This window comes from Sphaeramia orbicularis, chromosome 24 (genome assembly GCF_902148855.1).
Source record: "Sphaeramia orbicularis chromosome 24, fSphaOr1.1, whole genome shotgun sequence".
Lineage (NCBI taxonomy): Eukaryota > Metazoa > Chordata > Actinopteri > Kurtiformes > Apogonidae > Sphaeramia > Sphaeramia orbicularis.
The window spans coordinates 15,656,170-15,758,856 of NC_043979.1; the positions used below are offsets into that span (position 1 = coordinate 15,656,170).

The 102,687-nt window shown below is 38.4% G+C and overlaps 5 protein-coding genes, 1 non-coding gene and 1 pseudogene across 10 annotated transcripts in view; 6 read left to right on the forward strand and 1 right to left on the reverse strand.

Moving 5' to 3' along the window:
* Window positions 1-12,830: 12,830 nt before the first annotated feature.
* trnat-ugu (transfer RNA threonine (anticodon UGU)) lies at window positions 12,831-12,903 on the reverse strand. The gene has a single exon. It is a non-coding gene; the product is annotated as a tRNA-Thr (tRNA).
* A 4,411-nt stretch (window positions 12,904-17,314) lies between these two features.
* Window positions 17,315-37,169, forward strand: LOC115414618 (cholesterol 24-hydroxylase-like). Of its 2 annotated transcripts, XM_030127837.1 has the most exons (16): window positions 17,315-17,519; window positions 17,597-17,674; window positions 17,776-17,857; window positions 18,038-18,111; window positions 18,320-18,406; window positions 20,376-20,517; window positions 21,733-21,843; window positions 21,935-22,097; window positions 22,660-22,725; window positions 23,742-23,814; window positions 23,905-23,989; window positions 24,123-24,233; window positions 24,372-24,460; window positions 24,970-25,036; window positions 25,112-25,279; window positions 37,146-37,169. In XM_030127837.1, exons 1-15 carry the CDS (start codon window positions 17,368-17,370, stop codon window positions 25,259-25,261), a joined length of 1,530 nt encoding a protein of 509 aa, XP_029983697.1. In that variant the 5' UTR covers window positions 17,315-17,367; the 3' UTR covers window positions 25,262-25,279; window positions 37,146-37,169. The 2 variants fall into 2 exon arrangements, with proteins under 2 accessions (XP_029983697.1, XP_029983696.1); XM_030127836.1 differs by lacking the exon at window positions 37,146-37,169 and having other exon boundaries at window positions 25,112-26,038.
* Window positions 26,242-37,244, forward strand: LOC115414627 (cholesterol 24-hydroxylase-like; annotated as a pseudogene).
* A 6,205-nt stretch (window positions 37,245-43,449) lies between these two features.
* LOC115414621 (cholesterol 24-hydroxylase-like) lies at window positions 43,450-57,525 on the forward strand. Of its 2 annotated transcripts, none has more exons than XM_030127841.1 (15): window positions 43,450-43,675; window positions 49,866-49,943; window positions 50,038-50,119; window positions 50,290-50,363; window positions 51,503-51,589; window positions 51,791-51,929; window positions 52,015-52,125; window positions 52,205-52,367; window positions 52,981-53,046; window positions 53,616-53,688; window positions 53,770-53,854; window positions 53,971-54,081; window positions 54,379-54,467; window positions 55,297-55,363; window positions 55,447-57,525. In XM_030127841.1, the coding sequence occupies exons 1-15, from the start codon at window positions 43,527-43,529 to the stop codon at window positions 55,594-55,596; spliced, it is 1,524 nt and encodes a 507-aa protein (XP_029983701.1). In that variant the 5' UTR covers window positions 43,450-43,526; the 3' UTR covers window positions 55,597-57,525. The 2 variants fall into 2 exon arrangements, with proteins under 2 accessions (XP_029983701.1, XP_029983702.1); XM_030127842.1 differs by lacking the exon at window positions 43,450-43,675 and adding an exon at window positions 43,803-43,972.
* Window positions 57,526-61,351: 3,826 nt separating this feature from the next.
* LOC115414620 (cholesterol 24-hydroxylase-like) lies at window positions 61,352-77,298 on the forward strand. Of its 2 annotated transcripts, none has more exons than XM_030127840.1 (15): window positions 61,352-61,567; window positions 69,949-70,026; window positions 70,121-70,202; window positions 70,374-70,447; window positions 71,563-71,649; window positions 72,321-72,459; window positions 72,755-72,865; window positions 72,943-73,105; window positions 73,927-73,989; window positions 74,584-74,656; window positions 74,738-74,822; window positions 74,939-75,049; window positions 75,347-75,435; window positions 76,287-76,353; window positions 76,437-77,298. In XM_030127840.1, the coding sequence occupies exons 1-15, from the start codon at window positions 61,419-61,421 to the stop codon at window positions 76,584-76,586; spliced, it is 1,521 nt and encodes a 506-aa protein (XP_029983700.1). In that variant the 5' UTR covers window positions 61,352-61,418; the 3' UTR covers window positions 76,587-77,298. The 2 variants fall into 2 exon arrangements, with proteins under 2 accessions (XP_029983700.1, XP_029983699.1); XM_030127839.1 differs by having other exon boundaries at window positions 73,924-73,989; window positions 76,437-77,297.
* A 7,259-nt stretch (window positions 77,299-84,557) lies between these two features.
* LOC115414619 (cholesterol 24-hydroxylase-like) lies at window positions 84,558-91,912 on the forward strand. Its single transcript, XM_030127838.1, has 15 exons — window positions 84,558-84,821; window positions 84,927-85,004; window positions 85,099-85,180; window positions 85,360-85,433; window positions 87,163-87,249; window positions 87,455-87,593; window positions 87,679-87,789; window positions 87,869-88,031; window positions 88,631-88,696; window positions 89,275-89,347; window positions 89,429-89,513; window positions 89,630-89,740; window positions 90,038-90,126; window positions 90,966-91,032; window positions 91,116-91,912. Exons 1-15 carry the CDS (start codon window positions 84,673-84,675, stop codon window positions 91,263-91,265), a joined length of 1,524 nt encoding a protein of 507 aa, XP_029983698.1. The 5' UTR covers window positions 84,558-84,672; the 3' UTR covers window positions 91,266-91,912.
* A 3,719-nt stretch (window positions 91,913-95,631) lies between these two features.
* LOC115414623 (cholesterol 24-hydroxylase-like) overlaps window positions 95,632-102,687 on the forward strand; it is an 8,464-nt gene continuing 1,408 nt past the window's right edge. Inside the window, exons 1-13 of one of the 2 annotated variants that reach the window (XM_030127843.1) lie at window positions 95,632-97,181; window positions 97,287-97,364; window positions 97,459-97,540; window positions 97,720-97,793; window positions 99,523-99,609; window positions 99,813-99,951; window positions 100,037-100,147; window positions 100,227-100,389; window positions 100,984-101,049; window positions 101,678-101,750; window positions 101,832-101,916; window positions 102,033-102,143; window positions 102,451-102,539. In XM_030127843.1, the coding sequence (XP_029983703.1) occupies window positions 97,033-97,181; window positions 97,287-97,364; window positions 97,459-97,540; window positions 97,720-97,793; window positions 99,523-99,609; window positions 99,813-99,951; window positions 100,037-100,147; window positions 100,227-100,389; window positions 100,984-101,049; window positions 101,678-101,750; window positions 101,832-101,916; window positions 102,033-102,143; window positions 102,451-102,539 (1,307 nt within the window). In that variant the 5' untranslated portion in view covers window positions 95,632-97,032. The remainder of the gene's footprint in view (window positions 97,182-97,286; window positions 97,365-97,458; window positions 97,541-97,719; window positions 97,794-99,522; window positions 99,610-99,812; window positions 99,952-100,036; window positions 100,148-100,226; window positions 100,390-100,983; window positions 101,050-101,677; window positions 101,751-101,831; window positions 101,917-102,032; window positions 102,144-102,450; window positions 102,540-102,687) is intronic. The other variant, XM_030127844.1, reaches the window with a different exon arrangement.

Here is a 102,687-nt window from a genome sequence, read left to right on the forward strand (position 1 = left end):
GTGTAAATACATGAAAATATTTACATTTACAAACAGAAAAATGTGGAGTTGTGAGTATTTATAGGTTATTATGATAGTATTTTACTGGTCCTGCTCACTGGAGATTGAATTGGTCTGAATGTGGAACTGGAACTAAAATGATTGTTAATTTCTTAATATCTATTTTTGCATTTCATAAATTCATCTCGCGGGCCGGATTTGGCCCCCGGGCTGCATGTTTGACACCTGTGATATAGAGTGTACAGACTGGACTGTGTTTCTGAGGAAAAAGGTCGTGTGGTCTGATGAGTCCAGATTGACCCTGTTCCAGAGTGATGGGTGCACTGGGGTGAGAAGAGAGGTGGATGAATTGATTACCCATCATGCCTAGTGCCTCCAGTATAAGCCTGTGGGGGCAGTTTTATGACCTGGGGTTGGTTCATTTGGTCGGTTCTAGGTTCAGTGTCTAAAACCTGATAAAAGATAAATGTAACGTTGCATAAGCTCATTGAAAGGATGCCAGAGTGAATGCCTGCTGCAATCAAAGCTAAAGATCCAGCTAAATATCAGAATGGGACCAGACTATGTACAGCAGAGGTCTCAAACATGCGGCCAAATCCGGCCCACCAAAGGGTCCAGTCTGGCCCATGGGATGAATTTGTGAAATTCAAAAATTACACTAAAGATATTAATCATTTTAGTTCAGGTTCCACATGCAGACCAATTTGATCTCAAGTAGGTCAGATCAGTAAAATACTTTGATAATAACCAATAAATACTCACAACTCCAAATTTTTCTCTTTGCAAATGTAAACATTTTAAAGTTATTTTACTGTATTTACACTAAAACAAACTGTCTTTTCACAAAAATGTGAATAACCTGAACAAATACAGTATGAACATTTTGAAATATCTGAAGTGCAAGTTTACCAATATTCTGCCTGTTATTAAATGGTTTGTGTATTTGTAGATCCACTGTGATCTGTAAGTTGTTATGTACATGTGGAAATGATAAACTGAGATGAAATGTTGTTAAAATTGCACTTAGTTTTCTTAAGAAACTTTAGTTTGTTCATGTTATTTACATTGTTTTAAAGGATATTTCATCGCATAATTTAACTTTTTTCGTTCTAAAATATAGAGGAAAGTTTGGAGTTGACATTATTTATATATTATTATGTTATTATTTCACTGGTCCGGCCCAGTTCAGATCAAATTTGGCTTAATGTAGCCCCTGAACTAAAATGAGTTTGACACCCCTGATGCACAGAGACGCTGTATGTGCACGAACTGAATCAACAACATCAAATGTCTTCATCGTTTGCTCTCTTTTATTGCCTGTTTTTACAGGTTGAGTTGAAAAGTCACACTAACATTTTCATTCAGGCCTCCAAACAGTCAGCTGCAGCTCTTCAAACAATACATGTGTTAGGACTGAAACATGTGTTGTGTGTTTTGTGCTCCTCTGGTGTTTCACAGGCATGAAACTTTTTTTTTTTTCATCAACATCACCTCTGATCTGGTTCTATCATCATGTTGTCTGGAGCCATACTCTTTTTCCCCTTTTTTTCCCCCTTTTTTCAAAGGATTAAATAACATTGTGATTAAAAGTTCAAAGGTCAGGGTAATGCAAATCCATAGGCTTAGGCAATCTAAGTACTCCTCTTAGATGCTCTAATTCCTGTAGGTCATGATGTCCATGCATCACTTGGTGCTCTAAATGACACAAGAGAGAGAAAATACAGAACTGCATGTATTTACAACAGAACATTAGGTCAAAAGTGGGACACTATTAGCAGAAGCTGTAATGATGTTACATTATAAATCCCTCTACCTATCTGTGAAATAAACGATAAGGAGTTTAGTAGGTCTACTATGGTTGTCTAGTGATTCCTGGGTTGACTACAGATGAGTGTTGCATGGAGGGATGCCAGACACATGTTGACCACATTGCTGCTGCAGAATAACAGATAAATAACCGCAGATGTGTAGACAGGAGAAAAGAGAGACAGAAGAAAACAGAACAGAGGCGAAGGGGAGAAAGGATCATAAAAGTGAGTGCAGGTTTCCAAACTTTGCAGCGAGGAGATATTCTCTAAAATCCTGAATGAGCGAAGGACATGAATTCACAGCTCATGGAGGGCGTGTGCACCTCATCTGTGAGGGAGTTCAGTGTGATGATGAGGGAGCTTCATCGTAACATGACCAAATGCATTTTATACACTACATGCACTCACCTCCTCCAGAACATGAGAAGTGTGTCCGATCCGTAGAAAATGACATTTGTTTCACCATGCCCCCAGGTCTCAGCCCAGGAATGAGTGTGTGTGTATGTATGTGTGTGTGATGTGATTCATTCCTTTCGTTATAGCGCTGGTGGCCCAGGCCTGGTGCCAGCCCTCGGTGGTTACAGATCTGTTTACTTTTGTAGGTTGGCAGGAACATGAGATTTCCTCTGGGTGTACTGCGGCTGGTCGACCTGCAAACAGCATGGCCCTTCAAGTCCTCCTCTGCTCCTGTTACAGTACAGGTGTCAAACATACGGCTCGCAGGCCAAAACCGGGTCCAATCAAGTCCTGTGGGATGAATTTGTGAAACGTAAAAATTACACCAACAATATTAAAACATAAAGACCTAGTGCTACTTTGGAGGCAGTTTCCAAATTAATTTCTCTCTTTATTTAACCTTTCTTACAGAGGTCATATTTTGCTAAACCCACTTTTATTAGTTTTTGGTTCATTTATTTGTGTATTTGGGGACCATAACAGTTCATAAAGTTGGAATTTGAACCCTCCAGGTGCTGCAAAACTATCTTTGTATTCATTCAAGCAAAAATCGAGTGGATTTCTACAACCCGTTTCAGTTCCTTCTTCATTTGTTACGTTTTATAGCTAGTTACATCACAACATTTGCACATATAAGGTGAAGACTTCCAACGAACATTTCTCCGAGTACGTCATAATTGTTTATCAGCAGCAGCGGTTGTAGTAAAAACTGAAAATATGTCCAAATTTCAAGTCGATTACCTAAAATGTACAGTTGTTGGTTGAATGGGACAGAGCTTCACAGCCAACAACCTGGAAGGGGGTGGGGTCATGCGCATTTAAAGGGGCAGCGTTCAAAACGACCTTTTTGTTGTCATTACTCAAGAATAGGGTTGAAGATGGACCTTTGGAGTTGAATTAATGAAGAATTCAGACCCAAGCATAGCATTTACAGTTTATGTAGACCACAGGGAAATGTTTTAAAATGCATAATTCCATTTAAAAAAGCAAAATATCACTCCTTTGTGTGATTTATCATCATTTATTAAAATATTATCCTCTGTATTTTGCGTTTTTTCAGTGTAAATGAGGTATTTTCCTATATTTAATCCCTTGATCATGTAGATGTTCATTAAAGCTCAGAGTAAATTCAATGGATATTATATCCAAAACAGAGAAAACTGAAGAAAAAGTGACATTTTCAACAAATACACCAATAACTGAGCATAAAACAAGAGTCTCCATCCACTGTCATTGATCCAACTCCATGGGTTTTACTGGCGAATCAATGTTGTAGAAGATGACACAGTTTCCATGGTAACTACAGAGCCTCTGAACGTCCAAATGGGTCATATCTGATGACCATGAAAAGATGAATAACTGTATTTTACACCAATTATTTACATGGATTGATTGGATAAATGGATCAACAGGTATTAAACAGCTTAGATCAGTAGATGGTTTTGGTTGCCAGTGGCTGTTTGGGTCTTTATAGGTTAATTATCAACGGCATTTTCTTTCAGGTTCTACACACAGACCAATTCCATCTCAAATAGGTCAGACTAATAAAATACTACCATAATAATCTATAGATAATGACAAGCACACATTTTTCTCTTTGTTTTAGTGTAAAAAAGTAAAATTATATGAAGATGTTTACATTTATGAACTATCCTTTTATTGAAAAAAAGTGAATAATCTGAAAAAATATGAATAACTTCAAATGATTTAAGAGAATTAAGTGTAATTTTAACAATATTCTGCCTGTTACTAAATGTTTTGTGTATTTGTAGATCCATCTGTAAGTTGTAATTTACAGGGCTTGGACAAAATAATGGAAACACCTTCACCTCAAGATGATAATGCCCCAATCCATACAGCTAGAATTGTTAAAGAATGGCATGAGGAACATTCTAATGAAGTTGAGCATCTCGTATGGCCGGCACAGTCCCCAGAACTCAACATTATTGAGCATTTATGGTCAGTTTTAGAGATTCAAGTAAGACGTCGATTTCCACCGCCATTGTCTCTAAAAGAGTTGGAGGGTATTCTAACTGAAGAATGGCTTAAAATTCCTTTGGAAACAATTCACAAGTTGTATGAATCAATACCTCGCAGAATTGAGGCTGTAATTGCCGCAAAAGGCGGACCTACACCATATTAAATTATATTTTGTTGATATTTTAAGGTGTTTCCATTATTTTGTCCAACCCCTGTATGTGTGTAAATAATAAACTGAGGCAAAATATTGTTAAAATTGCACTCATAGACATTTCAGGTTGTACATGTTATTCAGATTTTTAAGAAAACTTTGTAGAAGTAATTTTACTTTTTTCACTATTATTATTTTACGAGTCCAGCCCACTTTAGGTCAGATTGGGCTGAATGTAGCTACTGAAGTTGTGATAAGGGTAGTAACCCTGCTGAGACTGACAGATTCAGGAAAGTTATGCAAACCAGTCGTGGTGGACACACAAACCAGTTGGACTTGCGTTACTGGAGCCGTATGACTCCGAAGGATGCCGGCGGATCTGAGGCTCTTATGGATTATCCCGTTCCTTGAGCTGCTGGACACAGAGGAAGGCCTTGTTCCCAGAGGATCGAACATGTCAAAAGCTTTTCGAGGCATAAATAACACTTTCAAATAAAATCCAGAGTCCAATCTAGTGTTTGTCTTCCTGTTGACTGTGGAACTTTTGTCTTTATGGATCAAACTGAACCACCTGCAATTTAACTCAAAGAAACATCAAGAACAAATCATCACCCAACGCTGTAATGTACCTTATTACCACAACTTTTACATACTTTTTTTAAATGTACAATATTGTCAACAGACCTAATTTGAATAAAAATGTTAAAATATGTATCATAGAATTAGGCAATCATTCAAACTTTATGTTTTGTAAAAGTATTAAAGTGACCTACTTTAGAAAGGTTATATCAAACCAGGTCAATTTTTACCCACAAAGAAAATGAGTGTGACTTTCTACTGCCATTAAGGAAACTGAAATAGCATCAAACAAGTATTCTGACAAAATGATAAACTACAACAACAAACTAAATGTCACTATTATCACAATTATAGTCAAAATGTAGATAACAAAATAGATAGATAGACAGATAGACCAGGGGTGTCAAACTCATTTCAGTTCAGGGGCCACATACAGCCTAATATGATCTAAAGTGGGCCGGACTAGTACAATGATATAAATAATAGAATAAGAATTGATAAATAATGCCAACTCCAAAGTTTTCATCATGTTTTTGAGTGGAAAAAAAAGTAAAATTCCATGATGAAAATGTTTACATCTATAAACCGTACTTGAACCATAACATAAACAAAAATGAACAACCTGAAAATTCTTAAGAGAAAAAGTACGATGTTAACAATATTCCGCCTAAGTCGATCATTTATACATGTGCATCACAACTTAAAGATTTAGTAACAGGCGGAATATTGCATAAAATTCCACATACTTCTCTTAAGACATTTCAGATTGTTCATATTTGTTCAGGATATTCATATTTTTTGTAAAAGGATAGTCTGTAAATGTAACTTTTTTTCAAATTTTACTTTTTTTTTTATACTCAAACAAAGAGGAAAATTTGCAGTTTTCATCATTTATAGGTTACTATGATAATATTTTACTAGTCTGATCCACTTTAGATTGAATTGACCTAAAATGATTTTAACATCCTTGATTATTAATATCTTCAGTGTCATTTTTGTATTTCACAAATTTATCCTAGGGGCCAGATTGGACCTTTTGGCGGGCCAGTTTTGGCCCCCTGGCCGCATGTTAGATAGATAGATAGATAGATAGATAGATAGATAGATAGATAGATAGATAGATAGATAGATAGATAGATAGATAGATAGATAGATAGATAGATAGATAGATAGATAGATAGATAGATAGATAGATAGATAGATAGATAGATAGATAGATAGATAGATAGATAGATAGATAGATAGATAGATAGATAGATAGATAGATAGATAGATAGATAGATAGATAGATAGATAGATAGATAGATAGATAGATAGATAGATAGATAGATAGATAGATAGATAGATAGATAGATAGATAGATAGATAGATAGATAGATAGATAGATAGATAGATAGATAGATAGATAGATAGATAGATAGATAGATAGATAGATAGATAGATAGATAGATAGATAGATAGATAGATAGATAGATAGATAGATAGATAGATAGATAGATAGATAGATAGATAGATAGATAGATAGATAGATAGATAGATAGATAGATAGATAGATAGATAGATAGATAGATAGATAGATAGATAGATAGATAGATAGATAGATAGATAGATAGATAGATAGATAGATAGATAGATAGATAGATAGATAGATAGATAGATAGATAGATAGATAGATAGATAGATAGATAGATAGATAGATAGATAGATAGATAGATAGATAGATAGATAGATAGATAGATAGATAGATAGATAGATAGATAGATAGATAGATAGATAGATAGATAGATAGATAGATAGATAGATAGATAGATAGATAGATAGATAGATAGATAGATAGATAGATAGATAGATAGATAGATAGATAGATAGATAGATAGATAGATAGATAGATAGATAGATAGATAGATAGATAGATAGATAGATAGATAGATAGATAGATAGATAGATAGATAGATAGATAGATAGATAGATAGATAGATAGATAGATAGATAGATAGATAGATAGATAGATAGATAGATAGATAGATAGATAGATAGATAGATAGATAGATAGATAGATAGATAGATAGATAGATAGATAGATAGATAGATAGATAGATAGATAGATAGATAGATAGATAGATAGATAGATAGATAGATAGATAGATAGATAGATAGATAGATAGATAGATAGATAGATAGATAGATAGATAGATAGATAGATAGATAGATAGGTGTAACTGAGACCCAGTATGTAATCATTCAAAGAGGTCAAAGGTGATTACCAAAGTGTATAAATAAGAAAAAAGAGAAATGTGTCTGAAAACAAATTATTCCAACTTTATGGGCAACAATTTACAAAGAGCATAGACAATAACCATTGATGAGCATCTGTGATTTTTTTGGGTGATCTCATGAGAGAAATGTATGATGTAAACTAGAAGCACTGGGAGAGCGCAGACCTCCGCCAAGGCTGATCAGTGCCCCCCCGTGGGCCCCCCCACGCCAAGGAGGTTATGTTTTTGCCAGGGTTTGTTCGTCTGTCTGTTTGTTTGTTTGTCTGTCCGTTAGTGTGCAACATAACTCAAAAAGTTATGGACAGATTTTGATGAAATTTTCTGGTCCGCGACCCCCCCGTAGGCCCCCCCATCCCCGATCCCCACCAAAATTTAACCATTTCTTCCTTATCCCATTTCCAACAAACCCTGAAAATTTCATCAAAATGGGTCCATAACTTTTTGAGTTATGTTGCACACTAACGGACAGACAAACAAACAGACAAACTAGACGCACTCGGAGAGCGCAGACCTCCGCCAAAGCTGATCAGTGGCCCCCCCAGTGGGCCCCCCCACGCCAAGGAGGTTATGTTTTTGCCAGGGTTTGTTTGTTTGTTTGTTTGTTTGTTTGTCTGTCTGTCTGTCTGTCTGTCTGTTTGTCTGTCCGTTAGTGTGCAACATAACTCAAAAAGTTATGGACAGATTTTGATGAAATTTTCAGGGTTTGTTGGAAATGGGCCCCCCCGTGGGCCCCCCCACCCCCGATCACCACCAAAATTTAATCATTTCTTCCTTATCCCATTTCCAACAAACCCTGAAAATTTCATCAAAATCTGTCCATAACTTTTTGAGTTATGTTGCACACTAACAGACAGACAAACAGACAGACAGACAAACAAACAAACAAACAAACAAACAAACAAACCCTGGCAAAAACATAACCTCCTTGGCGGAGGTAATCAAAGGAGAACAGTGGGGTTAAACCACAAGGGGTAAAGGTGGTGAAAACAAATCAACCTTACATGGAAAGTCAATCAAACTACCAAACAATGTGTAGTGTGTCTAAATCTGATGGCGAGTGCTTTCCCTGAATCTTTGATATTGTTCTTCTTTCTTCTTTTTCAGTCTCACAGGCAGAGAGCAGGCAAATTGTTTTATCAAAAAAGAAAAAAAAAAAAACAATATTGAGCACACTAATCCTAACACTGGACATCAATATCCTTAGAAAAGTCAGAATAACTGACATTCTTTGGATGAACCAGACTCTACAAACTTTTGTTTGTTTACTCGTGTCCAGTGGGAGTCTTAATTTTCTCTCTCCCCCTCTCTCTGTTGATAATATAATCAAAAGAGCAGCCAACACAATACCTTTGGACATGAGAGCGGCGGCAGATCCAGTAGTACTGAGGCGGCAGACAGCCAGCCATAACAACATCAAACAGCCCCTAGCCTCCAGCGTTTACACAGAGCCAAGACCAAAAATATGATTGCTCCTTCTTTTTAAGATAAGAATGCAGACAAGCTTGAAGGTTTATTGCCGACAATATGTACAGGTATGAAGTTCTCACAGTAGAAGTGACTGCACTCAAGCAAAAAAAGAAAGAAGCAAGAAAGTGGCATTTTATATCATATCAGGTTTATTACATGTAATATGAGCTTAGTAGTGAAGGAAGAGCGGAACAAAAAAGAACATTATCATTTGTTTTGATGATAAAACATAATATATGTCTTGTCAAAAGCAGAGTCCATACTCTGGAGAACACCAGAGGGACAAAGTGGTACAGAGCACCCCCTGCTGGTCAATATTAAAATTACATAGGTTGATGTCATCTGAGCTACACTCTTACATTGAGCAGTGGCAGATGGCTATTTCACATTATTTTTGCAAGAAATAAACGCTGAAAAATGAATTCAAAATGTCACCAAAGCATTGAAAATGTCTGCCATAAAAAAATGTCATTTATAGTATTTGTAAATTGGGAAATTACCAGTATATTAACATGCACAAATCCTTATCTTAGCAAAGAAAGCCTCTGGAAATTTGGCTTAAAAAAGTAAAAATGCATATCAGTGTTGAGCATCCCATTGAAGATCCACAACACCTTGACTGAAGGATATTCAATCACAGAAGTTCGTCCAAAACAGTGAAATAATTCTGCTGTTTGGACCATTTTCTCAAGAATGTTCAGTGACTGCTAAACTTATTTTTAGCTTGAGACCCAAATAAGTCAATTTATTGTCTCCTCAGGATATAACTGTGCAAAAAATACACCATAAATTGCATCATGTCTTCATTTTTAGTGACTTTCATGATCATAAAAATGTTAAATGCACATTGACAGTAGGTTGAATGTGAATCATGGGTAACCAGAAAACAAAAACATCTTTTACTCATGTTACAACCTTTATGTTGTTCTTGTCTCATCATGCTTTTTTTATATTGTTTATCTTGTTATATCTTCTATGTTATTTTGGTCTTGTAATATCCAGTTGAGGCTTTTACATCTCCTTTGTCTTTTACTTTCTCTTTAACATAATTTTCATTTTGTTACAACTTTAATGTCATTCTTATCTTGTCACATCTTATATGTAATTTTTATATTGTAATGTCTTTTTGTCTCATTTAATCTCCTTCTAAGACTTTGTGGCATGACCTGTTATGTGCAGAACTCCTAAATGACAAAGTTTGGAAGGCTGATGTGCATTTAGGCTGTAAATTGACTTGGTGTGTAGGCTAAACATGTCCCCATGTTCTCACTGAACACAGGAAGTAATATGAAAAATGCACTCAATATATTCTGGCACACAGATATAAAGGTTAAATTCACACAATGTACATTCTTTCGATGTTCATGATTCCATAAAATCTAACAAGAGCTTGGTCTGTCATGTGAAAATAATCTCTAATATGTATACAACCACCCTATGGGCTGAGATGATGCTTTATGTGCTGTTCACTCCTTCCGGTTTAAAGACGATTAAGCAGGTCAGTGCTCAGAACAGGAAATGATGAGCTTTTTCTAGTTGACTTTCAGTTTATTTTCATTACCACGAACACTGCATTTACATCTAGAGTCTTAAATGAACTAAAAACTGCCATTTTTATCATAAAATAACAATAAGTATTACACCCTCCAAAAACAGTACTGTATAGGCAACTGCATTACGCAAACGCATCCGAAACAATCCAATTATGGATGTTTGTGGCAAATAGCACATTAAAGAACAACGTAGCTGTTTCTAAATCTGATTGTGTGCCTTTTATGCTTTCTTAGTCACAGCCATTTAACCTTTTTAAGAGCGCAGAATGTGTTTTAATGATGAGCCAGTATAAGTACGCATTTGTTTCACAATGTCTATCTGCATCATTTAGCCTCACTTCTGTATATTTCTTCATTTAAGCTATGTGAGGTGTTCTGTTGTTTTGCCCTATTATTCCAGTGCTCCTGAAGATGAGTGCAATTGCATAAGCTGGGGGAGGGTTCCCTGCTTCGCCAGCTTGAAGTGAAGTGAGAGCAGCCAGCATGTGATGTGATGTGCATGTATCTACGTAGTTCTATGCTCTGGTTGCTAATGCAGCTCCTATTTTCAGTCATGGAGGAATTCCCTTCTCCCTCTGTGCTGAAACTGATTGGTAAGGGATGAACTCAGAGGTGAGAGGCACACACACTTTGGTTTAAAGTTTTAAAGTACAACTCCAATTCACCTCTGTGGCCAGTTTGATCAGGAACTGTTGTTTATTTATGCAGCATTAACCTTGCCTACACTGCAAACATCAAAATCTTACCAAGTGTATTTTTCTCATTTCTAGTCAAAATATCTCATCACACTTAAAATAAGACATAATCACCCAAAGAGTAACTTGTAAGTGACATATAAGAACGTATTTTTAGACAATAGATCTTGAAAATCTTATTTCAAGAAATCTTACCAAGATAATTTTCACTTGTTCCATTGGCAGATTTTTTTTTTTTTTTTTTGCTTTATTCAATATTTGTTTTGTGTAATTCAAGCAAAAAAATCTGCCAATGGAGCAAGTGAAAATTATCTTGGTAAGATTTCTTGAAATAAGATTTTCAAGATCTATTGTCTAAAAAAAAATTCTTAGAGCTCACTTACAAGTTACTCTTTCAGCGATAATGTCTTATTTTAAGCGTGATGAGATATTTTGACTAGAAATGAGAAAAATACACTTGGTAAGATTTTGATTTTTGCAATGTAAGAGCTCCTTTTTTGGGGGTGTTTGGGTAATTTTACCAGAGTTCACTTTTGTGATGACAAAATGCTTACATTTTATTTTACTTGTGCATTACTATATGCCACCTTTATGTTTTTTTGGGTTTTTTTTTTTCTCTTCTCTTCTTCTTTTCTCTTCACAATTTGTGAATTTTACTTGTGCCAATTTGATGTAGTTAAACAAAATATTGTTAATCATGCTATACCCATAAATCATGATTAAACCCATTTGTGTTTTTTGTTTTTCACATGTTCACAAGAATATATACTGCTACCCATAAAGTTGTAATAGTTGTAACTGTTTTTGGTCTCATTCCTCTTTTTATTCCCTTTTATACACATGAGTATTCACCTTTGACCAGGTACAATGATCACAAACTGAGTCCCAGTTGCACTTTATCAAGAATAAATCCCATTGACATTATCATTTCATGAGAGGTACAAATATTTTATTCCAACTCTATGGGTATCAGTGTAGTATGGAACACCAGTATCTGCAGTGGCCCAGAGGTGCAACAGCCCAAAAAATTATCCATATAAGAAAAGAAAGAGAACAGCTCAAAAAATATTTCACTATATGAAAAAAAGAGAACAGCCCAAAAAATTATCCACTATATAAGAAAAAAAAACAAAACATCATCCACCTTTTCAATTATACGGAGCCCCTACCCAAAAGATCTCTTGCTTTAAAATTAAAGCCACCAGAAAAAATAAAAGCATAGGCTGAAAATTTTTAAAGCCTTGAGCTAATGTGGCTAATGCTAACAAAGCAATCCACGGTGGTGGAGGTCGGTGCACTAAAAATAAAGTTATTTTAAAAATATATAGTGGATAATTTTTGGGGCTGTTGTTTTTTTTTCTTACAGTGGATATTTTTTTAGGCTGTTCTCTCTTTTTTTCTTATAGTGGATCATTTTTTGAGTTGTTGTCTTTTTTTTCTAAGAGTGGATCATTTTTGGGCTGTTGTCTTTTTTTCTTACAGTGGATAATTTTTTGGGCTGTTGCACCTCTGGGCCACCGTAAGTATCTAATACTTGGAACATTTCTATTTTACCGCATAGGAACTATCCTAATGTTTGCATACATTACTCAGCTGTTGCTAGGTGAACTAATTATTTTCCGTAGCTTGCGCCTTAGGGCGCGTCCTTAGTGCGTCAACTGACAGAATTATCGTCTATCATAGCCTGCATAAGTTATGTGGAACTCAACTGTCCACTCTCATACTGAACTATGAACGTGTGTTGCATAAGCGTTTAATCATTACGGTATTATTTGCACCGGCTGAAGCTACTCATGAAGAAACCCTGGGTACAGACGACTGTAAAAGTACGGAAAATAGAAAAAGCAAAAGGAAGTCCATGCGCAAGGCCCCAGCGAGGATCGAACTCGCGACCCCTGGTTTACAAGACCAGTGCTCTAACCACTGAGCTATGGAGCCTGCCATGCGAATACCTGGAACGTTTAAACTATTTAACGATTATATACAGCTATTCTAGAACTTGTATTTGTTTGAATAATTTTGCTTTTATCCAATCTAGTGATGTGTCGGTCGCGAATGAAACAGCTCTGAGAGCCGGTTCTTTGATGTGAACAACAGGATCCGGCTCCTGATTGGGAGCCGCTTTGTCTCGTTCGTTCGTGCCCCCCCCCCCCCCCCCCTCACCGAGCAGAGGGGAGAGGGGCGGAGTTACACACACAGCCAGCGCACGAACAGGAGACAGAGAGAGAGAGAGAGAGAGAAAGAGAGAGAGAGAGAGAGAGAGAAAAAAACAGGGACCACAACGCAGACGGACTGGACAGGTAAAAAAAAGTTGAGAAAATGAGTGACAACAGGAAACGCAGCAAAATCTGGACATATTTCAATGACACTGACCAAACTAAGGCAGAATGTAGAGCGTGCAAGACAAAAATCTGATACAGAGCTGGTTCCACAAACAACCTGCACAGACACATGAGAACAGTTCATCCATCAGTGCAACTGGAAGAAAAAAGACAAGCAAGTGAACGAGATATTAATGAAGGTGCCAATGAGTCTACTGCAACTGTTACTGCAAAATTTGGTGAGTTTTCGTAAATATTCAGGGGGTCAAATTTGAGCTCAAAGAGCAGGAGAAGAAAAATAAATTTAAAATTTTTTTAAAAAATAATAATAATCTGAGCAAGAATAATATAGCCGTTTCTATGGCAACCACATATTTGGCCTTATTTGAAAGCTCTGGAGGTCCCCCACATGTCTGTGGGGTCCAGTGTCTCGTGTCGTGCACTTACACACATGTGACTGACCCCGACTGGTGTGGCCCATTGACTCCCATTCATTCTAAGCAGGTGTAAATATGTGGTTTGTGTACATGTCATGTACATGTTCTTAAAAGCCTCACTGCCGTGAATGTGAATATGTGTGAGAGTGGCGACAGTGGCGAAAGGCGACCACGTCACTGGCGATTTCGTCCCCATGTGCCCACTGCAGACTCAGTAGGCCCTGCGCCGGCTTTACTCGGCTCAGGCCTAAAAAGCATAATCAGCAGTTACTCTAGCGTTAGCTAGTTTTCAGTCTTTGAGAGCAAGAATTAATTAATACCAAATACGTATCCAAATATATAAATAACATAACATAAAAGGTATAACAGCTTCTCTTGCCTTATGTGCCGTTTTTCCCCCTCTGTTTCCCTTAAATAACCAAGGAGCAAGCACCTTTGGCGATAGAAATGATAGTAAATGAACATAACGTACGGTCCACCATACTGGTTTGGTTACATCTAGCTACCACAATTCCTTGCGCTCAGGCAGTTTGGCGTGACTTGTCTAGAACGTTACAAAGTCGTGAGTCGTGGTTTGAAGTCGTGACTTACAGGCTTTTTGGCTGGATCGTGGGGATTTGGGGCTTTTCTGGGACAATTATGACTATATTTTGGGAGTCTATAATTAGTTTTGGGTGAATTTTGGCTTCCTTCTGGTTTGATTTTGGCTTGCCTATTTTGGGCCATTTAGGGCCCATACATCTGCCCAGAACTTTGCCAAAATGGCATGCCAGTTTTGGGCCAGATTTAAGCCATAATGATTTTGCTATCTGGGCGTAGCCTACAGTGCATTGTAATCACATGATTTGGACTCCAGTCTTTGGAATTTTGTTGCGACGCGCATTGTGGGAAACGCCGGTGTGCGCTGCTGTCTGGCAGCGGCAGCTGCTACAGACAATGTGGAAACAGCAGGAGCTCCCTTCCCTCTATGCATATTCCTCCAGCCATTTCCATGTTTCATCCGTATAATATCATAGGCTCGCTCCACCACTGTCAGGCGGCGGTGCGAGCCTTCGCTTCCCACAATGCATGCTGCGACAAAATTCTGAAGATGCCCGAGTTACCTCCTGACTCTGTTTGTAAACACACAGGTTTGTTTATGATGGATGGCACGTCGAAATTGTTCACCGTAATGCAAGAGATTCAGGTGAGTAATCACAGAAAGACTTACAGATTCGTGATACTTAGGATATGACTGAGGTTTTACAGATCTGATGAAAAATTGGTCACGAAAGTCTCCTGCACCTTTAACTACAAAGCCTTCCTTATTTGGTTTACTTCTTACTCCTCTTTACTCTGACTGGAACTTAAAAAACAAATAGTTAGGAATGACTTTTAAAGAAGGTATGTCTAAATGTCTTGTATGAAACACAGGTACAGTAGTCTAGTGACACAGTAACACAGTCTTAAGTGACACAGTAACACAGTCTTAAGTGTCACAGTAGTGTTACATTTGAAAATGCAAAAGTCAAATACAACACATACTTTAAAATGTTGTCTAAGTCATAATTTTCTTGCTTTTACTGATAATTCAGTTAAATAGTAGGCATGAACTCAGTTTAGAGATAGAAAACCTTGTTCTATATGGAAAAAAAGGTCCATACTGAGAATCTGTGAGGAAACCACATATTTGTTGCATGAAATGAGAAAGTAGCCCACCCCAGTTCTCAACAAAGTAAGCTTTTCAGTCTAAACTCAAAATCACTGTGATTCATCCCAAAAATGTGGGACTTTTGGTACAGGGCTTTCGGGCCCAGTGGAAATCTGATTAAGTCCAGCATTTTGAAAACAGGTCCTCTATCCCCAACCCTAACCCACAGATATTAACATCAGCAGCTCTGTGTGTTCAAGTATGCAGCACATATGATGGTTTAAATTATGATCATCCAAAATGATTGCATTTGATGTTGAATTTAGAAGCCTGAATGACAGGCTATCACAGTGGTGGGCTCAGACCAGGACATCCAACAGAATCTCCACCCTTCAGTGCTTTCATGGTCATTAGTCTCACTGTACTATACTTATTGATTCATTGATTTCTTTCTTTTGTCATGCGTCGACGTTTATTTTGATTTAGTTTAGGGGTTTTGGTTTTCTGTCTCTTCCTGTTTTATTTTGGTGATGGTGGTCACCTTCCTGTTTTTGTCTGCACTCTGTCTTGTCTTTGGCTTCCCTAATTCCCTCATTGCCTGCACCTGGTGTTCCTCCTGTAATTGCCCGCACCTGTTTGTGGTCCCTGCCTTCCCTATATATTCTCCCCTCTCCCTTTGTCTGTTGTCAGTGTGTCATTTCTGTTACCCTGTGAAGCTCATCCTGTGCTAAGTATCTTTAATCTTGTTCATGTGGGGTTTTTTGGGGTTTTTTTTGTACATCAGGTTTTAGTTTTATATTGAGTAAGTTGTGCTCCTCTTTTTGTTCATTAGGTTTTTTTACTTTTCTTATAGAGCACGTTGTGCTTCCTCCCTTTGTTCATCTGTTTTGTATTTTTTGGATTCTTGTCAAAATAAATTCCTTTAACCACTGAACCTTGAGTGTCTCGTGCATTTGGGACCACAGAGTGTCATGCCGTAACAGAATGCACTGACCAGAATGGACCCAGCTGAGACTGAAGCAGTTTTGGCTGCCGTTGGAGCCCTGAGTTGCTTGTTTAAAACCCATCCCTTGTGCTTGATGGACAGGTCTCATATTCAGTCATGCTCCTCTCTCTGTGGTGTTAATACAACAGCATCCTTCATGTCAGAGGATCACACCTTCACCCCCCCATGACGCAGCCGGACATTTGCAACTGAGTCCCTGAATCGTTCCATAAGGGGTGTCAAACTCATTAAAGTTCAGGGGCTACATCCAGCCCAATATGATCTGAAGTGGGCTGGACCATTAAAACAATAATATAGAAATACTGTGAATTCCAAACTTTTTATGATTAACCTCTATATTAAAAAATTAATCTAAAATTATGAAAATGTTTACGTTGACAAACAATCCTTTAAAAAATGTGAATAACATGAACCTGGAATTTCTACTAAAGAAATATAAGGTTCAAGGTTACTTTATTTGTACCTGTAGGTAGATTTGTTTTGCAGTCTAATGCAGTGCAATTTTTTTTTTTACAGTATTATGTCTCAGTTTATCATTTATTTACACACACACACACACACACACACACACACACACACACACTGCTTTATTGATATACCATGATCTGGATAGACTTATTTCATCTGACTTAACAAGATCTCAAATGGAGATTTTGACATAATTCTACTGAGATCCACCAGCAGATGTCAGTATTCCCAAATGAGCTGTTAAACGGGGCTTTGTCTGATCAGGCTTTTGGTGAAGCATTTGGCCAGAAAGCTTCGTCACATTCACTAGGCCTCATCCCACCATCACTGTTTACAATCCAAACTGTACGAATAATTGATACCTACGGAGATAACCTGCCACGAACCGCCGCTTTTCCCATGTTTTACCACTGTGTAATGTGGAAGTGCTGGGACGTAGTGCGTCATTGCGTCATCACGTACGCTGAACTGAACTTTACTAAATTGACCGTGGTTCAGTCCAGTTGTCCTGTTTCTGCAGAGTTTACATAACCGGACATTATGGCAGGTTTACACATAATGTTACGCTGGACTGCTGCTCATGTACTTACTTTCCTGTTTTTTCTTCTTTTCGTGGCGTTTCTCGTTTATTGCCTGTACATTAAATACAGACATATAAAATATGACCATATACCTGGACCACCGAGGGACAGGTAAGTGAAGTGAATCTACCATACCTTCTAAACACTGAAGGAAAAGTGTTTTATAACATTATTTTCCTTCTCAAAAGTTTTCTACTCGGACATTCGCCGTCGTTTTTGAAGGTAATGAGAAATGGTGGAATCGTACAGGACAAACTTCTGGAGTGGTAAGTATAAAATAAGAGGTAGTTCGACAAATATGGACAAAAACAGTGTTCATGTATTATTTGTTTGCAGACTACATTTATCTTTATTGTGTTGTTTCCAGGTCTGAGACCTACGGACCCGTTTACAGGATAAATATCTTTCATTTTGTTTTAATCGGTGTTACCTGCCCGGATACCACCAAGGTCAACATTTACCTCTTTTATCATATGTTACATAAACATCAGTGTAAAGGTCACCAGAAGAACCCGATGTGTTAAAAAATAAAACAAAAAAACAAAGACAAAAAACAACTAACTAACCAAAAAACAACATTCATTATAATTCATTATAACAATGTGTCCTCTTGTTTGCTGTGGTTTCAGGAAATCTTAATGTCCCCAAAGTACCCCAAAGATAATTTTGTCTACAAGAGGCTTTTTAACCTTTTTGGTCAAAGGTAATTTATTTGTCTTTTAACCTTTGACATGTCAGAGTTGTGGATGCTGTTATGCATTTAAAGTAGCATAAAGGGCATGAGTTTTAAGAAGATACCAAGATACACTACTGTTATATCAGTGTTTGTGGTCAACTGAGTGAAATGTTTTAGCTGTAGTATAATTCAGATCCATTATTTAAAGCTCTATGATTTCTTCACATTTGTTAAGGTTCTTGGGCAAAGGCTTGGTGACAGCACAAGAGCATGAGCAGTGGTTTAAACAGCGCAGGATCATGGACCCAGCCTTCAGCAGCTTGTGAGTTCACCACATTTAACAAAGTTCAGTTGTCAAGGGCTGCATTGTGTGATAGTTGTTTTTTTTTAACATCACCGATTAAAAAGTGGATAAATGTATACTGTACTTCAACAGGTTGGTTAAGACACAAAAGGCTTTAGAATGTACTACCTAATCGCAGGTGTTTACAGACAGGTGCAGAGGTTGAATATATGACTGACAGCTGTGATTAGTGATCAGATTCTGTCAGACGTGACCTGGACGTGATTCTACTGCTTTACTCTGACAACACGGAAGCTTAGAAAAGTGGCTTCACACTTCCATAACAACATGAATTGGTATCAGATCATCTGTACTTATACTTAACTTTTAATTTGGACTGAGGAGAGAGCTGCAGAAAGAAGGGGTGTATCAAATTATGGTGTTTTTTTCCCTGTGATTTCATCTTCTGTTGCTTCAATGAAAAGACTTGTAATGTTTTACAGACCACCTTGATTGTACATTTCCCCTTTTACACTTTTGATATTTTAATCATTTGGGAACTGATTATGTCAATTGTTGCACTTTGGCAGTAGAATTTTTGTCTGTTCTTGTTACATATAAGACTTCAGCTTCTCAACAGTTGCCAGTTTTTAATTGTCATCTTCATAATGTCATTGTTAGGTCGACGGTTGGCCCTGTACAGGACTATGATACCAACTCAGTATTTAAAGGGTCCGGTTCTCAGTTCTAAAAGGTCCTTCAGTAGAATTTCAAAGAACTATTTTAGCTGGTTTCATCTGGACATCCCCTGTTTCATCTGATAACAGCTTTCAGGTGGATAGTCCTGCCCAAATAACAGGGGCTCTTATTGATCTGTGCACCTGATGAATCACTAGGTTTGGTTTGACTGACTGTTTTAGTGACAATGTTTTCCAAAATTCTCCAGCCACCGTTCACCATGCTTGATGCATGATGAACATGGATTCTTGATCTGTGATGAAATGCTGCCTGAGAGTTGAAGGTCATACACATTCAACAGTGGTTTTCATCCTCGACCTTTATGCATGGACAGTTCCATGATGCCTTGAATAGTTTCACAATTTTATCTACTGTAACTGGTGAAACCAAAATTTTATATAGTTTTGAGTTGTAAAAAATATTTTTTACCTGACAATTTGGTTATAAAGCTTGGTTTTTAGGGATGCTGCACTTCAACTCAATTCTGATCCACTCCTCTCTTTACCAATAAACCTGCTCATTATACAATCATACACAACAGTTATAGTTATACATTCCGTAAACTTAAGTCTTATTTTCCCTATGTTCCAACTATTTTAAATTGTATTGCAGGCATTGAAATCCACTCTTGATAAATATATTCCAAATACAATGAAGTGGATCAGTGAAAACACTGAAAATTCTTTCTCTGTTTATTTGTCAATTAAAACATCAAAAGAACCAACAAATCAGAGAATTTAGTTTTTATTGGATTTTTTAGGTCATAAATTACAGATTTGAGGTTTTTCATTACGGTCACCATTGGCTTCTCTATTTTAATATCTGAAGCTCTTGATATGATTGTTTAGTTTTTTCCTTTTCCTAAGATCCTTAGTAGTCATGGTAACTTTTTAGTGTATTCTTTTTGTATTAGAGTCCAATCAAGCGCAAGTGAACATCAAAGCTTAAAAAATTGATGTCCGTTTCAAGTCCATGTGTTACCGAGCAGTAATTTGACATTTTTCACTTAAAAATTTTATCTCCCCAAATTTTGTTATACATAACGTTAAAGTGCTTATAAATGCCTACTCAAGTATGTCTAATACATACATATAAGTTACTCTGCTTACATAACAGAGACTCGAAAACACGAAATGTGTTCACGTGTTACCACTTGATCAGACCCATTATTTTGTGGGCTGCTGTCTGCAAACCAAATTGCCACTCACTTTCTAGAGTTTCTGTGGAGGCTTGAAGTTATGTTTTTGTGTAAAACAATCCTTATTTCCAGGTACCTTAGAGGTCTCATGGGCACTTTCAACGAGAGGGCTGAGAAACTGATGGAAAAACTGACAGAAGAAGCTGATAAGAAAACAGAGGAGCTCAGCATGCTCCAGCTCTTCAATGGTGTTACACTGGATGTTATCGCCAAGGTACTTTAAAAACCTTATCACCTACTGTGTGTGACATAATCAAAATTTCAGAGACTCTGGAGAAATCTCTCTGCACAGTAGACAAAGTCAAAAATCCATATTTGATACCTATGATCTTCATGCCCTCAGGTGGCACTGCATTAAAAAGGGCATGATTCTGTTATGAAATCTCAGCATAGGCTCCATAGCATCACCAGAAAGCATTGTTTGTGGACACAGAAACTACAGGGTATATCAGAAAAAAGTAGACTCAGAAAAAAACAACATAAAACCAAAATGTGAAGACATTTTGAAAATTTGATCATATGTGTTTGTGGACCATGTAATTCTCCCTTGATTGACACCAGTGTCCTGGGTCAGTTTTCATGCTTCAGTGAACAACGCTAATTTGAATTGTGCAAAATAAACATCTTTTGTGCATGGAAGTGTAAGGGTTAATATGAGACCTGTTGCCATGGATGACAGGTTCCATTGGTCTTTTACTTTCATACATAAAACAGGAAAAAAATAATTACATGTTAACCTCCTACCATCGATACAAAGATTTCATATTAACGACAGGTTTGAGTCTATCATGGCAAACACAAGGGGATAATGCCATTAGTGAGGATTCTTTAAGCTTGTTTTGAACTGACCATTTCAAATTTGAAATCTTTCAGTCAGCATACGTAATTCATTGCATCATCACAGCTGAAGGGGAACTCCTGAGGCAGGACAGGGGCATGATTAGGTGTGATGTCGCAGATATGTTGAGGGGGGCACAAATTTGCATGGCAAGGAACAGGGCCCATGTGGAAGATTAAACATGGTGGAATCTTTTGACTAACGGAAATGTGTGCCTTCAGTTAAAATCCTGAAGTGTAAAACCCAAATCTTGACTCACTGAGCAAATTTTGCAATTAATTTTAGGTTTCTCACCGATGTGTGAAATCTTTGCATTGATGTTAGATTCAAATTGACCTTTTTACTTAAAGTTTTCTTGCATTTTGATATTTTCTCTGTATTTCTACTCCAATCTGTATGGATTTATGAGATTTACAAATCATTGCATTGTGTTTATGTTAATATTTTATAGTGTCTCAACTTTTATGAATTGTAGTTGTTCAAAGCACCGAATCATCAGTGGGAATGAGCCTGTTTCTAACTAGCCCACCTTCTTACACTGTGGTGGATCATACGTTGGCATGTATCTGATAGTTTATTGATTCCTTTTAGGTTGCATTTGATGTTGATTTGGACCTGCAGAAGGAGACTTCACCTTTCCCCAAAGCCATCGAGACATGTCTGAAAGGAATGGTCTACTATATCCGGGATGGACTCTTTTCTGTATGACTTTAATGCAGGTCTTAAAGGTGTTTGATTGTTGATAATCTTTTTAATTTTGCCATCTAAAAATCTTTCTTTATCCAATATCCAGCTCAATCCGAAGAACAGACCATTTATTAATGAAGTGAGGGAGGCGTGCCGTCTGCTACGTGCAACTGGAGCTCAGTGGATCCATGACAGAAAGACTGCTATACAAAACGGCGATGATGTGCCCAAGGACATCCTCACACAAATCATCAAAACAGCTGGACAAGGTTACGGTCCTTCGAATTCACATTTGATTTGATAAGAAGAAACAGGAGTCATGTTGTAAATGAATTACTGTAGAAAAGAACAGAGTAGTGATCATATCTGACTTTAGCTGCTAATGTTTCTATCAGTGTGCAAAATATACCTTGATATGTTGTTATTACCCCGCCCCCCGAATGGGAGGCAAGGGGTATTGTTTTTAGTTCTGTTTGTTTGTTTGTTAACACTCTAGCAGCAAAACTATATGATTACATTTTGGGAAAAAGTCGGTCAGTGTTCCAATTTTTTTCCATTTGGTTATAATGGGCAAAATTTCAAACATCTATAAAAACATCAATTGTGTTTCAATTTACTTCAAGCTTGGCACATATATAGAGGCAACAGACATGATGACATCGGCTGGATCGATGCCATAATAAGCTACAATACGTGTGAGGGGCGGGGTTTGTTGTGCCTGGCACCACTTATTCTTATCACCTTATTCATTTAAATGTGTTGGACTTGTAATTCTAAACACATACACAGATGCCTTTTCACTTCTTAAGTCCTGTTTCTTTCTTTTTCCAGAGGAAATCATGAGTAAAGAAGATGAAGAGCTGATGGTGGACAACTTTGTGACATTTTTCATTGCAGGTGAGGCCTTCCTTTGCTGTGTGAAATAATCATATAATAGATTTTTGTTCAAGTTTAATGAAAATGTGTTAGACAAACTTAATACTTCTGAACAATTGCTTGAATCTGTGTTGTCTGTTTTTTAACAATACATGGACACACTGTAGTTTTACTATATATGTATTAAATTCTTTGTCAAAATGTCTTTGGAAAATGATAATTGATATTAAATAGACTGTAGTATTAATGACAAACTGTCTGCAACAGTCAGCTTCAAATTAAGGCAAATCACACCCAATTGTTAATTGATACAGTGGGTGAACTCATCTTGATTGCTTTAGTTTAAATTTTTAGCTTAGGTTTATTTGTTTTTTTTTTTCTTTTCTTTATTTTGTGTGTGTGATCTATATTTGATTGCTGGGAGGTTAATGTAAACTGAACATCAAAAGAAACTTATCACATATTCTATGTGATGCCATTTCACACCATTTTATTAAATATGAAAACAAATTCTTTCTTGTTCTTAAAAACATTTAATTAACAAACAAAATACAACAAACAACAAAACAGTGGATGAGTATCCAGAGGATAATGTAAAATATGACAAAGGGTAGTTCAACAAAGTTCACATTTAGCAACAAGCAACATTATTAATCCACAGCAAGTCAAAGATTGACCAAATGGTCAAAGGGTGCACAGCCTGTGTTAGGGCTCAGGGAGGACATACCCAGTACTGAGGACATTGATCTGGACCATGTGGTCAAACTTTGACTTGCTGTGGATTAATAATGTTACTTGTTGCTAAATGTGAACTTTGTTGAACTACCCTTTGTCATATTTTACATTATCCTCTGGATACTCATCCACTGTTTTGTTGTGTGTTGTATTTTGTTTGTTAATTAAATGTTGTTTAAGAACAAGAAAGAATTTGTTTTCATATTTAATAAAATGGTGTGAAATAGCATCACATAGAATTTGTGATAAGTTTCTTTTAATGTTTAGTATATTTAATAATCTTACTCTTTGTAATGGCTTAGGCCAAGAGACAACAGCTAATCAACTTGCTTTTTGCGTCATGGAACTGGGAAGACATCCTGAAATAATGGAAAAGTAAGGACAAATACACAGTAAGTTTGGAAATAGTAACTGATATTTCATCGATTTGGATTATAACTTAATGAGTGTTTTTTTTATTCTCAGAGTGAAGAAAGAAGTGGATGATGTTATTGGAATGAAAATGGACATAAGGTATGAGGATCTGGGCCAGCTGACCTACCTCTCACAGGTACATGTGCTAATAATAACTCTGTTTTCATTTACATAACACAATAATCCATCAGAATTTACTTGCTATTTTCCAGCAAGTCTCTAAACATGTAACTGAACTGAGATGTGCATCATGCTGTGACTATTCTCAGGTGCTAAAAGAGACTCTGAGGCTTTACTCAACAGTTCCAGGTACATCTCGAGATATACTTGAAGACATGGTCATTGACGGCATCCGCATACCTGGAGGATTCACATGTATGGTGAGTGAGTCACTTTTTAAAAGTGGCTGTTTATGTAATGCAACATAAGACATTTTACTACCATACTTTACTGTATTCTACTAAAATAATACATGGAGTAATTCCTAAACTGAAAAGTGAATTGACTTTGAAATGCAGTTGAGCTCCTATGTGGCTGGGAGGATGGAGAAATTCTTCAAGGATCCGCTAATATTTGATCCAGACAGATTTCACCCAGATGCACCCAAGTAAGTACGAAATTATTACCCCGCCCCCAAAGGGGAGGCAAGAGGCAATGTTTTTGGTTCGGTTTGTTTGTTAACTCTTTAGCAGCAAAACTATTGCTTGAATTCATACCAAATTGGGTTTATAGATTGCCAGTGACCTAGAATAGATGTGATTACATTTTTGGGAAAGTAGGTCAAAGTTCAATTTTTTTGATTTTTTTTTTTTTTTTAATCTTTTTTCTTCTCCCATTTACTTATAATGGGTGAAATGTCAAGTGTCTATAAAATCAAAAATTTTGTTTCAATTTACTTCAAACTTGGCACATATATGGAGGCAATTGATATGCTGACATCAGGACACACATAGACATGATAACATCAGCTGGTTTGAGGCCAAAATAAGCTACAATATGTGCGAGGGGCGGGGTTTATTGTGCCTTGAACCACTTGTTTGTTTTAGTTCTGCGTGTATTAGAGGAGTGTTCTTTGTATTGGCATTACTCACTGGTCTCTGTTCTCTGTTTTTCTAGGCCTTATTACTGCTACTACCCCTTCGCTCTCGGTCCACGCTCATGCCTGGGGCAGAACTTTGCTCAGGTAAGAAAATAACCAACATAACATCATACACAGTATCTATGCAGTTCATCTGATGGTGTGTTCTGGTGTTTACAGATGGAGGCTAAAGTGGTGATGGCCAAGCTGCTACAGAGGTTTGATTTCACACTCGTCCCAGGACAAAGCTTTGACATCTTGGACACTGCCACACTCAGGCCAAAGGGTGGAGTGTTGTGTTCTATCAGACACAGGAAACACAGCCAATAGATGTTCATACAGTACCATGCACTGTCAGCATTCCTCATTCCACAGTGTAAGATAACTTTAAAGATCTAAAAGACAGCAACTGACTGTTTGTTGGTTTAAAGTTGAACTACTGGGAGCATTATTTGCTGTATGACTGATGGAAGACAACATCCAACAAGTGTAGAAGTTTTAATATTTCATTCCTCTGGATTCCTGCCCATGTAGATGCTGAAGGCAAGGCAAGTTTATTTATATGATGCATTTAGTACACAAAGACAGGTCAGTGCGCTTTAGTTAAAAGAACCTTCACCTCATGAACCTTTTGGTTAAACAAAAGATAATAATATTAAGATATATAATCAAGGGTCTACATAAAATCATGATAGAGAAGAGTAAAATATTTAAAAACTAAATGTTGAATTGAAAAAATGAATATGCAACCCTTTAGAGTTTAATAGCAATAAGAATTAAGACATAGTCTGACAAGAGTAAGATATAGAGCCTATTCAGAGGCAGAGGAAGAGAAAAAATATTTTTTCAACCTGGATTTACAAATGTCTACATTTGGGGTGAATCTGAGCTCTACTTTGTTTCAGTTGTTTGCAGAATAGTAGTTAAATGCTGCCTCCCCCTGTTTAGATTAGACTTTACACTCAACTGTTCTACATAGACCTGAGTCTGTAGATCAAATACAACTTTGAAAAACAAAAAAGACTTCATGATAAAATTTGAAATTGTGTAAATGTTGTGAAAATGTTATGATACAATAATTTTAATTAAATGTATTTTATAATACCAGTCTTTTTGGACTTTTTTCTTTAGTTAATCTGTGTCTGCTCGTGTATGTGGTGGACCTTAAATGAACCCAGCTGCAGTTCTTTTTTTCTTGTAGACTTCGATACTGTGACAAAGGTGAGAAATTTGACACCCCACGCCCACTTGGTTGGACCATTTGTTTGTCATGACCCACTGAATCCATCATGACCACTGGAGGCATTGAATCCGTCCTGTTAATCAACACTTTCTCCTCAACTTGTTAACTATAGTCTCTCGGTTCTCCGTGTGCCACGATGGCATTATGGCATATTCTGTTAAACTGGTCATCGACACTACTGCTGTTGTTGTTGTCTTTGTTGTTCATGGCGTTTCTCGGATTCTGTGCATACATTAAATACAAGCATATGAAGTATGACCACATCCCTGGACCACCGAGGGACAGGTAAGTGAACGCATCAGAGCCAGGTCATACTGCCATTAAACACAACAAAGTGATTTTGTGATATCTGTTGTGTTACCTTTCTCTTTTATTTTTTCTGTAACAGTTTTTTCTTTGGACATTTACCAACATTTTTGAAGATAATGAAAGCTGATGGAATAGTGTATGAGAAACTCCTTGAGTGGTAAGAATAGTTCAACCAATGCTCCAGACTTAGGCTTAGTTTTATATTTACATTTATACTATTAAAGCTATATGTTATTGTGTGTTATTTCCAGGTCTGAGACTTATGGGCCCGTGTACAGGATTAATTCACTCCATAATGTTTTAATAAGCATTACCTGTCCACATGCAACCAAGGTAAATGCCAACTTGCACCCATTTGCATAGTTGTATTGCACAATGATTTCACAATAATTGGTGTCAAGTTGACCTGGTAGACCTGCCTTGCTGCTTTGTTTTCGCATGTTAAAATGACCTAACTGTTAGCACCAGTTTCACAATGTTCTCTTTATTGTCGTTTCTGGATTCAGGAAATCTTAATGTCCTCAAAGTACACCAAAGATGAATTTCTCGCCAGCAGACCTCTCCCTTCCTAGTACAACTCTTATTTTAGAGAATGATACTTTTGCTACTGAAGGAGGACCTTTTAAATATTTCTTTTTGAATAGCTCTGCCGACAAAGGGGGAGGAGCCTGCATACTCAAACCCCATGACAACGACACATCTCCCTTCCTACTACAACTCTGTTAGGGAAATATACTTTTGCTATTGATGGAGGAACTTTTTAAATATTTCTTTTTTGTCATGAGCTGTGAGTGTGGCGGCTCCTCCCCCCTTGTGAGTGGAGCTATTGAAAAAGAAATACTTCAAAAGTTCTTCCTTCAATAGCAAAAGTATATTTCCCTAAACTGAGAGTTGTAGTAGGAAGAGGGATAAGTCCTTGTCATGGGGTTTGGATATGCAGGCTCCTCCCCCTTTGTGAGTGGAGCTATTGAAAAAGAAATACTTAAAAAGTTCCTCCTTCAATAGCAAAAGTATCATTCCCTAAACCAGACCTGGGCATTGTAAGGCCCGGGGGCCACATGTGGCCCAACAGCTGACCCTAACTGGCCCACATGAGGTCATTGGTAAATTAAAAGTCAATGCAAATATATATCATCATAATAGACGTAACCAATACAACACCACTGCTTTTATTTTGAAGGATCTGCTAATTTACCGTTGTTTTTTTTTCCCCACACATACTTTCTGTATTTGCATAAGGCTTATGCACTGATGGTTTGTTGGTCAGCTGTGAAGTGAAGATGTCAGCTAACAGCAAAAAAATAAAAAGATTGATTCCGAATGCAGAGTTTTTAACAAGACATGGACTTGTAAGTATTTCTTTACTGAAGTCAGATGTAAAGAAAATGAAAAGGAACTGTGATAGGCAAACAAACAAAGCTGGATGCATTTATAGTTTTTCGTGTAAAGTTAATGTGGAGCTGGTTTTGCACATTTTCGAAAGTCTTTTTGTGAATATTCTTTGAATAGTTGTATTCCGTGCTCCACATTTTCATTTTATTGTTGTATCGTTGCATTTACTGTTTTTGTATTATTGTAAAGTAGAGAGAGAGAGAGACAGAGATAAAGGAGAGCTGCAAGTGTATTGATTCGGCCCTTAACAACTGTCAAAGTTTCTCATGTGGCCCCATAGGAAACTTAATTGCCCACCCCTGCCCTAAACTAATGCCACGTTTTCACTACATGGTACCGGCTCTACTCAACTCGACTCGGCCTTTTTGCATTTCCATTATGAAAAAGGACCTGGAATCTGGTGCCCGGTACTAGTTCTTTGGTATCACCTCTGCTCTCCTCTCTCTGGTCAGAGAATTCTCTCTGTGATCCGCCGTTTAACAAAAAACAGATGCGGATGTTTACAGTAAATATAGCAGTAGGTTAATCCACATGATGACAGCCCGCAAAACTACACCATGGTCGGAGGAGATTTAGTCTTTGGTGGCTGACGTAAAAATTCAGCATGAGCTTGACGAGACAACACGCAATGAACAAATTTATCAGCAACTCTCTGGACAGACGACACAGAGGTAATGCACCACATCGCTATGACGTCCTGGTACTGTAAAGTCGGTAGTATCCTGTGATGGAAACAGTCTCCAGGAATAGGACCTGGTACCCAAGTCGAGTCGAGCCAGTTCCATGTAGTGGAAACGCGACATAAGAGTTGTAGTAGAAAGGGGGAGGTGTCCTTGTCATGGTCTGTTATTATGGAAGCCCCTCCCATATTGTGGGCGGAGCTATTGAGCACGAAACTTTTAAAAAGTTCCTCCTTCATTAGCAAAAGTTTATTTCCCTAAACTGAGAGTTGTAGTAGGAAGGGGGATGTGTCTTTGTCGTGGGGTTTGAGTATGCAGGCTCCTCCCCCTTTGTGGGCAGAGCTATTAAAAAAGTATTTTAACAGTTTCTCCTTCAATAGCAAATGTATTTTTGTATAAATTGAGTGTTGTAGTAGGAAGGGGCAGGTGTCCTTGTCATGGGGTTTGAGTATGCAGGCTCCTCCTCCCTTGTGGGAGGAGCTATTAAGCAAAAAATTATTAAAAAGTTCCTCCTTCATTAGCAAAAGTATATTTCCCTAAACTGAGTGTTGTAGTAGGAAGGGGGAGGTGTCCTTACCATGGTCTGTGAATGTGGAGGCTCCTCTCCCATTGTGGCCGGAGCTACTGAACAAGAAATAATTGAAATGTCCTCCTTCAGCAAAAACTTATTTCCCACTATTTGTGTTTGAGCACTTTGTAGACGGTCCCTAAGCGGTCCATGCACAATGGTCCTGCTGAAGAAAGCAATTGCTTTTTGATGTAACGAGATACGGGTCATTTCGGCTGAAATGATGTTGTAGTATTTTGCCAGCATAACCAAGATCACAACAAGGTAACATATGTGCTTTGTGGTCCTTTCGTTTGTTTGCTATTAACGGCTAAAGTCCCAATCTGCCAATGTACTGCCAACTTTACTTTAATAATATTACTCAAACATCAGTGCAAAGGTCACCAGATAAACCTGATGTGTTAAAAAACAAAACAAAAAAAAAAACAAAGGAAAAAAAACAGCCAACCAACCAAAACAACAACAACAGTCATTTTCTCGTGTTATTCATTATAACAGTGTGTCCTCTTGTTTGCTGTGGTTTCAGGAAATCTTAATGTCCCCAAAGTACCCCAAAAACAAAAATATCTACAAGAGGCTCTCTAACCTTTTTGGTCAAAGGTAATTTATTTGTCTTTTAATCTTTGACATGCCAGATTTGTGGATGCTGTTATGCATTTAAAGTAGCATGAAGGGCATGAGTTTTAGGAAGATACCAAGATACACTACTGTTATATCAGTGTTTGTGGTCAACTGAGTGAAATGTTTTAGCTGTAGTATAATTCAGATCCATTATTTAAAGCTCTTTAATTTCTTCACCTTTGTTAAGGTTCTTTGGCAAGGGCTTGGTGACAGTACAAGAGCATGAGCAGTGGTTTAAAGATCATGGACCCAGCCTTCAGCAGCTTGTGAGTTCACCACATTTAAAAGTGCCGTATGTAGGATTGTGGCCAAAACTGGTACTGCAATGACATTCAAAATACTTTGGAGCGTGGTATCCTCTCCGCCTCCCCACAGTCTAGGGGTTGCCAGATCCAGCATGAGCTCTACTACTAGCGTTTCCACTAATCCTTGCCACCACACCAAAAGTTTCATACAAAAAATCATCACCAGACTTATTATACATAAATATAATATATAATAGGCCAGGACAAACGCCCTGCCCACTCAAATGAAAGTTTGCGAAGATTCAGGAGATAAGGAAAAGGTAAATGAGCCTTAAGTTTCAAGTACAATACAGTACAGTACGGCACGGATTGCTACTATACAAAATGTGCCCACATGTTACCGCTTGATCAGACCCATTATTTTGTGGGCTGCTGTCTGCAAACTAAATTACCACTCACTTTCTAGAGTTTCTGTGGAGGCTTGGAGTTATGATTTTGTGTAAAACAATCCTTATTTCCAGGTACCTTAGAGGTCTCATGGGCACTTTCAACGAGAGGGCTGAGAAACTGATGGAAAAACTGACAGAAGAAGCTGATAAGAAAACAGAGGAGCTCAGCATGCTCCAGCTCTTCAATGGTGTTACACTGGATGTTATCGCCAAGGTACTTTAAAAACCTTATCACCTACTGTATGTGACATAATCAAAAATTCAGAGACTCTGGAGGAATCTCTCTGCACAATAGACAAAGTCAAAAATCCATATTGAATGCCTATGATCTTCATGCCCTCAGGCGGCACTGCATTAAAAAAGGGCATGATTCTGTTACGAAATCTCAGCATAGGCTCCATAGCATCACCAGAAAGCATTGTTTGTGGACACAGAAACTACAGGGTATATCAGAAAAAAGTAGACTCAGAAAAAAACAACATAAAACCAAAATGTGAAGACATTTTGAAAATCAACGCTAATTTGAATTGTGCAAAGAAACGTCTTTCCTGCATGGAAGTGTAAGGGTTCATATGAGACCTGTTGCCATGGATGACAGGTGACAGGGAGGGTGGAAAGGAGAGGACTCAAAAGCATGGTGCTGAAGGGAGAAATGGGTTTATTAACATAAATGACAACAGAAACATGGAATAAATAAAAATCTGAGTCAGAGTCCGAGTGAGTAAGAGTCCGGATTATGGAGCCAGTGGAGAAGATGCAATGGACCAGTGCCGACGGCTGCAGCACCAAGCCTTAAATAGGCTACATGATGATGTGCTGCAGCCGCATGGCGCTCAGCAGGTGGTTCTGATCAGGGATAATGTGGAGAGGGAGAAGCCGGCGGTCAACACAAGCACAGACCGTAACAACAGGTTCCATTGGTCTTTTACTTTCATACATAAAACAGGAAAAAAATAATGACTTGTTGACCTCCTACCATCGATACAAAGATTTCACATTAATGACAGATTTGAGTCTGTCATGGCAAACACAAGGTGTTAATGCTGTTAGTGAGGATTCTTTAAGCTTGTTTTGAACTGACCATTTGAAATTTGAAATCTTTCAGTCAGCATACGTAATTCATTGCATCATCACAGCTGAAGGGGAACTCCTGAGGTAGGACAGGGGCATGATTAGGTGTGATGTCGCAGATATGTTGGGGAGGGCACAAATTTGCATGGCAAGGAACAGGGCCCTTGTGGAAGACTAAATGTGCTGGAATCCTTCGACTAACGGAAATGTGTGCCTTCAATTAAAATCCTGAAGAGTAAAACCCAAATCTTGACTCACTGAGCAAATTTTGCTGTTAATTTTAGGTTTCTCACCGATGTGTGAAATCTTTGTATCGTTGTTAGATTCAAATTTACCTTTTTCCTTTAAGTGGCACATTTTCTTGCATTTTGATGTTTTCTATGTATTTCTACTGTGATCTATTTGGATTTATGAGATTCACAAATAATTGCATTGTGTCTGTTAATATTTTACACAGTGTCTCAACTTTTATGGAATTGTACAGTGGTGTGCAAAAATATTAGAACACTTGTCAAATCTTAAGAAATTGGTGATTTATTTGTTCCCAGAGCCTGAATTTCACTTTTTTGGCAACAATCTAAGGGAACTCTCTGGAATGACCGTCTGAGAGCATGGAATGACATTGGGGTTGAAACTCTCAGAAAATACATACCATACATGATGCCAGAAAAGTGCGCTGCTGTGATTGTTGCCAAGGGGGGGGGCACACTAAATATTAGAGTAAAATGTAAAAAAAAGGACTGGACTGATAAATTCGGAGGTGAAATATTCTCAGTACCTTTGCCTTTACCTTTTGCAATGTCAAAAAAGTGAAATTCAGGCTCTGGGAACAAATAAACCACCAGTTTCTTAAGACTTGGCAAGTGTTCTAATATTTTTGCACACCACTGTAGTTGTACAAAGCACCGAATCATCAGTGGGAATGAGCCTGTTTCTAACTAGCCCACCTTCTTACACTGTGGTGGATCATACGTTGGCATGTATCTGATAGTTTATTGATTCCTTTTAGGTTGCATTTGATGTTGATTTGGACCTGCAGAAGGAGACTTCACCTTTCTCCAAAGCCATCGAGACATGTCTGAAAGGAGTGGTCTACCATGTCCGGGACAGACTCTTTTCTGTATGGCTTTAATGCAGGTGTTAAAAGTGTTGAATTGTTGATAATCCTTTTAATTTTTCAGTCTGAAAATCTTTCCTTATCCAATATCCAACTCAATCCAAAGAACAGACCATTTATTAATGAAGTGAGGGAGGCATGCCGTCTGCTACGTGCAACTGGAGCTCAGTGGATCCATGACAGAAAGACTGCCATAAAAAATGGTGTTGATGTGCCCAAGGACGTCCTCATACAAATCCTCAAAACAGCTGGACAAGGTTATGGTCCTTCAAATTCACATTTGATTTGATAAGAAGAAACAGGAGTCATGTTGTAAATGAATTACTGTAGAAAAGAACAGAGTAGTGATCATATCTGACTTTAGCTGCTAATGTTTCTATCAGTGTGCAAAATATACCTTGATATGTTGTTATTACCCCGCCCCCCGAATGGGAGGCAAGGGGTATTGTTTTTAGTTCTGTTTGTTTGTTTGTTAACACTCTAGCAGCAAAACTATTGGTTGAATTCTTACCAAATTGGGTTTATAGATTGCCAGTGACCCAGAAAATGTGATTGTATTTTGGGAAAAGTAGGTCAATGTTCCAATTTTTTTCCATTTAGTTATAATGGGCAAAATTTCAAACATCTATAAAAACATCAATTGTGTTTCAATTTACTTCAAACTTGACACATATATAGAGGCAATAGATATGATGACATCATCACACTCACAGACATGATGACATCAGCTGGATCGATGCCAAAATAAGCTACAATACGTGTGAGGGGCGGGGTTTGTTGTGCCTGGCACCACTTATTCTTATCACTTTTTCACTTCTTAAGTCCTGTTTCCTTCTTTTTCCAGAGGAAATCATGAGTAAAGAAGATGAAGAGCTGATGGTGGACAACTTTGTGACATTTTTCATTGCAGGTGAGGCCTTCCTTTGCTGTGTGAAATAATCATATAATAGATTTTTGTTCAAGTTTAATGAAAATGTGTTAGACAAACTTAATACTTCTGAACAATTGCTTGAATCTGTGTTGTCTGTTTTTTAACAATACATGGACACACTGTAGTTTTACTATATATGTATTAAATTCTTTGTCAAAATGTCTTTGGAAAATGATGATAATTGATATTAAATTGACTGTAGTATTAATGACATACTGTCTGCGACAGTCAACTTCAAATTAAGGCAAATCACACCCAATTGTTAATTGATACAGTGGGTGAACTCATCTTGATTGCTTTAGTTTAAATTTTTAGTTTAGGTTTATTTGTTTTTTTTTTCTTTTCTTTATTTTGTGTGTGTGATCTGTATTTGATTGCTGGGAGGTTAATGTATTTATTAATCTTACTCTTTGTAACGGCTTAGGCCATGAGACAGCAGCTAATCAACTTGCTTTTTGCGTCATGGAACTGGGAAGACATCCTGAAATAATGGAAAAGTAAGGACAAATACACAGTAGGTCTTGTAAATAGTAACTGATATTTCATCGATTTGGATTATAACTTAAGGAGTGTTTTGTTATTCTCAGAGTGAAGAAAGAAGTGGATGATGTTATTGGAATGAAAATGGACATAAGGTATGAGGATCTGGGCCAGCTGACCTACCTCTCACAGGTACATGTGCTAATAATAACTCTGTTTTCATTTACATAACACAATAATCCATCAGAATTTACTTGCTATTTTCCAGCAAGTCTCTAAACATGTAACTGAACTGAGATGTGCATCATGCTGTGACTATTCTCAGGTGCTAAAAGAGACTCTGAGGCTTTACTCAACAGTTCCAGGTACATCTCGAGATATACTTGAAGACATGGTCATTGACGGTATCCACATACCTGGAGGATGTGTTGCTTTGGTGAGTGAGTCACTTATAAATGTGTTTGTTTCAGGAACCAAATGTAAAGGGGTGGGATTAAAAAAGTGATCCTTCTTCTCACTCCTTTTTGAATATGCAAATGAAGTCATATTTTGTTTTCATGTATATGTGTAAGTTTTCATGTTTTCTTGCAATCCTTTATTTCTAAGAACTAAAGTAGGATTGTTTAGTTGCATATTCAAAATAACTGAACATAGCATTTTAGGGTATTTAGTAAGTTTGCGCTTTTTAAAGCTGCTCTGAACCTCAGTTTAGCAGCTATGTGACTGGAAGGATGGAGAAGTTCTTCAAGGACCCACTGACATTCGACCCAGACAGATTTCACCCGGATGCACCGAAGTAAGTAGGACGTGATTTGTTGTCCGTCTGTCTATCTGTGTCACAGGTTAGGTTAGGACCCAAATGCAGTACACCAGGTATAGAATCAGTTCAGAAATGTATTTATTGAAGACACACAGAAATGGGGAAAGCAGAGGGAGTATAATGGGGAGCAGGTGAAGATACGTGGTCCAGGGCAGAAGGCAGGTAGGTTAACCAGGAGACAGGCGAAGACACATGGTCAGGCCAGGCAGAGTTAAAACCAGGAAAATCCAGAATTACTAGTGGTGGGCAGGTGAAGCCTCACGAAGCTCTGAGGCTTTCCTAAAAATTGTGCCAAAAAAGATTCAAAGCTTCAAGGCTTCAGTGATGGTGACATCTGGTGAACAACTGAAGCCATAGCAACCTCTCAATAGCATGACTGAAGCACTGACACTGTTTCAATGCCATATCAGCAGGAAAAGTCCAGAAAAGACTGCACGGGCATTCAAGTGTTTTGCTCATTCATACCAAATAATGATTCCATTATTCCATTCATTACACCTAAGTACAACAAGAATCTTTGTTAAAAGAAAAAAAATATTGTACAGACACTCTCACCCATACTCTAAAACACATTCCAGATTAACCCAAAGAATAACTCTAAATGATATGAAGGGTTAAATGTTAAGGGTTTATTTAAAGCTTTAAAGGTGCAGGAGACTTTCGTGACCAATTTTTCATCAAATCTGTAAAACCTCAGTCATAGCCTAAGTATCATGAATCTGTAAGTCTTTCTGTGATTACTCACCTGAATCTCTTTCATTACTGTGAACAATTTCGAAGTGCCATCCACCATAAACAAACCATGTGTTTACATTCAGAACCGGGAGGGAACTCGGGATCTTCTGAATTTTTTATCGCAACGTGCATTGTGAGAAACAGAGGCTCGCGCTGCCGCAGCAGGCGGCTGCGTTAACGTCCCTGCAGTGGCAGCGCAGACCTCCGCCAAGGCAGATCAGTGCCCCACCCCCCACCCCGATCACCACCAAGATGTAATCATTTGTTCCTTGTGCCAGTATCAACATTTCCTGAAATTTTCATTCAAATCCGTCCATAACTTTATGACTTATCTTGCACATGGACAGACAGACAGACAAACAAACCAACGCTGGCAAAAACATAACCTCCTTGGCGGAGGTAAAAAGCAAAATATCACTCTTTGAAGTTTTTCAGGTCTTTCAGGGTCAGTGTGTGGTCTTGGAGAGCTGAGACCAACCGGGGGAATAGGTGTCAAAAGGGGCAGCAGAGGGGTCATTACAACTTTCAGTTTCATTCTTGCTTTTATTACCTCCGCCAAGGAGGTTATGTTTTTGCCAGGGTTTGTTTGTTTGTCTGTTTGTTTGTTTGTCTGTCCGTTAGTGTGCAACATAACTCAAAAAGTTATGGACAGATTTGGATGAAATTTTCAGGGTTTGTTGGAAATGGGATAAGGAAGAAATGATTAAGTTTTGGTGGTGATCGGGGGTGGGGGGGCCCACGGGGGGGCCCATTTCCAACAAACCCTGAAAATTTCATCAAAATCTGTCCATAACTTTTTGAGTTATGTTGCACACTAACAGACAGACAAACAGACAGACAGACAAACAAACAAACAAACAAACCCTGGCAAAAACATAACCTCCTTGGCGTGGGGGGGGCCCATGGGGGGGGCCACTGATCAGCCTTGGCGGAGGTCTGCGCTCTCTGAGTGCTTCTAGTTTGTTTGTTTGTTTGTTTGTTTGTTTGTCTGTCCGTTAGTGTGCAACATAACTCAAAAAGTTATGGACAGATTTGGATGAAATTTTCAGAGTTTGTTGGAAATGGGATAAGGAAGAAATGATTAAATTTTGGTGGTGATCGGGGGTGGGGGCCACTGATCAGCCTTGGCGGAGGTCTGCGCTCTCCGAGTGCTTCTAGTTCTCCATGTTTTAGGGGACTATTTCTTGTCCTGGCATTACTCATGTTCTCTGCTGTCTATTTATATTCTATTCAAGGCCTTATTACTGCTACTACCCCTTCGCCCTTGGTTCACGTGCATGCCTGGGAAAAAACTTTGCTCAGGTAAGAAAATAGCAGTGGAACCAATGGAACATCATACACGGTGTCTGTACAGTTCATCTGATGGTGTGTTCTGGTGTTTACAGATGGAGACTAAAGTGGTGATGGCCAAACTGCTACAGAGGTTTAATTTCACCTTCATCCCAAGACAGACCTTTGACCTCTTGGACACTGAAACACTCAGGCCAAAGAGTGGAGTGTTGTGCTCTATCAGACACAGGAAACACAGCCAGTAAATGTTCATACACCACCAGGCACTGTGCCTCTACAGGTTTAGAAAAAAAGGGTGTCTAAAAACAAGATAGAAACACTAAGTCTGAGGGAAAAGGTCCTCAATATAAGTGAAATATCTGTCCATACACCAAGACAATTGCTTGAATTAAGATAGTGAAATCTAGAAATAAGCATGTCTACAGATGTATGAACACTTAAAATAAGAAATTAACTCTTAAAACAAGATAAATTATCTAACACTTCTAAATCTAAGTATTTTTTTTTTCTTGGGAAGAACCAAATAATTTGCAGTGTACTGCTTTAGCCTACAGTGATGGTAAATCTTGATGGGGTATAACTACTTGCAGAGGTGGCAAAAGTACTCACGTTCTGTCCTTAAGTAGAAGTACAGCTACTTGTGTGAAAAAATACTCGTAAAAGTAGAAGTACAGCTCCTTTACTTAAGTAAAAGTAAAAAAAAAACTACAACCTCTCAATTGGAATAAAATACAAAAGTAAAACTGCATTTTTTTAAATTTTTTTTTGCCATGAACGAAACAATACTTATTTAAACAGGTAAAACTAGAAGCATTCGGAGAGCACAGACCTCCGCCAAAGCTGATCAGTGGGCCCCCCCGTGGGCCCCCCCACCCCCGATCACCCCCAAAAGTCAATCATTTCTTCCTTATCCCATTTCCAACAAACCCTGAAAATTTCATCAAAATCTGTCCATAACTTTTTGAGTTATGTTGCACACTAACGGACAGACAAACAGACAAACAGACAGACAGACAAACAAACCCTGGCAAAAACATAACCTCCTTGGCGGAGGTAATCATAAAAGTTTCCGGTTTCTAATTCCACAGTGAATGTAAAGACCAGAGTCCTGCACTGGGTCTGGTACCTGACAGGTAGGTTTAGGGTTATAATCATCAGACCTGGTCAAAGGTGATTACTGATGTGCATAAATAGAGCGAAAAAGAGGAATGTGTCTGGAAATAAAATGATTCCAACTTTATGAGCAACAGTGTAAAAATATTTTCATTATATACATCACATTGAATACCATTAACAGTTCTTCATTTGATCTTACATGAGTCACAGTAAAGTCACATTTAAAGTGATGTTTTCCTCCATTGTATTGTTGCCATACTGTTATTATATACTATACAGTAGTGTTTTAACCCACCTAGCTTTGTTTTCTGTGGTTGGAATAAGCATACATATTAATTTCTCAGTATTTAAAACAAAATAGTCACAACTAAATGGTCTCTGAGGGTGTATGTAACTGGTCTGATCTTTGCATTCACTTATTGTATGTGTTCATCCATTGTTCTACTGATTGTTGAATGGTTTAGTGTTGACGAAGTTGATTATAAATAAAAATCTATTATCATTACTATTATTATTTGCATCTTGTCATCTTGTCTGTGGTCGGTACATCTTTAAACTTAGGCTTTTTTTTTTTGTCTGCCCAGGTGATTGTATACCACTGTATATTTGCTGCTGTTTACATATTTCCTGTATATATCCTTGTTGTATCTTGATGGAGACTGAAAAATGCAGGTGTGGTGTTAAATTCAACCAAACAGTGGCCTACAGCTTCAGCATATCATTTATTTTCTTAACCTGTTATGAGTTTTTTTGCTCACTTACAGGGACAAAAGTTTCATAGCTTTATTGAACAAAAGCTATCCACTGCAAAGGACATTAATATATATATTTTTAAAAATTTGCTTAAAACTGTTTAGTCATGTTCTTTTCACTCAAAACCATTTTTCAAGCCAAAAAAAAAAGCAGAAACTTGTGCTTTCTTGGATGTCGGGCGGTTCATGTGCATGTTTTTACTTTGTACAGATGTGTAGTGCACTCAGTGCTATTACTGATAGTGTACACAAGGGGGGGCTGTGACTTTGCATAGAAACACAAAACGCACCAGTTCAACCAAGAATTACCTCAGAAAAGCTCCTGTGTGGCTGCGAGGATGGAGAAATTCTTCAAGGACTCCTTAATATTTGATCCGGACTGATTTCACCCAGATGCACCAAAATAAGTAGGAAATTGTTTTTTAAATTCTGTATGTATTAGAGGTGTGTTCATTGTATTGGCATTACTCACTGGTCTCGGTTCTCTGTTTTTCTAGGCCTTATTTTTATTTTCATTTATTTACCTTTATTTAACCAGGAAAAAAGATCCCATTGAGATTAAGAACATCTCTTCCAAGGGAGTCCTGGCCAAGAGGCAGCATGAAATACAACACACAGTTACAACATACTAGGCCTGTAATAGTACACAAAATTTTCGGTTCAGTACGTTTTTGGTTTTCACAGCCACAGTTCGTATTTTTTTTCCGTTCAGTACGGGAAGAAAGAAAACCCCTCAAAATGTCTATTAATGCATTTATGAATTTTTTAACATTTTTCCCCCAATTTTTGGAGACAATAGAATATAGAAAAACAGGAATAATATAATTCTGCTGCTACAAATCAAATAGAAAATAAAATAAATTATTAATATTACTAAATGTATTTTAAACATTAGTATTGCACTTTTCCCTGAAAGGTAGTTTCGAACAAACAAGAAAAATCTCATTACAGTTCTGTCAGTTCACATTCTGCATACAAATAACAAAAAATTTCCACATGAAGTGCAACATTAACAAGAGGGTAAACTGGTGTTGTCTATAAACAAACTGAAGAGAAACTTTAACAATACAATGAACCAAATTATTTTAGGACAGAGAACAAACTGTTCAGGACACTGTGTGTATTTGTGTGTGCCTGTGTGCACAGGGGACTTTTTTTTTTTTTTTTTTGTCAGAGCTTGGGGGTAGGGGGGGCGCGCAGTTATATGCCTGGGGATGCGGTCCATAACTAATGTAACGAACGCTGTCGTGAAACGAAAGTTAAACTTTACATACTTTCAACGTTCTATTTATTCCTCTATTATGCAGCGTGCATGATAGACAGACCGACAGACAGACAGAGCTAGTGTCAGTGTTTTAGAACTACCATAGTTCATAGGGACCAAACAATGTCCGTCTTCTTCACGTCTCTTCCTCATTGTTGTCTTTCACCTGAACCTGAACTGATCCAAACTGGACTGTAATGATGGTGGAGGGTCTTCAGTCTCTTCCTTCCAGGTTCAGATCATATTTGTTGGGGTTTTTTTTAACCTTATATCAGCTGCTATTTCATATTTCTGGTCAATGTGTGCTCCTCAATATGTCCACGTGAAACTTGCGAGGATTTAAAGTTCCGCATCGAACGACGTCTTTCATTCCTTTTTCTTTTTCTCATTATACTGTGCCGTTTCGGTACAGCTGTGTACTGAACCGAACAGGTGTGTACCGAAACGGTTCGGTTCGGTACGTGTACCGTTACAGGCCTACAACATACAGTTGGGTCAAAACACTGTAATTGACACGAACTTTAATTGATTGCCATTCCAACATTTATTTCAATACAAAGTAGCCCCTTGTTTTGGATAATCCCATATGGTCCAACTGAAGCAAAAATGAATTTAAAAGTAAAAATGTGGGTCATTTAGCAACACTAATCTATCAAATTGTCTCTAAAATGTCCCGTCAGAGAGATTTCACATACCATATTTTGACCCTATTACAACATACAATAATTTATAGGACAAGTCAAACTAATCCTTATTACTGCTACTACCCCTTCACTCTTGGTCCACGCTCATGCCTGGGACAGAACTTTGCTGAGGTAAGAAAATGACCAAGATAGCATCATATCTATGCAGTTCATCTGATGGTGTGTTCTGGTGTTTACAGATGGAGGGTAAAGTGATGATGGCCTCGTCCCAGGACAAAGCTTTGACATCTTGGACACTGCCACACTCAGGCCAAAGGGTGGAGTGTTGTGTTCTATCAGACACAGGAAACACAGCCAATAGAAGTTCATACAGCACCATGCACTTTGTCAGCATTCCTCATTCTACAGTGTAAGATAACTTTAACTGTTTAAAACCTGACGTGTCACCCCTGACATACCCTGCACATGTGCAGTTTGGATGGCTGTAACTCTTTCACTGTTTGTGCAATTGGAAAAATTTCAATGATTTCTGAAACCTGAGACGTTGCACTTTATAGGTTTTGTTGGGTCATTAAGGTAATTTTATTCATGCCTGTACTAGAGGCTGGAGAATAAGCCATTTTAGCAGAATTATAAGATGCAGTAAATTGTAAATTACCAGATTTTGGAAGATCTGGAAAAAAGTCCTCTAGAAAAATGGGAAAACAGACTCACTCACAGCATATTTTCTAACATTTTAGTTAGTCTAAAGACGAAAAAAAAGTCCAGGGAGACCATTTTAGACATAGGGATTAAAGACCGAAAAAGACAGCAACTGACTGTTGGTTTAAAGTTGAATTATTTGGAACATTATTTGCTGTGTGACTGATGGAAGACAACATCCAACAAGTGTAGAAGTTTGAGTATTTCATTCCTCTGGTTTCCTGTCCATGTAGATGCTGAAGGCAAGGCAAGTTTATTTATATGAGGCATCTAATACATGAAGACAGGTCAGTGCACTTTAGTTAAAAGAACCTTAACCTTTTGAACCTTTTGGTTAAGAAAAGTCCTTAAACAAAAGATGATAATATTAAGAAATATAATTAAAAGAGATAACATAAAATCATGATAGAGGAGAGTAAAATATTTAGAAAATAAATATTGAATTGATTAAATGAATATGCAGTCCTTCAGTGTTTAATAGCAATAAAAATTATGACATACAGTCTGACAAGAGTAAAATATAGAGCTTATTCAATTCAGTTCAATTCAGTTTTGTTTGTAGAGCCCTATATCACAACAAGGTTGCTTCACAGGGCCTTACAGAATTAGTTGGATATGAAAACAAAGAACAGTCAAATAAACAGCAGATGAAAGAAATGGATTAATGTCCTGGGCATCCCCCGTCCTTAGACCTTCCTTCTTGGCAAAGAAAAACTCCAAAAACCCAGTGGGAAAAGAGAAACCTCAGGGAGAACCACAGTGAAGGAGAGATCCACTCCCATGGACAGACAGGCTGTAGATGCACCAGGACTGATGGACGTCCGTTTGCAGATGTAGTTCCAGTTTGTAAAGATGCAGTAGGGTGGGAGCACATGGGGGGGTCCATTTCAGATCCCGTCTTCATTGGGTCCCAGGCGGCTACAACTGAGACAGTAGCTACTCCCCCAGAGGGGAGTGGGGAAAAGGGACACCGAGTGAATAGTGATGAACAGACTAAGGAAACTAAATACTGGAAATTATAAGTACAGACTAAAGTGGTCCGTAGTACCAGAAACAGGTGATAGGACTCAGTGCTCTGTACTTCCCCCAGCATTATAGCTCCTAGGGCAGCTTAGACTGAACTGTGGGGTTCAGTCTGTTTTTAACTAGCCTGACCATAAGCCTTTTCAAAGAGGAATGTTTTCAGTCTAATCTTAAATGTAGAGACTATGTCGGCCTGTTTAATATTAGCTGGAAGCTGATTCCATAAGACAGGAGCTTGGGAACTAAAGGCTCTAGCTCCAACTGTACTTTTAGAGACCCTGGGAACCACCAGTAGACCTGCATTCTGAGAGATAAGTGTTCTGTTGGGATGGTACGGTACCAGAGCATCTTTGAGATAAGAAGGGCCCATACCATTAATGGTCTTGTATGTAAGAAGGAGGATTTTAAATGTAATTCTAAACTCAACTGGAAGCCAGTGAAGGGCTTGGAACACAGAAGTGATATGCTCTCTTCTATTAGTTCCTGTTAATAGTCCTGCTGCTGCGTTCTGAACCAGTTGAAAACTTTTTAGTGAACTCATGTATTGGTTCCAACCTGTTCACTGAACCAGCCTAGTTTGATGAGCACATCTCCTCATCCAGGTAGATGGTATAATTAGTGGAATCACCTGTGATAAGTGAACAGGTAGAAGCAATACATGGCAGGACTTTGACCTGATGAACCTGGGATTACACACCTCTGCTTTTGTCACTAATGAACAACTATGATTTGATTTTTTTGTATCTATCAAATACAACTTTGAAAAACAAAAAGGAATTTATAATAAAATAAGAAATTGTATCGCGTAATAAATGTTATGATACAACAATTTTAATTAAATGCATCTTATAATACCAGTGTTTTTGGACTTTTCTCTTTAGTTAATCTGTGTCTGCTCCTGTATGTGGTGGACCTTAAATGAACCCAGCTGCAGTTCTGTGTTTTTGCAGACTTTGACACTGTGATAAGGCTGAGAAATCTGACACTCTACGCCCACTTGGTTGGACCGTTTGTTTACATCATGACCCACTGAATGCGGAAGTTATTGCGCAGTTGACCAACGGGAGCCACTGAATCAGTCCTGTTATCAACACTTTCTCCTCAACTTGTTAACTATAGTCTCTCGGTTCTCCGTATGCCACGATGGCATTATGGCATTTACTGTTAAACTGGGCATCGACACTACTGCTGTTGATGTTGTCATTGTTGTTCGTGGCGTTTCTCGGATTCTGTGCGTACATTAAATACAAGCATATGAAGTATGACCACATCCCTGGACCACCGAGGGACAGGTAAGTGTTGTGATATGTGGAACTATATAGGCCTAGGCGGAGTGATCCATAACTATCGATATGTATACAGCGTAGGAATACGTGTCGGACCTATATTATGTGCTGTATTCAGTTGATGCCGACGTAAAGTATAAACAAAGTTCTATTTGAGTCCTCACCATTGACGAACGAAAACACAACATGGTGGCAGCGGTAATGGATTACAAATGACAGCTATGAAGATAAATGCTCTTCGCATCGAATGAGTCTCACAACAAAGGGAATTGTCCGAGGATAACTTTCCTAACGTCAGACGCGGTGAGTGCCTAGCAGGTGGCTAACGACAGAAAGCTAACAGGAACATTAAACCAGTGAAGATAAAACCGATAAGATGGCAGCACGTATACCCATGATGAACTGGTCCGAAACGGATCTGAGTGAAGCGTTGTCGTTGTTCAAGCAGAAAATGCGCCTGTGTCTGGACGATGAGGGAATAGAGGGTATGCACGTGACGTCACCGTGGTTCCGCCCACTGAGTGGCAGAAAGAGGGAGATGAGTAGCCTTTGGCTTGAACACTGCGAAAACTTTAGAACAATCTAAAAAATGGGGAAGAGTTGTTGTGCCATTGATTGCAGAAATAGGTTTAAAAAGCACTCGGAGCTATCGTTTTAGCGGCTACCTAAAGCCAAAGACGGAAGAAGCAGATGGATCGCTGCAATTCGTAGAAATAACTGTAATCCAGACAACGAAACCTGGATTTGTGGTTGGCATTTCGTGTCAGGTAACGTTAATTTATGCTGTATTCTTGTGTAAAATCATCCCTTAAATTACATATCGTTTTGGCTAACGTTACTTCTTAGTAAAGCTCTTAATGGTCGCATCTGTCATTTAGTTCTATATTTCATAACTGAAACGTTTTTGTCTTCAATTGTGTGATTCTGAACTTTGTGCTCTACATGATTTGTAAACTAGCTTAAACTGAGGCTAACCTAGTTCTCCAAATAAGGGGGTACTCTAGCACAAAGCTGTTGTAACTGTGTTGTATCAAGTATTTCATGTTAACTCTTCTTAAATATAAAAAGTACCAGTAGATCATACACTCACTTGGGTCAATACTAAGGGTTAAACTACCGTAAATCAGTAGCGAACTGTGAGCACTACTGCTGGGCCTTTACCTTGGAAATCACCGCCAAGAAAATACGTCTGCACTGACATAAAACCTCAAAAACAATAGTATGTTGAATTGAAAGCACTCACCAGCTGTAACCCTCTAATTAATGATGACCAGAATGTCAACAACTCTTTGGCTGTTGTATGCTTTCAGGCTTTACATTGTGGATTTTCCCAGTGTTGAAATCAGGTTCATATAAATGTTAGGATACGTGCTTCCGGCCACATATCAATGTTCGTAGACCACTTATTGTTTGGTAGGTTGTATGGATCCATGTCGAGTCCATTTGTCTTTAATTTCATGTTATATTCCACATTTTCCCGGTCTCACTGTAGTTACTGCTATGCTCCGCCATGTTGAGCCGGTTTGTTTTTGCCACTCAGTCTGACTTAGAGGGTTGTGGCCCAGGGGGGAAGTGACGTATCTGCATTCCCTCTATAACGGATGAAACTAAACGAGCTAGGAAAATTTGCCAGGGCATCGGTGATGAAGGACTGAGGAGACTGAATGTTAGCAGACTAAGTGAGGACGACAAGAAAACGCCAAATAAGCCATGGAATTTTTTGAGGATCACCTCAAGCTGAATGCCAACTTTAGGATTCACAGACTCCACCTAATGCAGTTCAGGCAAAAGCCGGGTGAGTGTATCAATGACTTTGTAACTTTCCTTGACCCTGGCGCAGAAATGCCAATTCACAGATGCAGAGCTGAACGAACGCCTCATTGAACTCATAATTGCTAGTACGCCATTCGATGCTCTGAGAAACGACCTATATGGGAAGCCTCAAGGTTACTCCTTGGCTGATGTGTTAAAGGAAGGGAGGAAATATGAAGCATTATCAGCAGGGAATGAACAGTTGACTCAACTTGGCTTGTCTAGCTCCGATAAAGTGCATGCAATACAAAGGGGGCAGACATGCCACAACTGCCGGACGAGCCACCAGCCGCGTCAGTCTCCCGCATTCCGTGACACTTGCAACGTTTGTGGCGGAAAAGGGCATTGGGCAAGATGCTGTAAGAAGACAAGGCAACAACAACAACGCAAACAAGGCTTTGACACACGGAAAAGAAGTAAGTCTCACCCACCGCCTAGCAGACACTCCAGGCATCAGATTCATATGAGAGGACACAAGTCCCAACATGAATCTAGAATAGATGTGGTTGACAGCTACGACGCAGACGAACAGCTATACCAGCAACAGTTCCACTCCATCACAATTAGTGGAAAGTGTATGCGCAGCATCAATGACAGAAAAATCAGAGAGGAGGCCTACACAATACTAAACGTCAGACCCCCTAATGTTCCAGATTACGGACACACACTTCGTCTAAAGATAGACACAGGAGCATCAGGGAACACCCTCCCTCTGAGGACATTCAGGCAAATGTATGGAAGCGAGGCAGGAGCATACAAAAGACTAAAAAAGAACAACATGAGACTGACTGCCTACAGTGGACATGAGATTCCCTGTCTCGGAACCAGAAACATTCCATGCCAATATAAAGACTCAAAGTGGATCAATGCAGTGTTCTACGTTGTGGACGTTCCAGGGCCAGCTGTAGTTGGACTACCCACAAGTGAACTACTAAGCCTCGTGACTGTGCATGTGAACACCATAAAAGGGAAAGTGCATAACACACCACAGGAAAAAGTGCTGAACATCACAACCTGCAACGAACCTAAAGCAAGTTTCTCCAAACCAATTTAATAAAATAGGAAGCTTCAAGAGAACTGCAAAACTCATCTTGAAAAGTGATGCAGAGCCATTCATAGACCCTCCACAAAAGTGCAGCATCCACATCATAGACAAACTTTACGAGGAGTTTAACAAACTTGTTGAACAAACTTGTTGAACAGGATGTACTGTGGAAAGTGGAACAGCACACAGATTGGTGCTCCAGCTTGGCATACAGTATGGAGAAGAATGGATCCCTATGGATATGCTTAGACCCACAAAAGCTTAACTCCAGCTTAAAACGGTGCCCACACAAAATACCTACGGAGGAGGAACTGAACCCAAAGTCTGCAAACACAACAGTATTCAGCAAGCTGGACGCCAAAGCAGGCTACTGGTCAATACACCTAGATGAAGAATCACAACTCTTAACAACCTTTCGCACTCCATTTGGCAGATACTGCTGGAAACATTTGCCTTTTGGATGGAGTGTGTCACAGGACCTCTTCAAGGCCAAGATGGACCAGATACTAGAGGGGCTCCACGGCGTTGTCAGCATAATGGATGACATCGTGGTGTGTGGAAAAATACGAAGCAGAGCACGACAAAAACCTGATCAACCTGATGGAGCAAGCAGCAGAAGCAGGTATGGTTTTCAACAGTGATAAGTGTGCCATTAAGCAGAAAAGCATATCATTCTTTGGTAATCTATACACAGAAAATGGCATAAAACCCAACACTGCGAAAGTGAGAGACATTCAGAAAATGTCAGCCCCCCAAAACAAAGACGAGCTGCATAGATTCATGGGGATGCTGACATATCTTGCAGCCTGTATACCAAAGTTTGCCGACAAAGCACACACCCTGAGAGGACTGTTGAAAAATGATGCATTATGGATATGGGAAGCAGACCACCAGAGATGTTTTGAACAGTTGAAATCAGCTATTGCAGAAGATGCATGTCTGAAATACTATGATGCAAGCACACCCCCTGGCATTTGAAGTGGATGCATCACAAAAAGGTCTGGGAATAGCACTAGTGCAGAACGACAGACCCATTGCATTTGGATCAAAGACCCTGACAGACTGCCAGTCAAGGTACAGTAACATAGAGAGAGAAATGCTTGCAATAGTGTACGGAATGCAGCGATACCACACTTGCCTGCATGGGAAAATATTCACTGTGGTAACAGATCACAAGCCATTGGTCACCATTTGTGCAAAGCCTTTGCATGCAGCACCACCTCGACTCCCAACAAATGCTGATCAAGACCCAAGGGTACAAGTATGATGTGAAATACAGACCTGGAACACAAATGATCCTGGCAGACACCCTCAGCCACTTGCCAAACCCTGAAAATGATGGTGAAATACAGCTGGATGAGCGCATAGATGGAGTCAGTGTGGAAATAGAAGACCCAGAGAGCCATACCATCACCATAGTGGACTTTTCACTAGAAAAGCAAGACGCACTGCACAAACAGACAGCTGATGATCCAAAGCTCAGTGAACTGAAACAACTTATCCACCAAGGATGGCCAGAGAACATAAAGGACCTAACCAAAGACCTGCGAGCATACTGGTCCTTTAGAGATGAGGTTGCGGTGGAGTCAGGGGTCATATTCAAGGGCAGACAGATACTCATCCCAGATTCAATGTGTAAGGACATCTTGAATCAGCTCCATGTAAACCATCAAGGCATAGAGAAAACGCGCCAGCTGGCAAGAGAGAGTGTCTACTGGACAAAAATGAATGAGTACATAGAACGAACATGTAAGTCATGCAGAGCGTGCATGGAACATCAAGATGCAAATCCAAAGCAACCCCTCATGCCCTATGACACTCCATCAAAGCCATGGCAGTCAATAGCCTCTGACTTATTGGAGGTCAATGGCCGCCAGTTCCTGTTGACCGTGGACAGATACTCCAAATATCCACTCATGGATGAAATGCCCCCTGCAGTATCTAGCTATGCAATCACACAAAAAATACAAATGTATATGTCTCTGTTTGGACGCCCTGATGAAATTATGACAGATAATGGACCGCAATACTCTGGCCAAGCCTTCAAAAAACTGATGGCGGATTGCGGAGTAAGACACATCACCAGCTCACCCCATTACCCCAAAAGCAATGGATTCATTGAAAGACACGTAAGACACATCAAAGCCATAGTGAAGAAAAGAAAATAGAGATGACCTTCACATTGCTTTGCTGCAGGTATGAATGACACCTGTTGACAGCAAGTTGCCGTCACCTGCAGAACTTCTCTTTGGCAGAGCAGTCACCACCCTGCTGCCAAGCCGAACATACCCAGGAAAAGAGACACCGGCAACAACTGGCTCACAGAGCAACTGCAATGAAGGAACACCATGACCGCAACTCTCGCAGGGAACTCCTACCTCTCCATCCTGGACAACACGTGACTGTCTGGAGCAAGGAAAGACAAACATGGCACCCAGCAGTTATCCTGTGTGAATGTAGTGAGCCATGGAGCTACATGGTTCAAACACCAAATGGAAACAAGATAAGGCGCAATAGAAACCATCTGCATGGACACGCAACACGGAGCCACATCAGACAGAGACTGTCAAAAGAGTTCGCTTTGACGAACCAGCAGCAACTGATGATGACCACGCGAAGCCAATTGAGCACAGGCAAGAAACACCAGCCCCTGGGACTGACACCAGCGTGACAATGCGAACAAGGTCTGGAAGGCCTGTGTGCAAACCAATTCACTACAAGGACTATATGTAACAGCTGAAAGCCATACAGACTGCTCAGAGACTGTGATTGTTAAAAAAATAATAATAATCATAAAAAAAAAAAAGTAGGAACATTTCAATGATCAGATGAGATACATATACTTATTTCAGAAATAAAAATGTAATAGGATGGAGGCTATTTTGTAATGCAAACAGATGTGGAACTAAATATGCAAGAACCTCCATGTGTTATGTTTGATATGGTTCATAATAAGTACCGGGTTCAGATATATATATAAAAAAAAAATGCTGGTTCTGGTATACAGGAAGATTTAAATGTGATTGTTGATTATAGAGGTAATTAAGTTAAACAGGAGATGTTGTGATATGTGGAACTATATAGGCTAGGCAGAGTGATCCATAACTATCCATATACATGCAGCGTAGGAATACGTGTTGGACCTATGTTATGTGCTGTATTCAGTTGATGCCGAAGTAAAGTATAAACAAACTTCTATTTGAGTCCTCATCATTGACGAACGAAAACACAACAGTAAGTGAACGCATCAGACCCAGGCCCTACTACCATTAAACGCAACAATCAAAGTTATTTTGTGATGTTTGTTGTGTTACCTTTCTCTTATTTTTTCTGTAACAGTTTTTTCTTTGGACATTCACCAACATTTTTGAAGATAATGAAAGGTGATGGAATAGTGCACGAGAAATTCCTTGAATGGTAAGAATAGTTTAACCAATGCTCCAGACTTAGGTTTAGTTTTATATTTACATTTATAATACTAAAGCTTTATGTTATTGTGTATTATTTCCAGGTCTGAGACTTATGGGCCCGTGTACAGGATTAATCTTCTACATTATGTTTTACTAGGCGTTTCCTGTCCAGATGCAACCAAGGTAAACGTCAACTTACACCCATTTGCGTTATATTGCATAATGATTGCGCAATAGTTGGAATAAAGTTGACCGGGTAGACCTACCTTGCAGCTTCTTTTTTGCATGTTGAAATGACCTGACTGTTCACACCAAATTCACAATGTTATCTTTATTGTTGTCTCTGAATTCAGGAAATCTTAATGTCCTCAAAGTACACCAAAGATGAATTTCTCGCCAACAGACTCTTTAACCTGTTTGGTCAAAGGTAATGTCAGTCTTTCATTGACAGTAGAAATACTACATATAGTCCCTTAACCCTCACATTATCCTTTGGGTCAATTTGACACCATTCAGTGTTTATCGTTCAAAAAAATAATAGTTGACTTTTTCTTGCTTCATATTTGATGATTTTTCCTAATATGATGGGGACAATTATCAGCCTCTCTTTGGGTCAGTTTTGGCTACTTTTTGGCTGGATTGTGGGGATTTGGGGCTTTTCTGTGACAATTATGGCTATAATTTTGGCTATTATTATTTTGGCTTGCCTTATAAGGGCCATTTAGGACCCATACATCCACTCAGAACCTTACCAAAATGGCAAGCCAGTTTTGGGACAGATTTAAGCCATAATGATTTTGTTATCTAGGTGATTAACCCTTTATGGGGCACTCATAGAAATACTCTGAAATTCTATAATTCAACCGTAGTGTCATTGGAGGACATAATAAGACTTTATTACTTGAAGTTTTTCAAAATGTCTTATTGTCATGTAGAAAATCAAAGTCAATGAAGTTACCATATTTAGTCCTTGCCCATCAGTGGCAAAAAGAAAATATCCCAGTAGTAAATATAAAAAAAAAAAAACAAAAAAAAAACCCACATGTAAGGCAAAAGGAACATGTATTTTAGAACATTCAAACATCATTTTTAGAACATTAGACCAACATAAGTGCTGTCACATACCTGTCACACACACACCTGTCCACATCCACATTATCCCTTTGAACATCATTCCTACATTAGTACCATTACTTCATGGTGCTTAACAAAGCAGATACACTCACTTTTCATGCAGAGGTGGACCTTACAGACCCTGTAGACCGCATTGGACCTGAGATTGTTGACTAACTGTCCTCACTGTAATGGTTGCTGTCACCGTCTTGTAATGTTTGTGGAAATTAGCAAAAATAGTCACTTGCCCGATAAAGGGTTAAGCATACAATGTATCATGATAAAATTTTTTCAGTGTGCTGAACACATATTGCATGCATTGATGTTCCTCTGGGGTCAATTTCATGGTCAGCAAACATCCAAATATATAATTCTGGTTGAATTGTTCAAGTTAAAATATTGGTTATTTAGATGAACCTTAAAAATCTCATGGATATTATTCATTATTTGAAGGTTCTTAGGTAGTGGTCTGGTAACAGCACGGGACCATGAGCAGTGGTATAAACAGCGGCGGATCATGGACCCAGCCTTCAGCAGCTTGTGAGTTTTTACACTTTATTTCATGGCCATTATCTTTATTCATTATGATTTCTGTTGAGATTGAAGTTACATGAACAAACTGATTAGCTGTTGCCTTGTTTTTTTGGTTTGACTTGTAAATATAATACTAGTGTGTTTTCTCTCTCTTGTCAGTTGCTGCTTTCTTTAATAACTGTGTTAACGATTGATCATAATTTCCAGGTACCTGAGAGGTCTGATGGGCACCTTCAATGAGAGGGCTGAGAAACTGATGGAAAAACTGTCAGATGAAGCTGATAATAAAGGAAATGTTAAGATGCTCCCACTAGTCAACTGTGTTACCCTGGATGTCATCGCCAAGGTACTGCGTCTTTCACTGCCTTCTCTCGCACCTTGGTGAATCATTTCTTAGCCTGTAAATGACAGCTTTCTTGATGCGTATTCAGGCTGCATTTGGTGTTGATTTGGACCTGCTGAACACCTCTTCACCTTTCCCTAAAGCCATCGAGACTTGTCTGAAAGGATTGGTGTACTCTGTCCGAGATCCGTTTTTTCAGGTGTGGCTTCAGAGCATGTTTTATGGTAATAATCCTGTAAATTTTACAGTGTAACAGTGTTGTTATTGCCTGTTTCCAGTTCAATCTAAAGAACAGACCGTTTGTTAAAGAAGTGAGGGAGGCATGCTGTCTGTTACGTAGAACTGGAGCTCAGTGGATCCATGACAGAAAGACCGCCATCCAAAACGGAGATGATGTTCCCAAGGACATCCTCACACAAATCATCAAAACAGCAGGAAAAGGTTGTAGCTACGAGACACTTGCAGAAATCTGTCCATACACATTAAAACAAATAGGTAATCCAACAGATAAGAACACATGACTGTCCTGCTTACTATTAGTGAGTCCAAAATGTGGAGTGGCAGTCCAAGGCATTCAGATTCTGATAATAAAGTCCTTCATTCAGTCATGTTCTGGGTGATCATTTTGCTTCTTAATCTTTTGTTGACCCAGCCCAGCCCTAGATGAACACCTGATATTTTTTTCACCCTCATTTACAGTTTGTTGTACATTTAACCCAGTGAATCACTCATGATTTTCTTCATAATTCATGACTTTGGGACAAATTAATGCTGTATGTTATAGCGCATAAAATTCAGCTTTAAACTTTAAATTCAACTGTAAACATGGTTGTTGCAAAACAATAAATACAGAAGAGTATGAGAACAGAATTATACTGTTGGGAAATAATGTGATATTACTAAATTAAAACATCTTTGCTTTATGGACTTTCTTTAGTCCTAATATCGGACTTTTGTTGGTTTTCTCTGTATGTTTATAAGTTGAAATTCAAAATATAGACACATAGACAAATGGCCAGTCATTTTCTCACTTGTTATTTTGCTATTATTTCAGAAGAAAACATGACTAAAGAAGATGAAGAGTTTATGCTGGACAACTTTGTGACATTCTTCATTGCTGGTATGGCCGGGTTTCTTTTGCTGCTTTTACTAGAGAAGTTTTATACTGTAGTAGATACTACACTTTCTATATACTTCCTATATTTATTATACTTCCTTTCTGGCAAGCATTCAGACATGTAACGTGTAAACACTTTTTAACCAAACTTTCACAAAAACCTGTCTTCCTCCACACTTAATGTCAATAAACTATTGTAGACTACAATTAAAATGTTTAATATAATTAGATAACTGATTATTTTTATTATTATTATTATAGGTATAGGATATTTTATAAACTATCTGTACAGACAGATGTCACTGGTAGTGGAATACTAAAAGAACTGCCCAAAAATTACGGTTTTCCTGATGTTCAGTGCCACATACATTGTTTAGTAATGGGTAAAAAAAAAAAGTAAATGTGTTTTCGTTGTTTTTGGGGTGAGGGACCTTCATAATATTGGCAGATTAGCTGGTTATGTATTGGCTTTTTCATGGTTCAGACATCATCATCATGTTAGCCCACTCAGCTGATCTCTAGTTCCTATTAACTTGTTTATCTTTATTGTCTTGTTCTGTGTAACATCTTAGGTCAGGAAACAACAGCTAATCTAATTGCTTTTTGCATTATGTCTCTGGGAAGACATCCTGATATATTGGAGAGGTACGTATTAATACAAGCCCAGTAAAAACACAATATCTGAATTATTTGAATTATAATTAAATGAGTGTTTTTATTTCTCAGAGTGAAGAAAGAGGTGGATGATGTCATTGGAATGAAAAAGGACCTTAGTTATGACGACCTGGGAAAACTGATGTATCTCACACAGGTACATGTGCTATTTTATGCTTTAATCTGCCAAAGACACACTAAACTAAGATCGCAATTCTGTAAAAATGTTTCGGTGACTTATCAGTTAAAGTAATGATGTAAATCACTCTGAAGGTGCTGAAAGAGACTCTGAGGATTTACCCAACGGCTCCAGGTACATCGCGAGATATAATTAAAGACATGGTCATTAACGGTATCCACATACCTGAAGGATGTATCGCTTTTGTGAGTGAGTCTCTTATAAATGTGTTTGTTTCAGTAACCAAACATGAAGGGGTGGGATTAAAAAAGTTATACTTCTTCTTTTTGAATATGCAAATGAAGTCATATTTTCTTTTCATGTATATGTATAAGTTTTCATGTTTTCTTGCAATCTGTTTTATTTCTAAGAACTAAAGTAGGATTGTTTTGTTTTGTTGCATATTCGAAACAAACTTAACTGAACATAGAATTTTAGAGAAGAGAGTATTTAGTAAGTTTACACTTTTTCATTAATATGAATAAAACTGCTCTGAACCTCAGTTTAGCTCCTATGCATCTGGAAGGATGGACAAATTCTTCAAGGACCCACTGACATTTGACCCAGAGAGATTTCACCCAGATGCACCGAAGTAAGTGGGACATGACTTGTTGTCTGTCTGTCTATTTGTTCTTCAGTTTGTACTCTATTACTCTCCGCTAAGTTGTCCAAACTCCATCATTGTTTAATATTTAGGTGCAACTTGGGAAACTCTCAGATGGGTTCTTTGGATGTTGACTTTAACCTTCATTTTCACGGTCAAATTGGGATTGACATGGAAAATTTGGACAGTAATTTTGACTGAAGTTTTTCAGGTCTTTCAGGGTCAGTGTGTGGTCTTGGGGAGCAGAGACCAACAGGTGTCAAAAGGGGCAGCAGAGGAGTCATCACAACATTCAATTTCATTCTTGCTTTTATTCTCCATGTCTTACACTGCAAAAATCAAAATCTTACTAAGTGTATTTTCCTCATTTCTAGTAAAAATACCTCAACACACTTAAAATGAGACATAATCACATACAGAGAAACTCTTCAGTGAGATTTAAGAACTTAATTTTAGAAAATAGATCTTGAAAATCTTATTTCAAGAAATCTTACCAAAATCATTTTCACTTGTTCCATTGGCAGATTTTTTTTGCTTAATTCAAGCAAAAAACATCTGCCAATAGAACAAGGGAAAACTATCTTGGTAAGATTTCTTAAAATAAGATTTCCAAGATCTATTGTCTAAAAATAAGTTCTTATATCTGACTTACAAGTTACTCTTTAGGCGATTATGTCTTATTTTAAGTGTGATGAGATATTTTGACTAGAAATGAGAAAAATACACTTGGTAAGATTTATATTTTTGCAGTGTAGGGGACTATTTCTTGTCCTGGCATTACTCATGTTCTCTGCTGTCTATTTATATTCTATTCAAGGCCTTATTACTGCTACTACCCCTTCGCCCTTGGTCCACGGGCATGCCTGGGAAAAAACTTTGCTCAGGTAAGAAAATAGCAGTGGAACCAATGGAACATCATACACGGTGTCTGTACAGTTCATCTGATGGTGTGTTCTGGTGTTTACAGATGGAGGCTAAAGTGGTGATGGCCAAACTGCTACAGAGGTTTGATTTCACCCTCATCCCAGGACAGACCTTTGACCTCGTGGACACTGGAACACTCAGGCCAAAGAGTGGAGTGTTGTGCTCTATCAGACACAGGAAACACAGCCAGTAAATGTTCATACACCACCATGCACTGAACCTCTATAGGTTTAGAAAAAGAGTGTCTAAAAACAGGATAGAAACACTAAATGTGAGGAAAAAGGTCCTCAAAACAAGTGAAATACCTTTCCATGCAACAAGATAATTTCACTTGACAAGTTTTTCAGTTGAATTAAGATTGTTAAATCTAGAAATAAACATGTCTACAGATGTATGAACACTTCAAATAAGAAACTGACTCTTAAAACATGATAAATGAGCTAACACTTCTAAAATCTAAGTTGTTTTTGTTTTTTTCTTCGTAAGAATCAAATAATTTTCAGTGTACTGCTTTAGCCTATAAGCCTTTAGCCTTTACATTTTAGGTAAATGTTGATGGGGTATAACTAATTGCAAGTGATGGGAATAGATAATTGAATTACAGATTATACAAAAGTCAGTTACTGTTACAGATGATGAAATCACAGCTATGAATCAAAATGTCAGTGATTCCGAAGGAGTGATGTCCAAATCTATTATTTTGAGGGAAAAGGCTTAGATGTAGGATATAAGAGCTGAATATGTTCTGTCTGAAAAAAGAAAAGGGCTGTACCATTAATGCACTGTTTTAGTTTAAGTCAGTGTTTGTTTGCTTGTTTTTTTAAAATATATTTTGCAGCTTTACTGGTTAAAAAGTAATTAAATATAATTAATTAGATTACTATGACAAAGTAATTAATATTTTACATTACTTACTCCATCCATCCATTCATTTATCATTTTCTTCTGTTTATCCGGGGCCGGGTTGCGGAGGCAACAGTCTAAGCAGGGATGCCCAGACTTCCCTCTCCCCAGACACCTCCTCTAGCTCCTCCGGGGGGGGATCCAGAGGCGTTCCCAGACCAGCTGAGAGTCATAGTCTCTCCAGCATATCCTAGGTCTTCCCCAAGGCCTCCTCCTGGCAGGACATGCCTGGAACACCTCCCCAGGGAGGCGTCCAGGAGGCATCAGAAACAGATGCCCGAGCCACCTCCGCTGGCCCCTCTCTATGTGGAGGAGCAGCAGCTCTACTCTGAGCTCCTCCATGGCGACTGAGCTCCTCACTCTATACATTACCTACTGCAGTTGTAATAAGGTAACAAATCCATAACCTTTTATTTAATGGTTTAAATGTAATGTACTATTCCCACATGGATTACACATTAAATATTACATTAATTTGTAAAAATAAAAGGATATGACTTATATATGTTTCCATAAAACACATATTCCCTTATTCAGTCATTTTTTAGACTACTTAATCCTCTAGATGGTCGCAGGGTTCCAGGTGTGGTATTACAGGGTAAAATGCAAATTTATATTACAAAAATGACTAAGATGATTGTTAGTTTGCGAATGTAATGACAAATACACTGTTGCACATAAAGTCCTCTCATGAAATGACTGTGACAGTGTCACTTATTCTTGATAGATCCAGTGTAACTGGGACTCAGTTTATAATCATTAGAGCTGGTCAAAGGTGATTACTGATGTGTATAAATAGGAAGAAAAAGAGGAATGTGTCTGAAATCAAAATGATTCCAACTTTATGAGCAACAGTGTAAAAATATTTTCATTATATACATCACATTGAATACCATTAACAGTTCTTCATTTGATCTTACATGAGTCACAGTAAAGTCACATTTAAAGTGATGTTTTCTTCCATTGTATTGTTGCCATACTGTTATTATATACTATACTATACAGTACTGTTTTAACCCACCTAGCTTTGTTTTCTGTGGTTGGAATGAGCATACATATTAATTTCTCAGCATTTAAAACAAAATACAAGTAAATGGTCTCTGAGGGTGTATGTAACTGGTCTGATCTTTGCATTCTGTTATTGTATGTGTTCATCCATTGTACTACTGATTGTTGAATGGTTTAGTGTCAACGAAGTTGATTATAAATAAAAATCTATTATCATTACTATTATTATTTGCATCTTGTCATCTTGTCTGTGGTCGGTACATCTTTCAACTTAGGCTTTTTTTTTTTTTTTGTCTGCCCAGGTGATTGTATACCACTTCTTTTATGGTCATATTTTTTTTAAATATTTTTATACTTACTGCTGTTTACATATTTCCTGTATATATCCTTGTTGTATCTTGATGGAGACTGAAAAATGCAGGTGTGGTGTTAAATTCAACCCAACAGTGGCCTACAGCTTCAGCACATCATTTATTTTCTTAACCTGGTATGAGTTTTTTTGCTCACTTACAGGGACAAAAGTTTCATAGCTTTATTGAACAAAAGCTATCCACTGCAAAGGACATTAATATATATTAAAAAAAAAAAAAAAAAAAAGCTTAAAACTGTTTAGTCATGTTCTTTTCACTCAAAACCATTTTTCAAGCAAAAAACAAAACAGAATTTTGTGCTTTCCTGGGTTTCGGGAGGTTCATGTGCATGTTGTTTTTACTCTGCAGATGTGTAGTGCATTCAATGCTATTGCGGATTGTGTACACAAGGGGGCGCTGTGACTGCATAGAAACACGACGCACCAGTTCAACCAGTCCGTCAAGAATTACCACTGAAAAGCTCCTGTGTGGCTGGGAGGATGGTGAAATTCTTCAAGGACTCATAAATATTGGATCCGGACAGATTTCACCCAGATGCACCGAAGTAAGTAGGAAATTATTTTTTAAATTCTGTATGTATTAGAGGTGTGTTCATTGTAATGGCATTACTCACTGGTCTAGGCCTTATTTTTATTTTTATTTATTTAACCAGGAAAAAAGATCCCATTGAGATTAAAAACCTCTTTTCCAAGGGAGTCCTGGCCAAGAGGCAGCATGAAATACAACACACAGTTACAACATACAGTTGGGTCAAAACACAGTAACTGACACGAAATTTAATTGATTACCATTCCAACATTTATTTCATTACAAAGTTGCTCCTTGTTTTGGATGATCCCTTATGGTCCAACTTAAGCAAAAATGAATTTTAAAGTAAAAATGTGGGTCACTTAGCAACACTAATCTATCAAAAATACCGTGATTTGACCCTATTACAACATACAGTAACTTATAGGACAAGTCAAACTAGGCCTTCTTACTGCTACTACCCCTTCACTCTTGGTCCACGCTCATACCTAGGACAGAACTTTGCTGAGGTAAGAAAATGACCAAGATAGCATCATATCTATGCAGTTCATCTGATGGTGTGTTCTGGTGTTTACAGATGGAGGCTAAAGTGATGAAGGCCTCGTCCCAGGACAAAGCTTTGACATCTTGGACACTGCCACACTCAGGCCAAAGGGTGGAGTGTTGTGTTCTATCAGACACAGGAAACACAGCCAATAGAAGTTCATACAGCACCATGCACTGTCAGCATTCCTCATTCCACAGTGTAAGATAACTTTAACTGTTTAAAACCTGATGTGTCACCGCTGACATACCCTGCACATGTGCAGTTTGGATGGCTGTAACTCTTTCACTGTTTGTGCAATTGGAAAAATTCCAATGATTTCTGGAACCTGAGACGTTGCACTTCATAGGTTTTATTGGGTCATTAAGGTAATTTTATTCATGCCTGTACTAGAAGCTGGAGAATAAGCCATTTTAGCCGAATTATAAGATGCAGTAAATTGTAAATTATTACCAGATTTTGGAAGATCTGGAAAAAAGTCCTCTAGAAAAATGGGCTGACGGACTCACTCACAGCATATTTTCTAACATTTTTGTTAGTCTAAATAAGAAAAAAAAAGTCCAGGGAGACCATTTTAGGCATAGGGATTAAAGGGTCCAAGACTGAAAAAAACAGCAACTGACTGTTTGTTGGGTTAAAGTTGAATTATTTGGAACATTATTTGCTGTATGACTGATGGAAGACAACATCCAACAAGTGTAGAAGTTTGAGTATTTCATTCCTCTGGTTTCCTGTCCATGTAGATGCTAAAGGCTAGTTTATTTATATGATGCATCTAATACACAAAGACAGGTCAGTGCACTTTACTTAAAAGGACCTTAACCTTTTGAACCTTTTGGTTAAGAAAAGTCCTTAAACAGAAGATAATATTAAGAAATATAATCAAAAGAGACAACATAAAATAGAGGAAAGTAAAATATTTAGAAAATAAATATTGAATTGATTAAATGAATATGCAGTCCTTCAGTGTTTAATAGCAATAAGAATTATGACATACAGTCTGACAAGAGTAAAATATAAAGCTTATTCAATTCAGTTCAGTTCAGTTTTGTTTGTAGAGCCCTATATCACAACAGGGTTGCTTCACAGGGCTTTACAGAATTAGTTGGATATGAAAACAAAGAACAGTCAAATAAACAGCAGATGAAAGAAATGGATTAATGTCCTGGGCATCCCCCGTCCTTAGACCCTCCTTCTTGGCAAAGAAAAACTCCAAAAACCCAGTGGGAAAAGAGAAACCTCAGGGAGAACCACAGTGAAGGAGAGATCCACTCCCATGGACAGACAGGCTGTAGATGCACCAGGACTGATGGACGTCCGTTTGCAGATGTAGTTCCAGTCTGTAAAGATGCAGTAGGGTGGGAGCACATGAGGGGGTCCATCTCAGATCCCGTCTTCATTGGGTCCCAGGCGGCTACAACTGAGACAGTAGCTACTCCCCCAGAGGGGAGTGGGGAAAAGGGACACCGAGTGAATAGTGATGAACAGACTAAGGAAACTAAATACTGGAAATTATAAGTACAGACTAAAGTGGTCCGTAGTACCAGAAACAGGTGATAGGACTCAGTGCTCTGTACTTCCCCCAGCATTATAGCTCCTAGGGCAGCTTAGACTGAACTGTGGGGTTCAGTCTGTTTTTAACTAGCCTGACTATAAGCCTTTACAAAGAGGAATGTTTTCAGTCTAATCTTAAATGTAGAGACTATGTCAGCCTGTTTAATATTAGCTGGAAGCTGATTCCATAAGACAGGAGCTTGGGAACTAAAGGCTCTAGCTCCTACTGTACTTTTAGAGACCCTGGGAACCACCAGTAGACCTGCATTCTGAGAGATAAGTGTTCTGTTGGGATGGTACGGTACCAGAGCATCTTTGAGATAAGAAGGGCCCATACCATTAATGGTCTTGTATGTAAGGAGGATTTTAAATGTAATTCTAAACTCAACTGGAAGCCAGTGAAGGGCTTGGAACACAGAGGTGATATGCTCTCTTCTATTAGTTCCTGTTAATAGTCCTGCTGCTGTGTTCTGAACCAGTTGAAAACTTTTTAGTGAACTCATGTATTGGTTCCAACCTGTTCACTGAACCAGCCTAGTTTGATGAGGACAACTCTTCATCCAGGAAGATGGGATAATTAGTGGAATCACCTGTGATAAGTGAACAGGTAGAACCAATACATGGCAGGACTTGGATTTGATGAACTTGGGTTTACCCACCTCTATTTTTGTCACTAAGGAACAATTATTGTTTGCATTTTTTTTGTATCTATCAAATACAACTTTGAAAAACAAAAAGGAATTTATAATAAAGTTAGAAATTGTGTAGAGTAATAAATGTTATGATACAATAATTTCAATTAAATGCATTTTATAATACCAGTGTTTTTGGACTTTTCTCTTTATTTAATCTGTGTCTGCTCCTGTATGTGGTGGACCTTAAATGAACCCAGCTGCAGTTCTGTTTATTTGCAGACTTTGACACTGTGATAAGGCTGAGAAATTTGATACTCTACGCCCACTTGGTTGGACCGTTTGTTTACATCATGACCCACTGAATGCAGAAGTTATTGCGCAGTTGACCAACGGGAGCCACTGAATCAGTCCTGTTATCAACACTTTCTCCTCAACTTGTTAACTATAGTCTCTCGGTTCTCCACGCGCCACGATGACATTATGGCATTTACTGTTAAACTGGGCATCGACACTACTGCTGTTGATGTTGTCTTTGTTGTTCGTGGCGTTTCTCGGATTCTGTGCGTACATTAAATACAAGCATATGAAGTATGACCACATCCCTGGACCACCGAGGGACAGGTAAGTGTTGTGATATGTGGAACTATATAGGCCTAGGCGGAGTGATCCATAACTATCGATATGTATACAGCGTAGGAATACGTGTCGGACCTATATTATGTGCTGTATTCAGTTGATGCCGACGTAAAGTATAAACAAAGTTCTATTTGAGTCCTCACCATTGACGAACGAAAACACAACATGGTGGCAGCGGTAATGGATTACAAATGACAGCTATGAAGATAAATGCTCTTCGCATCGAATGAGTCTCACAACAAAGGGAATTGTCCGAGGATAACTTTCCTAACGTCAGACGCGGTGAGTGCCTAGCAGGTGGCTAACGACAGAAAGCTAACAGGAACATTAAACCAGTGAAGATAAAACCGATAAGATGGCAGCACATATACCCATGATGAACTGGTCCGAAACGGATCTGAGTGAAGCGTTGTCGTTGTTCAAGCAGAAAATGCGCCTGTGTCTGGACGATGAGGGAATAGAGGGTATGCACGTGACGTCACCGTGGTTCCGCCCACTGAGTGGCAGAAAGAGGGAGATGAGTAGCCTTTGGCTTGAACACTGCGAAAACTTTAGAACAATCTAAAAAATGAGGAAGAGTTGTTGTGCCATTGATTGCACAAATAGGTTTAAAAAGCACTCTGAGCTATTGTTTTACTGGCTACCTAAAGCCAAAGACGGAAGAAGCAGATGGATCGCTGCAATTCGTAGAAATAACTGTAATCCAGACAACGAAACCTGGATTTGAGGTTGGCATTTCGCGTCAGGTAATGTTAATTTATGCTGTATTCTTGTGTAAAATCATACCTTAAACTACATATCGTTTTGGCTAACGTTACTTCTTAGTAAAGCTCTTAATATTAGCATCTGTCATTTAGTTCTATATTTCATAACTGAAACGTTTTTGTCTTCAATTGTGTGATTCTGAACCTTGTGCTCTACATGATTTGTAAACTAGCTTAAACTGAAGCTAACCTAGCTCTCCAAATAAGAGGGTACTCTAGCACAAAGCTGTTGTAACTGTGTTGTATCAAGTATTTCATGTTAACTCTTCTTAAATATAAAAAGTACCAGTAGATCATACACTCACTTGGGTCAATACTAAGGGTTAAACTACCGTAAATTAGTAGCGAACTGTGAGCACTACTGCTGGGCCTTTACCTTGGCAATCACCGCCAAGAAAATACGTCTGCACTGACATAAAACCTCAAAAACAATAGTATGTTGAATTGAAAGCACTCATCAGCTGTAATCCTCTAATTAATGATGACCAGGATGTCAACAACTCTTTGGCTGTTGTATGCTTTCAGGCTTTACATTGTGGATTTTCCCGGTGTTGAAATCAGGTTCATATAAATGTTAGGATACGTGATTTCCGGCCACATATCAATGTTCGTAGACCACTTGTTGTTTGGTAGGTTGTATGGATCCGTGTCGAGTCCAACTGTCGTTAATTTCATGTTATATTCCACATTTTCCCGGTCTCACTGTAGTTACTGCTATGCTCCACCATGTTGAGCCGGTTTGTTTTTGCCACTCAGTCTGACTTAGAGGGGCGTGGCCCAGGGGGGAAGTGACGTATCTGCATTCCCTCTATAACGGATGAAACTAAACGAGCTAGGAAAATTTGCCGGGGCAGGGCTTTAGATTACCTTAATTTGGGCACATCAGATGCTGGAATCGGCGGAGGGGGTGGGTGCGGGATTAGATTTTTCAACAGTAATTCCTGTTTTCTCAGACTATTTCAGATATATTCAAGAGTATGAAGGCATGGATTCCACAAGTCTAATTTCCAGAAGTATTGATCAGCATATGGCCAGCTGATTTTAATTCCAAAATCACAGGACTGCATGCAGGCAGATAATTCATATGTCATATGTTTCACTGCGTTTGTTATGTGAGCGGCCTGAATTTATAGGTCGCCCACGAGGCATGGTTGTTGAGAGAAAACCTTTGGCGTACAACGTACGAGTCAATCTCCAAGCTCTCATCACCTCTCATTGGCCGAAACGGGTGATTTAGACCAATCAAACGGCGCAAATATGTCATACCTGCTGCCAGACAATAGTCTGGTCTTGTCTGTCTTTTATGTTTTGTGTGTCACTTCCTGTTTTATTTTGTTAAGTTTTCCCTCATGTGTCTTGTCTGTCGTCTTTACTTCCTGTTCCCCGCACATCCTGACCTCTGTCCTGATTACCTGTCTCCGCCCTAATTTGCTTCACCTGTGTCTAGTTGTCTTCCCTCCCTTTTGTGTATTTAAACCCTGTCTCTTCCCCCTGTCAGTCGCCAGTTTGTAACTCCAGTAGTTCAGACCAGCGTACTTGACCTCGTTTGCTTGCCTGTTTTTTGACCTGTTTTGGATTCCTCGGTTTTTCGTCTTCTGCCTGATCCCTGTCGGTTTTTGTCTGCCTCATCTGATCTGGTTTTGACCTTCTCGCCCTGACTACCGGTACGTGAGTTTGCCTAGTCCTTATGTCCTGTTGCTCGATTGTTAGCCTGCCTGTATATGACCTGTTTCCGTCCCTGACCTCCCTTTGTTTTTCCCCAGTCGGGGAAAAGACTCCTAACACCGCTCGGGGAGACGGGCTGCTGCCCTCGATCCGGAGGACGAATCTGAGGAGAAAATCCCCAACCATTATCCTCAAGATTCTGTCACTCATTATATTTTTTCACCTGTGTGTGAACAATAAACCTTTTGGAACTAACTTTTGTTGTCGGAGTTCTGCATTTGGATTCTGTGTTTGTGCTAACGGTATCACAAAATATGACTTCTGCGGGAAGCATGAATACTTGTGCTTTCCTGTTCGGTACATATGTGTTGTTGTTGTCAATGTTTTCTCTGTCGTTATGAACAAGCCTTGTATATTATAACCGATGTGTTTTACGGGAGGAAAAAAGCAGGGGCGAGTGAGTCAATACTTTCGTTTACACTCTGCTCTGGCCTTTTTTTATTTTTAATTTGGGGACACTAATTTGGGGACATTTAATTTGGGCACACCGTTAGTCGGCCCAGCCAAGGTGTAATCTAAAGGCCTGCGGGGTATCGGTGATGAAGGACTGAGGAGACTGAATGTTAGCGGACTAAGTGAGGACGACAAGAAAACGCCAAATAAGCCATGGAATTTTTTGAGGATCACCTCAAGCTGAATGTCAACTTTAGGATTCACAGACTCCACCTAATACAGTTCAGGCAAAACCCGGGTGAGTGTATCGATGACTTTGTAACTTTCCTTGACCCTGGCGCAGAAATGCCAATTCATGGATGCAGAGCTGAACGAACGCCTCATTGAACTCATAATTGCTAGTATGCCATGCAATGCTCTGAGAAACGACCTATATGGGAAGCCTCAAGGTTACTCCTTGGCTGATGTGTTAAAGGAAGGGAGGAAATATGAAGCATTATTGGCAGGGAATGAAGAGTTGACTTAACTTGGCTTGTCTAGCTCCGACAAAGTGCATGCAATACAAAGGGGGCAGACATGCCACAACTGCCGGACGAGCCACCAGCCGCGTCAGTCTCCCGCATTCCGTGACACTTGCAACGTTTGCGGCGGAAAAGGGCATTGGGCAAGATGCTGTAAGCAGACAAGGCAACAACAACAACGCAAACAAGGCTTTGACGCACGGAAAAGAAGTAAGTCTCACCCACCGCCTAGCAGACACTCCAGGCATCAGATTCATATGAGAGGACACAAGTCCCAACATGAATCTAGAATAGATGTGGTTGACAGCTACGACGCAGACAAACACCTATACCAGCAACAGTTCCACTCCATCACAATTAGGGAAAAGTGTATGCGCAGTATCAATAACAGAAAAATCAGAGAGGAGGCCTACACAATACTAAACGTCAGACCCCCTAATGTTCCAGATTACGGACACACACTTCATCTAAAGATAGACACAGGAGCATCAGGGAACACCCTCCCTCTGAGGACATTCAGGCAAATGTATGGAAGCGAGGCAGGAGCATAAAAAAGAACAACATGAGACTGACTGCCTACAGTGGACATGAGATTCCCTGTCTCGGAACCAGAAACATTCCATGCCAATATAAAGACTCAAAGTGGATCAATGCAGTGTTTTACGTTGTGGACGTTTCAGGGCCAGCTGTAGTTGGACTACCCACAAGTGAACTACTAAACCTCGTGACTTTGCATGTGAACACCATAAACGGGAAAGTGCATAACACACCACAGGAAAAAGTGCTGAACATCATAACCTGCAACGACCTAAAGCAAGTTTCTCCAAACCAATTTAACAAAATAGGAAGCTTCAAGGGACCTTCAAAACTCATCTTGAAAAGTGATGCAGAGCCATTCATAGACCCTCCACAAAAGTGCAGCATCCACATCATAGACAAACTTTACGAGGAGTTGAACAAACTTGTTGAACAGGATGTACTGCGGAAAGTGGAACAGCACACAGATTGGTGCTCCAGCTTGGCATACAGTACGAAGAAGAATGGATCCCTATGGATATGCTTAGACCCACAAAAGCTTAACTCCAGCTTAAAATGGTGCCCACACAAAATACCTACGGTGGAGGAACTGAACCCAAAGTCTGCAAACACAACAGTATTCAGCAAGCTGGACACCAAAGCAGGCTACTGGTCAATACACCTAGATGAAGAATCACAACTCTTAACAACCTTTCACTCTCCATTTGGCAGATACTGCTGGAAACATTTGCCTTTTGGACAGAGTGTGTCACAGGACCTCTTCAAGGCCAAGATGGACCAGATTCTAGAGGGGCTCCACGGCATTGTCAGCATAATGGATGACATCGTGGTGTGTGGAAAAATACGAAGCAGAGCACGACAAAAACCCGTTCAACCTGATGGAGCAAGCAGCAGAAGCAGGTATGGTTTTCAACAGTGATAAGTGTGCCATTAAGCAGAAAAGCATATCACTCTTTGGTAATCTATACACAGAAAATGGCATAAAACCCAACACTGCGAAAGTGAGAGACATTCAGAAAATGTCAGCCCCCCAAAACAAAGACGAGCTGCATAGATTCATGGGGATGCTGACATATCTTGCAGCCTGTATACCAAAGTTTGCCGACAAAGCACACACCCTGAGAGGACTGTTGAAAAATGATGCATTATGGATATGGGAAGCAGACCACCAGAGATGTTTTGAACAGTTGAAATCAGCTATTGCAGAAGATGCATGTCTGAAATACTATGATGCAAGCACACCCCCTGGCATTTGAAGTGGATGCATCACAAAAAGGTCTTGAAATAGCACTGGTGCAGAACGACAGACCCATTGCATTTGGATCAAAGACCCTGACAGACTGCCAGTCAAGGTACAGTAACATAGAGAGAGAAATGCTTGCAATAGTGTACGGAATGCAGCGATACCACACTTGCCTGCATGGGAAATCTTTCACTGTGGTAACAGATCACAAGCCATTGGTCACCATTTGTGCAAAGCCTTTGCATGCAGCACCACCTCGACTCCAGCAAATGCTGATCAAGACCCAAGGGTACAAGTATGATGTGAAATACAGACCTGGAACACAAATGATCCTGACAGACACCCTCAGCCGGTTGCCAAACCCTGAAAATGATGGTGAAATACAGCTGGATGAGCGCATAGATGGAGTCAGTGTGGAAATAGAAGACCCAGAGAGCCATACCATCACCATAGTGGACTTTTCACTAGAAAAGCAAGACGCGCTGGGCAAACAGACAGCTGACGATCCAAAGCTCAGTGAACTGAAACAACTTATCCACCAAGGATGGTCAGAGAACATAAAGGGCCTACCCAAAGACCTGCGAGCATACTGGTCCTTTAGAGATGAGTTTGCGGTGGAGTCAGGGGTCATATTCAAGGGCAGACAGATACTCATCCCAGATTCAATGTGTAAGGACATCTTGAATCAGCTCCATGTAGGCCATCAAGGCATAGAGAAAACATGCCAGCTGGCAAGAGAGAGTGTGTACTGGACAAAAATGAATGAGGACATAGAACGAACATGTAAGTCATGCAGAGCGTGCATGGAACATCAAGATGCAAATCCAAAGCAACCCCTCATACCCTATGACACTCCATCAAAGCCATGGCAGTCAATAGCCTCTGACTTATTGGAGGTCAATGGCCGCCAGTTCCTGTTGACCGTGTACAGATACTCCAAATATCCACTCATGGATGAAATGCCCCCTGCAGTATCTAGCTATGCAATCACACAGAAAATACAAATGTATATGTCTCTGTTTGGACGCCCTGATGAAATTATGGCAGATAATGGACCACAATACACAGGCCAAGCCTTCAAAAAACTGTTTAAAAATTACCTCAAAAGCAATGGACTCATTGAAAGACTTATAAGACACATCAAAGCCATAGTGAAGAAAACAATCCAAAATAGAGATGACCTTCACATTGCTTTGATGCAGGTCAGAGCGACACCTATTGACAGCAAGTTGCCGTCACCTGCAGAACTTCTCTTTGGCAGAGCAGTCACCACCCTGCTGCCAAGCCGAACAGACCCAGGAAAAGAGAGACACCGACAACAACTGGCTCACAGAGGAACTGCATTGAAGGAACACCATGACCGCAACTCTCACAGGGAACTCCCACCTCTCCATCCTGGACAACACGTGACTGTCTGGAGCAAGGAAAGACGAACATGGCACCCAGCAGTTATCCGGCATAAATGTAGAGAGCCACGGAGCTACATGGTTCAAACACCAAATGGAAACAAGATAAGGCGCAATAGAAACCATCTGCATGGACACGCAACACGGAGCCACATCAGACAGAGACTGTCAAAAGAGTTCGCTTTGACGAACCAGCAGCAACCGATGATGACCATGCAAAGCCCATTGAGCACAGGCAAGAAACACCAGCCCCTGGGACTGACACCAGCGTGACAATGCGAACAAGGTCTGGAAGGCCTGTGTGCAAACCAACTCACTACAAGGACTATGTGTAACAGCTGAAAGCCATACAGACTGCTCAGAGACTGATTGTTAAAAAAAAAAAATAATAATAATAATCATAAAAAAAAAAAGTAGTAACATTTCTATGATCAGATGAGATAAATATACTTATTTCAGAAATAAACATGTAATGGGATGGAGGCTATTTTGTAATGCAAACAGATGTGGAACTAAATATGCAAGAACCTCCATGTGTTATGTTTGATATGGTTCATAATAAGTACCGAGTTCAGATGTATATATTAAAAAAAAAAAAATGCTGGTTCTGGTATACAGAAAGATTTAAATGTGATTGTTGATTATAGAGGTAATTAAGTTAAACAGGGGATTTTGTGATATGTGGAACTATATAGGCTAGGTGGAGTGATCCATAACTATCCATATATACTGAACAACAAAAGAAATGCAAGTTTTGATCGTTAATTTAGGCAAGAGTTCAGCTATCCTGTTGAGTTGTCAGCTGAGATACACATTACAATAAGTGAGTTGTAACCATTGGAGCATGTGTTTGCTGGCAAACACGACCATGAGTGGTGTTGAGCATGAATGTAGGACGTTTCGGACTTGGACGTTTCGGCCTAGGACGTTCCAGACTAGGATGTTTCGGACTGCACTTTTTGCAGTCCCTAACCCTAACCCTCGAAAGGCCGAAACGTCCTAGGCCGAAACGTCCAAGTCCAAAACGTCCGTCCACCATTGAGCATGTGTACAGAGTATCGGCGGTGCGGTACATTTTGAGTGACATGGTAGTGGGAGCAACAAATGGGAGTGGCAATTCCCTTTGTTTATCCGGGGGCTATAAAAAGAAATGGTAAGATTCAAAAGTTACTGCATTACCACGCCTTAACGATAATCTGAGAGAACGCGGCATTGGTATGCTTGATGCTGGTTTAATGGCTCGCAACGTTGCCAGACGTCTGCAAGTGCACGAGTCCACCATCAGTAGGCTGAGGACATGATTCCGTGACACAGGGACCACTCGGGACAGACCAAGATCCGGAAGACCACGAGTGACCACCTGTAATCAGGATCGCCATATTTGCTTGGCCCATCTCCATGACTGTCAACTCAGTGCTACAAGGACAGCAAGAGAGACCCACTGTAAACTTCACAGCTGGATATAAATATCTCATATGAAACCAATATTCATAATAAAACTCCCATATAAACCAATACCGAAATATACTTGCGCTTCTTTTGTTGTTCAGTATACATGCAGCGTAGGAATATGTGTTGGACCTATGTTATGTGCTGTATTCAGTTGATGTCGAAGTAAAGTATAAACAAACTTCTATGTGAGTCCTCATCATTGACGAACGAAAACACAACAGTAAGTGAACGCATCAGAGCCAGGTCATACTACCATTAAACGCAACAATCAAAGTTATTTTGTGATGTTTGTTGTGTTACCTTTCTCTTATTTTTTCTGTAACAGTTTTTTCTTTGGACATTCACCAACATTTTTGAAGATAATGAAAGGTGATGGAATAGTGCACGAGAAATTCCTTGAGTGGTAAGAATAGTTTAACCAATGCTCCAGACTTAGGTTTAGTTTTATATTTACATTCATAATATTAAAGCTTTATGTTATTGTGTATTATTTCCAGGTCTGAGACTTATGGGCCCGTGTACAGGATTAATCTTCTACATTACGTTTTACTAGGCATTTCCTGTCCAGATGCAACCAAGGTAAACGTCAACTTACACCCAATTTGCGTTGTATTGCATAATGATTGCGCAATAATTGGAATAAAGTTGACCGGGTAGACCTATCTTGCAGCTTCTTTTTTACATGTTGAAATGACCTGACTGTTCATACCAAATTCACAATGTTATCTTTATTGTTGTCTCTGAATTCAGGAAATCTTAATGTCCTCAAAGTACACCAAAGATGAATTTGTCGCCAACAGACTCTTTAACCTGTTTGGTCAAAGGTAATGTCAGTCTTTCATTGACAGTAGAAATACTACATATAGTCCCTTAACCCTCACATTATCCTTTGGGTCAATTTGACACCATTCAGTGTTTATCATTCAAAAAAATAATAGTTGACTTTTTCTTGCTTCATATTTGATGATTTTTCCTAATATGATGGGGACAATTATCAGCCTCTCTTTGGGTCAGTTTTGGCTACTTTTTGGCTGGATTGTGGGGATTTGGGGCTTTTCTGTGACAATTACGGCTATAATTTTGGCTATTATTATTTTGGCTTGCCTTATAAGGGCCATTTAGGACCCATACATCCACCCAGAACCTTACCAAAATGGCAAGCCAGTTTTGGGCAAGATTTAAGCCATAATGATTTTGCTATCTAGGTGATTAACCCTTTATAGGGCACTCATAGAAATACTCTGAAATTCTGTAATTCAACCGTAGTGTCATTGGAGGACATAATAAGACTTTATTACTTGAAATTTTTCAAAATGTCTTATTGTCATGTAGAAAATCAAAGTCAATGAAGTTACCATATTTAGTCCTTGCCCATCAGTGGCAAAAAGAAAATATCCCAGTAGTAAATATAAAAAATTCAATAAAAACACATGTAAGGAAAAAGGAACATGTATTTTAGAACATTCAAACATCACTTTTACAACATTAGACCAACATAAGTGCTGATCCAGACACCTTTCCACATCCACATTATCCCTTTGAACATCATTCCTTACATTAGTACCATTACTTCATGGTACCTAACAAAGCAGATACACTCACTGTTAATGCAGAGGTGGACCTTACAGACCCTGTAGACCGCATTGGACCTGAGATTGTTGACTAACTGTCCTCACTGTAACGGTTACTGTCACCGTCTTGTAATGTTTGTGGAAATTAGCAAAAATAGTCACTTGCCCGATAAAGGGTTAAGCATACAATGTATCATGATATTTTTTCAATGTGCTGAACATGTATTGCATGCATTGGTATTCCTCTGGGGTCAATTTGATGGTCAGCAAACATCCAAATATATAATTCTGGTTGAATTGTTCAAGTTAAAATATTGGTTATTTAGATGAACCTTAAAAATCTCATGGATATTATTCATTATTTGAAGGTTCTTAGGTAATGGTCTGTTAACAGCACGGGACCATGAGCAGTGGTATAAACAGCGGCGGATCATGGACCCAGCCTTCAGCAGCTTGTGAGTTTTTACACTTTATTTCATGTCCATTGTCTGTATTCATTATGATTTCTGTTGAGATTGGAGTTACATGAACAAACTGATTAGCTAAAGACATTCATTTTGTCTTCTGTTTATGTAAATATAGTTTTTTCTTTTGTTCAGACAAGGAATAGTTTTTAGTTTTTAGATGTTACCTGCTTGACAGTTTCGACTGTGACTCTAGTCTTCCTCAGAAGCGTCATCCGACATGTTGCTGACGTGTCATTTATCAGCTGGTCGGCTCGATGATCCAATCAGAGCCCGTCGAGCCGACCGTGCCTCCTCCGCCTTGGGTGGTCTCTGGAGGAGGGAATCCCAGGTGTGACAGAGGGTGTACGCCCCCTCGTCCCGGTTGATGGTGTCACCGGGACGAGGGTGACACCGGGACCTCGTCTATATACTTTCTATATACTTCCTCAGACTTCCGCTTCTGAGGAAGACTGGAGTCATAGTCGAAACTGTCAAGCAGGTAACATCTCAAAACTAAAAAATATTCCTTGTCTGAACAAAAGAAAAAACTATATTCAAACTGATTAGCTGTTGCCTTTTTTGTTTGATTTGACTTGTAAATATAATACTAGTTGTTTTCTCTCTCTTGTCATTTGCTGCTTTCTTTAATAACTGTGTTAATGATTGATCATAATTTCCAGGTACCTGAGAGGTCTGATGGGCACCTTCAATGAGAGGGCTGAGAAACTGATGGAAAAACTGTCAGATGAAGCTGATAATAAAGGAAATGTTAAGATGCTCCCACTAGTCAACTGTGTTACCCTGGATGTCATCGCCAAGGTACTGCGTCTTTCACTGCCTTCTCTTGCACTTTGGTGAATCATTTCTTAGCCTGTAAATCAGGGGTGTCAAACTCAGATCCTCAAGGGCCGGTATCCTGCATGTTTTAGATGTTTCCCTCTTGCAACACACCTGATTCAAATGATGAGTCTATCATCCAGCTCTGCAGAAGCCTGATAACGACTGTCAGGTGTGCTGGAAGAGGTAAACATCTAAAAAGTGCAGGATACCGGCCCTCGAGGACTGGGGTTTGACACCTGTGCTGTAAATGATAGTTTTCTTGATATGTATTCAGGTTGCGTTTGGTGTTGATTTGGACCTGCTGAACACCTCTTCACCTTTCCCTAAAGCCATCGAGACATGTCTGAAAGGAATGGTGTACTCTGTCCGAGATGTGTTTTTTCAGGTGTGGCTTCAAAGCATGTTTTATGGTGATAATCCTGTAAATTTTACAGTGTAAGTGTTGTTATTGCCTGTTTCCAGTTCAATCTAAAGAACAGACCGTTCATTAAAGACGTGAGGGAGGCATGCCATCTGTTACGTAGAACTGGAGCTCAGTGGATTCATGACAGAAAGACCGCCATCCAAAACGGAGATGATGTTCCCAAGGACATCCTCACACAAATCATCAAAACAGCAGGAAAAGGTTGTAGCTACGAGACACTTACAGAAATCTGTCCATACACATTAAAACAAATAGGTAATCCAACAGATAAGAACACATGACTGCCCTGCTTACTATTAGTGAGTCCAAAATGTAGAGTGGCAGTCCAAGGCATTCAGATTCTGATAATAAAGTCCTTCATTCAGTCATGTTCTGGGTGGTCATTTTGATCCAGCCCAGCCCTAGATGAACACCTGATATTTTTTCACCCTCATTTACAGTTTGTTGTACATTTAACCCAGTGAATCACCCATGATTTTCTTCACAATTCATGACTTTGGGACAAATTAATGCTGTATGTCATGGTGCATAAAATTCAGCTTTAAACTTTAAATTCAACTGTAAACATGGTTGTTGCAAAACAATAAATACAGAGTATGAGAACAGAATTATACTGTTGGGAAATAATGTGATATTACTAAATTAAAACATCTTTGCTTTATGGACTTTCTTTAGTCCTAATATCGGACTTTTGCTGGTTTTCGCTGTATGTTTATAAGTTGAAATTCAAAATATACAGGGTGTCCCATAAGTCTCCATACATAGGAGACATAATACATTCCATGGTTCTAACATGTATTTCTTTATATTTCTTCCTTATAGTTCTTCAGCAGTGGAGGACACGCATTGAAATGTGTTCCCGACAAAATGGCAGTCATATAGAGCATATTATATAAATAAAAATGGTTTATGTCAAGAAACGTTTATTTTTCGTATGTATGGAGACTTACGGGACACCCTGTAGACACATAAACAAATGTCCAGTAATTTTCTCACTTGTTATTTTGCTCTTATTTCAGAAGAAAACATGACTAAAGAAGATGAAGAGTTTATGCTGGACAACTTTGTGACATTCTTCATTGCTGGTATGGCTGGGATTCTTTTGCTGCTTTTACTAGAGAAGTTTTATACTGTAGTAGATACTACACTTTCTATATACTTCCTATATTTATTATACTTCCTTTCTGGCTAGCATTCAGACATCTAACGCGTAAAGACTTTTTACCCAAACTTTAAAAAAAAACCTGTCTTCCTCCAAACTTAATGTCAATAGACTACTGTAGATTACAATTAAAATGTTTAATGTAATTAGATAACTGATTATTATTATTTATTTATTTATTTTTTATTATTATTATTATTATTATAGGATATTTTATAAACTATCTGTATGGACAGTGGTATAGGTAGTGGAATACTAAAAGAATTGCCGAAAAATTATGGTTTTCCTGATGTTCAGTGCCACATACATTGTTTAGTAATGGGTAAAAAAAAAAGTAAATGCGATTTCAGTGTCTTTGGGGTGAGGGACCTTCATAATATTGGCAGATTAACTGGTTCTGTATTGGCTTTTTCATGGTCCAGACATCATTATCATATGTTAGCCCACTCTCAGCTGATCTCTATTTGTTTTTATTAACTTGTTTATCTTTATTGTCTTGTTCTGTGTAACATCTTAGGTCAGGAAACAACAGCTAATCTAATTGCTTTTTGCATTATGTCTCTGGGAAGACATCCTGATATATTGGAGAGGTACATATTAATACAAGCCCAGTAAAAACACAATATCTGAATTATTTGAATTATAATTAAATGAGTGTTTTTATTTCTCAGAGTGAAGAAAGAGGTGGATGATGTCATTGGAATGAAAAAGGACCTTAGTTATGACGATCTGGGAAAACTGACCTACCTCACACAGGTACATGTGCTATTTTATGCGTTAATCTGCCAAAGACACACTAAACTAAGATTGCAATTCTGTTAAAATGTTTCAGCGACTTATCAGTTAAAGTAATGATGTAAATCACTCTGAAGGTGCTGAAAGAGACTCTGAGGATTTACCCAACGGCTCCAGGTACATCGCGAGATATAATTAAAGACATGATCATTAACGGTATCCGCATACCTGGAGGATGTATCGCTTTTGTGAGTGAGTCTCTTATAAATGTGTTTGTTTCAGTAACCAAACATGAAGGGGTGGGATTAAAAAAGTTATACTTCTTCTGTTTGAATATGCAAATGAAGTCATATTTTGTTTTCATGTATATGTATAAGTTTTCATGTTTTCTTGCAATCTGTTTTATTTCTAAGAACTGAAGTAGGATTGTTTTATTTTGTTGCATATTTGAAACAAACTGAACTGAACATAGAATTTTAGAGAAGAGAGTATTTAGTAAGTTTACACTTTTTCATTAATATGAATAAAACTGCTCTGAACCTCAGTTTAGCTCCTATGCATCTGGAAGGATGGACAAATTCTTCAAGGACCCACTGACATTTGACCCAGAGAGATTTCACCCAGATGCACCGAAGTAAGTAGGACATGACTTGTTGTCTGTCTGTCTATTTGTTCTTCAGTTTGTACTCTATTACTCTCCGCTAAGTTGTCCAAACTCCATCATTGTTTAATATTTAGGTGCAACTTGGGAAACTCTCAGATGGGTTCTTTGGATGTTGACCTTAACCTTCATTTTCACGGTCAAATTGGGGTTGACATGAAAAATTTGGACAGTAATTTTGACTGAAGTTTTTCAGGTCTTTCAGGGTCAGTGTGTGGTCTTGGGGAGCAGAGACCAGCAGGTGTCAAAAGGGGCAGCAGAGGGGTCATTACAACATTCAATTTCATTCTTGCTTTTATTCTCCATGTCTTATACTGCAAAAATCAAAATCTTACCAAGTGTATTTTCCTCATTTCTGGTTAAAATATCTCAACACACTTAAAATAAGACATAAACACATGAAGAGTAACTCTTCAGTGAGATTTAAGAACTTATTTTTAGACAATAGATCTTGAAAATCTTATTTCAAGAAATCTTACCAAAATCAATTTCACTTGTTCCATTGGCAGATTTTTTTTTGCTTAATTCAAGATTTGTTTTGCTTATTTCAAGCAAAAAAAATCTGCCAATAGAACAAGGGAAAACTAGCTTGGTAAGATTTCTTGAAATAAGATTTCCAAGATCTATTGTCTAAAAATAAGTTCTTATATCTGACTTACAAGTTACTCTTTAGGCGATTATGTCTTATTTTAAGTGTGATGAGATATTTTGACTAGAAATGAGAAAAACACACTTGGTAAGATTTAGATTTTTGCAGTGTAGGGGACTATTTCTTGTCCTGGCATTACTCATGTTCTCTGCTGTCTATTTATATTCTATTCAAGGCCTTATTACTGCTACTACCCCTTCGCCCTTGGTCCACGTGCATGCCTGGGAAAAAACTTTGCTCAGGTAAGAAAATAGCAGTGGAACCAATGGAACATCATACACGGTGTCTGTACAGTTCATCTGATGGTGTGTTCTGGTGTTTACAGATGGAGGCTAAAGTGGTGATGGCCAAACTGCTACAGAGGTTTGATTTCACCCTCATCCCAGGACAGACCTTTGACCTCGTGGACACTGGAACACTCAGGCCAAAGAGTGGAGTGTTGTGCTCTATCAGACACAGGAAACACAGCCAGTAAATGTTCATACACCACCATGCACTGAACCTCTATAGGTTTAGAAAAAGAGTGTCTAAAAACAGGATAGAAACACTAAATGTGAGGAAAAAGGTCTTCAAAACAAGTGAAATACCTTTCCATGCAACAAGATAATTTCACTTGACAAGTTTTTCAGTTGAATTAAGATTGTTAAATCTAGAAATAAACATGTCTACAGATGTATGAACACTTCAAATAAGAAACTGACTCTTAAAACATGATAAATGAGCTAACACTTCTAAATCTAAGTTGTTTTTGTTTTTTTCTTCGTAAGAATCAAATAATTTTCAGTGTACTGCTTTAGCCTACAAGCCTTTAGCCTTTACATTTTAGGTAAATGTTGATGGGGTATAACTAATTGCAAGTGATGGGAATAGATAATTGAATTACAGATTATACAAAAGTCAGTTACTGTTACAGATGATGAAATCACAGCTATGAATCAAAATGTCAGTGATTCCGAAGGAGTGATGTCCAAATCTATTATTTTGAGGGAAAAGGCATAGATGTAGGATATAAGAGCTGAATATGTTCTGTCTGAAAAAAGAAAAGGGCTGTACCATTAATGCACTGTTTTAGTTTGTCAGTGTTTGTTTGCTTGTTTTTTGAAAATATATTTTGCAGCTTTACTGGTTAAAAAGTAATGAAATATAATTAATTAAATTACTATGACAAAGTAATTAATATTTTACATTACTTACTCCATCCATCCATTCATTTATCATTTTCTTCTGTTTATCTGGGGCCGGGTTGCGGAGGCAACAGTCTAAGCAGGGATGCCCAGACTTCCCTCTCCCCAGACACCTCCTCTAGCTCCTCCGGGGGGGGATCCAGAGGCGTTCCCAGACCAGCTGAGAGTCATAGTCTCTCCAGCATATCCTAGGTCTTCCCCAAGGCCTCCTCCTGGCAGGACATGCCTGGAACACCTCCCCAGGGAGGCGTCCAGGAGGCATCCGAAACAGATGCCCGAGCCACCTCCGCTGGCCCCTCTCTATGTGGAGGAGCAGCAGCTCTACTCTGAGCTCCTCCATGGCGACTGAGCTCCTCACTCTATACATTACCTACTGCAGTTGTAATAAGGTAACAAATCCATAACCTTTTATTTAATGGTTTAAATGTAATGTACTATTCCCACATGGATTACACATTAAATATTACATTAATTTGTAAAAATAAAAGGATATGACTTATATATGTTTCCATAAAACACATATTCCCTTATTCAGTCATTTTTTAGACTACTTAATCCTCTAGATGGTCGCAGGGTTCCAGGTGTGGTATTACAGGGTAAAATGCAAATTTATATTACAAAAATGACTAAGATGATTGTTAGTTTGCGAATGTAATGACAAATACACTGTTGCACATAAAGTCCTCTCATGAAATGACTGTGACAGTGTCACTTATTCTTGATAGATCCAGTGTAACTGGGACTCAGTTTATAATCATTAGAGCTGGTCAAAGGTGATTACTGATGTGTATAAATAGGAAGAAAAAGAGGAATGTGTCTGAAATCAAAATGATTCCAACTTTATGAGCAACAGTGTAAAAATATTTTCATTATATACATCACATTGAATACCATTAACAGTTCTTCATTTGATCTTACATGAGTCACAGTAAAGTCACATTTAAAGTGATGTTTTCTTCCATTGTATTGTTGCCATACTGTTATTATATACTATACAGTACTGTTTTAACCCACCTAGCTTTGTTTTCTGTGGTTGGAGCGAGCATACATATTAATTTCTCAGCATTTAAAACAAAATACAACTAAATGGTCTCTGAGGGTGTATGTAACTGGTCTGATCTTTGCATTCTGCTATTGTATGTGTTCATCCATTGTACTACTGATTGTTGAATGGTTTAGTGTCAACGCAGTTGATTATAAATAAAAATCTATTATCATTACTATTTTTATTTGCATCTTGTCATCTTGTCTGTGGTCGGTACATCTTTCAACTTAGGCTTTTTTTTTTTTGTCTGCCCAGGTGATTGTATACCACTTCTTTTATGGTCAAATTTTTTTAAAAATATTTTTATACTTACTCCCGTTTACATATTTCCTGTATACAGTACAGGCCAAAAGTTTGGACACACCTTCTCATTCTTTGCATTTTCTTTATTTTCATGACTATTTACATTGTAGATTCTCACTGAAGGCATCAAAACTATGAATGAACACATGTGGAATTATGTACTTAACAAAAAAGTATGAAATAACTGAAAACATATGTTATATTCTAGCTTCTTCAAAGTAGCCACCCTTAGCTCTGATGACTGCTTTGCACACTCTTGGCATTCTCTTGATGAGCTTCAAGAGGTAGTCACCTGAAATGGTTTCCTAACAGTCTTGAAGAAGTTCCCAGAGATGCTTAGCACTTGTTGGCCCTTTTGCCTTCACTCTGCGGTCCAGCTCACCCCAAACCATCTCGATTGGGTTCAGGTCCGGTGACTGTGGAGGCCAGGTCATCTGGCGCAGCACTCCATCACTCTCCTTCTTGGTCAAATATCCCTCACACAGCCTGGAGGTGTGTTTGGGGTCATTGTCCTGTTGAAACATAAATGATGGTCCAACTAAACGCAAACCGGATGGAATGGCATGTCACTTCAGGATGCTGTGGTAGCCATGCTGATTCAGGTTGCCTTCAATCTTGAATAAATCCCCAACAGCGTCACCAGCAAAGCACCCCCACACCATCACACCTCCCCCTCCGTGCTTCACGGTGGGAACCAGGCATGTAGCATCCATCCGTTCACCTTTTCTGCGTCGCACAAAGACACGGCGGTTGGATCCAAAGATCTCAAATTTGGACTCATCAGACCAAAGCACAGATTTCCACTGGTCTAATGTCCATTCCTTGTGTTTCTTGGCCCAAATAAATCTCTTCTGTTTGTTGCCTCTCCTGAGCAGTGGTTTCCTAGCAGCTATTTGACCATGAAGGCCTGATTCACGCAGTCTCCTCTTAACAGTTGTTGTAGAGATGTGTCTGCTGCTAGAGCTCTCTGTGGTATTCATCTGGTCTCTAATCTGAGCTGCTGTTAATTTGCGATTTCTGAGGCTGGTGACTCAGATGAACTTATCTTCAGCATCAGAGGTGACTCTTGGTCTTCCTTTCCTGGGGCGGTCCTCATGTGAGCCAGTTTCGTTGGAGCGCTTGATGGTTTTTGCGACTGCACTTGGGGGCACATTCAAAGTTTTTGAAATTTTCTAGACTGACTGACCTTCATTTCTTAAAGTAATGATGGCCACTCGTTTGTCTTTACTTAGCTGATTGGTTCTCGCCATAATATGCATTCTAACAGTTGTCCAATAGGGCTGTCAGCTGTGCATCAACCTGACTTCTGCACAACACAACTGATGGTCCCAACCCCATCAATAAGGCAAGAAATTCCACTAAGTAACCCTGACAAGGCACAGCTATGAAGTGAAAACCATTTCAGGTGACTACCTCTTGATGCTCATCAAGAAAATGCCAAGGGTGTGCAAGGCAGTCATCAGAGCTAAGGGTGGCTACATTGAAGAAACTAGAATATAAGAGATGTTTTCAGTTATTTCACACTTTTTTGTTAAGTACATAATTCCACATGTGTTCATTCATAGTTTTGATGCCTTCAGTGAGAATCTGCAATGTAAATAGTCATGAAAATAAAGAAAATGCGAAGAATGAGAAGGTGTGTCCAAACTTTTGGCCTGTACTGTATATCTCTGTTGTATCTTGATGGAGACTGAAAAATGCAGGTGTGGTGTTAAATTCACCCCAACAGGGGCCTACAGCTTCAGCACATCATTTATTTTCTTAACCTGTTATGAGTTTTTTTGTTCACTTACAGGGACAAAAGTTTCATAGCTTTATTGAACAAAAGCTATCCACTGCAAAGGACATTAATATATATATATTTTTTAAAATAGCTTGAAACTGTTTAGTCATGTTCTTTTCACTCAAAACCATTTTTCAAGCAAAAAACAAACAAAACAGAATTTTGTGCTTTCCTGGGTCTCGGGAGGTTCATGTGCATGTTGTTTTTACTCTGTACAGATGTGTAGTGCACTCAATGCTATTGCGGATTGTGTACACAAGGGGGCGCTGTGACTGCATAGAAACACGACGCACCAGTTCAACCAGTCCGTCAAGAATTATCACTGAAAAGCTCCTGTGTGGCTGGGAGGATGGTGAAATTCTTCAAGGACCCATAAATATTGGATCCGGACAGATTTCACCCAGATGCACCAAAGTAAGTAGGAAATTATTTTTTAAATTCTGTATGTATTAGAGGTGTGTTCATTGTAATGGCATTACTCACTGGTCAAGGCCTTATTTTTATTTTTATTTATTTAACCAGGAAAAAAGATCCCATTGAGATTAAAAACCTCTTTTCCAAGGGAGTCCTGGCCAAGAGGCAGCATGAAATACAACACACAGTTACAACATACAGTTGGGTCAAAACACAGTAACTGACACGAAATTTAATTGATTACCATTCCAACATTTATTTCATTACAAAGTTGCTCCTTGTTTTGGATGATCCCTTATGGTCCAACTTAAGCAAAAATGAATTTTAAAGTAAAAATGTGGGTCACTTAGCAACACTAATCTATCAAAAATACCGTGATTTGACCCTATTACAACATACAGTAACTTATAGGACAAGTCAAACTAGGCCTTCTTACTGCTACTACCCCTTCACTCTTGGTCCACGCTCATACCTGGGACAGAACTTTGCTGAGGTAAGAAAATGACCAAGATAGCATCATATCTATGCAGTTCATCTGATGGTGTGTTCTGGTGTTTACAGATGGAGGCTAAAGTGATGATGGCCTCGTCCCAGGACAAAGCTTTGACATCTTGGACACTGCCACACTCAGGCCAAAGGGTGGAGTGTTGTGTTCTATCAGACACAGGAAATACAGCCAATAGAAGTTCATACAGCACCATGCACTTTGTCAGCATTCCTCATTGTAAGATAACTTTAACTGTTTAAAACCTGATGTGTCATTGCTGACATACCCTGCACATGTGCAGTTTGGATGGCTGTAACTCTTTCACTGTTTGTGCAATTGGAAAAATTTCAATGATTTCTGAAACCTGAGACGTTGCACTTCATAGGTTTTATTGGGTCATTAAGGTAATTTTATTCATGCCTGTACTAGAAGCTGGAGAATAAGCCATTTTAGCAGAATTATAAGATGCAGTAAATTGTAAATTATTACCAGATTTTGGAAGATCTGGAAAAAAGTCCTTTAGAAAAATGGGCTGACTGACTCACTCAGCATATTTTCTAACATTTTTGTTAGTCTAAATGAGAAAAAAAAAAGTCCAGGGAGACCATTTTTGGTTCAGGGATTAAAGGGTCAAAGACTGAAAAAGACAGCAACTGACCGTTTGTTGGTTTAAAGTTGAATTATTTGGAACATTATTTGCCGTATGACTGATGGAAGACAACATCCAACAAGTGTAGAAGTTTGAGTATTTCATTCCTCTGGTTTCCTGTCCATGTAGATGCTGAAGGCAAGGCAAGTTTATTTATATGAGGCATCTAATACATGAAGACAGGTCAGTGCACTTTAGTTAAAAGAACCTTAACCTTTTGAACCTTTTGGTTAAGAAAAGTCCTTAAACAAAAGATGATAATATTAAGAAATATAATTAAAAGAGAGAACATAAAATCATGATAGAGGAGAGTAAAATATTTAGAAAATAAATATTGATTAAATGAATATGCAGTCCTTCAGTGTTTAATAGCAATAAAAATTATGACATACAGTCTGACAAGAGTAAAATATAGAGCTTATTCAATTCAGTTCAGTTCAGTTTTGTTTGTAGAGCCCTATATCACAACAAGGTTGCTTCACAGGGCTTTACAGAATTAGTTGGATATGAAAACAAAGAACAGTCAAATAAACAGCAGATGAAAGAAATGGATTAATGTCCTGGGCATCCCCCGTCCTTAGACCCTCCTTCTTGGCAAAGAAAAACTCCAAAAACCCAGTGGGGAAAGAGAAACCTCAGGGAGAACCACAGTGAAGGAGAGATCCACTCCCATGGACAGACAGGCTGTAGATGCACCAGGACTGATGGACGTCCGTTTGCAGATGTAGTTCCAGTTTGTAAAGATGCAGTAGGGTGGGAGCACATGAGGGGGTCCATCTCAGATCCCGTCTTCATTGGGTCCCAGGCGGCTACAACTGAGACAGTAGCTACTCCCCCAGAGGGGAGTGGGGAAAAAGGACACCAGGTGAATAGTGATGAACAGACTAAGGAAACTAAATACTGGAAATTATAAGTACAGACTAAAGTGGTCCGTAGTACCAGAAACAGGTGATAGGACTCAGTGCTCTGTACTTCCCCCAGCATTATTGCTCCTTGGGCAGCTTAGACTGAACTGTGGGGTTCAGTCTGTTTTTAACTAGCCTGACTATAAGCCTTTTCAAAGAGGAATGTTTTCAGTCTAATCTTAAATGTAGAGACTATGTCAGCCTGTTTAATATTAGCTGGAAGCTGATTCCATAAGACAGGAGCTTGGGAACTAAAGGCTCTAGCTCCTACTGTACTTTTAGAGACCCTGGGAACCACCAGTAGACCTGCATTCTGAGAGATACAGGGGTTGGACAAAATAATGGAAACACATTAAAAAAATCAACAAAATATAATTTAATATGGTGTAGGTCCGCCTTTTGCGGCAATTACAGCCTCAATTCTCCGAGGTATTTATTCGTACAACTTGTGAATTGTTTCCAAAGGAATTTTAAGCCATTCTTCGGTTAGAATACCCTCCAACTCTTTTAGAGACGATGGCGGTGGAAGTCGACGTCTTACTTGAATCTCTAAAACTGACCATAAATGCTCAATAATGTTTAGGTCTGGGGACTGTGCCGGCCATACGAGATGCTCAACTTCATTAGAATGTTCCTCATGCCATTCTTTAACAATTCTAGCTGTATGGATTGGGGCATTATCATCCTGAGGTGAAGGTGTTTCCATTATTTTGTCCAACCCCTGTAAGTGTTCTGTTGGGATGGTACGATACTAGAGCATCTTTGAGATAAGAAGGGCCCATACCATTAATGGACTTGTATGTAATTAGGAGGATTTTAAATGTAATTCTAAACTCAACTGGAAGCCAGTGAAGGGCTTGGAACACAGAGGTGATATGCTCTCTTCTATTAGTTCCTGTTAATAGTCCTGCTGCTGTGTTCTGAACCAGTTGAAAACTTTTTAGTGAACTCATGTATTGGTTCCAACCTGTTCACTGAACCAGCCCATTTTGATGAGGACAACTCCTCATCCAGGAAGATGGGATAGTTAGTGGAATCACCTGTGATAAGTGAACAGGTAGAACCAATACATGGCAGGACTTGGATTTGATGAACTTGGGTTTACCCACCTCTATTTTTGTCACTAAGGAACAATTATTGTTTGCATTTTTTTGTATCTATCAAATACAACTTTGAAAAACAAAAAGGAATTTATAATAAAGTTAGAAATTGTGTAGAGTAATAAATGTTATGATACAATAATTTCAATTAAATGCATTTTATAATACCAGTGTTTTTGGACTTTTCTCTTTAGTTAATCTGTGTCTGCTCCTGTATGTGGTGGACCTTAAATGAACTCAGCTGCAGTTCTGTTTATTACCTCCGCCAAGGAGATTATGCTTTTGCCAGGGTTTGTTTGTCTCTGTCTGTCCGTTAGTGTGCAACATAACTCAAAAAGTTATGGACAGATTTGGATGAAATTTTCAGGGTTTGTTGGAAATGGGATAAGGAAGAAATTATTAACTTTTGGGGGTGATCGGGGGTGGGGGGGCCCACGGGGGGGCCTACTGATCAGCCTTGGCGGAGGTGTGCGCTCTCCGAGTGCTTGTAGTTTGCAGACTTTGACACTGTGATAAGGCTGAGAAATCTGATACTCCACGCCCACTTGGTTGGACCGTTTGTTTACATCATGACCCACTGAATGCGGAAGTTACTGCGCAGTTGATGAACGGGAGCCATTGAATCAGTCCTGTTATCAACACTTTCTCCTCAACTTGTTAACTATAGTCTCTCGGTTCTCCGTGTGCCACGATGGCATTATGGCATTTACTGTTAAACTGGGCATCGACACTACTGCTGCTGTTGTTGTCTTTGTTGTTCGTGGCGTTTCTCGGATTCTGTGCGTACATTAAATACAAGCATATGAAGTATGACCACATCCCTGGACCACCGAGGGACAGGTAAGTGAACGCATCAGAGCCATGTCACACTACCGTTAAACGCAACAATCAAAGTTATTTTGTGATGTTTGTTGTGTTTCCTTTCTCTTATTTTTCCTGTAACAGTTTTTTCTTTGGACATTCACCAACATTTTTGAAGATAATGAAAGGTGATGGAATAGTGCACGAGAAATTCCTTGAATGGTAAGAATAGTTTAACCAATGCTCCAGACTTAGGTTTAGTTTTATATTTACATTTATACTATTAAAGCTTTATGTTATTGTGTGTTATTTCCAGGTCTGAGACTTATGGGCCCGTGTACAGGATTAATTTTCTACATTATGTTATATTAGGCGTTTCCTGTCCAGATGCAACCAAGGTAAACGTCAACTTACACCCATTTGCGTAGTTATTGTTATATTGCATAATGATTGCGCAATAAATGGAATAAAGTTGACCGGGTAGACCTACCTTGCAGCTTCTTTTTTGCATGTTAAAATGACCTGACTGTTCACACCAGTTTCACCAAGTTATCTTTATTGTTGTCTCTGGATTCAGGAAATCCTAATGTCCTCAAAGTACACCAAAGATGAATTTCTCGCCAACAGGCTCTTTAACCTGTTTGGTCAAAGGTAATGTCAGTCTTTCATTGACAGTAGAAATACTACATATAGTCCCTTAACCCTCACAATATCCTTTGGGTCAGTTTGACACCATTCAATGTTTATCATTTAAAAAAATAATAGTTGACTTTTTCTTGCTTCATATTTGATGATTTTTCCTAATATGATGGGGACAATTATCAGCCTCTCTTTGGGTCAGTTTTGGCTACTTTTTGGCTGGATTGTGGGGATTTGGGGCTTTTCTGGGACAATTATGGCTATAATTTTGGCTATTATTATTTTGGCTTGCCTTATAAGGGCCATTTAGGACCCATACATCCACCCAGAACCTTACCAAAATGGCAAGCCAGTTTTGGGCAAGATTTAAGCCATAATGATTTTGCTATCTAGGTGATTAACCCTTTATAGGGCACTCATAGAAATACTCTGAAATTCTAAAATTTAGCCTTTGTGTCATTGGAGGACATAATAAGACTTTATTACTTTGGTGAAATTTTTCAAAATGTCTTACTGTCATGTCGAATAATAAAAGTCAGTGAAGTTACCATATTTAGTCCTTGCCCATCAGTGGTAAAAAGAAAATATCCCAGTAGTAAATATAAAAAAATACAAGAAAAACACATGTAAGGAAAAAGGAACATGTATTTTAGAACATTAAAACATCACTTTTACAACATTAGACCAACATAAGTGCTGATCCAGACACCTGTCCACATCCACATTATCCCTCTGAACATCATTCCTACATTAGTACCATTACTTCATGGTACTTAACAAAGCAGATACACTCACTGTTCATGCAGAGGTGGACCTTACAGACCCTGTAGACCACATTGGACCTGAGATTGTTGATTCTCTGTCCCCACTGTAACAGTTGCTGTCACCGTCTTGTAATGTTTGTGGAAATTACCAAAAATAGTCACTTGCCCGATAAAGGGTTAAGCATACAATGTATCATGATAATATTTTTTCAGTGTGCTGAACATGTATTGCATGCATTGGTGTTCCTCTAGGGTCAGTTTGACCCCAAGCTGTTTTATAATAATAATAATAATAATGATAATAATAATAATAATAATAATAATATATTAGTTTTCTATATCATTTTTCAAGGCACCCACAGTGCTTTACATTATTGATCCATTATTCATTCACTCTCACATTCTCACTCTGGTGGGGGTAAGCTATGTTTGCTGTGTAAAACCTGTCTGTGTATGTGTGTGTGTGTGTGTGTGTGTGTGTGTGTGTGTGTGTGTGTGTGTGTGTGTGAACATCCCCACACCTGCCAGTGCAGTGTTGATACTTTTGAGTTCATACATTAAAGGGGGGTGGGAAAAAAACTATTCCCACCAGAACTTTGATACTTCTCGTAATGTGGGCATGTGGGAAACAACTTGACTCGTGAACTCCTGCCAAAATGAGGAAGCCAGTGTAGGCTTGGAGTTGATCACATCCAAGTCTTTTCAACTATACGTGCCTCCCCTCTAAAATTATCATCTCAAGTACATAGTATTTTATGTAAATCATTTTCTGGAGGCAAATATCCTTGGTGTCAGATTGACCCCAAGGGTAAAATGTGTGTAATGTTTGAGGATAATAGGAGGGTTAACGGTCCAGTAGACAGTCAGTATGGTCAGCAAACATCCAAATATATAATTCTGCTTGAGTTGCTCAAGTTAAAATATTGGTTATTTAGATGAACCTTAAAAATCTCATGGGTATTATTCATTATTTGAAGGTTCTTAGGTAATGGTCTGGTAACAGCACGGGACCATGAGCAGTGGTATAAACAGCGGCGGATCATGGACCCAGCCTTCAGCAGCTTGTGAGTTTTTACACTTTATTTCATGTCCATTGTCTGTATTCATTATGATTTCTGTTGAGACTGGAGTTACATGAACAAATTGATTAGCTATTGCCTTTTTTTTTTTTGTTTCGTTTTGACTTGTAATTATAATAGTGCGCTTTCTCTCTCTTTTCAGTTGCTGCTTTCTTTAATAACTGTGGTAATGATTGATCATAATTTCCAGGTACCTGAGAGGTCTGATGGGCACCTTCAATGAGAGGGCTGAGAAACTGATGGAAAAACTGTCAGATGAAGCTGATAATAAAGGAAATGTTAAGATGCTCCCACTAGTCAACTGTGTTACCCTGGATGTCATCGCCAAGGTACTGCGTCTTTCACTGCCTTCTCTCGCACTTTGGTGAATCATTTCTTAGCCTGTAAATGACAGTTTTCTTGATATGTATTCAGGTTGCGTTTGGTGTTGATTTGGACCTGCTGAACACCTCTTCACCTTTCCCTAAAGCCATCGAGACTTGTCTGAAAGGATTGGTGTACTCTGTCCGAGATGCGTTTTTTCAGGTGTGGCTTCAGAGCATGTTTTATGGTGATAATCCTGTAAATTGTACTGTCTAAAAGTGCTGTTATTGCCTGTTTCCAGTTCAATCTAAAGAACAGACCGTTCATTAAAGAAGTAAGGGAGGCATGCCGTCTGTTACGTAGAACTGGAGCTCAGTGGATCCATGACAGAAAGACCGCCATCCAAAACGGAGATGATGTTCCCAAAGACATCCTCACACAAATCATCAAAACAGCAGGAAAAGGTTGTAGATACGAGACACTTGCAGAAATCTGTCCATACACATTAAAACAAATAGGTAATCCAACAGATAAGAACACATGACTGTCCTGCTTACTGTTAGTGAATCCATAATGTAGAGTGGCAGTCCAAGGCATTCAGATTCTGATAATAAAGTCCTTCATTCAGTCATGTTCTGGGCCGTCATTTTGCTTCTTAATCTTTTGTTGACCCAGCCCAGCCCTAGATGAACACCTGATATTTTTTCACCCTCATATACAGTTTGTTGTACATTTACCCATGATTTTCTTCACAATTCATGACTTTGGGACAAATTAATGCTGTATGTTATAGCGCATAAAATTCAGCTTTAAACTTTAAATTCAACTGTAAACATGGTTGTTGCAAAACAATAAATACAGAAGAGTATGAGAACAGAATTATACTGTTGGGAAATAATGTGATATCACTAAATTAAATAATCTTTACTTTATGGACTTTCTTTAGTCCTAATATCGGACTTTTGTTGGTTTTCTCTGTATGTTTATAAGTTGAAATTCAAAATATAGACACATAGACAAATGGCCAGTAATTTTCTCACTTGTTATTTTGCTCTTATTTCAGAAGAAAACACGACTAAAGAAGATGAAGAGTTTATGCTGGACAACTTTGTGACATTCTTCATTGCTGGTTTGGCCATGTTTCTTTTGCTGCTTTTACTTTAGAAGTTTTATACTATAGTAGATACTACACTTTCTGTATACTTCCTATATTTATTATACTTCCTTTCTGGCAAGCATTCAGACTTCTAATGCGTAAAGACTTTTTACCCAAACTTTCAAAAAAAATCCTGTCTTCCTCTAAACTTAATGTCAATAAACTATTGTAGACTACAATTAAAATGTTTAATATAATTAGATAACTGATTATTTTTATTAATATTATTCTAGTTATAGGATATTTTATAAACTATCTGTACAGACAGATGTCACTGGTAGTGGAATACTAAAAAGAATTGCCCAAAAATTATGGTTTTCCTGATGTTCAGTGCCACATACATTGTTTAGTAATGGGTAAAAAAAAAAGTAAATGCGATTTCATTGTTTTTGGGGTGAGGGACCTTCATAATATTGGCAGATTAACTGGTTCTGTATTGGCTTTTTCATGGTCCAGACATCATTATCATATGTTAGCCCACTCTCAGCTGATCTCTATTTGTTTTTATTAACTTGTTTATCTTTATTGTCTTTTTCTGTGTAACATCTTAGGTCAGGAAACAACAGCTAATCTAATTGCTTTTTGCATTATGTCTCTGGGAAGACATCCTGATATATTGGAGAGGTACATATTAATACAAGCCCAGTAAAAACACAATATCTGAATTATTTGAATTATAATTAAATGACTGTTTTTATTTCTCAGAGTGAAGAAAGAGGTGGATGATGTCATTGGAATGAAAATGGACCTTAGTTATGACGATCTGGGAAAACTGACCTACCTCACACAGGTACATGTGCTATTTTATGGTTTAATCTGCCAAAGACACACTAAACTAAGATCGCAATTCTGTAAAAATGTTTCGGTGACTTATCAGTTAAAGTAATGATGTAAATCACTCTGAAGGTGCTGAAAGAGACTCTGAGAATTTACCCAACGGCTCCAGGTACATCGCGAGATATAATTAAAGACATGGTCATTAACGGTATCCGCATACCTGGAGGATGTATCGCTTTGGTGAGTGAGTCTCTTATAAATGTGTTTGTTTCAGTAACCAAACATGAAGGGGTGGGATTAAAAAAGTTACACTTCTTCTTTTTGAATATGCGAATGAAGTCATATTTTGTTTTCACGTATATGTATAAGTTTTCATGTTTTCTTGCAATCTGTTTTATTTCTAAGAACTAAAGTAGGATTGTTTTGTTTTGTTGCATATTCGAAACAAACTTAACTGAACATAGCATTTTAGAGAAGAGAGTATTTAGTAAGTTTACACTTTTTCATTAATATGAATAAAACTGCTCTGAACCTCAGTTTAGCTCCTATGCATCTGGAAGGATGGACAAATTCTTCAAGGACCCACTGACATTTGACCCAGAGAGATTTCACCCAGATGCACCGAAGTAAGTAGGACATGACTTGTTGTCTGTCTGTCTATCTGTCCTTTAGTTTGTACTCTATTACTCTCCACTAAATTGTCCAAACTCCATCATTGTTTAATATTTAGGTGCATTTGGGAAACTCTCAGATGGGTTCTTTGGATGTTGACCTTGACCTTCATTTTCAAGGTCAAATTGGGGTTGACATGGAAAATTTGGACGGTAATTTTGACTGAAGTTTTTCAGGTCTTTCAGGGTCAGTGTGTGGTCTTGGGGAGCAGAGACCAGCAGGTGTCAAAAGGGGCAGCAGAGGAGTCATCACAACATTCAATTTCATTCTTGCTTTTATTCTCCATGTCTTATACTGCAAAAATCAAAATCTTACCAAGTGTATTTTCCTCATTTCTGGTTAAAATATCTCAACACACTTAAAATAAGACATAATCACCTAAAGAGTAACTCTTCAGTGAGATTTAAGAACTTATTTTTAGACAATAGGTCTTGAAAATCTTTGTTTCAAGAAATCTTACCAAAATCATTTTCAGTTGTTCCATTGGCAGATTTTTTTTTTTTTTTTTTTGCTTAATTCAAGCAAAAAAATCTGCCAATAGAACAAGGGAAAACTATCTTGATAAGATTTCTTGAAATAAGATTTTCAAGATCTATTGTCTAAAAATAAGTTCTTATATCTGACTTACAAGTTACTCTTTAGGCGATTATGTCTTATTTTAAGTGTGATGAGATATTTCGACTAGAAATGAGAAAAATACACTTGGTAAGATTTATATTTTTGCAGTGTAGGGGACTATTTCTTGTCCTGGCATTACTCATGTTCTCTGCTGTCTATTTATATTCTATTCAAGGCCTTATTACTGCTACTACCCCTTCGCCCTTGGTCCACGTGCATGCCTGGGAAAAAACTTTGCTCAGGTAAGAAAATAGCAGTGGAACCAATGGAACATCATACACGGTGTCTGTACAGTTCATCTGATGGTGTGTTCTGGTGTTTACAGATGGAGGCTAAAGTGGTGATGGCCAAACTGCTACAGAGGTTTGATTTCACCCTCATCCCAGGACAGACCTTTGACCTCGTGGACACTGGAACACTCAGGCCAAAGAGTGGAGTTGAGTGCTCTATCAGGCACAGGAAACACAGTCAGTAAATGTTCATACACCACCATGCACTGAACCTCTATAGGTTTAGAATAAAAGGGTGTCTAAAAACAAGATAGTTGAATTAAGATTGTTAAATCTAGAAATAAACATGTCTACAGATGTATGAACACTTCAAATAAGAAACTGACTCTTAAAACATGATAAATGAGCTAACACTTCTAAAATCTAAGTTGTTTTTGTTTTTTTCTTCGTAAGAATCAAATAATTTTCAGTGTACTGCTTTAGCCTACAAGCCTTTAGCCTTTACATTTTAGGTAAATGTTGATGGGGTATAACTAATTGCAAGTGATGGGAATAGATAATTGAATTACAGATTATACAAAAGTCAGTTACTGTTACAGATGATGAAATCACAGCTATGAATCAAAATGTCAGTGATTCCGAAGGAGTGATGTCCAAATCTATTATTTTGAGGGAAAAGGCTTAGATGTAGGATATAAGAGCTGAATATGTTCTGTCTGAAAAAAGAAAAGGGCTGTACCATTAATGCACTGTTTTAGTTTAAGTCGGTGTTTGTTTGCTTGTTTTTTTAAAATATATTTTACAGCTTTATTGGTTAAAAAGTAATTAAATGTAATTAGTTAAATTACTATGACAAAGTAATTAATATTTTACATTACTTACTCTGTCCATCCATCAATTTCGTCCATCCATCCATTCATCCATCCATTTTCTTCTGTTTATCCGGGGCCGGGTCGCGGAGGCAACAGTCTAAGCAGGGATGCCCAGACTTCCCTCTCCCCAGACACCTCCTCTAGCTCCTCCGGGGGGGATCCAGAGGCGTTCCCAGACCAGCTGAGAGTCATAGTCTCTCCAGTGTATCCTAGGTCTTCCCCAAGGCCTCCTCCTGGCAGGACATGCCTGGAACACCTCCCCAGGGAGGCGTCCAGGAGGCATCCAAAACAAATGCCCGAGCCACCTCCGCTGGCCCCTCTCTATGTGGAGGAGCAGCAGCTCTACTCTGAGCTCCTCCATGGTGACTGAGCTCCTCACTCTATACATTACCTACTGCAGTTGTAATGAGGTAACAAATCCATAACCTTTTATTTAATGGTTTAAATGTGATGTAATGTTGCCAACATGGATTACACATTAAATATTGCATTAACTTGTAAAAATAAAAGGATATGACTTATATATGTTTCCATAAAACACATATTCCCTTATTCAGTCATTTTTTAGACTACTTAATCCTCTTGGTTGGTCGCAGGGTTCCAGGTGTGGTATTACAGGGTAAAATGCAAATTTATATTACAAAAATGACTAAGATGATTGTTAGTTTGTGAATGTAATGACAAATACACTGTTGCACATAAAGTCCTCTCATGAAATGACTGTGACAGTGTCACTTATTCTTGATAGATCCAGTGTAACTGGGACTCAGTTTATAATCATTAGAGCTGGTCAAAGGTGATTACTGATGTGTATAAATAGGAAGAAAAAGAGGAATGTGTCTGAAATCAAAATGATTCCAACTTTATGAGCAACAGTGTAAAAATATTTTCATTATATACATCACATTGAATACCATTAACAGTTCTTCATTTGATCTTACATGAGTCACAGTAAAGTCACATTTAAAGTGATGTTTTCTTCCATTGTATTGTTGCCATACTGTTATTATATACTATACAGTAGTGTTTTAACCCACCTAGCTTTGTTTTCTGTGGTTGGAATGAGCATACATATTAATTTCTCAGCATTTAAAACAAAATACAAGTAAATGGTCTCTGAGGGTGTATGTAACTGGTCTGATCTTTGCATTCTGTTATTGTATGTGTTCATCCATTGTTCCACTGATTGTTGAATCGTTTAGTGTCAACGAAGTTGATTATTAATAAAAATCTATTATCATTACTATTATTATTTGCATCTTGTCTGTGGTCGGTACATCTTTCAACTTAGGCTTTTTTTTTTTTTTGTCTGCCCAGGTGATTGTATACCACTTCTTTTATGGTAACATTTTTTTAATATTTTGATACTTACTGCTGTTTACATATTTCCTGTATATATCCTTGTTGTATCTTGATGGAGACTGAAAAATGCAGGTGTGGTGTTAAATTCAACCCAACAGTGGCCTACAGCTTCAGCACATCATTTATTTTCTTAACCTGTTATGAGTTTTTTTGTTCACTTACAGGGACAAAAGTTTCATAGCTTTATTGAACAAAAGCTATCCACTGCAAAGGACATTAATATATATATATTTTTTTAAAATAGCTTGAAACTGTTTAGTCATGTTCTTTTCACTCAAAACCATTTTTCAAGCAAAAAACAAACAAAACAGAATTTTGTGCTTTCCTGGGTCTCGGGAGGTTCATGTGCATGTTGTTTTTACTCTGTACAGATGTGTAGTGCACTCAATGCTATTGCGGATTGTGTACACAAGGGGGCGCTGTGACTGCATAGAAACACGACGCACCAGTTCAACCAGTCCGTCAAGAATTATCACTGAAAAGCTCCTGTGTGGCTGGGAGGATGGTGAAATTCTTCAAGGACCCATAAATATTGGATCCGGACAGATTTCACCCAGATGCACCAAAGTAAGTAGGAAATTATTTTTTAAATTCTGTATGTATTAGAGGTGTGTTCATTGTAATGGCATTACTCACTGGTCAAGGCCTTATTTTTATTTTTATTTATTTAACCTTTATTTAACCAGGAAAAAAGATCCCATTGAGATTAAAAACCTCTTTTCCAAGGGAGTCCTGGCCAAGAGGCAGCATGAAATACAACACACAGTTACAACATACAGTTGGGTCAAAACACAGTAATTGACACGAAATTTAATTGATTACCTTTCCAACATTTATTTCATTACAAAGTTGCTCCTTGTTTTGGATGATCCCTTATGGTCCAACTTAAGCAAAAATGAATTTTAAAGTAAAAATGTGGGTCACTTAGCAACACTAATCTATCAAAAATACCGTGATTTGACCCTATTACAACATACAGTAACTTATAGGACAAGTCAAACTAGGCCTTCTTACTGCTACTACCCCTTCACTCTTGGTCCACGCTCATACCTAGGACAGAACTTTGCTGAGGTAAGAAAATGACCAAGATAGCATCATATCTATGCAGTTCATCTGATGGTGTGTTCTGGTGTTTACAGATGGAGGCTAAAGTGATGAAGGCCTCGTCCCAGGACAAAGCTTTGACATCTTGGACACTGCCACACTCAGGCCAAAGGGTGGAGTGTTGTGTTCTATCAGACACAGGAAACACAGCCAATAGATGTTCATACAGCACCATGCACTGTCAGCATTCCTCATTCCTCATTGTAAGATAACTTTAACTGTTTAAAACCTGACGTGTCACTGCCAACATACCCTGCACATGTGCAGTTTGGATGGCTGTAACTCTTTCACTGTTTGTGCAATTGGAAAAATTTCAATGATTTCTGGAACCTGAGAAATTGCACTTCATAGGTTTTATTGGGTCATTAAGGTAATTTTATTCATGCCTGTACTAGAAGCTGGAGAATAAGCCATTTTAGCCGAATTATAAGAACCAGTAAATTGTAAATTATTACCAGATTTTGGAAGATCTGGAAAAAAGTCCTCTAGAAAAATGGGCTGACTGACTCACTCACAGCATATTTTCTAACATTTTTGTTAGTCTAAATAAGAAAAAAAAAGTCCAGGGAGACCATTTTAGGCGTAGGGATTAAAGGGTTAAAGACCGAAAAAGACAGCAACTGACTGTTTGTTGGGTTAAAGTTGAATTATTTGGAACATTATTTGCTGTATGACTGATGGAAGACAACATCCAACAAGTGTAGAAGTTTGAGTATTTCATTCCTCTGGTTTCTTGTCCATGTAGATGCTGAAGGCTAGTTTATTTATATGAGGCATCTAATACATGAAGACAGGTCAGTGCACTTTAGTTAAAAGAACCTTAACCTTTTGAACCTTTAAGTTAAGAAAAGTCCTTAAACAGAAGATGATAATATTAAGAAATATAATCAAAAGAGATAACATAAAATCATGATAGAGGAGAGTAAAATATTTAGAAAATAAATATTGAATTGATTAAATGAATATGCAGTCCTTCAGTGTTTAATAGCAATAAGAATTATGACATACAGTCTGACAAGAGTAAAATATAAAGCTTATTCAGTTCAATTCAGTTCAGTTTTGTTTGTAGAGCCCTTTATCACAACAAGGTTGCTTCACAGGGCTTTACAGAATTAGTTGGATATGAAAACAAAGAACAGTCAAATAAACAGCAGATGAAAGAAATGGATTAATGTCCTGGGCATCCCCCGTCCTCAGACCCTCCTTCTCGGCAAAGAAAAACTCCAAAAACCCAGTGGGGAAAGAGAAACCTCAGGGAGAACCACAGTGAAGGAGAGATCCACTCCCATGGACAGACAGGCTGTAGATGCACCAGGACTGATGGACATCCATTTACAGATGTAGTTCCAGTTTGTAAAGATGCAGTAGGGTGGGAGCACATGAGGGGGTCCATCTCAGATCCCGTCTTCATTGGGTCCCAGGCGGCTACAACTGAAAAAGTAGCTACTTCCCCAGAGGGGAGTGGGGAAAAGGGACACCGAGTGAATAGTGATGAACAGACTAAGGAAACTAAATACTGGAAATTATAAGTACAGACTAAAGTGGTCCGTAGTACCAGAAACAGGTGATAGGACTCAGTGCTCTGTACTTCCCCCAGCATTATAGCTCCTAGGGCAGCTTAGACTGAACTGTGGGGTTCAGTCTGTTTTTAACTAGCCTGACTATAAGCCTTTACAAAGAGGAATGTTTTCAGTCTAATCTTAAATGTAGAGACTATGTCGGCCTGTTTAATATTAGCTGGAAGCTGATTCCATAAGACAGGAGCTTGGTAACTAAAGGCTCTAGCTCCTACTGTACTTTTAGAGACCCTGGGAACCACCAGTAGACCTGCATTCTGAGAGATAAGTGTTCTGTTGGGATGGTACGGTACCAGAGCATCTTTGAGATAAGAAGGGCCCATACCATTCATGGTCTTATATGTAAGAAGGAGGATTTTAAATGTAATTCTAAACTCAACTGGAAGCCAGTGAAGGGCTTGGAACACAGAGGTGATATGCTCTCTTCTATTAGTTCCTGTTAATAGTCCTGCTGCTGCGTTCTGAACCAGTTGAAAACTTTTTAGTGAACTCATGTATTGGTTCCAACCTGTTCACTGAACCAGCCTAGTTTGATGAGGACAACTCTTCATCCAGGAAGATGGGATAATTAGTGGAATCACCTGTGATAAGTGAACAGGTAGAACCAATACATGGCAGGACTTGGATTTGATGAACTTGGGTTTACCCACCTCTATTTTTGTCACTAAGGAACAATTACTGTTTGCATTTTTTTGTATCTATCAAATACAACTTTGAAAAACAAAAAGGAATTTATAATAAAATTAGAAATTGTGTAGAGTAATAAATGTTATGATACAATAATTTCAATTAAATGCATTTTATAATACCGGTGTTTTTGGACTTTTCTCTTTAGTTAATCTGTGTCTGCTCCTGTATGTGGTGGACCTTAAATGAACCCAGCTGCAGTTCTGTTTATTTGCAGACTTTGACACTGTGATAAGGCTGACAAATCTGATACTCCACGCCCACTTGGTTGGACCGTTTGTTTACATCATGACCCACTGAATGCAGAAGTTATTGCGCAGTTGATGAACGGGAGCCATTGAATCAGTCCTGTTATCAACACTTTCTCCTCAACTTGTTAACTATAGTCTCTCGGTTCTCCGTGTGCCACGATGGCATTATGGCATTTACTGTTAAACTGGGCATCGACACTACTGCTGCTGTTGTTGTCTTTGTTGTTCGTGGCGTTTCTCGGATTCTGTGCGTACATTAAATACAAGCATATGAAGTATGACCACATCCCTGGACCACCGAGGGACAGGTAAGTGAACGCATCAGAGCCATGTCACACTACCGTTAAACGCAACAATCAAAGTTATTTTGTGATGTTTGTTGTGTTTCCTTTCTCTTATTTTTCCTGTAACAGTTTTTTCTTTGGACATTCACCAACATTTTTTAAGATAATGGAAGGTGATGGAATAGTGTACGAGAAATTCCTTGAATGGTAAGAGTAGTTTAACCAATGCTCCAAACTTAGGTTTAGTTTTATATTTACATTTATACTATTAAAGCTTTATGTTATTGTGTGTTATTTCCAGGTCTGAGACTTATGGGCCCGTGTACAGGATTAATCTTCTACATTATGTTATATTAGGCGTTTCCTGTCCAGATGCAACCAAGGTAAACGTCAACTTACACCCATTTGCATAGTTATTGTTATATTGCATAATGATTGCGCAATAAATGGAATAAAGTTGACCGGGTAGACCTACCTTGCAGCTTCTTTTTTGCATGTTAAAATGACCTGACTGTTCACACCAGTTTCACCAAGTTCCCTTTATTGTTGTCTCTGGATTCAGGAAATCCTAATGTCCTCAAAGTACACCAAAGATGAATTTATCGCCAACAGGCTCTCTAACCTGTTTGGTCAAAGGTAATGTCAGTCTTTCATTGACAGTAGAAATACTACATATAGTCCCTTAACCCTCACAATATCCTTTGGGTCAGTTTGACACCATTCAATGTTTATCATTCAAAAAAAAAAAAAAAAAGTTGACTTTTTCTTGCTTCATATTTGATGATTTTTCCTAATATGATGGGGACAATTATCAGCCTCTCTTTGGGTCAGTTTTGGCTACTTTTTGGCTGGATTGTGGGGATTTGGGGCTTTTCTGGGACAATTATGGCTTTAATTTTGGCTATTATTATTTTGGCTTGCCTTATAAGGGCCATTTAGGACCCATACATCCACCCAGAACCTTACCAAAATGGCAAGCCAGTTTTGGGACAGATTTAAGCCATAATGATTTTGCTATCTAGGTGATTAACCCTTTATAGGGCACTCATAGAAATACTCTGACATTCTAAAATTTAACCTTTGTGTCAATGGAGGACATAATAAGACTTTATTACTTTGGTGAAATTTTTCAAAATGTCTTACTGTCATGTTGAATAATAAAAGTCAGTGAAGTTACCATATTTAGTCCTTGCCCATCAGTGGTAAAAAGAAAATATCCCAGTAGTAAATATAAAAAATACAAGAAAAGCACATGTAAGGAAAAAGGAACATGTATTTTAGAACATTAAAACATCACTTTTACAACATTAGACCAACATAAGTGCTGATCCAGACACCTGTCCACATCCACATTATCCCTCTGAACATCATTCCTGACATTGGTACCATTACTTCATGGTACTTAACAAAGCAGATACACTCACTGTTCATGCAGAGGTGGACCTTACAGACCCTGTAGACCACATTGGACCTGAGATTGTTGATTCTCTGTCCCCACTGTAACAGTTGCTGTCACCGTCTTGTAATGTTTGTGGAAATTAGCAAAAATAGTCACTTGCCCGATAAAGGGTTAAGCATACAGTGTATCATGATAATATTTTTTCAGTGTGCTGAACACGTATTGCATGCATTGGTGTTCCTCTAGGGTCAGTTTGACCCCAAGCTGTTTTATAATAATAATAATAATAATGATAATAATAATAATAATAATAATAATAATAATAATAATAATAATAATGTATTAGTTTTCTATATCATTTTTCAAGGCACCCACAGTGCTTTACATTATTGATCCATTATTCATTCACTCTCACATTCTCACTCTGGTGGGGGTAAGCTATGTTTGCTGTGTAAAACCTGTCTGTGTGTGTGTGTGTGTGTGTGTGTGTGTGTGAGAACATCCCCACACCTGCCAGTGCAGTGTTGATACTTTTGAGTTCATACATAAAAGGGGGGTGGGAAAAAAACTATTCCCACCAGAACTTTGATACTTCTCGTAGTGTGGGCATGTGGGAAACAACTTGACTCGTGAACTCCTGCCAAAATGAGGAAGCCAGTGTAGGCTTGGAGTTGATCACGTCCAAGTCTTTTCAACTATACATGCCTCCCCTCTAAAATTATCATCTCAAGTACATAGTATTTTATGTAAATCATTTTCTGGAGGCAAATATCCTTGGTGTCAGATTGACCCCAAGGGTAAAATGTGTGTAATATTTGAGGATAATAGGAGGGTTAACGGTCCAGTAGACAGTCAGTATGGTCAGCAAACATCCAAATATATAATTCTGCTTGAGTTGCTCAAGTTAAAATATTGGTTATTTAGATGAACCTTAAAAATCTCATGGATATTATTCATTATTTGAAGGTTCTTAGGTAATGGTCTGGTAACAGCACGGGACCATGAGCAGTGGTATAAACAGCGGCGGATCATGGACCCAGCCTTCAGCAGCTTGTGAGTTTTTACACTTTATTTCATGTCCATTGTCTGTATTCATTATGATTTCTGTTGAAATTGGAGTTACATGAACAAATTCATTAGCTATTGCCTTGTTGTTTTTTTTTGTTTTGACTTGTAATTATAAAAGTGCGCTTTCTCTCTCTTTTCAGTTACTGCTTTCTTTAATAACTGTGGTAACGATTGATCATAATTTCCAGGTACCTGAGAGGTCTGATGGGCACCTTCAATGAGAGGGCTGAGAAACTGATGGAAAAACTGTCAGATGAAGCTGATAATAAAGGAAATGTTAAGATGCTCCCACTAGTCAACTGTGTTACCCTGGATGTCATCGCCAAGGTACTGCGTCTTTCACTGCCTTCTCTCGCACTTTGGTGAATCATTTCTTAGCCTGTAAATGACAGTTTTCTTGATGCGTATTCAGGCTGCGTTTGGTGTTGATTTGGATCTGCTGAACACCTCTTCACCTTTCCCTAAAGCCATCGAGACTTGTCTGAAAGGAATGGTGTACTCTATCCGAGATGCGTTTTTTCAGGTGTGGCTTCAGAGCATGTTTTATGGTGATAATCCTGTAAATTGTACTGTCTAAAAGTGCTGTTATTGCCTGTTTCCAGTTCAATCTAAAGAACAGACCATTCATTAAAGAAGTAAGGGAGGCATGCCGTCTGTTACGTAGAACTGGAGCTCAGTGGATCCATGACAGAAAGACCGCCATCCAAAACGGAGATGATGTTCCCAAAGACATCCTCACACAAATCATCAAAACAGCAGGAAAAGGTTGTAGCTACGAGACACTTGCAGAAATCTGTCCATACACATTAAAACAAATAGGTAATCCAACAGATAAGAACACATGACTGTCCTGCTTACTATTAGTGAGTCCAAAATGTAGAGTGGCAGTCCAAGGCATTCAGATTCTGATAATAAAGTCCTTCATTCAGTCATGTTCTGGGTGATCATTTTGACCCAGCCCAGCCCTAGATGAACACCTGATATTTTTTCACCCTCATTTACAATTTGTTGTACATTTAACACAATGAATCACCCATGATTTTCTTCATAATTCATGACTTTGGGACAAATTAATGCTGTATGTTATAGCGCATAAAATTCAGCTTTAAACTTTAAATTCAACTGTAAACATGGTTGTTGCAAAACAATAAATACAGAAGAGTATGAGAACAGAATTATACTGTTGGGAAATAATGTGATATTACTAAATTAAAACATCTTTGCTTTATGGACTTTCTTTAGTCCTAATATTTGACTTTTGTTGGTTTTCTTTGTATGTTTATAAGTTGAAATTCAAAATACAGACAAATAGACAAATGGCCAGTAATTTTCTCACTTGTTATTTTGCTCTTATTTCAGAAGAAAACACGACTAAAGAAGATGAAGAGTTTATGCTGGACAACTTTGTAGCATTCTTCATTGCTGGTTTGGCCATGTTTCTTTTGCTGCTTTTACTAGAGAAGTTTTATACTATAGTAGATACTACACTTTCTGTATACTTCCTGTATTTATTATACTTCCTTTCTAGCAAGCATTCAGACTTCTAATGCGTAAAGACTTTTTACCCAAACTTTCAAAAAAATCCTGTCTTCCTCTAAACTTAATATCAATAAACTATTGTAGACTACAATTAAAATGTTTAATATAATTAGATAACTGATTACTGTTATTATTATTATTATTATTATTATTATTATTATTATTATTATTATTATTATTATTATTATTATTATAGGTATAGGATATTTTATAATCTATCTGTACAGACAGATGTCACTGGTAGTGGAATACTAAAAGAATTGCCCAAAAATTATGGTTTTCCTGATGTTCAGTGCCACATACATTATTTAGTAATGGGTAAAAAAAAAAAGTAAATGTGTTTTTGTTGTTTTTGGGGTGAGGGACCTTCATAATATTGGCAGATTAACTGGTTCTGTATTGGCTTTTTCATGGTCCAGACATCATTATCATATGTTAGCCCACTCTCAGCTGATCTCTATTTGTTTTTATTAACTTGTTTATCTTTATTGTCTTGTTCTGTGTAACATCTTAGGTCAGGAAACAACAGCTAATCTAATTGCTTTTTGCATTATGTCTCTGGGAAGACATCCTGATATATTGGAGAGGTACATATTAATACAAGCCCAGTAAAAACACAATATCTGAATTATTTGAATTATAATTAAATGACTGTTTTTATTTCTCAGAGTGAAGAAAGAGGTGGATGATGTCATTGGAATGAAAATGGACCTTAGTTATGACGATCTGGGAAAATTGACCTACCTCACACAGGTACATGTGCTATTTTATGCGTTAATCTGCCAAAGACACACTAAACTAAGATCGCAATTCTGTAAAAATGTTTCAGTGACTTATCAGTTAAAGTAATGATGTAAATCACTCTGAAGGTGCTGAAAGAGACTCTGAGGATTTACCCAACGGCTCCAGGTACATCGCGAGATATAATTAAAGACATGGTTATTAACGGTATCCGCATACCTGGAGGATGTATCGCTTTGGTGAGTGAGTCTCTTATAAATGTGTTTGTTTCAGTAACCAAACATGAAGGGGTGGGATTAAAAAAGTTATACTTCTTCTTTTTGAATATGCAAATGAAGTCATATTTTGTTTTCACATATATGTATAAGTTTTCATGATTTCTTGTAATCTGTTTTATTTCTAAGAACTAAAGTAGGATTGTTTTGTTTTGTTTTGTTTTGTTGCATATTCGAAACAAACTGAACTGAAAATAGCATTTTAGAGAAGAGAGTATTTAGTAAGTTTGCACTTTTTCATTAATATGAATAAAACTGCTCTGAACTTCAGTTTAGCTCCTATGCATCTGGAAGGATGGACAAATTCTTCAAGGACCCACTGACATTTGACCCAGAGAGATTTCACCCAGATGCACCGAAGTAAGTAGGACATGACTTGTTGTCTGTCTGTCTATCTGTCCTTTAGTTTGTACACTATTACTCTCCGCTAAATTGTCCAAACTCCATCATTGTTTAATATTTAGGTGCATTTGGGAAACTCTCAGATGGGTTCTTTGGGTGTTGACCT

Coding starts and splice junctions, on each gene's coding strand:
- LOC115414618 (XM_030127837.1), top strand. CDS start 17,368: ATGGCAGGTTTACACATAATGTTACGCTGGACTGCTGCTCATGTACTT. Junction 18,407..20,375: donor GACCCAGCCTTCAGCAGCTT/GTGAGTTCACCA, acceptor CCTTATTTCCAG/GTACCTTAGAGGTCTCATGG. Junction 21,844..21,934: donor TCCGGGATGGACTCTTTTCT/GTATGACTTTAA, acceptor TCCAATATCCAG/CTCAATCCGAAGAACAGACC.
- LOC115414621 (XM_030127841.1), top strand. CDS start 43,527: ATGGCATTATGGCATTTACTGTTAAACTGGGCATCGACACTACTGCTG. Junction 51,590..51,790: donor GACCCAGCCTTCAGCAGCTT/GTGAGTTTTTAC, acceptor CATAATTTCCAG/GTACCTGAGAGGTCTGATGG. Junction 54,082..54,378: donor CTGAAGGATGTATCGCTTTT/GTGAGTGAGTCT, acceptor TCTGAACCTCAG/TTTAGCTCCTATGCATCTGG.
- LOC115414620 (XM_030127839.1), top strand. CDS start 61,419: ATGACATTATGGCATTTACTGTTAAACTGGGCATCGACACTACTGCTG. Junction 75,050..75,346: donor CTGGAGGATGTATCGCTTTT/GTGAGTGAGTCT, acceptor TCTGAACCTCAG/TTTAGCTCCTATGCATCTGG. Junction 75,436..76,286: donor TTTCACCCAGATGCACCGAA/GTAAGTAGGACA, acceptor ATTCTATTCAAG/GCCTTATTACTGCTACTACC.
- LOC115414619 (XM_030127838.1), top strand. CDS start 84,673: ATGGCATTATGGCATTTACTGTTAAACTGGGCATCGACACTACTGCTG. Junction 89,348..89,428: donor CATCCTGATATATTGGAGAG/GTACATATTAAT, acceptor TTTATTTCTCAG/AGTGAAGAAAGAGGTGGATG. Junction 91,033..91,115: donor TGGGAAAAAACTTTGCTCAG/GTAAGAAAATAG, acceptor TGGTGTTTACAG/ATGGAGGCTAAAGTGGTGAT.